Source organism: Delphinapterus leucas, chromosome 3, assembly GCF_059928025.1.
Source record: "Delphinapterus leucas isolate spDelLeu-1000000601 "Yukka" chromosome 3, BTC_Dleu_Yukka2, whole genome shotgun sequence".
In the NCBI taxonomy this organism is placed as follows: domain Eukaryota; kingdom Metazoa; phylum Chordata; class Mammalia; order Artiodactyla; family Monodontidae; genus Delphinapterus; species Delphinapterus leucas.
The window spans coordinates 105,924,581-106,068,759 of record NC_143131.1 but is presented as its reverse complement, the minus strand read 5'-3'; the positions used below and the strand labels follow the sequence as shown (position 1 = coordinate 106,068,759).

General features: G+C 41.3%; 1 protein-coding gene, 1 long non-coding RNA gene and 1 pseudogene across 12 annotated transcripts; all 3 read right to left on the bottom strand.

Annotated features, from left to right (window-relative positions):
* Positions 1 to 26,209: 26,209 nt before the first annotated feature.
* LOC111182343 (sorting nexin-15 pseudogene) lies at positions 26,210 to 30,487 on the bottom strand (annotated as a pseudogene).
* On the bottom strand, positions 28,062 to 99,231 carry GRAMD2B (GRAM domain containing 2B). Of its 11 annotated transcripts, none has more exons than XM_089909249.1 (16): positions 98,810 to 99,223; positions 56,351 to 56,470; positions 53,566 to 53,685; positions 53,357 to 53,468; positions 51,240 to 51,306; positions 50,026 to 50,129; positions 45,703 to 45,798; positions 43,760 to 43,831; positions 43,565 to 43,645; positions 40,513 to 40,624; positions 39,739 to 39,861; positions 39,546 to 39,620; positions 39,043 to 39,130; positions 38,032 to 38,136; positions 35,433 to 35,526; positions 32,250 to 32,414 (listed from the first exon to the last, which is right to left on the bottom strand). In XM_089909249.1, exons 1-16 carry the CDS (start codon positions 98,890 to 98,892, stop codon positions 32,373 to 32,375), a joined length of 1,494 nt encoding a protein of 497 aa, XP_089765375.1. In that variant the 5' UTR covers positions 98,893 to 99,223; the 3' UTR covers positions 32,250 to 32,372. The 11 variants fall into 11 exon arrangements, 9 of the variants coding, with proteins under 9 accessions (XP_089765372.1, XP_089765374.1, XP_089765376.1 ...); XM_089909247.1 differs by having other exon boundaries at positions 32,307 to 34,304; positions 98,810 to 99,228; XR_016392756.1 differs by lacking the exon at positions 35,433 to 35,526 and adding an exon at positions 35,648 to 35,779 and having other exon boundaries at positions 32,355 to 32,414.
* On the bottom strand, positions 83,339 to 97,238 carry LOC149749633 (uncharacterized). Its single transcript, XR_016392757.1, has 2 exons — positions 96,771 to 97,238; positions 83,339 to 95,362 (listed from the first exon to the last, which is right to left on the bottom strand). It is a non-coding gene; the product is annotated as an uncharacterized LOC149749633 (long non-coding RNA).
* Positions 99,232 to 144,179: the final 44,948 nt, after the last annotated feature.

Genomic DNA, 144,179 nt, shown 5'->3' with positions numbered 1-144,179 from the left:
CTCTAACAGACTACAGAGAATGAAGACTCAACAAGGTAGTTTGTCTCTCCTATTTAACAGTCCAGGTGTAAGTAGTCCAGGGTGGACTGGTGACCCCATGGTGTCTGGGCCTTAAGCTTCTTCTGGTTGCTGTTCTGCTTGGTGAAGATGGCTCATTGCTACCACCTACATAATTAGGGGAGGGCCCTCTTCCACTTAAAGGTGTGACCCAGAAGTTGCATACCTCATTTCCACTCACATCACATTGGCAGAACTTAGTCACATAGCACATACTATATAGCCAAATGGGAGGTTGAGAACCAAACCTTTATTTTTGGGAGCTGTGTACTCAGACAAAACTTGGGTGTTCTATTATGTTGAGAGAGGGAGAGAGGACAGAATGGATACTGGGGGAAAATTAGCAGCTTCCACCACATGATTTGTTGAAAATATTCTCCTCCTCCCACTGTCTGGAATATCCTCTGTCGCATGTCATTTTACTTCCTTATGCTATCTGATGATCAGCCAATTAAGAATTCATTTAGATTCTGCTATCATTTCCCATTTCCCATTTCCTATCCGTTACTCATCCCTTTGGTAAAAAAAATAGAAGTAATCAGCTTCCAGAAGCAACCAGTCAGGGAAATTTCAAAATTAGTTAGGACAGAGTGGGAGGTGGAAGAGAGAAGTTTGGACAAATGAGACAGTTGGAGGAAGGGTTGGCAAAGATTGGCAATCCTGTAGGGAGCGAAGAGGCCAAATGGAAAGAGTGTGACCTAGAAAAGTCAGTGCTGGTAAAAGAGAAGTGGGAAATGGGAGAGGGGCTGGGTGGGAACCAGATGTGAGCTTCCTCTGCATTACCTCTTTGCTCCATTTTTCTACTCTGACTCAGTGGATTCTTAATCTACCACATTGGGGCTGTCGGAAGAGCTGGATTCGATTCCCAACTCTGGACCGTGTAACACTGGGAAAACCACATCTCTTCTAAGGCCCCCATCTTCCTCTGTAAAATGGGCATAATCTTCCTACCATACTTCTTTTCCCAGAACTATTGTAAAATACAAATGCAATATCGGATACAAGAACTTTCTGGGTAAAGTGTAGTAGACACCTGGCATTATTGGTTGAAATGATGGGGCTCCCTGTGTTCTGTGTGGAGCTGTCCTAGGCCTGGGCCAGCCCAAGGGCTCTGATTTAATTAAGAGAGGCTTAGTGGTCTGGACCAATGGGGGACTGATGGGGGTCAGCCCTGATTCAGAGGTCATTCCTTTGGCAAATAGGGTCTGGGGGAGATGACATAGTCTGGGGGGTTAGCCCCTATTTGGCAGGTCCAGGACCTGGGCTATTAGAGTAGACACCTATCTGGAAAGGAGGAGGGGGAGATGGGCATATCTCAGGTGTATGGTCAGAGAGAAGCATGTTAGGCTAGGCTTCTGTAGCTGTGGTGGGATCTCCAGTGCTTTCTCTGATGAGCTCAGTCTCTTTAAGGAAGTCTTAGCCCAGGACTTTTGAGAGAAACCCAAGAACCGTGACTGGAACTGGTTTGATCTTGGATTGCAGTGAGCCAAATACCATACCACTGAATTTCTCTCCTTTTGACCTGATTTGAGCTGGTGAACTCATATTCAAATTGTTCCGCTTTCAGCTGCGAAAATCTTCTGAGTGGAAAGAGGAGACATTTTCTCCGGTTTAGGGATCATTTAAGTATGCAATTAACATGAGGACATTCAGCTGTGAGCCAGGAAATGCGCTTCACTCATGATCTCAAACAGAGCCTGTGAGCCTCATGTTCTGTGAGAGAGGCTTTGCCGGTGTCCTTTTTTGGGGAGGAGATGACACATTGCCTTATCTTTTCTGGGGATAACATGAGGGGCCAGTGTCTTAGGGATACATCTTGTCTTATTTCAAATTGCAACTTGGAGAATCAGATGTTAGTTTTATACTACTTCCCTCAGAATTAACAGCTTTCATTTTAAAAATATAACAAACTGTGTTAAGAATAACCAAGACAATTCATTGAAGGTTTTTCTTTCTTGCCTTGAAGTAACGATCTGCCCCAACTTAAAAAAAATCATGCATAATCATTGCAATATTTCCTGGTGTTTTTTAAACTTTTTTTTTTTTTTTGATGTTGGGGGTAGGAGTTTATTTATTTATTTATTTATTTTTGCTGTGTTGGATCTTCGTTTCTGTGCGAGGGCTTTCTCTAGTTGTGGCAAGCGGGGGCCACTCTTCATCGCGGTGCGCGGGCCTTTCACTGTCGCAGCCTCTCTTGTTGCGGTGCACAGGCTCCAGACGTGCAGGCTCAGTAGTTGTGGCTCACGGGCCTAGTTGCTCCGCGGCATGTGGGATCCTCCCAGACCAGGGCTCGAACCTGTGTCCCCTGCATTAGCAGGCAGATTCTCAACCACTGCACCACCAGGGAAGCCCTTTCCCGGTGTTTTAAATCCAGACTCTGTCTACCCAAAACAGAGTGATCAAATGTTTTTAACCTCTTGAAATGGAAAAGAACCTCTACGGAAAAAGTACCAGGCTTTCTACAGCTTCTGGACCGTAGACCCTATGGAAACGACCCAGTGAATTTTTATTCCTGCAGTTTGCCCTGAGCAAGGAGTCAAAGAGAAGATGTCTTCTCACCTCTGCCTACCTCTGCCGTCGGCCTTAGTTGCCAAGTAAGTGGCAACTCATTCCAGTATCTCCTGTGAATACAGGTAAGCTGAGCCCGCATTCCCCATTTGTATTGTTTGACCTCTACACATTTACCAAGGACTTTCTCGTGACCACACTGCCTCCTTTCCTCCTTGAGGGATTTCATTTTATTCTTTCTCACAAAAGCTCAGAGCCATGCTGGCTGCAGCTGCTATGGCCTTCCCGGCAGCACACTCCACCGGGCCTCCCAGGGCTTCCCCACCACAGAGGGTCCCCACCCCCATCAAGATGTCACAGCCTATGTGCTGCTCAGGCTAAGTGACTGGAGTCACGACATCCCCTCAGTCCTGGGTCTTTATAAAGAACCTAGTCAGTGTGTTGTCCTCTTTCTCCCCCAGCAGGATTCATCTCTGTAAAGTACATCCTCTGAAGGAGGGAAAAGCCCAATTGTTCCCTCTAAGTTGCCTAAATGACTTGAAGGGCTTGGATTTTTAGTAGCTTCCAGAAACAAAAAGGGCTTTTTAACTGGACAGACCATCTCCTCCAGCGAAATCTCACTGGCTGGCCTTTGTTTACTATTAAGCAACATAGGGCCGCCGTTCTGTGGCTCATAGTCAAAGAATCACTACAGGAAATTCGCTTCCGGGTTATTATTGGACTTATAAGGTCTACTTCTGGTTTGTTATTTCTTTTCCTTCTGTGTTCCTTAACAACCATAAGGAAGGTTACAGAAAACTTTATATGATCATCCTCACCCCAGTGTGAAATTGACTGCTCCCTCTTTTTGCACCCCCATGGTTATGATGTACCTGTCATTTTTATTTATTTGTTTGTTTATTCTTTTGACTGCATTGGGTCTTCGTTGCTGCACGTGGTCTTTCTCTAGTTGTGGCGAGTGGGGGCTACTCTTCATTGTGGAGCACGGTCTCTAGGCACACGGGCTTCAGTAGCTGTGGCACGTGGGCTCAGTGGTTGTGGCTCAAGGGCTTAGTTGCTCCGCGGCATGTGGGATCTTCCCGGACCAGGGCTCGAACTCGTGTCCCCTGCAGTGGTGGGCGGATTCTCAACCACTGTGCCACCAGGGAAGTCCCTACATTCCATTTTAACCAAGGGCAATAAATTGTGGAGAAGTGACAAGATGAAGGAAAAGGGTTTGGGCTTCTAGGCGTAGTAAATTGTGGGATGCTAAGTATATGGGGGAAACATGGAAGACAAGGGTTATCTAGTAAGGTTTAGTTTATGCAGACTCATCTGGGTGCTGTCTCTACCTCTGGTGATAAAGGTTGTTCTTTCCTTCCGGGTATGAGAGAGGAGGACACCTTCACAAGTCAAGTTAAGCTTTTAGGCAGATGGGGGATGGACAGAGAGCTTTTCCTGTGTCTGCTTTTTCTCAACTGCCTTCAGCTCAAAAGAATCCTTCTGCCAAAGTGGCATATTTTGGGGTGGCATATTGTGATCCCTTTCATGTTTTTGGTAGAATTTGGATGTAGTAGAGATGGCTCATTTCCTAATCCAACATCCATCCTCTCCCTCTTGTGGTGGCACGATTGCCTAGAATAAAGACAGACAGCATCTTCTAGTCTCTTGCAAAAAGGTGTGGCCATGTGTGAAAATAGCTTGGGTTCCTGAGGACTTTTAGGTGCAGCTCTGGACTGCCAACCCCTAGGCTCTTCTGAAACAGAGAGATAATCTTCTATCTTGTTTATGCTGTTGTATTTTTGGCGTTTTATTACTTGCAGCCACACCTAATTGTAACAGGTATGTTGGTTTAACATTTGCATTTCCGAGGGAAAGATTGGGAGTAGAAACCTAAATCTAGCTGGGATGATCACAGAAAACCATGCCAGTTAGAGGTGTTCTGAATCTTATGACAGCCTCAGCTGAGGTTATTTTCTTTGGTAATTTATTTCATATTTATCCACTTACCAATGTGGATCATGTCCCCTCTTTCCTTCTTAGCCTTTGGATTAGAAATATTAATAACAAATTAGTATATTAAATGTTGACATATTGATGTGTCCTATTAGGCTGAAAATAGCTGTGCACTGACAACTGGCAACAAAGCAAGAAGTCTGATATACCCATCTTAGTATTTTTCACTGTTAGGCATAAGAAAAGAGCAAGCAATTCCTTTTTTTTTTTTTTTTAAGGTTTTCCCCTTTTATATTTATGTCATCGGAAGCATTTTCTGTTTCCAGGATTTGAATTTCTTTACTGCCTAGTCTAATTTAGCTCATGTGAATAAGAATTTCTTGACAATGGTAGGTTTCCTTATTTTGTGAACTAGTTGTTTCCTATATAGACTGGTTGTTTAAACTATGTTTCACTTACCTTAACCATAAAGGAACAAGGAAATTCTGTTGTTTTTCAAGGAGTGGTGGCTATGGTGACGTGCAGACAGTGTGGAGGGGGCAGTCTGTGAGCTATACCTCTAGATGAACAGGTTTGTGAGCCATGGTTCTACGAGAAAATGCTTTCCCTTCAGTTTTAGGTGAGTAATATGTTTTTTCCCTCCATTAAGCTCAGACAATCATGAAGTTAGGAACTTTCTCAATCTAATTGGAGTCATGAAACATTAAAATAAGAACTTTTACCTCTGCATGACCCTGCCCCAAAAGCAGATTGGGTCATCAGGTTGGCCGTTTTGGGAATTGTTATTGTTAATCTCTCTTTTGTCTGTTCAGTTCATACACCCCAGCTACAGAAGCTGAGACGGTGGAGGAGCCAGGCCCTCCTCCCCTCCAGCAGGAAGGAGGTTGGCACATGTGACGGACTTTCCAGGAGGAGGGAGGCGAGGCCAGTGTTGTTGGTCTGGAGTGAGGCAGGGGGTGTGGACTGAGACCCGTGGTGCACACTTTCATGGACTTGGAAGAGAGCTGGAATTCTGTCCCATGGGACTTTAATTATATATGTAGTTTTAAAAGCAAAAATGGAATAATTCTGTACCCATAATCATTTGTGACTTATTCTTTGAAATTATCTATACCTGTGTTTTGGGTCCATAGTCTTTCTGATGCACGAGTGTCCTTACCTAGGTAGCCCTAGCCTGTTTCCTGCTCCCTTACTGCCTTTGTAAGAGAGAGAACTAGTCTAGCTTTTCCTACCAATATAAAACAAATTAGGAAAAAGAAAAGCTGCCACTTTCCTGTGTATGCATCTATGAAAGTAGTTCCCCTGGAACTGAGTAAAAACCCACAAATGGGCGTTTTCCTGATAGGAAAAGATTCTTTTTTGTTACCGGCCTGTCTCCTGCCTTCTTTGAAGCCCAGACAGAGGATAAAATTGAATTTGTACACAGTATATATTTTTTAATTTTTACTTTTGGCTACGTTGGGTCTTTGTTGCTGCACGCTGGCTTTCTCTAGTTGTGGTGAGCGGGGGCTACTCTTCAGTAGTTGTGGCTCGCAGGCTCAGTAGTTGTGGCTTGCGGGCTCTAGAGCGCAGGCTCAGTAGTTGTGGCGCACGGGCTTAGTTGCTCTGTGCATGTGGGATCTTCCCGGACCAGGGCTCGAACCCATGTCCCCTGAATTGGCAGGCAGATTCTTAACCACTGCACCACCAGGGAAGTCCTGTACACAGTATTAATACCGTTAGTTAAATTGTAACACCTTAAAATAACATTATCTATCTACTCTTATTTTCTTCAGAATCACACATAACTCGGTATTTAGTCAGAGTGATAGTCCGATTTCTCTGAGAAATTAATATGCCCCTCTGCCCTTCAGCTGGTATATCAGTGGGGCATTTGGGGAGATAGTCTGTTTGCTCTTTTTTGTCATTGTCACTATTGTCAGTTGATAATCACCAAAAGGGACACAGGGATTATGGCATGTGCCAGCCTGGGACATGAGTTGCTTTCAGAGTTTCAGCACTGAGAATCTCAATATCCAGTCCTGACTAGTCAAACTTCATAGGCTCAAGTGAAAAAGACAATGTTTTGAGAGGCAAGTACAGCAAAAATGACTGGCATATTTTGGGTGGTACTTGATGGCAGGTTTACCCAAGACAAAGCAAACAAACAAAATAAGCCAGGGATGTTTTTTAATAGGTGGGTGATTTCCCAGGGTTTTCACAGGTGTCAGAGAAGAGAAATTCTTTTCAGGTTTGTTTGTGCGTTGGAAAGCTTTGCTTGGTTGATAGTGAGAAAAAGACACCTCCACATTCTCACACACACAGTCTGAGGGGAAAAACCACTCACAATCCCCACCCAGCTGGAATTCCCCACTTGATCCACTTTTTGGTGAAACCTAAGATCTGAGATGGGACAGCTGTTTCCAGCTGTAGTCTCAGGAGCCCAGTATGTTCCGTGATTGGTGTGGATTTGTTGGGGTAGGCGGGGCGTGGCCACATACACTGCAAATTCAGACCAGGTTGAGATTTAGAGGATTTGGGAGCAGTATTCTTGGCAGGTATTTTCCTGAATTATCATAAGGAAAAAAACCCATCAAATTAATACAAAGAGGTTTTTGCTTTTAGTGCATTTTATTTATATAAAACCTAAGCTTCCTTGTTGTCTGTCCCATGTGGAAGGAGTAAGACTTTTGAAATATATTTTATTAAAGCAATCTGAGGCCCAGAAAGAGGACAAGAAACCTGCCATTTGTAAGATTCAGAATCTCCGGAAGTGGTAATTCCCAAGTGGGCGCTCTTGGGTGCAGAATCTGAATGGATGGATGGAAGCCAGAGTGTGGATTTTCTCCACTGAATGGCTTCCAAAAATGCAGGAGACTCTACTTAGTTGGGATAACTTAGAAGCAACGCCCAATAACAGGAAACTCACCACTAGAAAAATCCAGAGAGTTTTCACTTGAACACTCTAATGGATTCTTGAACAATTTAATGGATTTATACTCCCAGGAGACTCTAAAGAAATGGGAATTTTGGGCCTCTGGAACTCCTGTGTGTGAGGCTGAAATGAGGAGCAGCTTTGGTTCCTTACGTCTTTGGTTCCAGGGCACTGGGTGCTGGCTGTGCAATCCCGGCCTCAGAGGGAATTAGATGAGGATCCCTGTGCTGCTGCAGGAGCCAAGGGTGCCCGCACTGACCTCCAGAGCTGGGGCCGGACAGCAAGTGGCAGGCGGACAGTTCAGCCTGAGATGAGATGGACGGCCCCGGGCAGCCCTTGTGCAGCATTTGTTGCCAGGGCTTTCAATTCTGTAGTCCCTTCTCTGAAAAGGAAACCTTTTCTAGAAATGTTTACTTTTAGGAAGTAAACTTAGGGTGGCGAGACATGTTTCCAAGCCTACAAAGAAAAGCCTCATCCAGTGATACAGGACTATTTACCTGGTTTGTCATTCAGAGTTTGGTCTCATTTGGTCCTAGATAATGAAAACGTATTTCAGATATTCTAAGATTTGAGGAACCTAATGAAATAGTAGAGTTTACTGATGTTTTTGTGCTCTTAAAAAGGAATAGTGACCAGACAGAGAACAGACTTGTGGTTGCCAAAGGGGAGACAGGGTGGGATGGAAAAAAAAAAAAAAAAAAGAGAGTGATAATTTCAATTATCCCATATTATGGGCCCAGGAGTCATTCTGGATGTGTAATTTTTTAGATTGCTCTATCTAGGCTTGGGAAATAATCTCCTAATTTGTTCATTTGTAAACTTATTAACTGTGCTTTGCTGGACATCTGTTTAAACTATTATAACTTCTTTTCCTTGAATGCTGTTTTCCCAGTGAAGCATGTGTAGTTGTCTGTTAAAGACAATGTTGTGAACTTTGGACAGTTTCTGAAGGTGCAGAAAATGTGAGTTTAGACAGGAGACAGCCTAGCATAGTGGTCAGCAGCATGGCTTCTGGAACCAGAGCATCAAATCCCTGGCTCCTCTAACTAACTAGCCCTGACCTTTGAGAAGTTACTTAATTTCTCTGTGACTCAGTTTCACTACCTATCAAATGGGGTGGGGGACGTGGTGGCCACTAGGAAGTGCTTTGCAAACCTCCAGCTGCAGAAAGCATAACCGACCAAGGGCTCCAGCCACTGCTCTGACATCCGTCACCGAGGTTCCCTGAGGCCAGGTGCCCACGGCTGCTCCTAGCCTACTGAGCGTGGCAGGGATATGGGGCAGACCCAATCCTGGGCCACATGGAGCTCCTTTGTTTGCCACTTTGAACTAAGGATTCTTTGACGGCTTTGCCTAACCCACCCTTTGTGATGGTTCCAGCCAACGTTCTCTGTGTTTCCTTTCTGGGCTCAGACTTACATTGTGGTCTGAGGTCTCTCCTGGCCTGGTCTGGCTCCCAGCCTTCCTCCCAAAGTGAAGTGGGGACTGGTTGGCCTCCAAGCTATGTGTCAAGTTCAGGGCACCTCCCTGCTCTGGTGTTGGCACCCACGGGGCTGGTAGAAGTCTGGGTGATCCACTCAGAGAGGGGGACCCTCTCAGTGGGGCGCCTCTGCTCTCTTTTCTGCTGAGTGGACACTGCCTGGCTCCCCAGCCCTCACTGTTTCCTCTCCAGCAACACCCGTTTCTCATTTCCTTTGCTCTTTTTGTCTACTCATCTTCTGTTTCCCCACTGCTTTATGGCCTTTATACAGAGAGCCAGGCCTGGTCATCAGAAAACCAGAATGCTCTTTCTCTTCTGATAAACCTCCAAAAGTTGTATTTCTAGTTATTCTTCAGGCTGTTTCTCTCTCTCTCTCTCTTTTTTTTTTGGATTTTGATCTATATATATTTTAAAAAATTTTTATTGAAATATAGTTGATTTACAGTGTTGTGTTTCAGGTGTACAGCAAAGTGATTCAGTTATACATATATATATTTTGTGTGTGTGTGTGTGGTACGCGGGCCTCTCACTGCTGTGGCCTCTCCCGTTGCGGAGCACAGGTTCCGGACGCGCAGGCTCAGCGGCCATGGCTCATGGGCCCAGCCACTCCGCGGCATGTGGGATCTTCCCGGACCGGGGCACGAACCCGTGTCCCCTGCATCGGCAGGTGGACTCTCAACCACTGCGCCACCAGGGAAGCCCTATATATATTCTTTTTTTTTACATTCTCTTGCATTATCAGGTATTACTGGATATTGCACACAGTTCCCTCTGCTATACAGTAGGTCCTTGTTGGCTATCTATTTTATATATAGTAGTGTGTGTATTTTAATCCCCAAATCCTAATTTATCCCTCCTCCCTTTCCCCTCCCCCCACCCTGGGCTGTTTCTCTTTTTAATTGTTTAGTTTATTTTTACCTCTTTATCGCTACTGCTTGCTTTCTTTGAACTATCAGGGTCTGCGATAGTCTTGTTGCTTGAGAATTCTGGAGGGTTGAAATCCGGATAACTGAGGTGATATGAGTGAATTATGTATGAGTAGAAACTAATGGAGCAAATGAAGAATTTCATTGTTATCTGGGATATGCAGAGAATCTTTAAGCTCAAAACAAAATGTCCTGGATGCTTGGAATAGAATCTGGATATTTAAATCTTATATGTTAGGACCAGATTCATATGAGATTTTTGATACCAGTAATACATGAATTGATTTACATTTCCCTAAAATCCAGAAAATAATAATTTCAGAATACTATGTGGACATCAATTAGTTCTTATGAAAGATAACTTTGTAATGAATTTGCTACCCCCTTAAAATAGCAGCCTTCTATGTGCATTAAACTTCATAATACTGATGCAAATTACCAGTGGCAACACTATAATCACAAATACTGGTTATACAATTGAGCTTAAACTTCAGGTCTCAGTAAAATCATAAGATCATTGCACTAAATGGATTTTGAAAGGTTATTGGACCCAACACTTTGCAAAGGCAAGTTGTCCCAACAAGATCAAAATCAAACTTATTTCAAAATTTCTGGAAGGGCTTCCCTGGTGGCGCAGTGGTTGAGAGTCCACCTGCCGATGCAGGGAACAAGGGTTCGTGCCCCGGTCTGGGAAGATCCCACATGCCGTGGAGCGGCTGGGCCCGTGAGCCGTGGCCGCTGAGCCTGCGCGTCCGGAGCCTGTGCTACGCAACAGGAGAGGCCACAACAGTGAGAGGCCCACGTACCTCAAAAACAAAAACAAAAAAAATTTCTGGAAGATGTTTGCATAACTTGACGCAAAATGTAAATTCTTATTTAACAAAAAATGCAAACTGAGTTATTTAAAGAGTGGTCGTATTAATCTTGTCCATATAATGGTTGGTTTGTGACATATTTGATGCTTAATGAGATATGATATAACATGAAATCTACAGTAATTTTAATTTTGAGAGTCTTTTGGAATTAGTTTTTTTTCCCTAGTGGTTATGAGATTTTTCAAAGCTTTGCAGTCTGGGGGTTCCCTGGTGGCGCAGTGGTTAAGAATCCGCCTGCCAATGCAGGGGACACGGGTTCAATCCCCGGACCGGGAAGATCCCACGTGCCACGGAGCAACTAAGCCCGTGCACTACAACTACTGTGCATGCGCTCTAGAGCCCGCGAGCCACAACTACTGAAGCCCATGTGCTAGAGCCCATGCTCTGCAACGAGAAGCCGCTGCAATGACAAGCCCGTGCACCGCAAGGAAGAGTAGCCCCCGCTCGCCGCAACTAGAGGAAAGCCGACGCTCAGCAACGAAGACCCAACGCAGCCAAAAATATAAATACATTTATTTTTTAAAAAAGGCTTTACAGTCTGGATTTAGGATAAACTCATGAGGCATGGCATATGGTAGAGGCAGAAGCTGGGATTTTGAATCAGAACACCTGGATTCAAGTGTGTTTCCCTGCCATTTAGTCCCTTGGGAAAGTCATCTAGCTTCTCAGAATTTAGATTCCTCATCTGTAAAATTTTAATACTAATATGGGAATGAATTTTTTTGGCCAGATTTTTCTGTGGCTTGAAGGCATACTATATAAAAAAGAGCTTTGTAACAAGTTCCTGTTACTATTTGCGTGAGGAAGACAATGTTCATATAATTTGTCACTCATAAGGAGAAACCTCGGGTTTGTTTTTAATTACATTCAATTATGAGGTGCTCAATTCCAACAGAAGTTGATCTTTTTTTGGGAGGGTAGGGCACATCAGTCATTCTGCTCTTACAAGTGATCCTTAATCAAGGAAAAAAAAATCATAAAGGGGGACTTATGCGTATTATATTCCTGGTAGGTGAGGCTCAGCCTCTCTTCCCATGATGCCATCAGCAGCAGCAATGCCAAGCACTCGGTGACCCTGTTACTGAAACATTGTGCTCGTTATCTCACTGACTGCTGCCAACAAACCTGCAGAATTGTGAGTCATTATCTCGATTGCAGGCAATGTGACTAATGCCAAAAAGATAGGGAACTTTGCCAAACCTCATTATTAGTAAGTCACAGAAGAAAAATTTGAATGTAGAGATTTGAGTTCCAGCATCTATGCTCTTAACACTTGATAACTGCCTTTGAGATCACAAGTCACTGGGTTTAGGAATATCGTCGTCATGGGTATCTCTCTTTTCCAAGAACTCCTGGGAATATCAAGAAAGTCAGTGCCCTTTGGCTGGGCCAGTTCTGCTCTAAAAATGCAAAATTCTTCTTGCTGTTGTTCTGGGTGAATGGCATGAATTTCTGTGGACTTTACTTGTCATTGTAGAGGAGGAAAAACTTTTCCTCTACCCTCTTAGGTTTAGTCTATGAGACCTGCGAATTAAATTGATAAACAGCAGCTTCACAGGAGAAAAGCTATACAGATTTTACTGATGTATATAATTTTACATGTATGAGGAACTTCACAGAAAAAAAGTGAAAACCCCAAAGAAGCAGTTAGACTTGGAGTCTTACATACCTAGCTTAGTAGGAGAAAGGGAGGGAGAGAAAAGGCATTCAGGGGAAAACAAATGAAGTTTTGGAAAGATAAAGGGACCCTTAGGAGACTAGATGGAGGTATGCTAGTCTTGCAACAATGTCTGTTTGGGTGTGATTAGATTAGAGTTCTTCTCAGAGAGGGGATTTATGACAATTGAGTTCTTTTGGGAGGCTCTGCTTTTTGGTAGATAAGGGATTTCAGGGACTCAAAAGCCTTCAGTGCAAAATAAGTTTTATGCCCAAATGGGATGGCATATTGTGATCCCTTTTAGTATGTTTGACTGAGAATGAAGTTCTTAAGTTACCTAATAAAGTGGTATTTAGAGTTATTATCATTTGGTGCAATCTATGAAGACGATCTTATTCACTTTGTAGCTGGTAAGCAAATTCCTTGTAGGGGGGACTTCATCTTTGTGGAGGCAATGCATGAAGCACCCTTAGGGACAGAAGGTTGGCCTCCTGGCTGGAGAGGCTGGCTGGCTGGAGGCCCTGCTGCCTGTGGTGTGTGCTTGGTCACATGGTGTGAGCAAGGACCTCTGCAAAGGGCAGACTCTGAGAGATCAGGGGAGAGGAGGAAAACCTGTGCAATACCACAAGTCTGGACAGTGCATGATGAATGCTTTCCCTGGGACCCCTCAAATTACCACATTTATATCAGTACATTTATATGCCCAGAAACTTGTACTGGATCTTTTGAGGAAACCAATGAAGACAGTGGTATCCAGGTCACCAGCACCCACAATCAGAGAATTGGCAATATAGGTACCAAGAGGAAGTAAAAAATGGGGGCAGTAAACATGTCAAACAGAAAAATACATCCTTTTGAGCAAAAACTAAATATTAAAAAAAAATAATAAACCACTCGTGATGGTTCATTTTATGTGTCAGCTTGACTGGACTAAGGGATACCCTGATACTTGCTAAAACCTTATTTCTGGGTGTGTCTGTGAGGTAGTCTTGGGAAGAGATTAGCATTTGAATCAGTAGACTGAGTGAAGTAGATCACCCTCACCAGTGTGGGTGGGCAGCCAATCCTTGGGGCCCAATAGAATAAAAAGGCAGAGGAAAGGCAAATTTGCTCTCTGTTTTTGAGCTGTGACATCCTTCCTCTCCTGCCCTTGGACATTGGAGCTCTTGGTTCTCAGGCCTTTGGACTTAGACTGAATTATATCACTGGCTTTTCTGGTTCTCCTGTTTGCAGACACCATATGGTGGGATTTCTTAACCTCTATGACCACAAAGTAAATCTCTTATATCTGCATATATCCTATTGGTTCTGTTTCTCTGGAAAACTCTGACTAATAAAATGCAGTAGGCCATATAATGTACCTTAATAGATTACAAAAGGAACAGTATCATCCAGACTATGTTATCTGACCATAATTGTCAATAACTTAGAAATCAGTAACAGAAGAATAGCTTAAACATCTCATATGTTGGAAACCAAATATTATTAAAGAAATCTTAGCTTTAAAACTCATGAATTTAAAAAGAAGCCCAAATTAAGAAATATTTGGAACTGAGTGACATGAGAGGTGAGGCAGTTACAGATAGGAACCCTCATGGCTGAAGTCAGGTTGACCTAAACTTCTGAGGTGTCTGGACACTAGAATCAGCCTGCTGTTAGAAAATTCCACAAATTTTTTTGTGGTGTCTTTAGGATTTTCTATACATAGTATCATGTCATCTGCAAACAGTGACAGTTTTACATCTTCCTTTCCCATTTGGATTCCTTTTATTTATTTTTCTTGTCTGATTTCTGTGGCTAGGACTTTCAATATTATGTTGAGTAAAAGTGGCAAGAGTGGGCATTCTTGTCTTGCTCCTGATCTTAGAGGAAATGCTTTCAGCTTTTCCCTATTGAGTATGATGTTAGCTGTGAGCTTATTCCATATGGCCTTTATTATGTTGAGGTATGTTCCCTCTATGACCGCTTTGTGGAGAATTTTTATTTTAAATGGATGTTGACTCTGTAATGGCCTGTATGGGAAAAGAATCTTAAAAAAAAGTGGATATATGTATATGTATAACCTATTCACTTTGCTGTACACATGAAACTAACACAACATTGTAAATCAACTATACTCGAATAAAAATTTTTAAAAAATGTATGTTGAGTTTTGTCAGAAGCTTTTCCTGGACTTCCCTGGTGGCGCGGTGATTTAGAATCCGCCTGCCAATGCAGGGGACATGGGTTTGAGCCCTGTCCGGGAAGATCCCACATGCCACGGAGCAACTAAGCTCATGTGCCACAACTACTGAGCCTGTGCTCTAGAGCCCGCGAGCCACAACTATTGAGCCCGTTTGCTGCAGCTGCTGAAGCCCGCATGCCTAGAGCTTGTGCTCCACAGCAAGAGAAGCCATCGCAATGAGAAGCCCACACACCACAATGAAGAGTAGATCCCGCTCACCACAACTAGAGAAAACCTGAGTGTAGAAACAAAGACCCAACACAACCAAAAATAAATAAATAAAATGTTAAAAAATAAAAAAAAAAAGCTTTTCCTGCATCTATTGGGATAGTCATGTGAGTATTATTCTTCAATTTGTAAATGTGGTGTATCCCATTGATTGGTTTGTGGATACTGATCCATCCTTGCATCCCTGGGATGAATCCCACTTGATCATGGTGTATGATTCTTTTAATGTACTGTTGAATTTAGTTTTTAATATTTTGCTTAAGATTTTTGCATTTATGTTCATCAGTGATATTGGCCTGTGATTTTCTTTTTTTGTGGTGTCTTTGTCTGGTTTTGGTATCAGGGTGATGCTGGCCTCGTACAATGAATTCAGAAGCATTTATTCTTCTTCATTTGTTTGGGATAGTTTGAGAAGGATAGTTGTTAACTCTTCTTTAAACGTTTGGTAGAATTCAACTGTGAAGCTGTCTGATTCTGGACTTTGTTCCTTGGGAGTCTTAGTACTGATTTAATTTTGTTACTGATAATCAGTTTGTTCATATTTTCTATTTCTTCCTGATTTAGTCATGGGACATTGTAGATTTCTAGGAATTTATCCATTTCTTGTAGATTGTCCATTTTAATGGTGTGTAATTGTTCATAGTGATGTCTTATAATCCTTTGTATTTCTATGGTGTTGGTTGTTACTTCTCTTTTATTTCTGATTTTATTACCTGGGGCCTCTCTCTCTCTCTTTTTTTTAATGAGTCTGGATAAAGCTTTATCAATTTTGTTTATCTTTTCAAAGAATCAGCTCTGCATTTCATTAATCTTTTCTATTGTTCTTTAGTCTCTATTTCATTTATTTCTGCTCTGATCTTTATGACTTCTTTTCTTCTACTAACTTTGGGTTTTGTTTATCCTCCTTTTTCTAGTTCTTTTAGGTGTAAGGTTAGATTTTTTTTTTTTTTTTTTTTGCAGTACGTGGGCCTCTCACTGTTGTGGCCTCTCCTGTTGCGGAGCACAGGCTCCAGGCATGCAGGCTCAGCGGCCACGACTCACAGGGCTAGCCGCTCCGCGGCATGTGGGATCTTCCCGGACCGGGGCACGAACCCGTGTCCCCTGCATCAGCAGGCGGACTCTCAACCACTGCGCCACCAGGGAAGCCCAAGGTTAGATTTTTTACTTGAGATTTTTCTTGTTTCCTGAGGTAGGCTTGTATCATAATAAACCTCCCTCTTAGAATTGCTTTTGCTGCATCCCATATATTTTTGGATTGTGTGTTTCCGTTTTCATTTGTTTCCAGATATTTTTTTGATTTCCTCTTTGTTTTCTTCAGTGACACATTGGTTGTTTAGTAGCATATTGTTTAGCTTCCACGTGTTTGTGTGTTTTGCAGGTTTTTTCCTTGTAGTTCATTTCTAGTCTCATACTGTTGTTGTTGGAAACTATATTTGATATGATTTTAGTATTTTTAAATTTATTGAGACATGTTTTGTTGCTTAGCATGCAACCTATCCTGAAGAATGTTACATGTGCACTTGAAAAGAATGTATTCTGCTACTTTTGGATGGAATGTTCTATATATATCTATTAAGTCTTTTGGTCTAATGTATCATTTAAGACCAGTGTTTCCTTATTGATTTTCTTTCTGAATGATTTGTCCATTGATGTAGGTGGGGTATTAAAGTCCCCTAAGATTATTGTGTTACTGTCACTTTCTCCCTTTATGTTGTGTAATATTTGCTTTATATATTTAGGTGCTCTTATGTTGTTGCCTATATACGTACAATTATTATATCTTCTTGTTGGATTGATCCTTTTGTCATTATATAATGTCCTTCTTTGTCTCTTGTTACAGTCTTTGTTTTAAAGTCTATTTTGTCTGATATAAGTATTGCTACCCAGCTTTCTTTTTGTTTTCATTTTCATGGAATCCGTTTTTCCATCCCCTCACTTTCAGTCTGTGTGTGTCTTTAGATCTGAAGTGAGCCTCCTGTAGGCAGCATATATATGGGTCTTGTTTTTGTAGCCATTCAGCCACTCTGTGTCTTTTGATTGGAGAATTTAGTCCATTTACATTGAAAGTAATTATTGGTAGGTATGTATTTATTGCCATTTCGTTAATTGTTTTCTGATTGTTTTTGTAGTTGTTTTTCCTTTCTTCTTCTTTTGTTCTCTTCCCTAGTAATTTGATGACTATCTTTAGTTTTATGTTTGGATTCCTTTCTCTTTTTTGTGTGTGTTTCTATTACAGATGTTTGGTTTTGGTTACCATGAGGCTTATGTATAGCAACATATACATATATACGTGATTATTTTAAGCTGATGATCTCTTTTTTGTTTATAGCAGCTTTATTCATCATTACAAAAAAATTGGAAACAACTAAGACATCCTTCAATAAGTGAATGGATAAACACATTGTGGTACATATATACAATGAAATACTATTCAGCAATAAAATGTAATGAGTTTTCAAGCCATGAAAAGACTTGGGGGAATCTTAAATACATATTGTTATGTGAAAGAAACCAGTCTGAAAAAGCTACAATACTATATGATTCCAACCATATGACATTCTGGAAAAGGCAAAACTGGAGAGAGTAAAAAGATCATTGGTAGCCAAGGGCTGGGGAGGGAGGGAGGGAGGAAAGGACAAATAGATGAAGCACGGGGATTTTTCAGGGCAGTGAAATTATTTTTTATGATATTATAATGGTGAATATACAACATTATGCATTTTTAAAGCTAATAGACTGTACAACACAAAGAATGAACTCTAATGTAAACTATGAACTTTAGTTAAAAATAATGTATCAATACTGGCTTATCAATTGTAAAAAGAAAAAAAAGGTGGATTGTGAGGCATTCTTTTTCTTTTTTTTAATTTAATTTATTTTTTATATAGCAGGTTCTTATTAGTTATCTATTTTATACATATTAGTGTATATATGTCAATCCCAATCTCCCATTTCTTCCCACCCACCCCCTTACTGTCCCCCCTTGGTGTCCATACGTTTGTTCTCTACATCTCTGTCTCTATTTTTGCCTTGCAAACTGGTTCATCTGTACTATTTTTATAGATTTCACATATATGCGTTAATATATGATATTTGTTTTTCTGACTTACTTCACTCTGTATGACAGTCTCTAAGTCCACCCATGTCTCTACAAATGAGGGCCCAATTTCATGCCTTTTCATGGCTAATATTCCACTGTATATATGTGCCACACCTTCTTTATCCATTCGTCTATTAATGGGCATTTAGGTTGCTTCCATGACCTGGCTATTGTAAATAGTGCTGCAATAAACACTGGGGTGCATGTGTCTTTTTGAATTATGGTTTTCTCTGGGTATATTCCCAGTAGTGGGATTGCTGGGTCATATGGTAAGTCTATTTTTAGTTTTTTAAGGAACCTCCATACTGTTCTCCATAATGGCTGTTATCAATTTACTTTCTCCACACCCTCTCCAGCATTTGTTGTTTGTAGATTTTCTGTAGATTTTCTGATGATGGCCATTCTGACTGGTGTGAGGTGATACCTCACTGTAGTTTTGATTTACATTTCTCTGATAATTAGTGATATGATTAGTGACATTCATGTGCCTCTTGGCCATCTGTATGTCTTCTTTGGAGACATTTCTTCTTTTGGAGAAATGTCTATTCTCTATGGAGAATATGTCTTCTGCCCATTTTTTGATTGGATTGTTTGTTTTTTTTAATATTGAGCTGCATGAGCTGTTTATATATTTTGGAGATTAATCTTTTGTTTGTTGATACATTTGCAAATATTTTCTCCCATTCTGAGGGTTGTCTTTTCGTCTTGTTTATAGTTTCCTTTGCTGTGCAAAAGCTATTAAGTTTCGTTAGGTCCCATTTGTTTATTTTTGTTTTTATTTCCATTACTCTAGGAGGTGGGTTAAAAAAGATCTTGTTGTGATTTATGTCAAAGAGTGTTCTTCCTGTGTTTTCCTCTAAGAGTTTTATAGTGTCCAGTTTTACATTTAGGTCTCTAATCCAATTTGAGTTTATTTTTGTGTATGGTGTTAGGGAGTGTTCTAATTTCATTCTTTTATATGTAGCTGTCCAGTTTTCCCAGCACCACTTATTGAAGAGGCTGTCTTTTCTCCATTGTATATCGTTGCCTCCTTTGTCATAGATTAGTTGATCATAGGTGCATGGGTTTATCTCTGGGCTTTCTATCCTGTTTCATTGATCTATATTTCTTTTGTTGTGCCAGTACCACATTGTCTTGATTACTATAGCTTTGTATTGCAGTCTTAAGTCTGGGAGTCTGATTCTTCCGGCTCCACTTTTTTCCCTCAAGATTGCTTTGGCTATTTGGGGTCTTTTGGGTCTCCATACAAATTTTAAGATTTTTTGTTCTAGTTCTGTAAAAAATGCCATTGGTAATTTGATAGGGATTGCATTGAATCTGTAGATTGCTTTGGGTGGTATAGTCATTTTGACAATATTGATTCTTCCAATCCAAGAACATGGTATATCTCTCCATCTGTTTGTGTCACCTTTGATTTCTTCCATCAGTGTCTTATTGTTTTCTGAGTACAGGTCTTTTACCTCCTTAGGTAGGTTTATTCCTAGGTTTTTATTTTGCAGTGGTGAATGGGATTGTTTCCCTAATTTCTCTTTCTGATCATTTGTTGTTAGTGTATAGGAATGCGAGAGATTTCTGTGCATTAATTTTGTATCCTGCAACTTTATACCAAAATCACTGATTAGCTCTAGTAATTTTCTGGTGGCATCTTTTGGATTTTCTATGTATAGTATCATGTCATCTGCAAACAGTGACAGTTTTACTTCTTCTTTTCCGATTTGGATTCTTTTTATTTCTTTTTCTTCTCTGATTGCCGTGGCTCGGACTTCCAATACTATGTTGAATAATAGTGGTGAGAGTGGACATCCTTGTCTTGTTCCTGATCTTAGAGGAAATGCTTTCAGTTTTTCACCATTGAGAATGATGTTTGCTGTGGGTTTGTTGCATATGGCCTTTATTATGTTGAGGTAGGTTCCCTCTATGCCTACTTTCTGGAGAGTTTTTGTCCTAAATAGGTGTTGAATTTTGTCAAAAGCTTTTTCTGTATCTATTAAGATGATCATATGGTTTTTATTCTTCAGTTTGTTAATATGGTGTATCACATTGATTGATTTGCATATATTGAAGGATCCTTGCATCCCTGGGATAAATCCCACTTGATCATGGTGTATGATCCTTTTAATGTATTGTTGGATTCTGTTTGCTAGTATTTTGTTGAGGATTTTTGCATCTACATTCATCAGTGATATTGGTCTGTAATTTTCTTTTTTTGTAGTATCTTTGTCTGGTTTTGGTATCAGGATGATGGTGGCCCCATAGAGTGAGTTTGGGAGTGTTCCTTCCTCTGCAATTTTTTGGAAGAGTTTGAGAAGGATTAGTGTTAGCTATTCTCTAAATGTTAGATAGAATTCACCTGTGAAGCCATCTTGTCCTGGACTTTTGATTGTTGGAATTTTTTTAATCTTTTCTGACCACAGTGCTATGAGATTAGAAATAAATTACAGGGAAAAAAACATAAAAAACACAAACACATGGAGACTAAACAATACGTTACTAAATAACCAAGAGATCACTGAAGAAATCAAAGAGGAAATCAAAAAATACCTAGAGGGACTTCCCTGGTGGCTCAGTGGTTAAGAATCTTCCTTCCAATGCAGGGGACATGGGTTCAAGCCCTGGTCTGGGAAGATCCCACATGCCGTGGAGCAACTAAGCCCGTGCACCACAGCTACTGAGCCTGTGCTCTAGAGCCCACAAGCCACAGCTACTGAAGCCTGCATGCCTAGAGCTCTTGCTCCGCAACAACAGAAGCCACTGCAGTGAGATGTCCATGCATCGCAATGAAGAGTAGCCCCTGCTCGCCACAACTAGAGATAGCCAGCGCATAGCAATGAAGACCCAGTGCAACCGTAAATAAATAAATAAATTTATAAAATAAAAAATACCTAGAGACAAATGACAATGAAAACATGATCATCCAAAACCTATGGGATGCAGCAAGAGCTGTTCTAAGTGGGAAGTTTATAGCAGTACAATCCTACCTCAAGAAACAAGAAAAATCTCAAATAAGCAATCTAAACTTACACCTAAAGGAACTAGAGAAAGAAGAAAAAACAAAACCCAAAGTTAGAAGAAGGAAAGAAATCATAAAGATCAGAGCAGAAATAAATGAAATAGAAACAAAGAAAGCAGTAGCAAAGATCAATAAAACTAAAAGCTGGTTCTTTGAGAAGATAAACAAAATTAATAAACCTTTAGCCAGACTCATCATGAAAAAGAGGGAGAGGACTCAAATCAATAAAATTAGAAATGAAAAAGGTGAAGTTACAACAGACACCGCAGAAATACAAAGCATCCTAAGAGACTACTACAAGCAGTTCTATGCCAATAAAATGGACAAATTCTTAGAAAGGTATAACCTTCCAAGACTGAACCAGGAAGAAATAGAAAATATGAACAGACCAATCACAAGTAATGAAATGGAAACTGAGTTGATGATCTCTTAAGTTCAAACACATTCTAACAACATTGCAATTTTATCTGTCTCCCATGCTTAATATTTTTGACATCATTCTTTACATCCTTTTGTTCTGCATATCTCTTAACTACTTATTGTGGATAGAGGTGATTTTACTACTTTTGTCTTTTACCCTTCCTACCAGCTTTATAAGTGGTTGACCTACTACCTTTACTGCATGTTTGCCTTTATCAATGAGATTTTTCTTTTCATAATTTTCATATTTCTAGTTGTGGTCTTTTCTTTTCCACTTAGAGAACTCCCTTTAACTTTTTTTGTAAAGCTGATTTAGTGGTGCTGAACTCTTTTAGCTTTTGCTTGTCTATAAAACTCTATCACCCCTTAAAATCTGAGTAGATTGCCAGGTAGAGCATTCTTGGTTTTACGTTTTTTCTTCTCATCACTTTAAATGTATTGTGCCACTCCCTTCGCGCCTGCTAAGTTTCTGCTGAAAAGTCACCTGGTAGTCTTATGGGAGTTCCTTTATATATAACTAGTTGCTTTTTCCTTGCTGCTTTTAAGATTCTTTACCTTTAATTTTTGCCATTTTAATTGCAATGTATCTTGGTGTGGATACCTTTGAGTTCAGCTTATTTGGGACTGTCTGTGCTTCCTGGATCTGGACTTCTGTTTCTTTTCCCAGGTTAGGGAAGTATTCACCTGTTATTTGTTTAAATAACTTTTCTGCCCCGCTCTCTCTCTTTTTTCCTTCTGGGATCCCTATAATGCAAATGTCAGTACACTTGATGTTGTCCCAGAGGTCTCTTCAACTATCCTCATTTTTTTAAAAATTAATTTATTTCTGGCTGCATTGGGTCTTCGTTGCTGTGCGCAGGCTTTTCTCTAGTTGCAGTGAGAGGGGGCTGTTCTTCGTTGCTGTGTGCGGGCTTCTCATTGTGGTGGCTTCTCTAGTTGCAGAGCATGGGGTCTAGGCACCCAGGCTTCAGTAGCTGTGGCTCGCAGGCTCTAGAGCACAGGCTCTGTAGTTGTGGCGCATGGACTTAGTTGCTCTGCAGCATGTGGGATCTTCCCAGACCAGGGCTTGAACCCATGTCCCATGCATTGGCAGGTGGATTCTTAACTACTGTGCCACCAGGGAAGCCCTATCCTCATTTTTAAAAATTATTTTTTCTTTTTTCTGTTCACCTTGAGTGATTCCACTACTCTGTCTTCCAGTTCACTGATCTGTTCCTCTGAATCATCCAATCTACTGAATCTGTTTTTCTTTCTGGTATATTTTTAATTTTAGTTACTGTATTCTTAAGCTCGGTTTAGTTTTTCTTTTTAGTTTCAAACTTTTAGTTAAACTTCTCACTGTATTCATTCTTTCTTTTCCTGAGTTTGTTGAACATCTTTATGATCATTACCTTGATCTCTTTATTGGGTAGATTACTTTGCTTAGTTCTTTTTCTGGGGCTTTTTCTTGTTCCTTTTTTTTTGGAACACACTCCTCTATCACCATTCATTCATTCATTCATTTATTCATTTATTTATTTATTTATGGCTGCCTTGGGTCATTGTTGCTGTGCATGGGCTTCCTCTAGTTGTGGCGAGCGGGGGCTACTCTTTGTTGTGGTGTGCGGGTTTCTCATTGCGGTGGCTTCTTGTTGCGGAGCACAGGCTTTAAGGCGTGTGGGCTTCAGTAGTTGTGGCTTGTGGGCTCTAGAGCGCAGGCTCAGTAGTTGTGGTGCACGGGCTCAGTTGCTCCGCGGCATGTGGGATCTAGTTCCCGGACCAGGGCTCTAGCCCATGTCCCCTGCATTGGCAGGAGGATTCTTAACCACCATGCCACCAGGGAAGCCCCTGTCACCACATTTTGCTTATTTCTCTGTTTTTATTTCTATGTGTTCGGTGGATCAGTTACATTTCCTGATCATAGACCAATGTCCTTATGTAGGAGACATCCTATGGGGCCCAGCAGCACACTCCCTTCAGGCCACCAGATTAATATGCTCTAGGGTTGCCCCCTATGTTGGCTGCATGGGCCCATCTGTTATGGTGTGGCTGACTACTGTTAGTGCCCTGGTAGGCAGGGCTGGCGCCTGGTCTGGTTGGCTGCCAGGCCCTGCCTCATACAAAAGCTGCTGGCCTGCTGGTGGGGCAGGCTCATGGCATTGCTGGCTGCACATCTCAGGGAGCCCTGGGGTTGGTGCTGGCCTATTGGTGGACAGGGCTGGGTCCAGGGGCAAGTGGGTTTCCAGGACAGGTGCTGACCAGCTGGTGGGCAGATAAGCCCTGATGCTAATAGGCTGGAGAGGACTCCAAAATGGCACTTTCCAGGACCAGTGTCCTTGTCATAGAACAGGCTTCTCAAAATGGCTGCTGTCAGTATTTATGTCCCTAAGGGGAGTCCCATTTGCCTCCCGCTGCTCTAGGAAGCTCTCCAAGATGAGCAAGGGGGTCTGATCAGGCTCCTTTCAGATTACTGCCTCTGTGTTGGGTCTCTGAGCATGTGAGATTTTGCATGAGCCCTTTAAAAGTGGAGTTTGTTTCCTATAGCCCTCTGGCTCTCCCAAAAGTAAGCCCATCTGGCCTTCAGAGCCAGTGGTTCTGGGGACTTGTCTTCCTGGCACAGGACCCTGGGTTGGGGAGCCCAATGCGGGAGCTCAAAACCCTCACTCTTTTGGGAAAACCTCTGCAATTGTGATTGTCCTTCTGATTGTGGATTGCCTATCTAGGGATATGGACCTTGACTCTATTGCATCTCCACCCCTCCTACCAATATCATTGTCGTTCCTTCTTTATATCTTTGGTTGTGGAAAATCTTTTCTGCTAGTCTTCAGGTTGTTTTCATCAATAGTTGCTCTGTAAATAGTTGTAATTTTGGTGCACCCATGGGAGGAGGTGAGCTCAGGGTCTTCCTACTCTGCCATTTCATCTGAAGCCAGCAAACTTTTAACCTTCATTTAGGCTCCATGCAGAAATGGAAGATCTAGTTCTGATTGGAGCCAGTCATGTTCTTTCCTTCCCTGGATAAATCCTTCTTCTGGAGTGTACAATTTGATATAGAGATTCTTCTTCTGGAGACTGACATAGTTGGATTACCACCCAATTTAATACTCTGCCTCTCAAATGTAGAAATGAATCAATTGCTCAGAAAGGTTTACAGTTGCTTCATATGACTACCAGTCATACAATTGGCATGATTATATGATTACATGACAGTGAAAGAACTGGCAAAACTCAGAACTTAACTGCTGCAGATTTTAAATGTTTGCAACCTAAAATCAAAACCATAAAATTAAAGAGCATTTAAGATAATTAAATATATACCTTAAGTAGTACTAACAAGATAGAGCCCATACCTATTTTAGTTACCAAAGTTTAAAAAAATTTATGGGGAGATGTAAGTAGAAATCACCCAGTATTTCATTTCTAGTGAATCCCTCTTCCTCCTTGTTATTTAGTTTTCTTTACTCCAGGGTGGCTTCTGGATTTACACAGCATTTTATTCTGTTCAGCAGCCACTCGGATTTGATTGTGCAATCAGTACTCTGCCTTCATTTTTCTTCTGTCAGTAAACTACCTCTCTGAAGCAAACAAATTGGGTCACAAATGCTTATCTGTAAAGCTGACAGCATATCACATCCTTCACGCAACGTTACAGAGATCAGCCGTGTCAGAGCCCCAGCATCATCATGTGAGTGCTGTTCTTATTTCTTTGTTTACCAAGAAATGGCTTAATTTCCCCATGGGTGGCTTTAACCCTTGAATGGAAATTGCCACAGCCTTAAAAAGGAGGGAATGTGCAGTGGAAGGATGCACATTGCTCACTCACCACTGTTCTCGCCTAAAGTGGTCAGCAGAACCATTCAATGCCAAGCAATCTAGGAAATTTCTTCACACCCCCCTGACAGCTGACTGGCTTGGACTGACTTCCTAACTGGGCATCCACTTAATAAACAGCGTTTTAACAAGTCCAATGCTGATGCTGGGGCAGACCGGAAACTGTGAATATCTCTATTTTTTCAAAGGGCAACTCTAAGAACTAGAGTCCTTGTTCAATCTAAAAGAGCCCATTCAGATTTTAATCTTTAAGTAGAGAATAAATATTATCATGAAGTTTTGTTCTGGGTTCAACCTCACAAACTTCCCCTCACCAAGGATGCCCCAGCTGAGTGCGTAACCTGGCAACAGCCTTCCATAGAGTGTCTTCCTCTGTGGCCATCCACTTGGTGGCAAGACTATTGCTTGGGACCTCTTCTAGCATGGAGGAGAAAGATTTCTCTTTGGAATAGATTTGTGTCCTAGATATTGATCTGCCTTCCTTGTCCATAATGTTTCTGCCTTACCATCATGGTGACTTCGCTACGCACCACATTGCTTCTGATCAAGAAGCTCATTTCACAGCACAAGAATTTCAGTAGAGGGCTAGTGCCCACAGAATTCACTGGTTTTTACCACATACTCCATTGCTTAGCAGCTGCTGGCTTAATAAGACAGTAACATGGCCTCATGAAGGCCCTGTTAGGCTACCAGTTAGGAGAGACACCCTGAAAGTATGGGGTTTCATTTTACAGGATGAAGAAACCAACATATGTGTGCCTCTCCTATAGGCATGGGGCCTATAGGAGTCGAGGTTGGAGTTAAGAGTAGCTCCTTAGACTATTATGGCTAATAATCTACTTATGGGAGTCTTGCTTCCCATCCCTGCCATTTTGAGCTCTGCTGGTTTGGAGGTGTTGGTTCCTAATGGACAAATGTTTCAATTGAATTGGAAGCTAAGACTGCCAAATATCTCTTTTGGTTTATTAAAGCCATTGAACCAACATGCAACCACCACCACTACCACCACCACAAATAACAACAAAGGGGAGTGGGGAGGAAGAAGAGAGAGAGAGAAAGGCTCAGGGAACTCAGACCCTTCAGGAATAAAGATTTGGGTCACCTCACCAGGTAAAGAATTGTGACCAGCTGAGGTTCTTTCTGAGGGCAAAGAAAAGATGAAATGGGTAGTGGAAGATGAAAGAAGATTATAAATATATCTTTGCAATTAGTTACAGAAATGAAGACTAGAGCAGCTATGCATATTTTCTTCCTTTCTTTGTGTGTGTATATATGTGTATGCATTTGTATGATATGTATTATAAATTTGTTTATAGTAACAATTTTCTCTTTTCCTTCCCTTTTTAATTATTTTTTTAAAATGTATTTATTTATTTATGGCTGCGTTGGTTCTTCATTGCTGCGCGCGGGCTTTCTCTAGTTGTGGCGAGTGGGGGTTACTGTTCATTGAGGTGCGCAGGCTTCTCACTGCGGTGGCTTCTCTTGTTGAGGAGCACAGTCTCTAGGTGCACAGGCTTCAGTAGTTGTGGCACGTGTGCTCATTAGTTATGGCTCGTGGACTCTAGATCACAGGCTCAGTAGTTGTGGCACACAGGCTTAGTTGCTCTGCGGAATGTGGGACCTTCCCGGACCAGGGCTCGAACCCGTGTCCCCTGCATTGGCAGGCGGATTCTTAACCACTGTGCCACCAGGGAAGTCCCTCCTTCCCTTTAATATTCTACTCAAGTTTTGTTGGAGGCTAACTTTACAGTTTAGTCACTAGAGGATAGAATATTCAGATGGCACTGTGACCAAATTTGAGGAATAATTTTATTAATAATTTTAAAATTATTTTAAATATTATAATTAAAATAATTTTAAAATAATTTTATTAAATAAAATAATTTTATTAATTTATTTTAATTATTATTTTATTTTTAATTAAAACTCTTTGGGGAACTTTGAATTCATTATTTTCCCCATTCTTGGTCCGATTACATCTAGAAATGGCCCCTAGATTATAAGACCAGGAGACAGGGCCAGGCACCAGGGAGAGGAGAAGGAGGCGGCTGCCAGTGCTGGAGTCCTGGGGAAGGGGCCACTCCTTTTTCAGGCAGGAGTTAGGACAGGTACAGGTGCAGGATTGCCTCTGACGCTTCAGCTAGTTGGCTGCCTTCCTCACACCCTCCCTGAGGGCAGGGGATGGGTCACTGGGATCTCCATGAAGCAGGATGTGCACCCCATCCCGGTAATCCTGCAGAGCTGCAGGGTAGGTGCTTGCCTTCTCCTCCCGCAGCCCTGGATGATGAGCTCTGTAGCTTGGCTCAGAAAGGTGGTGGTGGGCCCTCCTTCCTTTTCCTCTCCCTGCCTTCCTGTTTCCCAAGGTCCCTGGTCCAGCCTTTAGGACTCTGCAGCAATGCCAACTCACTTAGGCAGGTAGGACTGAGGCCTGAGCCTTCTTCCTTGGAAAAGGGGTCCAAGAGGGCAAGTTCAGCCTTGGTGTGCGGGGCTCAGCAGGGGCACGGGACGCCTCCTTGGTACTCCCACAGTTAAAGATGGCAGGTCTGGATGGTGAGGGCGTGGCGTGGGGGATGGTCCGTTGGCACCTCCAACACGTCGAGGCCCCTCCTCTCCACGCCCCTCCTTTCTGCCGGGGAGCCGCTGGTGCAACCAGGACGCATCAGGGCCCCAGGGCCGGGGCTCATCGAGGGGGCGGTATGGGGATCAGAGAGGCTGGCAGGATGTGCAGGTCCCTGGACACTTCGGAGGACCGTGTCACCTCCCCACCCCAGAAGAACTCCTTGAGTTGGGGGCTGTCGAGCGCGGAGATGTGCACCGTGAAGCGAACCAAATCCTCAGCCGCCTTTCGAGGCTTCTTGGAAGCTTTGAACCGCCAAACACCTGTGCGCGGGGAGGGGCGGGACCCGGGGGAAGCAGGGAACTCGTGGAGGAAGCGGAAGAAGTTGGGTGGAGGCTGTAGGCCGGGTCTCCAAGCAGCTTGTGGAAGTTGCTGAATCGCAGAGATGGATACAGCCAATGTTGGGACTTTGCATCTCATCATTTTCAGGTAAGGATGAGACTGTCTTCCTTTGTATGAAGTAGAGTGGTGTCTCGTTAGAAACAGAGTTGTGTTTCTTGTTGCGTGAGAGTTCAAATATGTATAGAAAAGGTGTGTATGGGGCTTCCCTGGTGGCGCAGTGGTTGAGAGTCTGCCTGCCGATGCAGGGGACGCGGGTTCGTGCCCCGGTCTGGTAAGATCCTTCATGCCGCGGAGCGGCTGGGCCCGTGAGCCATGGCCACTGAGCCTGCGCGTCCGGAGCCTGTGCTCCGCAACGGGAGAGGCCACAACAGTGAAGAGGCCCGCGTACCGCAGAAAAATAAAGGACAAGAAAGGGTGTGTATGGATGCTGCGTAGCCCACGGGGTGGCTAGTAACCAGTATTAAGGGATTCCCTCTTAGCTTGAAGCCCTCTCTTGTGATGCTAAGGTTGCAACACTTCAAACCGTATTGATGTTTTGCCAGCTGTTCCCTGTTAGATTCCGCTAACAAAGGGCCCTAGAGAGAGACTGCGCTGAACGGGAAGAAGGGATTGCTCCTTTCTGTTTACTCCCTCAGAGCTGCTAAACTTCCTCCTGTTACAGTGAGTGTCGCCTTATCCTCACTTCTTCGGCTTGGCACTGGCAGTTTCTTTCTGGAGCAGCAGCTGGATCCAGTTTGCAGTTTACCCAGCATTTGCAGAACCAGGCTCATTACGCCCCCTCTGAGACATTAGCGCCACCTGACGTGCCCCTTCTGCAGACGGCAGAGTTTCAGCTCCACCCAGACCCTCCCCAGCTTTTAAGCTTGGGTAGTTTCAGCCACCTGGCTCTTGTTCCCTCCAAACCTGAGTTTGCTACTTCCCTGCTATCTTTGTTCTGATTCCCTTTACTGTCACTGTTACCGAACCAAACTTGGGTCTGCTTGCCCACGTGCAGTAAAGCCAATCTACTGACACACCACACTGGATCGTGGTGAAGGAAAGTGCAGTGTTTATTGCAGGCCAAGCAGGGAGTCCAGGCAGCCAGTGCTTAAAAGGCCCAAACTCCTTGAAGGCTTTCAGGGAAAGGTTTTTAAAGACAGGGTGAGGGAGGGGGGTCATGGGGTGCGTGATCAGCTCCTGGACATTCTTCTGATTGGCTGGTGGTGAGGTTAATTGGGAGTCAACATCGTCAGCCTTCTGTTCCAACAGGTCTGGGGTCTCAGTGCTCGTGGGCAGCACACAGTTAACTTCTTCCACCTGGTGGGGGTTTCAGGATCTGCAAAACAGCTCAAAGGACATGGCTCAGAATATTATCTCTAGCCCTTGAGGAGGAACTAAAGGTCCTTGACTTTAACGGCTGAACTATTATTGTCTTGCTTGACTGTTTTCCCTTATTTCTGCATTTTCTCACCCTTCTGATTAAAGTTACTCTTTGGAACTCGGGGAAGGCCTAGGAGGCTTAGGTTTTTCTACAGACAGGAGGCAGGCAGAGGACGTGGGGGTTCTCTTATGGGAAGGCTCCATAGGGCCCTGTTCAGTTACAACACCAAGTTAACAGTTTTCTTTGTAATTGGAGTATAGTTGATTTACAATGTTGTGTTAATTTCTGCTGTACAGCAAAGAGATTGTTATACATATATAATTCTTTTATGTTCTTTTCCATTATGGCTCATCATAGGATACTGAATATAGTTCTCTGTGCTATACAGTAGGGCCTTGTTATCCATCCACTCCATATATAATAGCTTATATCTACTAACCCTAACCTCCCACTCCATCCCTCCCCCAACCCCCTCCCCCGTGGCAACCACAAGTGTGTTCTCTATGCCTGAGTCTGTTTCTGTTTCATAGATAGGTTCATTTGTGTCATAATTTAGATTCTACATGTAAGTGATATCATATGGTATTTGTCTTTCTCTTTATGACTTACTTCAATCTCTAGTTGTATCCATGTTGCTGCAAATGGCATTATTTCATTCTTTTTTTTTAAGGCTGAGTAGTATTCCATTGTATATATGTACCACGTCTTCTCTATCCATTCACCTGTCGATGGACATTTAGGTTGTTTCCATGTCTTGGCTATTGTGAATAGTGCTGCTATGAACATTGGGGTGCATGTATCTTTTTGGATTATAGTTTTGTCTGGATATATGCCCAGGAGCGGGATTGCTGGATCGTATCATAATTCTATTTTTAGTTTTCTGAGGAACCTTCATACTGTTTTGCATAGTGGCTATACCAACTTACATTCCCATCAACAGTGTAGGAGGGTTCCCTTTTCCACATCCTCTCTATATGCTTACCTTTTTAATGCTATTTTCTATGCCATTTTTTGACAATACCATTCTAAATAGTGTCATAATTTAAGTGCTCTGCTATTGAATAGTCTCTAATATTTTGCTGTTAAGGCTTCAAAGAATATTCTTCTATATAAATCCTTGACTAGATCTCTGCTTATTGCTCTGGTGTAAATTCCTGGATAGAAGGTTACTAATCCAGTGAAATTTGAACCATTTAAAGGCTCTTCACACAGTTGTAGAATTTCTCTCCAGAGGTAGCTGACCCACTCTTGAATCTCTAATGGGTTTTAACTATAGAGCATTGACACAGAACTTTTATAAAACCGGACTGTCAGACATGCAAACATTTTAAGAAATAATATGGTTCCTATTAAGAGGAGAGTATACAATTTGCCTCACATGGCAGATGTGCTTTAGAAACTTTGTAACATTTTATTCTCACAATGACACTTTCCCCTGGTACTTTTATCCTCATCAATAAAATGGGGGAAAATGACCAAATATTTTGCTTACGGTCACACAGCTCATAAAATGAGGACCCAGGAATCAAGCATTGGTTTTCTGATTTCACAGTTAATTTTTCTTTCCCCTATATCATTGCAACCCAAGAACTTGAATCAGTTTTTCGGAAGTGAATACTTGGGAGGAAAGAAGTATGGGTGAGTTGGAAGTAGTAGAGAGGAGGTGAGAAGCAATTAAAAAGCATATTGTCTCTGTTAAAACAATTTACAAACTGACAAAATACAGCGTTGGCAGGGCATTTTAACCAATGAGTATTTATTAAAAGCTAGGGGTGCACCAGGCACAATTCTTGTCCAGTAGGCCAACAAATACAAATGATGTAACCAATTCACTTATTAGCTTATCTGATTAAACAAAATACATTTCATAGAAATGATTATAAAATGCATCATAGATAAACAGAATATCTTTTATATTACAGATATTAGGGTACCTAAATAATTATGAATAAAAACCAGCCAACCCATATGGTAAATAGAAGTTAGCAAAACCACTAGTTAAATATTTTAGTCAGCAAGAGAAAAGCATGCTATCATCATGCTGAGATGGGTTTCAGCATTAATTACAGACATCCTATTTCAAAACACACACAGTCCACCTACAATCTTAAAAATGCAGTGTTTTTCATCCTGCATCAAATCACTATCATACTTTTTGGTTTAAAGATTAGTTTTGGTTTCAACGTAAGTTAATTTAGTACTTCAGTCTCATGTCTCACAAATTCTTGACCTGGGGTGGGTGAGAATCAGTCCTATTAGTTATTAGAGGAACAAAACATAAAATGAGATAGTTTAATGCACTGAGAAGTTAAGATATACAGGTGACTTAAACCAGAACATAACAGCAGAAGGGAGAAAACCAAAAACTAAAATGTTATTTGTTTGAAGCAAGTCTGTCCATTAGGGCTTTTTTGTTTCTTTTTATCTTTTGGGAGAGTCATGGCAAATTCTTTAAAGGATCCTATCGAGTTTGTTGGCACACGATATATCCCTTAGTTTGAAGGTTGGTTAAGAGGGGTGTACAGGAGAGAAAAGGCAGGTGGGTAGGACTGAAAAGGCATGGAGTGGAGGAGTATGTCAGTACCGCTGACACAGTCATGATAACCCACTGAACCACAATCGTCCAAGTCTGCCAGGCCCTTCCTGAGACCTCCAGAGATGGGTCTGTTTTTTTCAGGCAGCAGCCCTGAAAACTTCCTCAGAGAGTCAAGGTCAAATTTTATTGCACAGGAACCAAAATTATTCCCCTTCCCCCATTTCCTGAGCTGGAGACCTCCAAGGGCAAGCATGGCTGGGGCTGCCCATCTGCTTGCTCCTCTGGCCAGCAGGGAGCACTCCACCAGAATGCCTGGGGAGCACCTACTTCAAGGGAAGTGCGAGGTTTTGCATTGGTCCAAGCTTCTGGCTGGTCAGTCACCATTCTCAAGTAGCTTTTGTAAGTTGTTTTGTATCTTGAAATAAGAGAAAAGCTCCTGTTATTACATAGAATGGAGTATATTGAGGGCATATTTGCTATGGTCTATATAATGCTTGAGCTTAACCTCTTCCATCTTGAATAAAAAGCTACACATGGGTTCAATTTAGATCAGGCAAATAAATGCATGATTGTGGCACAGAGTTCTGTTTGACAAACCACTTTAAAATGAAAAAAGATAGGCTAAAAATTTTTGAAAGAGTGGCACAAAGATGAAAATGTCGGTAGAGACAGAAACAGAACAGAAGACCTGGCAACACCAGGTGTGACCCATATGCATTCAGAGACAACAAGAAACTGGGTTTGACAAAGCCCATGTGATGGTCTGAATTGGACAAACACCACAAATAATGTTTAACACTCCTATTAGATATGACATTTCCCATGGACCCTGCCTATCTGTGGATCTTAAGACCACAGTATAGTGTTGGGCATTGAAAATGTGCTTGGTAAATGTTTGTTGGGTAAATGAACTTTAAAGAATTCAGAGCAAGGGATTTTCAAGAGCCAATACTGTGAGGGAGTAGGGAACCCTGTGGAACAAAAGAAAGAGAACAGTCTTCTTTTGGAAGAACATTCTGTGATGTCCTAGAGATCTAATCAGTATGTGCCAGGAACATCATGTGTGCTCACCTTGACCACACACCACCACACACAGAGGGAGGTTTTATACACCAAGCTAAGGGCCAGAGATGCTACGTAACAAGACCAGTCACACAGTAAGTGGCAGAGTAGGGAAAAGAACAGACATCTGACTCCAAAGTTCATGCTTTCTTCTGCACCGCTCCACCATTAATGCCATTCCCAGTACTAAGAAAATAAGTATTTACTTCTTTACGTGTAAGAAGCATTGCCTTCATCCCCCAAATTCCTACTTCATAGCTTCCCTAGCTTCCCACAGGACCAAAGATGAATGGAAAAGCAGGAGTGGGGAGGTAGAGAAAGAAATGAAATGAAAGAAAAGACTGATATCCAAAATATTTAAAACACCTGCAAAGACAAAAACCCCAAAAGTAAAACAAAGGAGATAAATGGGCAATTTACAGAAGGAATATTACAGAAAGAAATCCATATGGCCAGTATATATATGAAAAGATGCTCAACCGCAGCAGTAATTAGGAAAATGCAAATACAAACCATAATGAGATTGGACTTCATACTCTTAGACTAGGAGGTAGTAGGGGGTCAGAATGGCCTAATGGTGCCCATCTTAGAGAAACTGAGGAGACATTTGAAGCTAATTAGTTGACAAAGTCCTGCGTAATCTATCAGTGGGAAGTGAAAAGGATGACTGAAAGGGCAGTGATGCCATGAACAGAAATGGGGAAGTTACAAGAGGGCAGATCAGGAGGCTGAGACATGACCAGTCCCTGCAGGAGAGTAGAAGGAAGTTGCTGGTACTGAGTAGAAAGAGCTGAGACCTGGCTCTGACTTTCCCGCAGCACACAGCTGCTGTCCCCCGACCATGCGCTGCTGCGTTACTACCAGCTTCCCTTAGGCTTGGGGGTGCAGACCGAGCAACAGCACATGGGTGTGGCCTGGTGGCTATTTTTATACTAAGATTCCTATGAGCAATGTGTGCAACTTATGACTTTTTACAACTTCAACACATTCCTTTTGACCCTAAATCCCCTCTTCCCTTCTTCTGCTTTGGGACACAGGTTTCTGTTGGTAGTATAGGCCTCCTAGCCAAGTAGCTGGGCTCTGCACAAGACATGGCCAGCTGTCTGCCTGTTGTGGACGAGCTCTCCTGTTTTCCTGTCCCTCATTACAGAAAGTGGTGTCCCAGCCGGGCCCGGCAGGGGAGTGGGAAGAAATGCACGGGAGGGCAGCAGGGTTCCGTGTGTTTCCAGTCCAAAGAACACCACTGTGTGCCAGAGTGAACGAGAGAGAAAATTACCATCCCGTTCTCTAGGTCAGCACGGAAGCCAAACATTTCTAAGCATTTCATCAAAAAAATTTTATCTTCACTTCTTAGCAACTGACATTTTAGAAGGGAAAACAGTTCTCTTTGCTATCCCATACCTTCTCTAGCTTAATTGTGGATTTAAAAGAGAAAATTTCCAAGCTTGTCCACCGATACAGTGATTCAGTGGGAATTATCTGTCATGCCTTGGTTTAGAACAGAAGTATGCAGACTCCTTTGCTCTCCATAATTCAGTGGTTAAATGCTAGATACCATTTAGTATTGCAAGACAAGCATAATTTGACTCATTTGTGTTTCATGTTTCTTCCCAAGTAAGCATAACTGCACCATTGTGGAAAGCCACCAAATGCATTTGTGGCAGCAAGTCGAATTGAACAACTCACTCTAAACCTTTCCTTTAAGGATAAGGGTCAAAATAAAGCATGAGATAGGGACAGACATGCTGAAAGGAGAAATAAGAAATGTTAACTAGGTTTAACTCTGGGGATATTTCTGGGTGCCTACCTTCTCCTGTTCACCTCCCTACTCAGTGGCCTTATCCCCCAGGCCTAAGGTTGGATTCTGAGGAGCAGTAAAAGCAGAGGGCTTCGAGGCACAACTTTGGAGTCAGACCTGGTTCAAATTCCAGTCTTGCCAGCTCTCTGGGTGTGTCTTCTGGAGCAAGTTCACTTGAAACTTGGCCTCTTTTGTCAGATGGGAACAATGGCATGTATCATAGAGAGACTGAATGCAAATATTTTCTGTATGGCGACAACCAGCCTGGGTGGAGCTGGGGGCTGCCCTCTCTGGTTGCGGGCACTCCTGACCGTGCCCCTCCCCGAGCCCTGTGTCAGCCGACACTTACCATTGGGCCCTATGGCACAGAGAATGATTTCTAACCAAGTGGGAAAACCACAAGGTCAACCAACAAGGAAGATGGGGTTGGAACCTATTTCTCAGTGGAAAATCCCCTGGCTGCGTATGGTCATTTAAGTGGCCTGTTGCACAGCCATGCGTGTGTAACCCCTGCCCTGTGGGAGTGGACAGGCACTACTGCAACGCCCCCAACCCAGGAAAGAGACCTGTCACCTTTTCTAGTCTCATTATGTTGGCTGTAAGCTCTCGGCACAGGACCTCCACATTTAACTGTACGTGTGACCCCGGGCTGGATGGTGCTGTCTGTCTGTAAGAACACAGAGAAGAATTACTGTGGGCAGGGATGGCAAAGAAAGAAGTGGAATGAACACATTTTACATTTATCTGACCAGAAAACTAGGTTATAATAGAAGACAGTGTGCATTTACCTTGTTCACATCAGAAAGGCCCTGCAGTAATCCTCAACTTCAGACTAGATGTTTAGGGGACTAAGTCTTCAAAGCTTAGCTGGAACTCTCTTAAGCTATTTTTGTTTAAGTGGCTACATTGCGCCTCAGCTTCTACACACAAATCAGACAATTATTCTCAAGCACACAGTTTCTTAGACTACTTTTACTAACTCCCGATACCCTCTCTCTGCCCACAACTGCACGCATTTGCAAGGCTTACTGCTCTTCTCAGTCATGTATGTACTGTTTACAGGAGAAGCAACCATTTACACTAGAACTTTCATAATGTTTAGGAATGTCTTTAATCAAACTTCTGTTGATGTGTGACTTTTGCAGTTCCTTCTTTGAGACCTGCGGTACCAACATAATTGCCCTTGTCTAGTAATATAACCGATGTATTCACTATTTACCACTTGACTGTTAAAGGCATGGGCTCTTACTCTGAGGTCCACTGGGGTCCTATACCAGCTAAAACTGTAGGAAATTTAGAGATGTGTGTAGTACATTTTCCCAGAGAGCTGCTCTAAAACCATTGATTAGATTTTCATGTTAAGGTTAAGAACCATGGTCTGTATCTCCTTTCTATTTCTTGGTTGTAATTTAATTTTAGATGTGAAGTTTTTAGATGGCATTGACTGGTCTAATTTATTTTACATAGGATCCATTTTTGAGACATAGGTACTTGGTAACTTATCGATGATTATCTAAATATTAAGAAAGCAATCAGATGTTTTTCACTGAGTAGTTCTGAAACAGTTTTTTCTTTGTCCTTGATCCATAGTATCAAAATCTTAGATCCCAAAAAGGAAACTGAATCTAAACCTTCTGATTTCTAAACGAGGTATCTGAGACCCAGAGTACTGATTTATCCACACGGAATTCTGACAATCCAGACCTTCCCGTCATGGGTATTCCCTGACCTCATATAATATGTGATCTTTGTGATTTTCCCTTTAAATGGTTGTTCTTCAAATTGTATCTCCTCCTGGATTGATTATTTAAATAGTAGAATAAGTATTCCATTTGCTTTCTATTAGTGGAGTTTCCCCCTCATCATCATGGTTAATTAAATGATAACAGGACATGAGGTACATTTTCCTAATAAAATCAACCCCTTATATGGTAGTGAACTAATAGTTTGCAATAATGTAGAGCTATCTCCTAGCTTTAAGTGTATTATTAACATTTTGAACAACACGTGAGAGAGTAAGGGCAGGGTATGAATTTATCCCAAACCATTCATTAGACTTATTACTGTTTCAAATGTATATTTATGGTTCAGAAATAATCTGTGTACCGGCATTGCATAAGCCATAGAACAAGACTTTTAGGTGACTGTTAAGACTGTAAAGAAAGGCCCTAGAATTGTATAGCATAATAGTTCTCAAAGTGTAGACCCCAGGCCAGCACCAGAAATTTGGAGAACGGGCCCTGCAATCTGTTTTAACAAGCCATCCAGATGATTCTGATACACACTGAAAATATCCTGACTCACTTCTCCGCTGTTCCTTGTAAGCAACCACTGGTGACTAGGTTTTTGCAGTCATATAGACCTGAAACCTGATTCTGTTAAAATTATTTCTCTGAGTCTCAGTTTCTTCATCTGTAAAATGGGAATAATAGCTATCTTATAAGGTTATGGTGAAGTTATGAGAGGAAACTGTATCTGTGTAAAAGATCTACTGTAATAGATCTCTAGCACACAGTACTTACTCTGTAAAGAAATATCTCTACTTTTAAAACTTCAGGTAAAAGTATGCTCTAAACATGGAATACTTTATTTTACTTTTTAGAGAATGTGTCAAAATCCTCATGTAAATGGGTTTAAAGGAAAGACCACTATGGCAATAGATTTAATTAGGTTAGGCATGTTAAAAATACATGGTAGAAAATACGTGGTAGAAAATCTTCACAGACACATTCAACTAATTACTAGTCTCATGGATCTTTATAGTGGTCAAGAGTTTTGTAAATAAGTGAGTTCATACAAAGAGTTATATATGATGAAATGTGCTGAGTTACTTGAATTGCTTCTTTTCTATGAACGTCTTTTGACTCATTGCCATTGTACGAAGATAAACTTGACTATCTTAATAAATGGGCCAAGGTCACAACTGAGTCTTAGGATAAGAGAACAAGATAATGTAAAATTAGGCTTGTTTCTTGCCTTATCACTGGCGACACTATAGCAACTCAAGAACATGAAGAGTCAGGTCATTTCTTTCCATATATACACTTAACAGAATGTCTCATACACAATGTATCCTCAATTAATGCTTGCTAAGAAGGATGCCAAGCTCAGGTCAAACATTATACTAATGTGAACAGCAAGCAGAAGACAGCACTGGAGGGAAGTGTCTTACTCAGTCTGATGGGTGTCCACAATGGAGGTTAGTGACCCCAGCCGCTCCTCCAGAGAATTAATTCTGTATCTCATGTAGAAGGTCGAGATGATTAGTGCACAGACACTGGAAAGGGATAAAAGAGAAATTCCCAATAGGTTAGTGGCCAGGACCTGACTGATGTTCATAAAACAGTAACCTCAGAGGCAACACTGTACATTTGAGGCAAGGTATTTTCCAAAATAACTTGGCTACAGAGACTTCAAAAGTCTTTTTCCAACAGACTGATGCTTGCACTAAACTTTAGAACTAGAAGGATATTTAAAATTCTCTATTTCCTCAATTTACAAATAATGGCATTTCAGTAGTCTCGCTCAAGGCCAGCCAATGTAGATTCCCGAGCTGGTGCCCATTCCTCCCACCAGGTACTGTCGAAGGCCCTGGCCAGCGAGTGTCCAGTCTTGTGACTCACATTCTCTGCTTTACCTGGAAACCAAACTGCAGATCCTCCTTGGTTCTGAGGAACAGCCTAGAACTGGGTCAGGTTATTTTCAGAAGAACAACTGGCTAGAAGCTACAGGCTAGTTACAGGCTAGAAGCTGAGAGGGAACTTAAAAAAGTCAATGCCTAAGTTTTCAATAAAGGGGATGACATTTTCAAGTTGTTTTGGTCTCTATCCAGAGGACACGGGATAGATGGAAAAATAAACATGAACAAAGATGCTGCATAATCCAGGAAACAATTTCCTAACTAAGAGTATCTACTTAGAACTTAGTCTTCTGCTGGATTTGGCATATTTTGCTTTTCCTTCCTTCCTTCCCACTATTTACTTAAATAAGAAGGGGATGAATATGAAAAGGTGACCGAAGTTTAAGAAAAAAGGTATTGAAGTAGGAGACAAAAATTTCCCCCTAAAAGATTTGGGTCATATTAGAGGCAACTGAGATTCACAATGGCTCTTGGTAACGTGATGACATTATTCCTGTAGTGAAATGAATCATTAAGTCATTCATAATAAACACACTTACTTACACAATTGCATAGAATATAAGAATATGGTGGAGAGTCGGACATTTCTGAGACTTTACTCTGGGTATGATTCCAATGGTTTCTGACTGACCTGTTGGGTGGAAAACAAAAAGCTTCTGTTTAAAAATGATAACACATCTCCTTCGCGCAGCAGTATCCCTATAGGGAAGAAGTACTTGAGAGACAGAATTATTTCCAGGTAATAAAAATCAGAGGAAATACTAACCAAAGCCTTTGCTTCTCATTTTAACCAGTAGTTACAATTCCTTCCCACATGTTGCATTCAATACATATCTATTGAGAGCCTTCTCTGTGCCAAGCATTGCGATGGAGTGACTGGTGAACAATACAGACCCCATCCTTGATCTCCTACCAGTACAACCGGTAAGCAGTTGTTATAATAATCAGTAAATAATAATAAAATAACGTGAGTTTTACTGGTAATTTTTGAATCACAACCTCAAAGTATTCAGAATAATGAAAGGTCTTCCACGAAGGCTGTTCACCTTTGTATGCCCCACAGTAAAGCATGGAACTGGGTACGGTTTGTTGAGTGAATAAACGAATTAACATGCCAAGACCTACAGCAGGAAGGGAGGGGGAGGGAATAGCAAAGGCAGTCATAAAGTGAAACATGAGGGCCCTTTAAAAATTACAGGCAGATGCCCACCCCTGCCCCCCAAGTAATCCATTCCTTACCATGCCCAGGGAGACTCTTGGCTTTTCCTTCAGGCACTCTGTTCACAAGGGCATCTGCCCGAGTTGGTTTTGCTTCTCCCTTGGAGACATTCAGAACTGTCTGGGATTCTGTCACATGGAAATCTACCAAGATGAAACGGGGCTGGGTAAGCTTTCTCCCCAGTGCGTTTAAACACATAGGATCAACCACAAAGCAAATCAATCCCTTAATATGCATAATCGCCAAAGAATATAAATGGATCTTCTTACAAGCTGGTTGAGTGGTTTGGGGATGAAATCCAATGTTCAAGCAAATAAAAAATAAAATGATATAAGGGCAGTCTGTCCTTATCCCACTGACTCATGGGGACGACTTCAGCTATAATAATTAATAATATTACTAAAGAAGAGGTAAGAAAATACTGCATGTTTCTGCCTTTCAACCACTCCAATATTATGTCTATTTAAGACTTTTTTTTTTCTTTTTTGTCACACCATGTGGCTTGTGGGATTTTAGTTCACCGACCAGGGACTGAACCTGGGTCCTCGGCAGTGAGAGCGTGGAGCCCTAACCACTGGACCGCCAGGGAATTCCCAAAGAGACATTTGTTAAATGCGTACTACCACATAGGCAACTCCTTTTCCTTGAACTTTCAAACTACCCTTTGTTTAGAGTCCCTTCCTAATTGTTAGCTCAGAAGGTGTGTTGTTTTTTGGTTGTTTTTGGCTTTTGGTTGAGCTAAGGATGTTTTGTGGAGAATTAAATTTCAGTAAAGATACAGAAATCTCCCAGACCTCGAGAGTTCTCAGATTCAGGAGTCTGGGATCCAGAACTGCTGTATCCTTCCATGTCTTGCCTTCTTTGCCGTACCACTCCATCCAAATCTGAGAATTCGTCGTTGAAATCCTGAGGGGAAATAATGAAATGAAGAGAGAGGCCCATTTTCCTTTATTCAACAGACAGAACTTTGTAACCTCCAGGCCTTTCACTTAGGCCTGACCTATAAAAAATGGAAAAGAAGGAAGGATTACCCCATACTACGGGGTTTCCTCAACAGATCACAGAGTATCTGGTTACTGATTTTTTTGGGCAGTTAGAATTCTGTTAACAAACAGTGGCCAACTCGTTTGAAATAACAAATGTCTAGGAAAAAAACTGGGATGCTGTTGTTTGAAAAGCTTCTAGGGTAAAGCTAGAGAAGTCTCATTAGCATTTTGTAATGAGAAAACGTGACCAAAACAGACATACACAAGGCAAATAAGTAGCTAGAAAGTTCTAGATGCATGTTCTAAATGCAGAGAAAGGTTTTCTCAAATTATAGTTTTAAAAAGGTATTGGAAATAGAAAAGGGAAAATGGCTTTAGCAAATTAGACACCGAAAGGAAAATTTTAGCTTTTTTCTTCCCTCAAACAAATCAAAACAGGGTCAGTAACATTACTTCTAAATGACAAAAGGGTGAGACAGGAGTGAGGAGTCGGGGAAAAGGCAGGATGTTTTTACTGTGTATCCCACTTGTTCCCCAAAGTGCTTAGGAAATGAAGAGACAAGACGCGTCACTAAAATGTCGCGGTGAAGGCACAATTCGGCGAGCTTTTCACAATTTATTTAGCTCCAAGTGAAGAAGAGGAGACATATCTTGTAAGCAAATTACCAACCTTTCACCTTCAACTAGCTGTCTCTTGATCATTTCAATAGTCATTTCAATGTCATGCAAGAATTTATAGGGGAAGGAAAATTTTAAAATTCAAGTCTCCTCAATTTAATAATTAATTGAACACCTACTACAGATCAGGCAGTATGCAAAGCTCCAAACACATATGACTGCGCCTGATCTCCACAGCCACGTCAGGGGCCTGGCATTTTACTGGGTGAGGAAGCTGAGTCAGAGCGGTTAAAGAGCTTGCCCCATGGCATAGCTCAGCTGGGTGGAACTCAGATTCGAAACCATGTTTGAGGGATTCCAAATCATAAGTGTTTCATTCTATTTTGTACTGTTTCTCACTATTTTTTAAGGTAGATTTTTTTTTTCAAAAAATTGAGATAAAACCCACCAGTTTAAGTATACAAATGTAGTGGTTTTTAGAATAATTACATTGTTGTACAACCATCACCACTGTCTTATTTCACAATACGTCCATCTCCCCCCAGAAAGAAGCCCTTTACCCGTTAGCATTCACTCCCAATCCCGTCCCTTGGCAACCACAAATGCATTTTCTGCCCATATGGATTTGTCTGTTCTGGACATTTCATATACATGGAATCATGCAACATGTGGCCTTTTGCGTCTGCCTTCTTCCACTAAGCATAATGTGTTCAAGGTTCATCCATGTTGTATTATGTATCAGTAGTTCTTCATTTTTATGGTCAAATAATATTTCTCTGTATGGATATATTACATTTTATTTATCCATTTATCAGCTGATGGCTATCAGGGTTGCTTCCACTTTTTGGCTATGATGTATAATGCAGCTATGAACATTCTGGTTTAAGTTTTTGTGTGAACACGTTTTCAATCCCTATACTTTTTTTTTTTTTTTTTTTCTGGTACGCGGGCCTCTCACTGCTGTGGCCTCTCCCGTTGCCGAGCACAGGCTCCGGACGCGCAGGCCCAGTGGCCATGGCTCACGGGCCCAGCCGCTCCGCAGCACCTGGGATCTTCCCGGACCGGGGCACGAACCCGCGTCCCCTGCATCGGCAGGCGGGCTCTCAACCACTGCGCCACCAGGGAAGCCCAATCCCTATACTTTTTAACAGCTCTCAAAAAAAAAAAAAAAGATTTGTAGGGCTTCCCTGGTGGCGCAGTGGTTAGAAATCCACCTGCCAATGCGGGGGACACGGGTTCGAGCCCTGGTCCGGGAAGATCCCACATGCCACGGAGCAACTAAGCCCGTGCACCACAACTACTGAGTCTGCGCTCTAGAGCCCATGCGCCACAACTACTGAAGCCTGCGCGCCTAGAGCCCGTGCTCCACAACAAGAGAAGCCACCACAATGAGGAGCCCATGCACCTCAATGAAGAGTAGCCCCCGCTCACTGCAACTAGACAAGGCCTGTGCGCAGCGACGAAGACCCAACGCGGCCAAAAATAAATAAAGTTAAAAAAAAAAAATTGTAGATGTTGAAACTCTGGGCTCATACTGCTTCACCAAAGGTATTAAAACGTTTAACGATTATCAATTTGGGAACAACCATTTGAACAACACGGCTAGGACTCTCTTGGGCTTGCATGATACCATCACAGGTATAAATCTTGTACAAATCAGGGGAGCTACTTCCCGTTCGAGATTTACTCTGTAGTCAGAAAGTCTAAGGGAATCAAAGAATCTCTACCTCTTGGGCATTACAGCTTTCTTCTTTTACAGTTATTTCTGGGTATCCCTCATCTTCTCTACTAAGCTGTAAAGACTTTGAAGGCAAGAACTAGTTTTGATTTTTCCTGGTGTCCTTATGGGTACACTAGCATGGTGCCTTGAACATAGAAGGCATTCAACGACTTGTGGGATGAATCATGCCCTACCTAAATAGACTGGTGAATCCCTCTAAAACAATGCTGACAGACAAACAGAGCAAGATTTGCTGAATACCTCCATGGACCAGTAACTGGCTAAAACAGCGCACTATCATGTTTCTTTTCTTTTGCAGGATGACTCTTTAATTACCTGAAAAAGTTGATGACCTCCTATGGCCCCCTCTTCTTCAGGACAGAAATGCCCTGTTTCTTCAACCTTGCCTCCAATACTGTGGTCCTAAGTTCCTCCTGCACCCTGGTCATGGTGTAAGGAGAAGTGTGATTGTGGGACCTACTCACTTTCTTTTGCATTTAGATAGTTATGTAGGCAACTCACCAGAGGCAGAGATGAAGGGCGGTCTGCCTGGAAACTGTTTTCAAGAGAAGATGGATTGGGACTGTTGCCAGTACTTGTATTCTGAAATTATCGAAACAAAATTAGTTTTACAAAATGAAAAAACCAGATCAACTACAAAACCATAAGAAATACAGAAGAGAGACAGCAATTGAGGCTCAGAGATGTTGTACTTACTTCTAAATGTCCACACACAGATTTTAGTAGTTTGTAAGTTGAATCTCTGGAGAGTAAGGAGACAAATATGTACTGAAAAACAAAATAATAATTATTTAATTATTAACAGATACTGCTCGACTAGAAGTGAGTGTTTAGAGTTAAAAAATTTATCTGTATATTTTGTCATTTTCAAACACCATAGACTATATTCTATACCAAGTCTATATTCTCATTCCGCTCAGCCTCACATTCAGTTTTTATTGCATTCCTGGAATAAAGTGAATATATTCTCCCACAATAGCAACAAAACTCTCAAACCCAACTTAAATAATACAGAAATGTAGAGCAAAATGAAATCTCCGGTGCTCTGACATAGGTGCCCCAAACAAGCATGGATGGAAAAGACCTGGATAGTAAAGAAAGGCCAGTTGTATTCGCCAGGTCCTCTTTTAAGCCTCGCCCCCCTTTTAGAAGGTATTTAACAATTCCCAAGGGTCTGCTTTCTCTGCTCTGACCTAGATTTCCATTGAAAATGTCCCAGCCACTCTAAAAGGCTCATTCTTTTTCAAGCCACTTCCAGATTCTTTCTTGTACAAATATGGAGATTTTCTGGTGAATGCTTATAAATAAGTTATGGGAAAGAAGTCAAGTCAGAGCTAGACAAGTAATTTGGAGACAAATAACACAGGGAAAAATGATTTTACCATAAACCACACGTAGAGAAATAAAAAAGTTCACACTTTTTCCATCTATTTGAGCCACAGCATCTTTTCACACCCCCTTTCCAAAGTTTGTGATTACCCTCTCGTGCATTCCCATGAGAGAAACTGATACACTTTCCGAGCAAATACTGTATTGCAAAGTAGTTAACATTACGGGTTCTGGCATTAAGACAGACCGGGTTGCAAATTTTGGCTCTGTTACCTACCAAGTGGGTGACACTGGGCAAACTCTTAGTTTCAGTTTTCTTAACAGTCCCCATCCCTTACAGTATGGTAGTGTGGAATAAACGTGTAAATATAAGGAAAGCATTTTGTGTACTCCTGGTAAGAAGTACCTGATGCTTGTTAGCCATTCGTATTAAAAAAAAAAAATCTAGAAACAGATATTAACATATTTCCTAGCTCATCAGAATAGCCTCTTTTAATCTTTCCTTCTTTCTCCTTCCCCCTTTAAGTTATTCAGTATGATTAGAAATGAAATGTAGCTTTTATGCTTTCATCAAAATAGTACGTAAAATATTTAAAAATAAGTTCAAGTGAAACACGAGTAACCAAACTATTCTACTCTTTCTCTCTTGCCAAGGTGAAACACACATCGCTCTCCATGCAAATATTTCAGGTTGCCCATGTCTGGGGTAGCCCAACAGTCAATGACAGCTCCAGAACTTCTGTATTGAAGAGGGGTAGTTAAGGCAACCTGGAGGCAAAGAGGGCCTAGGAACTGGTCCTCAAGCTGAACTTGAATAGCAAGCCCAAGTTTTACATCTTTAGGTTGGCTCTGGGGAGGCACCAATGGAGGTTATGGGGAGGCTGGCCAACCCCGCCCCAGGGACTCCTCATATCGCCCTGCCGCACCCTGTGAATAAGGTGGTGGTGATGGTGGCATTTTAAATAATAATAAAGAAATGAAATATATCCCTGTAGCCTGACCTGACCTAACAGATGTTAGGGAAAAGGAAGTTGGGAAAGAATTTTACTTTTTTGACTTTGGTCAAGTAAGTATAATGAAGTCAGCAGGAAATTCAAAATTGGCAACTATTACATTAGAATAAATCACTTTGTCAGGGGAAACAACACTACACAAATGTCTAAAGGCTGTGATTTCAAAAATTAGTCTTACAGAGTAACTCCTGATTCATGGTATTATGGTTCAGGGTCTTGGTCCTCCACAAGAAGCCCCTAAGGCAATGAAACCCAGAGTAGGACAAAGCAGCGTGCCCGCGCCTGCTGCGTACTTACCCTGTCTGTGACTGTCGCTATAATCAGGGCATTTGGCACCAGAAGGGCAGTTTTGGTTTTCTTTATCAGGGTTACCGAGAAAGCCGGAATAGAGATCTGAAACAGAATCACTGAGTTAACATGGGTTCAGCCTTCACAGAGCAGGACTCCAAATCTTCATGTTAAAGGAAAAATAAAAAAAGATAAAACCAGCAGCAAGCTCTCCAGCCTCCATGAAGAAAAGTGAATCTTAGAAGAGTGTCACCGAGGTCGTCTGGATCATCAAGTCTACAGAAGGGTTTGGTGGGAAACCTGGGACATGTGAATAGAATGCAAAATGTACAGCCATTTTAAAGGTAATCCCAAGGCTCTAAAGAAGTTACATGCTTGTGGTCATCTACTTTGAGCTCATCTCCACACACCCTGCTCTCTTCTGTCCTTGGGGAAAAAGCTGAAAAGCACTGGTATAGTAGACCCATTTTTGAACAGGAAGTCTGGGGCCCGAATTCTCAGTTCTATTACTATCCATATGACTTATTCAACCTTGTAAGCTATCCTTTCTTGGCCTTGGTTTCCTGACTTATAAAATAGAGACAGTCTTACCTATTTCCCAGGATTTTCTGTGGATTAAATGAGATAATAGATAGAAAATGCCTAGCACTCAATAAAAATGTCATTCATTTCCTCATCTGTCTCATAAAAAAGAGGATGGGTGAAACACAAGCACCCTTAAGTTCTTTTCTGGCTCAAACAATAAAGAATAACAACAATGACAATTACAGCAGCTACCATTATGAATACCTATTTACCAGATGACAATTTCATTTAAATATGACAGTCCTATAATGTAGACATTCTAAGAGATAAGGATGTTTGTTTAGAGAGGTATATGACTTTCTCAAGGTCATAAATAAGTTACAAACATAGAATTTCAACCAATCTGATCCAAAATAGGGGTTCTTTCTCATACAAGGTACTGCAAGAATGTACCAGATGCCGCAAAGAATAGTAGATGTTCCTGATATTTTTATGTTACAGCGCTTCAACCAGGTTTGATCTCAAAGGAAAATGGATCACATCACTTTGATCCCTGAAAAGAGTCACCCCCACTCCTAGTAAAAAGAAAAGGGCCTGAATCCCTCCACAGGTGCACACACTCACATGAACATACATTTTGTAAAAATGCTTCACATATTCTGAAAGAGATCAACAAGGTCAGTGGGGAAGAGGAGGGGCTTATGTTAGTACTGCCAGCTTGAAGGACCAAAACTAAGCTTTCAATTTTCTTACATTTTAATTTAGAATGTTTGCATTCATATTTAGGTTTATGAGATGGAGTTGTTCTACTGCCCCTCCAAGTTCCTGATGGGAAGACTATGAAGAATGAGGGGCTAATCTAAATTAGACACTAAAGAAAAAAATCTATTTTGCCAAAGAACTCTACCCACGAAACTTTTGAAGTTGGGGAGATAATTCAGAAGTGATAAATTGGGATTACTTTGGGAAAAAGAATTTAAGATCTTCCAAGATAGATGATGATATAAAAATGAGCCTAATTTCGTTTCTCACCAGCAACACAAACACACAGTGATAAGGGGCTATAAATTTGGATTTTTGCAGAATGTAAGGCATGGAAGAGAAACTCCTTAAGAAGGAGTTTCTCTCAATTGCTTCATGAGTATAAGTGACAACTAGATAACATTTGAGAAATAAAGCATGAATCACTTCTCTGTTTGAGCCTAGATGCAATGTGATACATGCCTTTAATTTTACTAGCATCTAAAAATACAAACAGGGCTTCCCTGGTGGCGCAGTGGTTGGGAGTCCGCCTGCCGATGCAGGGGACACGGGTTCGTGCCCCGGTCCGGGAAGATCCCACATGCCGCGGAGCGGCTGGGCCCGTGAGCCATGGCCGCTGAGCCTGCGCGTCCGGAGCCTGTGCCCCACAACGGGAGAGGCCACAGCAGTGGGAGGCCCGCGTACCGCAAAAAAATAAATAAATAAAATAAATAAAAAATAAAATACAAACAGGCTGAGGAAAAGGTTCTGATTAAAGTTACACTTTAGGGTGCTTAGAAAATTCCCCTTCCTAGAGCAGATTGCTTGCTTGTTTTTAGTTCACATTTGATCATGTTGGACCAAGGTCTGTTGGCAGTGAGCAAATTCTGCCACAGAGCTGAAGCCCACATCTCCTTGACACCATCCTCAGTGGGTAAGGAATGTGCAAGTCACTATCATGGTTCTTATATCTTCCCACCCCCTCTTGTCTCTTAGATTAGATACAGCACATGCAAAAGCAATCCCACATGTCCTTGTCTTTAAAAAACCAGGTCACTCCTTTTAGCCTTTTTTGGTCAGTTCTTTCTTAGGCAGAGATAGGATTTTGAAACCATTGCTAGAATCATTATTAGCTTGAAATCACTTACTGGCTTTGTGAATTCCCCATCCTTTAACAAAGGCTAATTTTTTTTAAAAATTATTTTACTTATTTATTTTTTGGCTGTGTTGGGTCTTCATTACTGCGTGTGGGCTTTCTCTAGTTGTGGTGAGCGTGGGCTACTCTTCGTTGCGGTGCGCAGGCTTCTCATTGTCGTGGCTTCTCTTGTTGCAGAGCATGGGCTGTAGGCATGCAGACTTCGGTAGTTGCAGCACACGGGCTCAGTAGATGTGGCTCGCAGGCTCTAGAGCTCAGGCTCAGTAGTTGTGGCGCACGGGCTTAGTTGCTCCACGGCATGTGGGATCTTCCTGGTCCAGGGCTCGAACCCATGTCCCCTGCATTGGCAGGCGGATTCTTAACCACTGTGCCACCAGGGAAGCCCAAGGCTAATTCTTTGTTCACTACTGTTTTCAACCCCTGCTGCTTTGGTCAGAGGTGTTGGCTCTCTCTATTCCTGAGAATTGTCTTTATCCCACGGAACTGGAGATCAGTACTACCCAGTTCCCTTCCCCACTTCATGAACAACTGCTTATAATCCAGAAATCTAGAAATATGGTGCAATACTATTCAATATTGCTTTGCATTATACTGATTCAAATAATACTGTGAATCTAAACTATGTTTATCTAAACATAACTCTGTACAATAAAAATTACGTTTGACGTTAGTCTGCTGACTCAAAACCAAAATAAAGAATTTCCATTATATTTGTTAAGTGGTCTTTATTTATAAGACTGCCAGTGGTTTTAGGGAGAATATTTAAATAAAACATATCTACCAGTCAAAACAAAAGTTTTTAATCAGCAACTTCAAGAGTATAAAAGCTGCTTATTCATAATCACGAATCAGAATGATTAAAATCTTACTGAGGGCTTCCCTGGTGGCACAGTGGTTGAGAATCCACCTGCTGATGCAGGGGACACGGGTTCGTGCCCCGGTGTGGGAAGATCCCACATGCCGCGGAGCGGATAGGCCCGTGAGCCATGGCCGCTGAGCCTGCACATCCGGAGCCTGTGCTCCGCAACGGGAGAGGCCACAACAGTGAGAGGCCCGCGTACCGCAAACAAACAAACAAAAACTCACTGAGGTCACGCAAACCCCAGGTGTTTCTCTGCTACTTTGTTCTGGTGGCCTGACTGAACTGTGTGATGTGACATCACAGCTCAAAGGGAAAGAATGTCAGTGGGGTGGAATTAGTTTTTCCCTTCTCATGCCAAAGTCCCAAGGGCCTCGTTTTAGAAGGCGGTGCCCTGGGAAAACTGCCAACTTCTTCAGGCTATCCTCCTTAAAGGCTCAGGTATCGTGGGCCTCTGCTCCCCCAAATCTGTGTTTAGTGAGAAGGAAAAGATGTCCGTGTTCACCGGGGACTGAGGGTATGTTACTCCCCCAGACCAGGCCTAAAATGCTCCAAATCCTGCTCATTTTGTGCTGGTGACAAAGTGAGCTCTAGTAAGTATCTTATTTATAGGCCTGTTTGCCTAGATATCTCTGATGGTAACTGTGAATATGGTGTAAAATTCAGATTTCTTTAAAGAATTGTTTTGGGTTTAATGTATGTCTTTGAAACAAATTATGACATTCTCCATATGAAAAACTTTAAGAGTGTACTGGTGACATCTTGGTAAAAAGGATTTAAGGTAGGATTGTGGGAGATATATATATATATATATATATATATATATATATATAAGGAAATGAATGAGAGAGTGCTGTTTAGGGAAAAAGGGAAGTTTGGGTTATCTAGAGGCATTTAGAACCTGAAGTATTTGGAACTATAGTAAAGGAAACTTGGTATAAAGGAATAATAATGACACATATTTATAGACATTGCTACATTTAAAACAATTAATAGTCACAATATATAAGAAAATGCAGGATTAGCTTTCTTTCTGAAAAATTATACCAACCTTAGTGTCTTTTCCAAAGACCTTGGAATGAAAACAAATCCAGTTTTCTGATACAAAGAGCTTCCCCTGGTATAATATTTCTTTCTGTAGAGCACAGGTAAAACCTGGGAAAATATATACAGGTATAACATCATTTAGAATTTCCATTTAAAATGAAAATTGTGTATATATGTTGGTGACTCAGAGATGCGCAGAGATAATACACTCACATGCTCAAAAGATCTCTCACCTCTTTTTCAGTCATCTTTAGTAGAATAAAGCTATGGAGATGAGAGTTTGTTTTTTAATTCCAAATCTTACAAACTTCAGTATAAACATCAAAATGGAAAGGCAAGGGGCTTCCCTGGTGGCGCAGTGGTTGAGAGTCCGCCTGCCAATGCAGGGGACACGGGTTCGTGCCCCGGTCCAGGAAGATCCCACATGCCGTGGAGCGGCTGGGCCCATGAGCCATGGCCGCTGAGCCTGCGCATCCGGAGCCTGTGCTCCGCAACGGGAGAGGCCACAACAGTGAGAGGCCCGCGTATCGGGGGAAAAAAAAAAAAAAAAATCTCCTCTCTTTGGGAAGGTGTGGGGAAGGTGTGTCATCCTTGTGCTAATGTTGGCACTGCTGCCCTTTCTACCCTGGTATGGTCACTAATGACTCCTTTTGAAATAGATGGTCTCATTGTGGGGAGAGCACATGACCCACACCTTCCTGTTTGGAGATGGTGGGAGGAAGCCAGCATGCTGCCTTAGCATTTGTGTACTGAGGGAAGCTGGAATGGAACCCTGGGCCCCAGATGCGCTCAGCGGAGTAGAGCAGGTGCTGAACATCGTGCTGGGCCAGGCGTTTAGGTGTGACCACTGAGCCCTGCACAGCACAGGGGTTGACATGTCTGTCCACCTAGGTCTGTGTTTTCTTCTAGTGGCCTCTCTTGCTCTGGTCTTATTATCTTAAATCTCAGCACGATCCAATCACAACACATTTCAGCAGTGAGTATGCAAGGCGAGGACATTCTGGAATCCCCTTGGATGGTTCCATATCACGTGGAGGAGGTCACTTTCCCATTCTACTCCCTTATCTTTCAAGGTGCTGGGTGAAAGCTGAGTGAGGTCGGTGTTATTGTTACATCATGACTTTCAGAAACCTATTCCCCTTGGTGATTCAGTCCCCAGACTCTTTCTTCTCCCAAACCAATTAGCATCTTTTCAAAGTCAACCAAGTCAGAACTTACTTTGCCTCAGGGGTTCCTCAGTGGGGACATCCAGAAACAGCTTGTGGAAGTGCATGTTTGCCTTGTCCTACAAGGACGACAAAACACAGGCATCACCGCTCTTGTTCTTCTCAAACATCACGAATTTTAACTTCAATCTAAATTATGTAACAAATCTCCCCACCCTTAACAGAGAATCTTAGGAGTTCATTCTCCCTGATCTTATAGTCCCCAACCCAACCCTTCAGTGAAAAACAGTGGAAGGCAGGGCACAAAGGTTTCATTTTCCAACAAGATTAGTGACTTGCTGACTGGACATATATATATCTATAATTGTGAAGTAGCTGGTGGTCAGCCTTCTGCAGAAGTGGCTGGACAAGGATGTCCCTAATAAGAAATGAGATAAAATTCTAAGAAATCTCACCAGGTAGTGGATCCCAGGGCACTAAAGGTCCCAGTGAGTACTCTCAGAAGAGGGTAGTGGTTAAAAGCCCTGTATCAGATTACCCTGAGTAAGTTTTAGCTGCACCTCTTTTTGTGGCACGTGATCCTGGCCTAGTTACTTAACCTCTCTGGGCCAGTTTTCTCTTCTGTGCCAATAGCTGCCTCAGACGGATGCCGTAAGGCTTAAATGGGGTAATACATCTCCGGTTTGTCACTGTGACTGTTACTGTTGTGAAGGTGTTCCCTTAACCAGTGTCAGGGGGAGGTGACAAGTAGGATTTCACACAAAAGACTTAACTCTCCAGGGCGGTAGAAGGCCCAAGAGTCTGAAATGCTGCAAATCACTTCATTTTCATCTGTTTCCACTTGTGACAACAATGTATAGACAGCAATTTACAGTTTGTAAAATGCTTTAACAAAACACCACTCCCAGCCCCACAGTAACCTGGGAACTGATGTCAGTTCAGGACCCTGTGCCTCAGGGATACTGAGCGACTTAACTGGCTCCACACAGCTACTAAGAGGTAGAGCTGGGTCCTCCATCCACAGGACCACTTTTCTTCAAAAGCATCCTAGCAGGCAGAGTCTTATGAGCGGAACAGAGAGATACCACAAGTTGGCCCTTGATGATGCATTATCCAAACTAGGAGTAGTCTCAGTGGCAGAAATGGCCCTACTATTGCCATAAAGAAGAGCTTCAGACAGGTCATGCGTATGACAGATGGTCCCCTCAAGTCCACTCGTTTATAGATGAACACCTCACATAAAGTAGGTTAGCTCATGCTGCTTCCTTGGAGTACATCTTCCATCCAGAAAGTTTCCTTGATTAAAGCTAGGTGTTCTATCAGGGCTTTGCCGAGATCTTCTTTTTAATGGCTACAGTGAGCACTGGTTGCATGCTTGATTTAAAAATATCCTGGGCCATGGAGTCTTCAAAAATGTGAAATTAATAAAAATTAAAAAAAGGTAGGGACTGATCTAAATTAAAGGTGACATGACAAATAAATGCAATGCATGGTTCAACTGGATTCTAGAGAGGGGGAGCAAAAAGTCTTTATAAAGGACATTCACTACTGGGACAATTGTGGAAATCGAAAATGGATTTTATATTAGTAATATTTTTGTATATTTACTATTTAGTTAAATTTCTTGGGTGAGCCAACAGTTTCTTGTTCTAGTTCTTAGGAGATACATATTCAAGTATTTTAGGAGTGAAGTGTCAAAAAGCCCCAAACTGTTGGCCCCAGTAAGTATGTCATACTCTATGACACAGAACTGGGCTTTGTTACCCATCTGGGTGTATTTTGAAGCAGACCCCAAATTGCTTCCAAAGAAGAATCATGACCCTGTTCCCAGGTTTTCCTCCTCTGTGTGCAGTTGGGAAACCTATTCACACAGGTGCCTTATCACACTCTTTAATTGTAGTGCAAGGATGTCACACCTCTCCTGGTCTCCGCTAATTATTAGACAAGCACATGACTCTCAGTACTCACTGCCCCTCTGCATGTGCCGCATGGTCAGCTGTGAAATATAATGTTGAGGAAAGCTCGCCCGAGGGAACTGCAGCCGGTCCTTTCTTCCTGATTCTCTAAAATCTGTGCCTACCTTAGTCCTGACCCTTGCGTTCCCTCTTCCCATTGGCTTCAATGCTTCTGTCACCCTCTGAGACAATACACATTTCATTCCCAAATTACCTGGCTGGAAGATGAGGCCTTTTTCCTTTCAATCTTAGAGTCATTCTTGCTTTCTGTTTTACAGTCATTCTTCTCACTTGCTAAAGAGGCACCATCAAAACTGGATTTCGACCTGAGGAAAGAAAATCCAAGAAGTCCGTAAGATGAATTTTTTACGGTACCATTAATTGTATACAGTGTAATACATCTTGATTATTATACCAGCTCACAAGAAAGCCTGACATTGATTTTTCTCTTCTAGACATCGATAATCCCTCAGGACTCTAAGGACATGGTGTGGGAGACGGGGTGATTCCAGCAGGCGGGATCCCAAACTGAAGAAACCGTACCTTATGGAAGGGAGAAGTATCGATTGAGCTGTGAAAGTAATTATATCATCTCAAAAGTATTTTAAGCAGTATAAAGAGGAGTACTGGAGGCTGATTATTGAAACTGCAGCTATAGTTCAATCCAGAATTCTGTGAATACTTAACAAGTGTTAATTGAGAGAGGCGTAATGTTAAATGCCTCGGGGCGCACAAGACAGTCCTTATCCTTAAGGAAGCTGTGCGCATATCAAGCATCTTTTTAAAAAGGCAGTACATGATGTAGCATCAAAACAATACATATCATAGGCGTTAAGAGGTGGGATAGAGACAGTTAAACCCAACAGGAGGTAAGAGAAGACACCAGCAGGTCAGTGAGGGTTTAATACACTGACCCTAACAGGATGAGCAGGAATTGGGTATGGGGAAAAGAGAGACAGAACATCCCAGAGTGGGAAAATAGAAGTGAAATCAGAATAAAAAAAGAACATGTTTGGAAGTCCTTCCTCTGTTCTCATAAGGGCAGAGGTCAGAGCTCCTGGATTTCTTTCCAAGGTGATTCTAGTCCTGGCTCTTCATTTGAGTAGAATTTGCATCTTTAACCGTACTGCAAAACCCAGCCATTTCAAATTGGAATGCATGCATGACTTTTAGAGGTATACACATGGAAAAATTTTGTGATACAATTATGTAGATTTTTTTCTGTTTATTGGGGGGAAAAAATGGCACATGAAATTCATGATTCCACATAGGATTCTTTAGAATGAGGCTCAGTTAAAATAATGTTTGGTTCAAAGTGAATTTAAGAAGACTGTTAAGCAATTTGGATGGCATATGGGTGTGACAGAGGGACAGAAATGAAGTTAGAGAGACTTTGGACTCTGGCTTTCTCAGCTGTGAAGAGACTGACTATGTGATGTCCCAGGCCTCTGCTGCCCGCAACAGTTTTGAGTCCACAGTGCTCAAACCAGAGGCAAAATCTCTCTCATCAATTCAAGGCACAGAGATTTGGATTCAGCTACTGGCCACTGAACCAATTCACAGATATAAATTTCTTTAGAATTCTAGGAATTACTTTTTTAAAAAAACTATGAGTAGACATTTGTACTCTACTTGAAAATAAAATTGTTTTTACAAATGTCAAATTACCTATTATTTATACTAGCCACTAATTTGAATTTATCACCTCTACTGATTCAAATTAATAAATGTTAATGGTACTGTCAAGGCAATGATCAGACCTTTTGAAGAACAATGGACTGTAAGCAAATGTGACAAAAGGGCAGCTGTACCCTTGATGATTTCAAGAGATACAAGTAGAAGGGCTTGTCTGCACAGCATTGGCTCTGAGGTAGGGGTGGGAGGCATGCTTATTTACATGCATTATTTCTTTGTATCTTTTCAACTGGGTTAGTCTCACTTCATACAGATGACTATGAGCAGGACCTGAAACCTAGTGCAAAACATTTTTATTCAAAAATTCAGAATTGGGGCTTCCCTGGTGGCGCAGTGGTTGAGAGTCCGCCTGCCGATGCAGGGGACACGGGTTCATGCCCCGGTCTGGGAAGATCCCACATGCCACAGAGCGGCTGGGCCCATAAGCCATGGCCGCTGGACCTGCACGTCCAGAGCCTGTGCTCCACAACGGGAGAGACCACAACAGTGAGAGGCCCGCGTACCGCAAAAAAAAAAAAAAAAAAAAAAAAGTGAGATGCATCAAAACAGTCATGCAGAAAAGATGGAGACAGAATTGGGAGTGATAGTCAGAATAGAAAAATCTGGGGGCAGAGTGAAGACTTATGCTTGGTCCTGAGTGAGGTATAGATTTGCAGAGAAGCCGTGGGCTGGGTAGCCAGGAAGGAAGGGAAAAGCAGGAGTTATTTAATCATCCTTTAGCAGAGGACAAAAGACGTAGAAGGTAGGAGTTCCGACAGTTCTAATATGGGGAGGAGAGCTATTACTCCTCCACTTGGTGTGGATAAATGGCCACAGTTACCTGTAATTGATCACTGGCTTAACCGTTCTCTTTTAAGGGAAGAAAAGCAACTTGAAGTTCCTACTTCTTCCTTCCAAGTGAAAGCAAGCACATAATTGGTGCCCCTGAGAGTGACAGGGACCAGAGCTCCACATCTCAAACCGCCTGTCCCCTCACAGCCCCACGACCAAACTGAGCCCGGCTTCCAGCACCGGCCCCAGGAAATGGGCAGCCCAGGGAGATGTGCACACCCCGCCCGGGGATCCCAGGCAGGGTTTCCCTCCGCTCTTTTCCGTGGCTGCCAGGAAAGTGAGACAGCAGGTGTGCACACCCACAGGCCGAGCAGACAATCCAACCTGGGCAGCCTCAGCAGCAACCCTGGCAGCCTTTCCGGGTGCTTCTAACTCCATGCCAGAGAGGGGCCCACCCCGGCTTTATCATGTAGCAAAATCAGCGCTTTCAGAAAGGGGCAGAAATTCTGCAGAAGGCTGCAGTGGGAAGGAGAAGAGAGGCTGGCGGGAAGAGCTGAGAAAGGAAGGCAGGTGCCAGTGCCTGGATATCAAGGAAAAACACCCCACTTCTTTCTCAGGGGTGTCATCTGCTTGTAGGAGATCTTCACTGTTAACCATCACCATAAAACTAGAAACACCAGCTCCTCCCAGCAACCCCTCCTCCCCGAAAGGCCAAAAGAACAGAATCAAGGTGAGGACTCACCGCAGGGAAATGATTCTTTTCGGGTCTGCAGACTCGGTCTCGCTGGACAGAGCAGGGGAAAGGGCTGCTGGCGACCTGCAGACCTTCTTTTTCTCCTCCACACCATTCTCAGCCTCTGAGCTGGAGAAAACACTTCACCTTAGATATCCAGAGTGGGGAGGAGGGAAAAACGATGACGTGACCTCGCTTTCTGGAGAGTGGAATGATCTTCAATGCCCGGGACTGGCTGAAGTCAACAAGGACAGCGGTGCCCTTTCCATCCCTCCACCCCCTCAGCTGGTGCCCCAGGGGGTGGAGCTCTGGATCATGCTGCTCCAGATACACGTGCAGGTTTACGTGCAGGTAAATGTCCAACTTTGCAGGGACTTTCCGGCTCCCAGGTATGCGGCCCGTGGGCCTTGCGCTGCCTGGCTCTGCCCAGCCCAGCATGGAGGTGGAAGATCACCCAGAAGCTGGGAGGGCCCCTGACCTGTGCATGAGCTCACGTGCGGCCTCCTGCCAGCTGTGAGCCTTTCTGCTGGGCGCTCCCACCCCGTCTGTTTGCACTTACGTCACTTATCATCTTTTGTTGTAGCTATATAGGTCCTGGTTTGGGTGCTTGCTAATTTCACCAAGCGCTTCTCTCAGCAATTACACTCTCTAATCCGCACCACCACCCAGGCTAGGTGGGAATTATTACTCCCAGTTCACAGACTAGGAATCTGAGGCTCTCACATAGTGAATTTCTTGCCCGAGTTTGCAGAACTAGTACCTGTCTGAGTTGGGATTCAAACTCAGGTCTGCCCATCCGAGAGGCCTTTGTGTACATGCCCATTCTCATATTTTCTTTCTTCGCATCCATCCACCCCCCAGCCACGCATCTATCCTCCGAGCCCTCTTACTAGCTCTTCAGTGTGGGAGCCCCAGGCTGGGGAGAAGAATCTCATTGATTTTTATACTGACCACGAGGTCTAGGATAGTGCAGGTATATAATCGCACTCAGTAGGCTTTTGGAAAACTACGTCTGACCTTGGTGAAAAAGGGAGTAGAGGAGACAGTAAATCAGAGGGTCAGCACGCTGAACCATTAACAGATGGAGGATGGCCAGTGCAGTGGACACAGGTGAGCTCCCTCAGTCTCGGGATCAGGGGAAACCATTTCAACATGGAAGGAGAGGAAGGAATGTGGCCAGGGAGAACACAAGGTGGTAGCATGGATCAGACCTTCTTTGGTGTCAGCCTGCACAGCAGAGGACTCACAAAACACACTTTTAGACCATGAGAACTCCACGGTGGCTGAGTGTAAAGGAAGACAGCATTGCTGTGACAGTTTAGCTAATTTTAATCCTAACTGACCACCCATTTGGTATCTTCACCTGCAAAAAACCTCGCAGGCAGGAAATGTTATTGGTTACTTGAACCTTTGTGGTTGCTTGCTTACCACTTTTCACAGCGCATGGAAATTCCAGCCCACATTGGGAGTCCTACTGTCGTGTCAAAATCAAAACCAGGTATGTCTGACAAGGTATCCAAGTAATAATCCCTACGAGTGGTTGATACTCTCATTCTGCATTTCTCCTTTTCTAGGTAGGTTAACATCGGAGGACATAGGCCCAACCTTCTATTTCTTCAGTTCTTTTCAAAGTACTTAAAGTACTTATGTACATTAAAAGGACTCAGTACATAAGTGAATTGCATTATGTGATAAAAGGTACATGGAAAGCCTTGAAACATTAAAATGAAAACATGGCTTTGGTTTAAAATAGAAGATTTATTTTGTTTATTTATTTATTTATTTATATTTTTTTGTGGTATGCGGGCCTCTCACTGTTGTGGCCTCTCCCATTGTGGAGCACAGGCTCTGGACGCGCAGGCTCAGTGGCCATGGCTCACGGGCCCAGCCGCTCTGTGGCATGTGGGATCTTCCCAGACCGGGCACGAACCCGTGTCCCCTGCATCGGCAGGCGGACTCTCAACCACTGTGCCACCAGGGAAGCCCTAGAAGATTTATTTTAATATCAAATTTATGGACTCCAAGAATTTAATTTAATTTATGGACTCCAAGAATTATAGAACTGTTAAGGGCCCTTTGAGCACATCCCTGCCTTTTCCCTCTATCCCCCAAGACACACACATTACTCCTATTCTTCAAAAGCATAAGAAATCCACTCAAGTGAACTTATTTACAAAACAGAAACAGACTCACAGACATAGAAAATAAACTTACAGTTACTAAAGGGGATGGCAGTGGGGGCAGAGGGGTGGGTGGTGGAGATAAATTAGGAGTTTGGGATTAACAGATTCACACTACTATACATAAAATAAACAACACGCACCTACTGTACAGCACAGGAAACTATGTTCGGTATCTTGTAATAACCCATAATGGAAAAGAATCTGAAAAAGTACACATATATGTGTGTGTATATATATAGATATATCTCTGAATCACTTTGCTGTACACCTGAATCTAACACAACACTGTAAATTAACTATACTTCAAGGAAAAAAATGTTATAAAAAAAAGTAAATCAGAAAATCTCTTTAAAAAGTTTCCATAGGAGCCTTCATAGAAATGGGATACGGTGAGGACTGAGCTAATAATGGGAGTGTGCTTAGCTTTAACATGGATTGATTAGATTTAACAGTGTAGAGTGGCACAACCTTGTAAAAGCGATACTACAATTTGCATTTATTTCTAATGGGCCTCTGGCTAGACTTTGGGGTTGGCTGGGATCAGAGCCAGTTTGTTCTTAAGTTGAATTCATTCTGATGCTTGACAATCCACCACCCCCTTGTCCATTGGAGCCCTACTTCTAAAGGTCAGTATACCGTCTACTTGACACCCAACTAACACCTAACACCTACCTAACACCATACACAAAAGTAAACTCGGGGCTTCCCTGGTGGCGCAGTGGTTGAGAGTCCGCCTGCCGAAGCAGGGGACACGGGTTCGTGCCCCGGTCCGGGAGGATCCCACATGCTGCGGAGCGGCTGGGCCCGTGAGCCATGGCTGCTGAGCCTGCGCGTCCGGAGCCTGTGCTCCGCAACGGGAGAGGCCACAACAGTGAGAGGCCTGCGTACCGCAAAAAACAAAAATAAAAACAAAAACAACTCAAAATGGATTAAAGACCTAAATGGAAGACCAGACACTATAAAACTCTTAGAGGAAAACATAGGAAAAACAGTTTGACATAAACCACAGCAAGATCTTTTTTTACCCCCCTCCTAGAGTAATGAAAATAAAAACAAAATAAACAAATGGGACCTAATTAAACTTAAAAGCTTTTGCACAGCAAAGGAAATCATAAACAAGACGAAAAGACAACCCTCAGAATGGGAGGAAATAAATGCAAAGGAAGCAACAAAGGATTAATCTCCAAAATATACAAGCAGCACATGCAGCTCCATATCAAAAAAACAAACAACCCAATCCAAAAATGGGCAGAAGACCTAAATAGACATCTCTCCAAGGAGGACATACAGATGGCCAAGGGGCACATGAAAGGATGCTCAACATCACTAATTATTAGAGGAATGCAAATCAAAACTATAGTTAGTTATCACCTCACACCAGTCAGAATGGCCATCATCAAAAATCTACAAACAACAAATGCTGGAGAGGGTGTGGAGAAAAGGGAACCGTCTTACACTATTGGTGGGAATGTAAACTGATACAGCCACTATGGAGAACAGTATGGAGGTTCCTTAAAAAACTAAAAATACAACTACCATACGACACAGCAATGCCCCTACTGGGCATATACCCTGAGAAAACCATAACTCAGAAGGACACATGTACCCCAATGTTCACTGCAGCACTATTTACAATAGCCAAGACCTGGAAATAACCTAAATGTCCACAGACAGATGAATGGATAAAGAAGATGTGGCACATATGTACAATGGAATATTAGCCATAAAAAGGAACGAAATTGGGTCATTTGTAGAGGTGTGGATGGACCTACAGTCTGTCATACAGAGTGAACTAAGCCAGAAAGAGAAAAACAAATATCGTATATTAACGTGTATATGTGGAATCTAGAAAAATGGTACAGATGAACCTGTGTGCAGGGCAGGAACAAAGATGCAGATGTAGAGAATAGACATGTGGACACAGGGTGGGAAGGTGAGGGTGGGCCGAATTGGGAGATTAGGATTGACATACATACACTACTATGCATAAAATAGAGAGCTAGTGGGTACATGCTATAAAGCACAGGAAGCTCAGCTTGGTGCTCTGTGATGAGCTAGATGGGTGGGACAGGGCGGCGGGTGTGTGTGGGGGGCGGGGGGGACACGGTGGCGGGGGGTAAGGGGGCAAGAGGGAGGGGATATAGGTATGCATGTAGTTGATTCACTTCATTGTACAGCAGAAACTAACACAACATTGTAAAGCAATTATACTCCAATTAAACAAAAAAAGAAAAAAGAAGCTCTAAAGGAAAAAACAGGCATGCTTTTACATAAGTTACTGTCCTTGGTAGATTAAGAAGGTTAAAGGAAAATGGATATAACTTTTCTTGAATAAATTTGGCTTATTAGATTTTGATATTAAAAAAAAAAAGAGTAGGCTCTAAGGGAAGATTGTCAATATTCTGAGTGGCAAGAAAAGCCACAGTCATTTTGTCTTTGCACCTTAGACATCGAAATCTTCCTGTGGAACATAGCCACATCTAGATAAATATGAGCTTTTTCTTCTATTAAAATTATTTCCAATGTCTATCAAAATAATTTCTTCTACAGAATGTTTCTGACCCATAGTAGCCTGTAAAGCATGTATTTGGAATAATACTTGGAAAAGTAAATAGGTTTTTCAAAAAAAAAAAAGTTTCCACAAACCAGTCAAGTAAATTGAATACAATAAACCAAAAAAAAAAAAAGAAAGAAAAAGAAATCCACTCAAATGAATTTATTTACAAAACAGAATCAGACTCACAGACAGAAAATAAACTTACGGTAACCAAAGGGGATAGCAGTGGGAGCAGAGGGGTGGGTGGTGGAGATAAATTAGGAGTTTGGGATTAACAGATTCACACTACTATATATAAAATAGATAAACAACACGTACCTACTGTATAGCACAGGGAACTATATTCAATATCTTATAATAACCTATAATGGAAAAGAATCTGAAAAAGTACATATATATATCTGAATCACTTTGCTGTACACCTGAAACTAATACAACATTGTAAATTATACTTCAAGGGAAAAAAATGGTTAAAAAAAAGTAAATCAGAAAATCTCTTCAACAAGTTTCCACAAACTAGTCAAGTAAATTGAAATACAATAAGCCACAAAAAAAAAGAAAAAGAAATCCACGACTCCCTCTGTAAGTAGGGAGATGAAGTGTGTAACTTCAATAATCCACCTCAGCATTCATTCAAATATTTACGGAATTCTATGCTATGCAGGGTCAGATTCAGACTTAGAGGCAGCACGGTAGCTGTCCTGCACAGCACCCTTGAAGACTCAGAAAGAGCCATGCCCGGCCAGAAGCACTCATAAAAAGGTGCTGTCTGTCTGGATGTAGCCCTACTGACACAGGACTTGGCAGAGAAATGGTGCCCCTTGCTCTGGGCAGAAAGAGCCCAGCACCAAGGAGCAGAGGAAGCGAAGTGGCTGAATTTCAGCCCCTCCTTGCCCCGCCCTTCCTGGCCAGGCACTTGTGTGCAGTGCTGGGCACTCATCCCTCACCAAGTGGGTGGTCCTGATGCAGCACCCCTAGCTTAGCACTGACAAGATTACAGAGCCTGCCTCTAGGTCAACCCACCCACACAATTGTCTTTCAATGACAGAGCATTCAGGTATGTGCAGATTAAAATGACTTTTTTTTAAACATCTTTATTGGAGTATAATTGCTTTACAATGGTGTATTAGTTTCTGCTTTATAACAAAGTGAATCAGTTATACATATACATATGTTCCCATATCTCTTCCCTCTTGCATCTCCCTCCCTCCCACCCTCCCTATCCCACCCCTCTAGGTGCTCACAAAGCACCGAGCTGATCTCCCTGTGCTATGCGGCTGCTTCCCGCTAGCTATCTACCTTACGTTTGGTAGTGTATATATGTCCATGCCACTCTCTCACTTTGTCACAGCTTACCCTTCCCCCTCCTCATATCCTCAAGTCCATTCTCTAGTAGGTCTGTGTCTTTATTCCCGTCTTACCCCTAGGTTCTTCATGAAATTTTTTTTTCCCTTAGATTCCATATATATGTGTTAGCATACGGTATTTGTCTTTCTCTTTCTGACTTACTTCACTCTGTATGACAGACTCTAGGTCCATCCACCTCACTACAAATAACTCAATTTCATTTCTTTTTATGGCTGAGTAATATTCCATTGTATATATGTGCCACATCTTCTTTATCCATTCATCCGATGATGTACAGAGTCTCCACCCTTCTCTTCCCTAGACTGGCTCCTGGTCCCCAGCACTGGTTCTGCCCTGGAAAGCCCTCCCCAGCGGGCACAAGCTCCACAGAGCCTCCCATCCCATCACCTCAGCTCTGCTGCTGCTGGCTCTATAACTCACTAGGCCCCTCATCAATTAATGATCCAACTACGAGAAGCAGGGAACTTCTGTTTTTTTCCACAGCACTCAGCTCAGCATTTTGCTCAGTGTAGTCATTTATCAGTGTTGACTGATGTGGGATTAATTCTGCAGCATCCAAATCAGAAGTGAAATTCATCAGTGGGCCAATTCAACTTTAGGTTTTTGTTTACTCAAAGATGCTACGGAACTCAAGCAAGTTAATTCCCAACACAGGCGAGATGATTCCTGGAGCACCCCTACCACGGAGGTCTTGTTGGCAGCAAACTGAAACTGCTAGGATCCGAAGAGCAGAGGCTCACCTGTGTTTGAGTGAGGAGGGCATAGGAGAAGAAACAGACCACTTTTGCAAGGCTTCTCAGTAACTTTAAAGTTACTGGCAGTGAAGCTGAACTCTCATTGACAAGGGAGATGAAATAACAGATCTCACTTAAGTCATGAAAATAAATCAGCTTGGGGGCTTCCCTGGTGGCGCAGTGGTTAAGAATCCGCCTGCCAATGTAGGGGACACGGGTTCGAGCCTTGGTCCGGGAAGATCCCACATGCCACGGAGCAACTAAGCCCATGAGCCACAACTACTGAGCCTGCGCTCTAGAACCCGTGAACCACAACTACTGAGCCCGTGAGCCACAACTACTGAGCCCACATGCCTAGAGCCCGTGCTCTACAACAAGAGAAGCCAACGCAATGAGAAGTCCGTGCACTGCAACAAAGAGTAACCCCACTCACCGCAGCTAGAGACAGCCCGCTCACAGCAACGAAGACCCAACGCAGCCAAAAATAAATAAGTAAAATAAATTTATTTAAAAAAATGAGTGACAGTTTTAAGGAAGCATAGAGGCAGCAGAAGATGCTGGGAACGTGGGATCCACCTTCACTTGGCTTTGGCAGGTTATTTCTTCTCCTATCTCCAACCCAATGTAAGCATCAGTTATGGGCCCTGAAAGCTTCTAAGCAGGAATTTCAGAGCAGTGAGACAGACACACTTAAACCAACCAAGCCTGACTTTACCAACTAGGCAACAGCATTTTTATTACCAGCTAGGAAGTGCTGGTTTCAACAAGACACTGCCACACACTGTCGCACCACAATCTATAAGTAAAAAACAGGTTGGACGATCCCTATCAACAGTCCAATATTCCTCACTTCCTAGACGTCATTAGTCTGACGATGACTTGATTCAGATTTCACCATTTTTCAGAATTAGAATTCTCACATGGGGTCAACTTATCATTCCTCCTGAAAAGAGTCTCTCTGAGTTAGAGTAAACTCAACACTCCTCTGTTCTGTCATATCCATCTCCCAGGCCCTTTGCCTCTCCTGTTGAAGATGTGTTGTACTCAGGGATCATCACGTGTAAGTGATAATTAGGTTCTATCTCAGGTGAGTGAATAAGCTGTATTTCAGGTAAATGCAAACAAGTGCCTCACTGTGGTTCAGTCCAGGAAGCTGTGCTCCTTCCTAGTTACAGTGATAAACCTGTGCTTGTCTACCTTCAAGTTAAATTAGTCTAAGCTTAGGCATAAAAAAGGTCACTAAACTCCTTTATGGTAGTACCAGTGAGATAGTTTTACACCCACTATCATTTAAAAAACTCCCTGATTATCATTACTCAAAACCACAGTCTTGACCAACAAAGGTTAAGAAGTGACTTGAAGATAGGATATGTTTCACCAGAGGATCCCCAGAAGATAAAATCCTGGAAATGGGATGGAAACCCTGTACTGAAAACTAGGCTGCACCTGGACTCGCCAAGATCTGTAGCCTGAAAGACTCTTGTTTTTGGTGTGCTGCCCACTTGGTGGCTCCCTGGCTGGCAGGCAAGGGTGGCAATACTTGGGAAGCTGAGAGATGGGCTATAGGGACAGAGGAGGACTCTGGGGTCTGCTGGGCAGCAGCCATAGTAGAAACAGAGACAACACAGTCACCAAAAGCAGGAAGCAGAATGGGGTGCAGAAGGTGCAGGAACTGGTGATAGAGACCAGGACCTCTCCAAGACCCCTAAGCCTCTCCAACTGCAAAGTCAACTCAGTCTCCCAACTAGATTTTTCTAAATCAGGAAGAACAGTCTTTCATTTACAATTCTGATATAAGGATATCTTTGGAAATTTTACATTGTATTTATTGATCTACATATTTATTTCTGAATAGGTACTAGAAGCACAACAACACAATTCAAAAGTTACAAACGGAAAAACAAATATCCCTTCTACCCACCCCTGTTTTATGCTGGCCCTGTTTCTCTCCAGAGGCACCTACTGTTCCCAGCTCCTGTGTGTACTTCCAGGGAGTCTGAATGCATATGAGTGTACTTTTAAGCACAAGTGATAGCATGTTATTCTAGACACCCCCCGCCCCCTTTTTTGAAACTAACTTGGTGTTCTTTCCCTATTAGTACCATAGAGCTTCCTCGTTCTTTTTAATGACTGCATAGAGTTCCACTGTAATGGCTTACAAAATTTAACCAGTTCCTTATTGATGGGCATTTAGGTGATTTCAGTCTTATCACTAATACAGACAGCACTGCAAAGAATGTCCTTATGTGACATATGTCCTTATGTTTTATTATGTGTGAATATATCCCTAGGATAACTTCCTGGAAATGAAACTGCTGTGTTAAAATGTACACAAATAAAAGAAAAATTTAGTTATTGCCAAATTGCCTTTAGTAAAAGGTTTTGTGACCCACACCCATAATATGTAGCAGTGTTTACACATTCTTACTAAAGTGTTACACTTAAAAAACAATTCAGGGACTCCCCTGGTGGTCCAGTGGTAAAGAATCCACCTTCCAATGCAGGGGACGTGGATTCGATCCCTGGTTGGGGAACTAAGATCCCACATCCTGCGGGGCAACTAAGCCAGCGCGCCACAACTACTGAGCTCGTGCACCTCAACTAGAGAGCCCATGCGCTCTGGAGCCTGTGCACCACAACTAGAAAGAGAAAACCCGCACGCCACAACTAGAGAGAAGCCCACGTGCTGCAACTAGAGAGAAACCCGAGCAGACCGCGAGCCGTAATGAAAAAGATCCTGTGTGCGGCGACTAAGTCCTGATGCAGCAAAAAATAAGTAAATAAATAAAAGTAAGAAAAAAATAAATAAATATTTTTTAAAAACCCAAAAAACAATTCAGAGTGCTTAGCAGAGTACCTAGCACATAGAACAACAATTTTACCAATGATTAGTGTTAAACTTTTTGACCTCTACATATCTAAGAGGTAAAAAAAAAAAAAAGTCCCATTATAGTTTTGATTTACATCTCTCTCCTGATGAGTAAGGTTGAGTGTATTTTCTTATATTTAAGAGTGTTTTTAATTTCCTGTTTTGTAAATTAGCTGTTTGTATGTACATTTTGCCAATTTTTCTAATGCGTTGCTGATTGAAACATTCGGGGAAAACAATTCTTATAACTGCATCACCAATTCTTGGCAATATCCTAGAATTGACTTTTTAAATAAATAAACATTTAGAAAAGTTAAATGGATATTAGGGCCCAGCATAACGTTAAAATAAAATGTTAATGACAAATTAAGTTTCTCTTTTTTCTTGATAGGCTTACTGGCAAATTTTTTAAAAAAGGAATGCCGAAAACACAGTATTCTTTGGTTTTGTCAAAACCTGTGATGAAAAGCCAACAGGCTTCCCAGTCCAGGATGGAGAACAGGAGCACAGATGTTTGCCTCTCCTTTCCGAGGCCTGTTAAGATGAGGATTTATAAAAGAAGTAGTAATCCTGCTCACAATTATGGTGGGAAACCATCAGCAGAAGAGTAATTTCCCCAAATTTCTGAAAAATGGAAAGTAGAAAGTAAATATTAACTCATGCAGCAAAGCAGAGGAAGCTGTATTTCAGAATTTGGGTATAAGTGGAAGATAAGAGAATACTGATCTGTTTGACAGAGTCCAATAAGGTGCTATAGGAGGAGGATGTAAGAAGTTGCCGAAAACATTAGACTAAATTAAAGGTGTGTGTGTGTGAGAAATTTCTGCCCACCTCTCACCTTGCCCACACCCCCATCCTCAAGACACAAATGGCAGACAGTCAACTACTTAGCTTGTGAGGAAAACATATCAGAAGGGTTGTCAATTAAAAACCTGAATAACTTAGCTGCAGAAAATCAGGGTACCTAAGAAGGGGGCTGGAACTCCAGAGTAAATCCCTTCTCTTCCTTCCATTTTGAATAAAGTGGTCCCAAGCTAAGTACCAACTCCCTATTAATAGTCTTCCAAAACTACTCTAATCCCTTATTTTTTCCCTCTGGTCCCTCATTCTTAAATATGAAATGACAGCAAAGGATTGCCAGACCCTTGAAGAAAATCTGAAGTCTTAAAGAAAAGACCAAGATAAACAAGAAAGTAAAACCCTTAGAAAATTGACTTCAGAAAACAGAAGGAAACAAACAAGCAAACAAGAAAAACAAAACCCCCAAACCTTCTAATTAATATCTTCAGAAAGAAGATAGAACTCCTAAAACAGATCACAATATTATGGAAAAGGAAACCTTCCTTGACTCCTCAGTTCTCTCAGAGTCCGAATCCCTAATAGCCTACAAGGCACTTCATGACCTGCCCTGTCTGCCCCACCTCATCTCTCTGACCCCCTTTTCTCACTCCACGCTCCCACAAGAAAATCTGTGCACTGGTTATTCCCTCTGCCTGGAACGCTGTTGCCCCCATAAAGCCATGTGGCTCTCTCCCTCTTTTCCTTCGAGTCTTTACTCAAATATTACCTTCTCAACGAGACCTATTTATTTAATCAAAGGGTTGGAAAATAGCATCAAGATACAGAAATTCAAAAGAGAGAAAAAGTAAGAGGGAAATACAAGACATGTTTAAGCCAGGCACTTTTTTTTTTTTAACATCTTTATTGGAGTATAATTGCTTTACAATGGTGTGTTAGTTTCTGCTGTGTAACAAAGTGATTCAGTTATACATATGTTCCCATATCTCTTCCCTCTTGCGTCTCCCTCCCTCCCACCTTCCCTATCCCACCCCTCTAGGTGGTCACAAACCACGTAAGCCAGGCACTTTTATATCAAATGAGTAGGAATTCTAAACAGGAAAAAAAGGAGAAGTTATTATTAAAGAAAAAACAGGAGTGGTAAAAAGGTGAAAGAAGGGCAGAGGTTACTAATTTCTTATTCTCAAAAGTTGGGAGTCAAATTAATTTAACAAGAGATTTAGGTCAGCGTGTTATTTAAAGAGGCAAATGTATGAAAATAGGAAGGAGAAAGAGTGATATGCCTATTTAAATTGGGGAGGAGGAAGAGAGGGAAGCAGGGCGTTAGTATAAGTGAGTTGACTCGTATGTTCCATTAAAACAGGAAGTTGAGACAGAAAGTTTAGAATATGTAAGCAAGAAAGAGCAGGATGAATACATTTTTATAGATAATGAAGTACCACTACCACTAAAATCAGGCATAGTTAAAACCAATGGTGGAGGCGGGGGCAGATGAAAAACCTAGCATTTTTTTTCTGGAGTAAGGCAGCAGAAAGAAGCAAACTAAATTGTTGTGAAGTTTGATTCCTAATGAGAAAGCGCTGCTTTGAGACTTCATTTGGTTGGCAGTAGGGATTAATTGAAGATTTTTAGACAGAAGGAATGAAATGATGAGGATGAGATATTATTCAGTGTCCACCTCTTCCTGTACCTACATCACGAGAGGCCTGATGAGATATGTGCTCCTGGAGGGTTACACTCGCATCAGTGTATAAGAATGGGGATGTGCTGGGATGGAGACTAGAGACAGAAAATGCAGAGGCATATGTGGGGAGGAGTTTGAAGGCAAGAAGCAGACACGGCACTGGAGAGATAATCCAGAGGTAACACCAGGATGGGTGGGAGAGCAAGCACTGGAGAGCAACATTCAAGATAACCCAAAGGTTATCTGGGGAATGGAGATTAGCACCACCGTGCATAGTTACAGGGAACACAAGAGGAAAGTTGTGTTTGGTGGAAGGGACTTTGCAAATCTAGTTTGAGATATAATAGACACATATTGTTAACAGGTAAAAAACTGTATTTGAAAACCAGAAGAGCCCAAAGAACAACAAAAAGATACTGTCCTTGCAGAGGAAGGGCTCTGCCAGTTGGAAACGATTTCTGTTGAGTCCCAAGCACACTGCAATAGCAGAGAGCGGTGCCTAAATCTCAGCTGCAATACCAGGGCTGGAGGAATGGCTTAGCACAGCCATCAGTGGCCCCAACATGCCCCTTTAACCTGGTCCCATGAACAATCATGTGATTCATTTCTACCTTCTTGATATCTACTCCCAATTCTGTTTTCCTAAATCATTGCTTTTCCTTCAAAGCTTAAGGCAACTCACATAACTCTGAAGAGTATTCAAATATCAGGATTCTGATTCTGAAAGAACAGAAACCCAACTCAAACTGGTTTACGTTTTTTTTTTTTTAATAAAAACCACCCACAAGGGCTTCTGTCACTGCTTTAAGATGAAGTCAACAGCAGAGGACAGCCGCAGCTGCAGACGTGTCCCCTCAACATCGGGAACATTCAGCAGTGGTCTCCAGGGTCTCCCTCTCCAAGTCTTCTGGGACAATCAATGCCCCCATTCATCCTCTTAAGACACTGCCTCCATTATGTCATGCCCCTGCTCCAGAACCAACAATGGCTTTCTATTGAGCATCACAGTGAGGTCTCTGGTTATGAGTCAAGACCCTCCAGAGTTTTGCAGTCTCCCTCTACTTTCTAAAAAGAGTTCTCCATTCCAGCCATGTTGGTCTTCTCACCATAGCCTCACTTACATCGTGTTTCATCCTCCCTCTGTGTGTGGCTCTTGGCTCCTCTAGCCTGGACTATCCTCTCTGTGCCTTTTTTTTTTTAATTTTATTTATTTATTTACTTTTGGCTGTGTTGGGTCTTCGTTTCTGTGCGTGGGCTTTCTCTAGTTGCAGCAAGTGGGGGCCACTCTTCATCGCGGTGTGCGGGCCTCTCACTGTCGCGGCCTTTCTTGTTGCAGAGCACAAGCTCCAGACGCACAGGCTCAGTAGTTGTGGCTCACGGGCCTAGTTGCTCCACGGCATGTGGGATCTTCCCAGACCAGGGCTCGAAGCCATGTCCCCTGCATTGGCAGGCAGATTCTCAACCACTGCGCCACCAGGGAAGCCCCTGTGCCTTCTTAACTACCCACAACTATCCATTGTTCCATGCCCAGGACATGTCCAGTTATACACCCTCTTGATACCAACCCCCATCTCTTTACTTCCAATGTCTGGATATAAGAAATTATGCAATTAATACTTGTTGACTGGACAACTTTGAGTATATATGGGGTTCAGAACCATAATCGGCATTTGAAAAAGGGCTTGGGCTAAAAATTTCATCTCAAGACCTATGTAGTAAACTCCCTCCCAAGTGTGATTTACAAGTCCTGTTGGAAGAGGGCCATGCTGAAGGTAGAAGAGGGGTATAAAGGTCGTCTTTCCACTTTCCCTTTCACTGAATCAGCATTGTGTGCATACTTATCTTTCAGACTGACCATTAGTTAGGTGAGTAATAATTTGAAACTATATGGAAACTTGAATAGACTGTCTTCATTGCTGGAAGAAACAACAGTCGTAAGCAAAATCCATAATCAAACTAAACAACTTCTCAGTAGTGGTATTTTGAGGCCAAGCACAATTGGAAAACAACAAAGGAAAATGACAAGAAAATGCATCACGGAGACAGCAATTGACTTTTCCAATTTCCAGGAAAGGTAGATTGACGCCACTGATAGTTCCACTTTGTTATTTACACCCTCAGCATGTAAATAGGATTTTGTAGAATGCATTGCTCAGTACGAACAAAGTTTCTAAAAATATATATCTCCTTCAAGCTAGTGATTTTCTCAGGGGCAAGGCCTTTAAATATTTTTTGTATTTCTATCTCTACACCTTTTTTGAAGGTGTTCTTCCACCAGCAACTGCTGAATGTCAGAATAAGCCGCCTTTCATGTACCTAAGATACATTAGAGGAGATCTAATTAAGGCTTTTGGCCAAAAGGGAGTGTTTGGGAAACACCTAGATTTTAAAAGTGTAATGAGGGACTTCCCTGGTGGTCCAGTGGGTAAGACTCTGCACTCCTGATGCAGGGGGCCTGGGTTCGATCCCTGATTGGGGAACTAGATCCCACGTGCACGCCGCAACTAAGACGCCCGCATGCCACAACTAAGAGCTGGTGCAGCCTAAATAAATAAATATTTAAAAAATAATAAAAATTTAAAAAGTGTAATGAGAAACTTACCAAAACAGAAAGATAAGAATGCAAAAGGCTGGGGCGTGAAATCCAGGAACAAAGTTTTTTAAGAGGAAGTACAATATTAACAGATCGTCCGCTATTATGGCAAATATTCAAAATATCATAAACATCAAAATAAGACTGAAAGGTACCTCAGGTACTGTAGATTAAGCACACACATAAAAAACAAAACCCACTGTCAAAACAACCCCATTGAAACCCAGAATAAAAAAATGTTAGGATCTCTAATTTTGGGTTTTTCAGAAGTAAGTGGAATCCATCACAGAAATGATCCATTTGGAGCCCCATTTTAAAGGAACAGAGGATCAAGAATAGCACAAAATTGGGAGGATGAGGATTTCAGGCAAAATTCATAAAAACTTTACAGTATGCAAAGAAGGAGAAAAAAAAGAACAAGTACCTTGTATATCAGGATTGCCAATAAGAAGGTATTTGTAGTATATGAACCTGGGAAGTGAGTAGGAATACAAGGAACTGAGTGTCTGAGGTGCTGTCCTTACAGCTGGAGGGATGAGGGTGAGGCTGAGCAGAGAAACTGAGTCCTGAAATGAGGCTCAGCTTTATGAAAATGCTACTCCTGAGAAAACTGTTGTGTATTTTCTTTTTTTCTTTATAAATTTATTTATTTATATATTTAAATTTTTGGCTGCATTGGGTTGTCTTTGCTGCATGCAGGCTTTCTCTAGTTGTGGCGAGCGGGAGCTACTCTTTGTTGCGGTGCACGGGCTTCTCACTGTGGTGGCTTCTTGTTGCAGAGCTTGGGCTATAGGCGCGTGGACTTCAGCAGTTGCGGCATGAAGGCTTCAGTAGTTGTGGCTCGCGGGTTCTAGAGCGCAGGCTCAGTAGTTGTGGCTCACGGGCTTAGTTGCTCCATGGCAGGTGGGATCTTCCCAGACCAGGACTCGAACCCGTATCCCCTGTATTGGCAGGCGGATTCTTAACCACTCCGCCACCAGGGAAGTCTGTTGTGTATTTTCTGATAGAGGGGTACTAGAAGAGAGTCATGTCAGGGGGACCCAACTTAGAGGTACTCTTCCAGGAAAAAGAAGGAATGAGGACCCTTTTCCTTTTCCAGGAAAAGGAAAAGGGACAAGGGAGAGACACCCCGAAGGGAGACAGTCCTAGTAAACTTCATGGACAGAACATTCACTTGTCTTCATAGAAATTCCTCTTGAGTTAGACTTCCTTTCTCTTGTTACCATACCTACGGTAATAACTTTTACTTGGAGAGAGAGACAGAATGTATCATGTCAGAAATACATGTATTTAGCCAGAAGGGAATATTTTACCTATTAATAGCACAGTAATGTTTAAGGTTAAAGAAAACAGTAAAAATACCCAAGGCCATCAGAGCCGACTTGGGAAGAGAGAAATGTTTGCTTCTGTTTTGAGGAGCCCTGGTCCCCGTGGAGACAAGCTGCGCTACTTTGGCCCTTAGCTGTTGCAGGAGGCGTTTGGACTTGACGCACTGGAGATATGAGCTGTCTCCCACCACCCTGGCTGCCATCTGTGATGACTTAAGTGCTTTCTTTCCTCCATACCCTTCATTTCCTGGAACTCTGTCTTTGTGTTCCATGTGGGGGGAAACAAAAACATCAAATGCCAGAGAGCCGAAAGACCGAGGTACGCAGGCACTGCAGCAGAGTTAAAAGTTTCCACAAGAGTCCAGAATAGCACCAGGGAGCCATCCAGAAACCCGTCTCCTTTGTTTTCCCCACACGAACTTGGCAGTACCATTTCCTGACTCCTGTACTCTGATCTCATTGCATGTGTATGAGGACAGCTCAGGATGTGCTGTGTAGGAATTTCCCAGAGGTCAGTTTCACACCTTATGCCACATCATCCCCAGTGATCAAAATGGACATGGAATCTCATGGATGTTATTAGCACACGTGACAATTCTCTTTGCTTGAACGCTAAGAGTAATATTATTGAAACTCAGGATTTCCTTTCTAATGAAAAATTAATGGGACTCAATTTCTAAAGAAGAGAGATACTATCACTTTTTAAAAATGGGATAACTCTACGTTAGAGAAAACAATTTTCTGTAAAAGGCTTTGGTTTAACCAAAACACTTCCAAACTAGATACACTTAAGGAAAGAACAGTTCATGCTACCCTATGGCAGAAAATAAAACAGTACATTTTTAGTTATTTCAATATGGAATTAATTCCATAATTATATCATATCACATATGATATAAATAATATATCATATATCAGAATATTATTTATATCATAAAATATCATAAAAATCATACATGATATACCATTATATATAATTGATATTATATATATCAAAATATGGAATAATTGTAGAACTAAGAACTCTACTGAAAAGAAATGTTTATCCTAGTATTTTAATGACAGCTAACTTTCACAGGATAGAAGAATTATAATTAATGTAATTTATACATGATAATTAGTACCTCTTTCAAGGAAGTAAGCAGTAAGTCTAATAAATCTTACATCTGATATCCTTATTTCCTGTCCTCTATTTCTCCCACTACAAATATGCATTTTCTCTACCTGTCCTAAAATATATATATATATAAATCTTTGGAAGACATCTATTCTTGACCCCTTCCCTCTTCCTTGCCACTCCTTCCTACTGGATTTTCTAGATGACTTTACACTTGCATTGCTGTTCTCAAAGAGCATTCACACCCACACCATGATACCATACTAGCCCTCATGCCAACCTTATGAGGCAGGTATGTAAGACAGGTGTTATCCATATTTCATAAGTAAGGAAACTAAGTTGAGAGCTTTGAGCAACCAAAGAATAATAAGCTAACTGCTCTCATACTTTGACTATCTGTCTCCTACCAAACCTAGTCAGACACCAAGACCTGTGGATTTCTACCTCCTTAACATTTTTCCAGTTACACCCCCTCCTGCTCTTTCGCAGTTCTGTCGCGTTAGCTAGGGTCCTCAGTGTCTCCCGCCTGGACCCCTAAACCTCCCCACCTCATCTGAATGATATGCAACATTTCCTCTGTCCATCTCACACCTCCTTCCATCTATATGGAAGATCACTTTGCCCTGTGATCTTTGAAAAGCCCAAATATGATATGATATTCACATCATCTCCCCAACCCCACCCCATTTAAAACCCTTTTGGTTCTCCATTACCTACAGGATAAAGCTGAATTTGATTCCTTCTGCAATCTGGAACCTCCTCACTGGCATTTAACCTCTTGCCATGTTTTGCCCAGTCCTGTGCTTGGGCTGCCCGAGCCCTCTCTTGTGGCCTTGGTAAGCACTGGTCATCTTCCAGGATTTAGCTCTGGCTGGGGCCTTCTCCTATAGGAAGCCTTTTCCAACCCTCTTTGTGCCCTGAGGACTGACCCTCCTTTATCTAATGTTTCTCCCCAGTACCCTCAAAGGTATGATAGCCATGGAAACTGTATGCTTTAATATGGGGTTTGTTTAAGAATTATGAGTGGGCTACAATTTGCTCATCTTTACTCTCCTTAGAGCATAAGCCCCGGAGGGCAGGGTCCGGGTCTTATCTCTGTATGGGGTGTTGGGGGGAGGGGGAGGTGCTCTACTCATTTCCCTTAAGTATTTCATGTTCCTTCTACCAGAACCAGAGGCCAGGCATTCCGATTTCTAGCCCAGAGTCCTTTTTGACTGCACCAGACCTTATAAATAGCGACAGGAAGGAATGTACTTCACTGTGAATTCCTGGACTCAGGAAGACTGGCATGGGAAAGGCCAGAGAAGTTTTCTGCTGGGGGTTGGGTCATGTTTTGGCAAACTTAAACTAGTCAGGGGCAGTTTCAGTGAGGCCATGGCCTGCCCTTCCAATCCTGCCAGACAAAGATCTGACAAACTGATCCTGCAAATGTTGGGGGCAAAGAAGAAACACTTCCACTGAAGAAGCGTCACCATTTCACTCACTAAACGGGGTGAAAGGTAATGGAGTCTGCCTTAGGAAGGCCAAATGAGCTGTCATTATTGCTGGGAGGGGCCATTACACCTTAGCTGGCTTTACTGTAAGAGTTTAAAGGGCAACGTTTGGTTATTGCAGATTCCGAGAAACAGGAAGAAAACAGGATTGCTTTTCTTCATTTTATGCCTCTGAACTGGATAAGCCTCTGGGAGAAGAATCAATTCCATGATCTGTGGCTTTCTAAGAGTAGCCCAATGCACAGTTTCTGGGAGTGGCGTCTTCATCAGGGATATTTATCATATTTCAGTGTCTTAGTAAGAGCCTGGCTTTCTCTCCTCCACACCAGGTCCTCGCTCTCACAGCATGTGTTACAGAGCTGCACTGCACAGAGCTGTTCTCTGTCACATCAAACTTGATTTTAGAAAACACATTTTTTTTCATTAAAAAAACTGGGGTTAAAGGAGCTTAGAAAAATGTATGCATTTTCTATTTGACCAATGAAGCTAGGTGGCGTTGACAAGAGGAATAGTGGCAATGTTTGACGATCAGGCATATATTTCATCAGAAAAACTCAGACTGTCTACGTCTTGTGATTAATACTTAATTCACATCATAGATGAGTAATCAAAGGTACCCACTTACTTTCATAAATGATTACAAAATTTTCCAACCACCTACTATGAAAATATTATGACACAGAGTAGGAAGAATGATTATCTACTCATGGCCCATCCTGTTTCACCTGTATCTCTGCACACTCCTCCCACCCCATAATTACTTTAAAACAAAACAATTACTTTAAAACAAATTACCTTCATGTCTGTAATTATTGCAAATATGTAGCTCTAAAAGATGAGGACTTTTTAAAAAAAGATAAGCACAATACCAGTAACATACTCAAAAAGGATTAGCAATTATAATTAACTAAAAAACGTGAAATCTAGCTGTTCTTTGGGGAAGGTTTTAGCATTACAAATTATTATTGAAGAATAGTGGGACAATTCTAAGAGATGCCAACTTGGTATACTGATTTTGAGCTGTAGGCACTTGAAGAACAGCAAATGCAGGGAAAGGGTTTCTCTCAATGTCACATATCTGCCTAAAGACAGATCCTCCTGAAGGAACTCAGTTGTCATAAATCCCCTCCCCAAGTTTCATCAACCAGGGAGGATGGACTCTTATCACAGAGAGGAGACTAGGAGCTCAAACCATACCTAGACACAAACTGTCAAAACTATCATACCTCCCCTTTATTCTATGTGCCCTTCACCTTTCCTAAAAATCATTTACTCTCCCCTGAGAGGCCTATATCTTCTCTCCTCTTTCTTTATTAAGATGGTATTTAGTCCTAAATTCTATAGCCACCTGGAGTTACGCATTTTCCCCCCGGGGAATCTCCCATGTATACATGAGATATACATGTTAATAAACTTCTGTTTGCTTTTCTCTTGTTAATCTGTCTTGTATTAATTACAGGGGTCTCAGCTAAGAACTCAGAAGGGTAGAGGGGAAATTATTTTTCTTGCTGTTCAGTATTTAGGACTGCAGTGGACTAAATCATCTCTGAAACAGAGCTGAATATTTAAGCATCCAATATGGGATTTGGGAGAGTTCATACTCCCTGTATGAGTCCACATGGCTGTCGCCAGCTTGGCAATAGAAGATACCCACCTTGGTATCTCCAGTTGCTGGGGGTGCCTTTTCTCTTGGGAGCCCAGCTGCCCTGGTTACTCTGGGGAGAGGCAGAAACAGACGTGACACTCCCTAATCTTGATACCTGGGCCAGATTAGGTTTTCTTGGGGGTGAAGGAAAACAGATTCGTAATTACGTGGGTCAACATGAAGCTAGTTGTAATTATGAGCAGAGCATATCCAACTGGATGAGCTACCATAACTCTAGGTGGGATGATGGAGCCACACCTGTATCCTGCCTGTGTCTCATGCAGCAACTGCTCCTCTGCAACCTCTCCCGGCTCACATCCAAAGGACAATCTTGAGAGAAACCTGAGCAGAGCAGACACAGGTGGTGATGTGATAGGGAAACTGCCCATTTCCTCTGGCCCATCAATACTAGGTGTCAGCAAAGCCTCAGGCTGTGCCGGCACCCGAGACTGTCTGGGCTTTCCCACAGACATGCTCGTTTGCCTTTGAGAATCTCCAGGGTTAGGTCACATCTCCTGAGCACAGAAGAGTGTCAATTCTGTACCCATCTAAAAAGCAAGCAGCATGTGGGTTTGAAACAAAATCTGGAGTTCTAGGTGCAAAGCTCAGTGCTCTCAAAAGTATTAGATTCTCAGGATTTGTCAGTCATAAATATACACCACAAATGGTACCTGCCTCTGTATCTTTACAAAAGGTTCTTGCCAGTTCTTAGAACAAAAACCTACACCATTTTGTTCAGGAAAAACAGCTCTTATGGAACAATGATTCCTACCCTCTCCCTTGAATGGCTTCAGGTACCAAACAGGCAGGTTGCCTTAGAAAAGACACTGAGGAAACATCTTTTCAAAGCTGGAAAGACTGTTTGTCTTTAAGGCAGCTATCTGCGTAGTATGGTTTGCTCAATGGTGCGAGATCACGGGCAGGGTTCCCCTTTTGTAGTGTCCCTGAATCCCCTTACCACCACCCCGCGTGCCCCACATAAGCCAGGACTGAGGAGGGGGAAGATGTTGGAAGGCATCTCTAGCTTTTACTTTTTTTTTTTTTTTTTTTGCGGTACGCGGGCCTCTCACTGTTGTGGCCTCTCCCGTTGTGGAGCACAGGCTCCAGACGCGCAGGCCCAGTGGCCATGGCTCACGGGCCTGGCCGCTCCGCAGCATATGGGATCTTCCCGGACCTGGGCACGAACCTGTGTCCCCTGCATCGGCAGGCGGACTCTCAACCACTGTGCCGCCAGGGAAGCCCTAGCTTTTACTTTTATGCATGTAACCACACCGATACATGCAGTAACTAATGGCATCTTTCCATCACAGCCGAGAGAAAGCCGGTTTTACGGGAGAGAGCAAGGTTACTGTGCAGGAAAGTCATCACTGTGTCAATACCACCACTGGGACAGCAGTAGGTGACTGGGTAAAGGATGTCTTTGGAGACTGAAGGGAAGAGAAATGTAAAAGAGGCTGTGGGAGGACTCTGTGCTCTCAAGGTTTTGCCTGGACCCTGTTTTCTTTTAACTGACAGCACCCTGGCTCAGGACACAAATACACAGGCTGAAACAACACGTACCAAAACCAGGACTGAGAATACAAATCAGGCTGAAGAACTTTTCTCACCTCCAGGATGTGTCATTTTAGGCGTACAGTTTGAGCCATACAGTTTCTGGTAAGATCAGTCTGTGAACCCCACAAATTAGTGGTTCTCAAAGTGGGACCTAAGGACCTTCTATTTCAGACCCACCTGGGGTTGGGGGAGGGGCCTTGTAAAAATGCACATTATTAGCCCAACTTCAGACCACTTTAAGTCTTATACCCATTACAATCTTGGAACCACTGAACCGGGTGTCAACCACGCCAAGATTATTGAGCCAAGTGGAAAGCAAGTCCATTAACTTTTGTTTCTTTCACCCAGCCGTTGTATGAGGAGTACTGAGCGTGGTAAATTTATCAGCACAAACCAGTACTTCTGGAAAAATACTGCCCCTTAATGACGAATATGCAATGCTACTTCAGGAATGAGGTTTCTATATCAGTTAAATGCACTCTCCAAAATCAAAATACAAACCATGTTAAGTTTTCTTTGGGAGACACAATTACTGGTGGTTTTTCTCTTATTTTTTTTTTTTAATTGGGCGTAAAATTGCTTTACAGTGTTGTGTTAGTTTCTGCTGTACAATGAAGTGAATCAGCTATTTGTATACCTAGGTCCCCTCCCTCTTGGACCTCCCTCCCCTCCTTCCACACCCCCGCTCCCACCCACCCCCCCATCTAGGTCATCACGGAGCACTGAGCTGAGCTCCCTGTGCTATATAGCAGGTTCCACTAGCTATCTACTGAAGCTCAATATCAAAAAACAAACGACCCAATTAAAAAATGTGCAGAAGACCTAAATAGATACTTCACCAAAGAAGGCATACAGATGGCCAAGAGTCACACGAAAAGATGCTCAACAACGCTAATTATTAGAGGAATGCAAATCAAAACTACAATGAGGTATCACCTCACACCAGTCAGAATGGCCATCATCAAAAAATCTACAAACGGGCTTCCTGGTGGCGCAGTGGTTAATAATCTGCCTGCCAATGCAGGGGACACGGGTTCGAGCCCTGGTCCGGGAAGATCCCACATGCCGCGGAGCAACTAAGCCCTTGTGCTACAACTACTGAGCTTGCACTCTAGAGCCCTTGAGCCACAGCTACTGAGCTACTGTGCCACAACTACTGAAGCCTGTGCGCCTAGTGCCCGTGCTCCGCAACAAGAGAAGCCACCGCAATGAGAAGCCTGCGCACTTCAATGAAGAGTAGCCCCCGCTCACTGCAACTAGAGAAAGCCCACACTCAGCAATGAAGACCCAATGCAGCCAAAAATAAATAATTAAAAAAAAAAATTTTTTAATCTACAAACAATAAATGCTGGAGGAGAGGTTGTGGAGAAAAGGGAACCCTCCTGCACTGTTGGTGGGAATGTAAATTGATACAAGCACTATGGAGAACAGTATGGAGGTTCCTTAAAAAACTAAAAATAGAACTACCATACGACACAGCAATCCCACTACTGGGCAAATACCCTGATAAACCATAATTCAAAAGGACACATGTACCCCAATGTTCACTGAAGCACTATTTACAGTAGCCAGGACACGGAAGCAACCTAAATGTCCATCGACAGATGAATGGATAAAGAAGATGCGGTACATGTTTTTATGCTTTCATCTATGGCTTTCAAGGTTACTACAGCGAGCTTCTTATAATCATAGATGTTAATTTGTTTAAAAGTTCTTTTAAAAAGAGAAAAAGGAAAAGGGATGACATCAGATTCTGAGACACTAATTATGCACAATATCTTAAACTAGAGTAGATTTCAAGTAAACGTTTAGCGGGGATTTTTAAGCCGTAGGCATACAAGAAAATCTAGAAGACATACACATACATTTGAATACACCTTGGAAATGCATCTTAAATAGGCTTTTGAATGCGCTTGTTTCAAAATTATGACTGATGTAAATATTCAGGTAAAGAAAGCTGTTGAACATGAGATGAGGAGTTAATGGGTTACTACACTAAATTTAAATCCTATAGCTTGACAGTACATCATGACAAGCTATGAGTCTATCTTCTATCATTCAGATTTAGGCTGGATATTCTTACAGGCTTATTCTTTCAGAGGAATTTTAGAATCATTCTGTAATGTTTTCTTAAGAGAGTCATTGAGATTTTGTTTGGTTGCACTGAACTTATACATTCAAGGAATGAAGCTATCTTTATAATGTGAAGTTTTCCTTTTAAAGAAGGTAAACCTCTCAAGTTGTCTCCTTTAGTAGTTGCATTGTTTTACTTTAAGTTCTATTAAATCTATTTCTGGGAATTTTTATTTTTTGTTGCTTTTCAGTGTCTTTTCCTACAGTTTATTTTTTAAATTAGTATTAGTAAGAAAGGTAATTGATTTTTAAATATTTATTTATTTATTCATTCATTCTTGGCTGTGTTGGGTCTTCGTTGTTGCATGCAGGCTTTCTCTAGTTGCGGCGAGCGGGGGCTACTCTGTTGTGGTGCGCAGGCTTCTCACTGTGGTGGCTTCTCTTGTTGCAGAGCATGGGCTTTAGGGCATGTGGGCTTCAGTAGTTGTGGCTTATGGGCTCTAAAGCGCAGGGCTCAGTAGTTGTGGTGCACAGGCTTAGTTGCTCCGCGGCATGTGGGATCTTCCCAGACCAGGGCTCAAACCCGTGTCCCCTGCATTGGCAGGCAAATTCTTAACCACTGCACCACTAGGGAAGTCCCGGTAATTGATTTTTAAAAAAATTTTTATTCTAGTATAGTTGACTTAACATGTATTAGTTTCTGTTGTTAATTTTTAAAATATTTCAGATAATCAGTCAACTTATTGAATACTCTTGTCTCTAACTTTGATAGTTCACTTAAGTTTAAAAAATAAAATTTCACCTACACTCAGCGTACAGAAAGTCCAACTTCCTGTGGGTTACACTGACCTAGCTGCATTTAGTGTTCCGTATTGTCTTCATCCTCTAACATACTGATCATGTTCCCTTTCTTGAGAACGTTGACACCTAGATCCTTCAGTGTCCAGGAGGATGGCATCCAACAACTTGGCATTAAGTCCAGGGATCTTTATTTTCACTTCACATAAATCACCGCCAATGCCTGGCTTTCATCATTGCTCAGACTGCTCCAACCAGAAATCCTCTGTCAGTGAGACATCTTTAATCTCCCACTGTCAGCCTGTAACCTCTCCTTCCGTTTCCCACCACGTGCTTTTTGCCCTCAGACACAGACCACAGTCCTTGATAGTTCCACGTTCTTCTAGTTGAATCAATCCCTTCTGGACTTATTTCCTGGACTTATATATACATATATGTATGTGATTGATCACCTTCAGTTTTCAGACATGCCTGTTCTTCTGCATAGCCATTCAGCATAAACACCCCAAGACCAGCTCAAAATTAGCCTTTTAAACTTCTAATCCCTGGATTCTGAGTGACGTCAAAGGGGGAAAAATTAGCCCTATGGTGGATTGGTTCTTTGCTGTCAGCAGGGCCCTCAACAGTCTTTGGACATTGTCCTCTCCTATTCCTTCAACTTGCATGCCAAACACTCTCCATGCTCTCAAGCCCCTAACCAAACACTACTCATCCCTTTTGATGAAAGGGGTCACGTCACTATCTTGCTGAGACAATTGAAAAATGAAGTATTCAGACAAGCACGTCTTCACCTGACCTACAATCACCTTGCATCTACTGCATCATACATTCCTCCAGTTTCAAAAGACAAGGTCTCTCTCTCTTACTGATGTTCAAGCCCACTTTCTGATACCTCTGGGCTTGTTCTATCAGTTATTCCATCTTTGTGCCACATCTTCATCTTTTCCTTCTTTGCTGGTTCTTTCTCCTAGTTTATGTACAGGCTCACAAAGCTCTCTGATCAAAAAACCAAAACCTTTGGGCTTCCCTGGGGGCGCAGTGGTTGAGAGTCCGCCTGCTGATGCAGGGGACGCGGGTTCGTGCCGCGGTCCGGGAAGATCCCACATGCTGCGGAGCGGCTAGGCCCGTGAGCCAAGGCCGCTGAGCCTGCGCGTCCGGAGCCTGTGCTCCGCAACGGGAGAGGCCACAACAGTGAGAGGCCCGCGTACCGCAAAAACAAAAACAAAAACCTTTCTTAGACTTCACTTCCTAGAGTTACCTTCCTGTGTTTCCTTCACTTCTCAGCCAAGGCTCTCGGAGCCATAGTCTACCCGTGATGTCTCTGATTCCGCATTTCGCATCAACCCAGTCCACTATAGTCTGGCCTCCATTCCCACTGCTCCACTAATATTTCTCTGGCAAAGTTCACCAATGATCTCTATGTTGCTAAATGGCAAGGGCATTTCAGGAGTTCTCTTAATGCCGCTATTGGTAGTCCATATTGTTGACTATCTCTTGAGATTTTTCTTCCCTTTTTTATGTTTCTATACCATTTTGTTTGTTTGATTTTGCTTTTGTTTTATTTTTTGCTGTGCTATTTATTCTCTATCAACCTGGTAGCATCTTCTTTGACCTTCATCTCAACATAGCATCGCTCCTAGGTTCTCTCTTTGGTCCTCTACTTTTCTCTCCACTGGAAATTTCGATCCAGTCTCATGATTTTAACTATCACCTATATGCTGACATTTCCCAAATCTGTCTCCCAACTCTGACATTCTGGGGTCTTGTCTTTTCTTTTTTTTAAATATTTATTTGGTTGGTTGCACCGGGTCTTAGTTGCAACACACAGGATCTTCGTTGCGGCATGCAGGATCTTTTTTTTTTTTTTTTTTTTTTAGTTGCGGCATGCGGGATCTAGTTCCCTGACCAGGGATCGAACCCGGGCCCCCTGCGTCGGGAGCATGAAGTCTTAACCACTGGACCGCCAGGGAAGTCCTTGGGGTGTTTTCTGACACCAACAACCAATTCTCTGATTCTCCAGATACCAACTGGGTATCCAACAATTCAATTCAATTCTGGCACTAACTACCCAAAGTTAGAGCCAACCTCATAGGTTAAGGGCTTAGTTCCACAAGGCTGCCCCCACTTCAGATGTCAGCTGTAAGTCCCAGGCCAAGTGGGTATAAATCAGGGGTTCCCATGACTCCCCCCATCCCCCATCAGGTTCGATAATTTGTTGAATGGCTCACAGAACTCAGGGAAATGCTTAACTTACCTTTACTTCTTTATTATAAAAGACAAGTCAAGAACAGGCAGATGGAAGAGTTGCATAGGGCAGGGTATGCGGGCACGTAGAGCTTCCGTGTCCTCTCTGGGTGCACTGCCCTCCTAGCACCTTGGTGTGTTCACCAATCTGGAAGCTCATCAAATCTTACTGTTCAAGAGTTTTTATAGTACTTAATTTCTTGGTGCCCTCCCCTCCCAGGAGGTTAGGGATGGGGCCAAAAGCTCCCAAGCTCTAATCACTTGGCCTTTTTGGTGACCAGCCCCATCCTGAGGCTGTCTAAGGGTTCTACCCTAAACCATCTCATTAGTATAAACTCAAGTGTGATCAAAAGGGGTCATTATGAATAACAAGAGACAGTCCTTCTTAGCACTCAGGAAATTCCAATTCTAGGAACTCTGTGCCAGGAATTGGGGACAAAGACCAAATATATTTCTTATTACAGTACACACCTCCATCCCAATCTCAATTTTTTTTTTTTTTTTTTTGCTTGCGGTACGCAGGCCTCTCACTGTTGTGGCCTCTCCCTGTTGTGGCCTCTCCCGTTGCGGAGCACAGGCTCCGGACGCGCAGGCTCAGCGGCCACGGCTCACGGGCCCAGCCGCTCCACGGCATGTGGGATCCTCCCAGACCGGGGCACGAACCCGTGTCCCCTGCATCGGCAGGCGGACTCTCAACCACTGCGACACCAGGGAAGCCCCCAATCTCAATTTTTATAAAAGGGAACCCATCATTTTAGATCCTAAGTCTCCTTTTCCTCCTATGTTCCACGGCTTAATTAATGGCATCACAATCCATGCAGCTTTCACCTGGAGAGAGAAACTAAGAGTCATTCTACCTTCCTCTCTCTGTCAATGATAATCAATCACCTGGTTCTTCCAATTTTATCCCTTTGACATTTCTCAAACCTATTCTCCCATTTTTCCTACTAAAACAATCTCATTTGGATTATTTCACAGACAGCAAATCCCTGCTTCCTATTTTGTTCTCCATCCAATCTATCTTAAACCTTGCTACTGGACTCATTTCTGAAAAAACTCAAACTTGCCTTTATCACATCCCTTCAGTGACTCCCTATGTCTTATAGCTAAGACCAAGCTCCTTCTCATGGCATAAAAGGTCGTCCTCTGTAACCTTCCTCCAATGCATTGCACCTGCTCAGGTACTGCTACTCAATATACAACTTATGTTCTAGTAATATTAGTTCTCCATAATCACCAGGTTGTTTCACATCACTGTGTCTTCATTTAGGCTATTCTTTCTGGATAAAATGATCTCTATTTTTTTTTTTTTTTTTTTTGGCTAATTCCTATTCCTCCTTCAAAATTTAGGTATCACCATTTCTTCTAAGAAGTCTTTTACTTAATCCCCACCCTGGGCTGGATGCTTCTCCACTATTCTCTTAAAATGCCTGTACATATTCTTATTTATCACAATAGACTGAAATTCATATTTAATGTCATGGTAAGATATTGCTCAAGTTATAGTGAAATATGCTGTAATGTTCTTGAGGGCAAGATCCACGTCTAATACATCCTAATATCCCTGTAACATACTATAGTGCTTAATAGTAGGTCCTCAAAAAAATGTGTTAAATTCCAACCTTTGATATAAATAAAAGTACTTTAAAGAATACAAACTGCTTTATAAATGCTATAATAATTATTAAGTTGAAGTGGTAAGCTAGTATCCCCGACTTCAAATCTGAGGAAAAGGGCTTTTTATTTTTTTTAATTAATTTTTATTGGAGTACAGTTGCTTTACAATGTTGTGTTAGTTTCTGCTGTACAGCAAAGTGAATCAGTTACATGTATGCTTTTTTTTTTTTGCTTTTTAACTTTAAATTGTATTCTGTATTCAAATGGAATATGTTTATTTTCATACCTGAAGTATACCAGAGAAACCTGCAATTCCATTGGTAATGAATTTGCTCCCCATTTGTGTTATAGGTTTAAAATTGTTACTTGCTTAGACCTTTCTACTACGAGTTGTCCAGAAGGCATTGTGGCCCTGTCACCTGCAGCCAAAGGGCAAAGCAGAGTTGTCCAAATGCAACGTGAATGCTGATATGTATCTATAAATACGTAAGAGGAGAGTTGAGGTATGTTCCAGCGGCAGTCCCGCCTTCACCAGGTATAAGTTTACCAAGGGGAAGAAATAAAAGCAAAAATAATAATAATAATAAAAGAGGCCAAACCAAGTCAGAAAGCAAGGATTCTATTCATATTCAAAACACTTTCCTCAGTTTGTTCAGCCTGAAAGAATTCTTTACACAAAGGCTATAGAAGAGCACAGAGAAATAGGGCAGTTTCTTCAAAGACTCATACTCTTCAGGTTGGAAGGGATCTAACAAATCAGGTCATTCAGCCCTCTCTCTTTACAGAGGAGGAAAGTGAAGACCAGAGAGAACGACTTCCCTAAAGTTTCAAAGAATCAGTAGTAGAGTCAAAGCCGGAAGTGAAGCAAAGAGAGCCAAGCAAGGAGAATTCTGAATGGGGGATCCAGGTCCTCCTGTGTTCTGCTCTCCTGTCCCAACCGGTCAACAGTCTAGACACAGACCCCTAAGGATTCATCAAAAACACGAATTTGGACTTTCAAGTACCCTATCCTTGTTCATCCCTCGCCTGGAATAATTTTTCCCTCCAGTTGAGGCCAAATTCTTTCTTACCCATCAACCTCACTTCAGATATCACCACTTAGCTCAGCTCACCTCAAAAAAAGCAGACTGCCTAGAAGGCAGGAGAAGAAGTGAGCCGGAACTCTCCTTACCATGGTGCCCCCAATTCAGTGGCTAATCTGCGTCTGACACATGACCCTCAGTATCTCCCAGGGAGCTGTCTGGAGGTCATGCCCTACACCATTTCTATTAGCATTTGATAATTATTGTGGACTTTTTTATCACACAGTATTTGTGTGTGTGTATGTGTGTGTGTGTCCTGCTCTCCTCTTCCCAGTTGGGGAGCTCCTAAAGGGCGTCGCCCACACCTCACTCAGCCATGTGTTCTCAACATAGAGTAAGCGGTTAAGAAACGCTTGCTGAATTACACTGGATTAGAGAAGAGTGGAGATATGTCACAGAGAAGTTACCAAACAATACAGGATTAAAATCAGAAATGAGATATGCTATGCTAATGAATGCATTCCGGCCAAAAAGTCAAGAAAAGGGAACAGGAAAATATGCTTGTCTTTAAGTAGGCTCCAGGACTGATCAGGTAGTAGACCAACCAGCTCACAGATATTAACTAGCAGGTAACACAGAATAGGGAAAAAAAAAAAGGAAAGCTTCATTAGCTTCATAGCTAATTGATTGCTATCATATGGGAAAGTCAGGAGTAGTGCCTTGCATATATCAGTGGAAAAGTCCATCTGGTATAAAACTAGGATATGGGGAGGGGACCTGAGAGAAATGTAATTTGTATACAAACTCCCATAATAAAATGGAACAAAGAACAAGATGATTGTGATAGCTGAACCTTCAGTTACTTCACTGCTTAAACTCATGGAAATTTTTTTCAAAAATTGTTTTCTGGGACTTCTCTGATGGTGCAGTGGTTAAGAATCCATCCGCCAATGCAGGAGACACGGGCTTGAGCCCTGATCCGGGAAGATCCCACATGCCGCGGAGCAACTAAGCCCATGTGCCACAACTACTGAGCCAACGTGCCACAACTACTGAAGCCTGTGCACCTAGAGCCCGTGCTCTGCAACAAGAGAATCCACTGCAATGAGAAGCCCACGCATCGCAACAAAGTGTAGCCCGTGCTCGCTGCAACTGGAGAAAGCCCACGCGCAGCAACGAAGACCCAACACAGCCAAAATAAATTAATTAATTAATAAACTCCTACCCCCAACATCTTCTTAAAAAAAACAAGTTGCGTAGCTTGGAGTTGTCTGTCGTGCACTAGTGTCCCATGGTTATAGTTAGAAGAGCAGGAATCTCCTGCGGATGCTTAATAGCTTGAGGAGAAGGTCTTTTTTCCTGCTAACCAGGTAAGCAGTCTGAGGAGAGCATGGGCATCGTTTCTGTGTTTGTGGGTATCCTGGTCGGGGTAAGATTGGGACTTACTTAAGATTCCTCTTGGGACATCCTTAATGTTTATTAGCTTCTAACTAGTGTTGTAAGCCCAATGGCAGAATTTGTGCAGATCTCAGTTCTTCTGTTCATGGCTTTTTATTCACTGTGACTAATAAGCTTCCTAATGAATCCTGGCCGGACTTAAAAAAAAAAAAAAAGAATGAGTTCCAGGCTCTGAAAGTACCCGCAAGAAGAATTTCAAGAAGATTTCGTGCAACTGCAGCATTTTTGGAAAAGCTCTTGGGTCCCTTAGGTGACTACTTTAAAAAACAACAACAACAACAACATTCGTTTTTAGAAACAAAATCGGTCACATTACTTTACAGAAACACTCTGTACTTGTGCAAAGAAGAACCCAGCCACGGTTTTTAAAAATTGGAATCCATTAGTGACTGCTGTGCAAATCACCACGTAACGCTGCAACTGAAACAAAGTTCCCTATGGTCAGGTCTGAGCACAGATGAAGGCAAAAGTATCCAGAAAGGCACCTGTGTCTGACAGTACACAGAGAAAGCACCAGCGCCCAATTGGTAGCTAAAGGTGCTCTCTCTACTCTGTCCTCTATAGATCATTAGAAATCCTTTCAATGTAAGAACTGTAGAAAGAAATGAAACGAGTCTCGGTTTTATAGTTGAGAAAGCAGACCTATAAAGGATGCAAAGGATGCATCCCAAGCAGGGATGCATAGACACCTAATGGGAGCCACTCTGCCTTCTTCATCTTTGCCCCTCCCAAGTGAGGTTGTACAATTAATCATTTTAGGAGGCTGGTTCAGATTAGACTGCCTGCATTTGAATTCTGGCTCCAACACTTCAACAGCTGTTATAAACTTGGGCAAGTCACTGTGTCTGTTATGCACAAAACGTGACGATAATTGTAACCACCTCATTCCATGTATATATTTAAAACTTTGAACAATGGTTGAGCATGTAACAATGATATTACCTCATCTCATCTAAATATATCAACTGCTATATTTGATATGTTTTCCGAAGCTACCTGGTTTGATGTATTTTCTGGAGCTACCTAGTTTCTTCTTTGAAAGAAGCTCAAATCTCTAAACAAAACATTCCTTTCCTCTACTCTGTTTTTCTTATGGGCAAAGGCCTCCTCTTCACCTTGGTGACTGCCATGACACTCAGCATAGTGCCCAGTACAGAGAACTACTTAGTAAATGTCAGCTGACACACGAGCCAATCTCTCTGGTCCTTATCAACTGTTAAATATTGCCTTTCTCCCAGCTCATAAGCCATTTATTATTCTCTCATCGCAGGTTCCGATGACAGGTGTGACATTTTGTGATTTCAGAATTTGAATTTAGAAAACGTGTTGTGATTCTTTGTAAAAATTTCAGAAAAGATTCTGATCAAATCAAGAACAAGTATAAGAAATCTACCAACTTCACATCAAACTAGTCCAACTTTAGAAGAGAGGAAGGGAAAGAGGGAGGGAAAAAATATCCTTGACAGTTTGTACGGGCTCTCAGAGGACTACATTATTTGTTATACACAGCATCCAGCACAACATTTACGTTGTTAGGATCCAATGAGGAACTATTTTCTAATGAATTATAGAAATAGTACAGTGATAATAAAAGTTGTCATGATGAAGAGTTTTTCTTCACCGTTGACATATGGCAACTCAACTCACAATACAGCTTTTACAGTACTACACACTAGGGGTTTCAAAATAATTTGTAGGATCACAAGATAACTGTTTTCAGATAATAATCCTTAACAGTAAAAGACACAAAAATGAGAGTATTTCTGAGGTTCTTCCCAGTTTTTAACTCATTGCACAGGATGGAAGACATAATTTGAAAAATCTAGAAGATGACAACTATGGATATAATCATAAGCCTGACATATATGGACTTAAAGAAAACACCAACGTTTATATACAGCAGCATCTCCACTGGGGAAGAAGAGGCACGTCAGCCACCCAGCTCAGTGCCTGAGATTTCAGTGATAGGACACAGAAGAGCACAGGGAGAGGTGAGGAGGACCATCCGCCAGGAGAGAAGCGGGAGATCACATAGGTTAATGGTGAAGTAGCATTTTTTTCTTCATCTTTTCAATATGACTCAATCTTCCCCCCTCTCTTTCTAACTTTCTTCTATTCTCCCCCCATCTCCTTACTCCTTGTCTCCAACGTCACATTTCCGTTTCTCCATTTTGGTCTCTGCTCTTCTTAAACAGGTCTCATCACTACTGTGACTTCTATCTAGTTGTTCACAGGGTGGCCCAGATTTATTGCTGCCTCATCTGACTGGGGGCCTGTCTAGGATCATCCGGTTGGACAGGGGCACAGCAGAGATTAGAAGATGAACGGGTAACTTGAGGATGGGCCAGTCAGACAGCAACCCTTCTGTCTAACACTCTGAGTCCACCTGGCTAAGGTCACTTAAGAAACCTCTGTTCCAATGGATTTATTTATTCATCAATATTAAAACTGTGTAGGTCAACTTATTGGTAGATAATTCTTCTTCAAAGAAGTCTGGGAAAACAGTGGTTTATGGGAATAAAGTCCGCCCTTTATCGAGCTCTCCTACAGTGTGCAGTCCAGATACTGTAGGATCACACTTAATCTTCCTGACAACCTCACAAGGTGCTTCATTGTGCCAAGTCCAACACACTTAGAGGCATATTGGAAGGTGGAGGTTCTAAGGAAAAATAAAACAACAAAAAACTTGATTCTGGCCTTAAATGACAAGACCATAAGAACAAAACCCAAACCCTTGACAAGTGGTTACCCCTGAGACAAGGAACTGTCAGGTGGGAGATGGGAAGAAGACCTTCCTTTTTCATTTTGTACCTATCTATGTTGTTTTAATTTTCTAGCCTTTCAAATATGTCAGCACAGATAGGGGAAGATTACGGTCTCATTTAAAATTTTCTTCTTTGTATTACTGTCATTAAAAAAAAAAAAAGTAACAAATGTTACATGCAAAATTTTAAGAGCTTGTAAAAACAGTACCCAAGTATGACAGTCTGAGTTATCTTTAACACTGCAGTTTGAGGGATTTTTCAAAACCCTAAGTATGAATTTCACTCAGTCAACAATTCAACAGATATTTGTTATGTTCTAAAGTGTAAGGTACTGACCTATCTTTAAGGTGTTTACAATCTTATTTCCCTGCTATGTGAAAGAACTTTCTCTTAAATCTACACCACGGGCCCTCATGCATTGCTGGTGAGCATGTAAAATGGTGTAGCTGCTTTGGAAAACTGTTTGCCAGTTCCTCAAAAAGTTAAACATAGAATTACCATATGACCCAGCAATCCCATTTCTAGGTATTTGCTCAAGAGAAATGAAAACATCTGCCCATACAAAGACTTGCACACAAATATTCATAGCAGCATTATTCATCATAATCAACAAGTGGAGACAACCTAAATGTTCATGAACAAGTGAACAGACAGACAAAATGTGGTCTATCCGCAAAAAGACAACCCTCAGAATAGGAGAAAATATTTGCAAATGAAGCAACTGACAAAGGATTAATCTCCAAAATTTACAAGCAGCTCATGCAGCTTCATATCAAAACAACAAACAACCCAATCCAAAAATGGGCAGAAGACCTAAATAGACATTTCTCCAAAGAAGATATACAGATTGCCAACAAACACATAAAAGGATGCTCAACATCACTAATCATTAGAGAAATGCAAATCAAAACTACAATGGGATATCATCTCACACCAGTCAGAATGGCCATCATCAAAAAATCTAGAAACAATAAATGCTGGAGAGGGTGTGGAGAAAAGGGAACCCTCTTGCACTCTTGGTGGGAATGTAAATTGATACAGCCACTATGGAGAACAGTATGCAGGTTCCTTAAAAAACTACAAATAGAACTACCATACGTCCCAGCAATCCCACTACTAGGCATATACCCTGAGAAAACCATAATTCAGAAAGAGTCAAGTACCACAATATTCATTGCAGCTCTATTTACAATAGCCAGGACGTGGAAGCTACCTAAGTGTCCATCAACAGACGAATGGATAAAGAAGATGTGGCACATATATACAATGGAATATTACTCAGCCATAAAAAGGAATGAAATTCAGTTATTTGTAGAGATGTGGATGGACCTAGAGTCTGTCATACAGAGTGAAGTAAGTCAGAAAGAGAAAAACCAATACCGTATGCTAACACGTATATATGAAATCTCAAAAAAAAAAAAAAAGGTCACGCAGAATCTACGGGCAAGACGGGAATAAAGACACAGGCCTACTAGAGAATGGACTTGAGGATATGGGGAGGGGGAAGAGTGAGCTGTGACAAAGCGAGAGAGTGGCATGGACATATATACACTACCAAACGTAAAATAGATGGCTAGTGGGAAGCAGCCTCATAGCACAGGGAGATCAGCTCGGTGCTTTGTGACCGCCTGGAGGGGTGGGATAGGGAGGGTGGGAGGGAGGGAGACGCAAGAGGGAAGAGATATGGGAACATATGTATGTGTATAACTGATTCACTTTGTTATAAAGCAGAAACTAACACACCATCGTAAAGCAATTATACGCCAATAAAGATGTTAAAAAAAATAAATAAACAAAAAATAAACCTATGGGAATCAAGAAAAAGTGGTCTGTCCGTATAGTGTAATTCTATTCAGCAATTAGAAGGAGTGAGCCACTGGTGCATGCTACTTCCCGGGTGAACCTCAAAAGCATGACGGTAAGTGAAAGCAGACAGACCCAAGAGGCTGCATATTATATGTGATTCCATTTATATGACATGCCCAGAAAAGAGAAATTTACAGAGACAGAAAACAGATTAGTGACTACCTGGGCCTGGGGTAGGGGGTGAATTTTGACTCTTTTGTTTAAGTACATTTTATGTCATACTACTGGGAATTAGTATAAACGGGCCCAAGGGATCGTAATGGAGGATGTGAAAATGTTCTAAAACTGGGTATGGTGACACTGCACCACTCAGTAATGTTACTCAAAGTCATTGAATTGTACACTTGAAACGGGTAAATTTTATGATATGTAAAATATGTCTCAATAAGCCTGTTAAAAATAATCTGCCTCTTGGGACATCATGTCCCATCATGAATGTGGGAACCTCTGACACACGTGGAATGACCAACGAGAACATATCAACTAGTTTACCTTAGGGAATGGAGTTTAAGTTGGTTCTGCTTCTCTCCTAAGGGTATATGATCAAGTTTAAGAGCATGGATAAAAATACGCTCTTTTCTTTAAGAAGGAAGAACAGTCATTCAGGTGGCTGTGGAGGAGTCTGTCTCCAGGAACTGTGCTTTATGCCACTTGGAAATGTGTGAAATGCCTAAAGCTGGGCATTTAAAGAACTAGAAAGATGTTGAAGGGGAGGTCTACTGAAGTTCAGCAAATGGAAACAACTCAGCAATTTAAAGTTGAGGAGCCATGAAAGAAAAGCTCAGCACCAGGATGTAGAAATCAATGGATCAGAGATAAAAGCACTGGACAACAGATGTGAGAACACCAAATCAGTAAGCAACATTTAAATAAGCTGGTAGGTCACTAAAGAGTTATGGCATGAGATCTTTTCAGCATAAACTAAAAACCAAGATGCCATGTTGGATTCATGGAAATGCTCAGTGGCTGTCAAAGTGCCCTGTAGGTGTAGCTGACGCAACAGAGGCTCAGTTAATAGGACACTGGTGCCTGCGACTGTTAAGAGTTACTAGGCCTTTTGAATTTTGACTATTTTGTTTAATTATATTTTCTTTTTTTGTTTTTTGAATTAATTTTTATTCGCGTATGGTTGCTTTACAATGTTGCGTTAGCCTCCACTGCACAACAAAATGAATCAGCCATACACATACAGATATCCCCTCCCTTCTGGACTTCCCTCCCATTTAGGTTACCACAGTCCCAGACCTTCAACAGTGAGGACCACCACAGCTATGGCTTATGGAGCGCTGACCATGTCAGGCACTAGGTGAAGTGAATTTCTGACATTTCACATTTAAGCTTCAAGGCAAGCCTAATCAAAACATCTGGCTTAATTAAATTTAGTTATTTATTTATTTCTTGGCTGCACTGCACAGCTTGCAGGATGTTAGTTCCACGACCAGGGACTGAACCTGTGCCCTCGGTAGAGAAAGCGTGGAGTCCCAACCACTGGATGGCCAGGGAGTTCCCACAGCTGACTTTATTATTCTTTACAGATAATGAAGCTTGGAGGTGCTAAGCAACTCACCAGGGTCAAACTTCTAGGAGAGAGGAAAGTCAGACTTCAGATCCTAGTTTCCCAGAGCCTGCATTCTTAACCTCTTTCTGTACTGCCTTGACAAATCAGCAATTTCCAATGATATTAACATTGAGCCATGGAGCTGATTTGGTTCATTAAATTTCTTTTCAAAACATTTAAAACCAGGACACTATTTTTCTCCATCTTTTCAAACTCCTCAATTGTTTTACCTTAATATAATTTTAATATTTTCTAAAGCTGTAATTTTTTCTTCTTATCCCAAAGTTTATATTAAAAAGTATGCTGGTTGGGGGCTTCCCTGGTGGCGCAGTGGTTGAGAGTACGTCTGCCGATGCAGGGGACACGGGTTCGTGCCCGGATCCGGGAAGATCCCACATGCCGCGGAGCGGCTGGGCCCGTGAGCCATGGCCGCTGAGCCTGCGCGTCCGGAGCCTGTGCTCCGCAACGGGAGAGGCCACAACAGTGAGAGGCCCGCGTACCGCCAAAAAAAAAAAAAGTATGCTGGGTAATCTGTCAGAGTTGGTGAGCTGGAAATTAGAATTAAAGAAGAAAAATAATATACAAACACACATATGGAAAGATATATAATATATAGATAATTTACAGAGATTTTCTTGCTAAATAGTCACTTTCAATGTTTGGACTTCAGCAAGCACTAAGAAGTCGAGCTATACTCAATAATTGAATAATCTTTGCTCCTCTTGCTTCCAATGCAAGATCAGTCCCCAACTGCAACTCTTATTCTGTTTGTCAAGTACCCACAATATGCACAAGACTAAGGTAATTTATTTTTGCTTGAATTCACTCTTTAAAGTCAAAATATGTGCCCCAGATCATTATTATTTCTTGATAATCCCAGAGAACTTCCTTTTAAGGTAAACTGCTTATATTGCATACATCTACCCTCTCTTTCTCCACACATATGAAGTTGAACAAATTTCTAGAATTCTTACATCCCAAATTATTAAATTTTAAATGTTTAAAATCCAAACTGCATTACAAGTGTATGTGGCATGTGATATAATTCATTATTTGAAATATGAATCAACTGCCCAGAAGTATTATCAGTATTAGTTTTAGATACTTTTTGAAATTCATTAAAAGTAACGAGGCCATTACTAAATGAGATCCGCCAGAGACTTTAAGAAATAAAAGTGTATCTAACAAAACGTGTGTCAAAAAAGTTAGGCTATGTTAGAAATATCTATGCAACGTGAACACAAAATTAAGAATGAAAAAGATAAAGTAGGGAAAAACTAGGATCTCGAAAGGAAATATGCAGCTAGAACTACCAATTCTTGGTTAAAACAAAGGGGGGGGGCTGTTGTTTTTAAATTGAATATGTATTTTGGTGGTGAGTAAATGTGCAGTCTCACTTCCAGCACAAAGATGAATAAATAGGTCACAGTTCTTGGGCAAGTAAATGTACCTAAAAATTCTACTGCTACTTACAGCACCATGAGTAAACTTTAAAGTAAACATCAAAGATTCTTGTGATACAATAAAAAAAATATTCTACTGCTGACAGATAATTTGATTTGAGAGTATAACTTCCCCTGAGGTCGTCAAACTGAAAGTCAGCTGTAAGTATATTATATACCTTAATCCGCGGGGGATGGGGTCCCAGCCTCCACAGCTCACCAAGATAGTTATTGAAAGTGATTATTTGCTGAGTCCTTTGAGAAATTCAATAAGAAAAAACGTGATTGGAGTTTGCAATCTCTTTGGGGACAGTTAACTAATGTACACTGGACTACTGTGTGAATATATGTTAATAATTTAGAGCAGTATTTCGTACACACTAAACGTTACATAAACATTAACTGTTAATATATAGTAATAGTAGTAGCGGTGAACTTCTCTGGGCTGACCACATACATACAGGGTGAGCACTGGTAAGAAAGAGGAGAGTATGGCCAGTGATTAGGAGAGGCTTTAAATGAAGGAAAGCTCGAGTTGATTTACAGAAGTATCTTAAGAGAGACAAGAGAGGGCACTGCTTGAGCAAAGTAATAGAGAGCTGAGGAGGGAAGAATGAGGGAACCTGATTCAGTACTACGTTTGGCACACATGTTCCTTATTCTTCTGCATTATCGCCTCTGAATTACAGTGCTGCTAGCGTGGCTGGCTACAGAGGCTGTGCAAGCTGACCAGGATTAGGAAATGAGGTTGAAATGGTCTATGTGTGTCCAGATCATTAAGGGTCTTAGATTCTTGGCAGAGGAGGCTGTTTTTTAAGAGTAGGTCATGGAGGGCCATCGTAGATTCTAGAGCATAGGCAGAGGGATAAAGATTCAAGGTCAAGCTCTAGAGTTAGGAGTCCTGGACTTGAATTTGAGCTGTTCTCTTATTAACTGTGTCTCTGCCTGGCTAGTTACTTAACTTCTCAGAATTTCAGTGTTCTTACTTGTAAAATGGAGATAATGATAGTATGACCGGATTCTGTATGACAATGAATGAGTAAGTGTTGAGCATACAGCCTGTCACATAGCAAGCATTCTCCATAATTGGCAGCTATTATTAATTAAGAGGCTAAGGTCCTAGGTGATGAGGCCCATGTGGGTGAAGTTACAGATGCAGAGAATGGGGAGGAGCAAGCCGTTCTAACACTCGTGAAGAAAATGTCCCTTGGGACACTTAGCCTTCAACAACTTTGAGCTTAGTGATGATTAATCTAAGATGAAATTCAAAACAGACAAGTTAGACTGGGTTTCCAAGCATAAAAATTTTGCTACTCAACATGATTTCAAATATGGAATTATCACACCAATATATCACTGTGAAAATGTATCTACCTGTGTCTTTAAATTACTTTTATTCTGTTACCAGACCAGGAGTTTAAGAGCTCAGAAAAAAAGAGGGTCTAAAATCTTAAGACTGAATCAGAAGTGACTTTAGTAGGCCTGGGAATTAACACTTTGCGGGGGAAAAACCAAAGACCCAATAAACCAAAGACTGCCAAATGGGTACATATCCTAACTGCGGGAAGATTCAGTTATAGGCCAAACATTTTATAATATCTTGTTTGTGTATTTAATGTGGCAATGGCCACCATCGTCCCTTGAAGTACTGTAATATACATACATGGCTCCCCTCAACAGTGCTCTTGGAGTTACAGAAAGACGGATACCAAATCACATTCATTCTTGTATTGTCCACCATTATTGAACAAATCGTAGGTATTCCCATTTGTAGAACTGAAACGAACTTGTGAAACTGAATGTTCCAAATGAAGGGCTGGCTGTTCGGGGCCTTGAGCTTCAAGGTGGTTGTGTATCTTCTACATAATTATGTTCTCAACATCTAAAGAATTTTAATTTAACAAAATTAGTCTAATGCTATGGCAGATGTTTTCAATCAATCAGAATGCTCTCCTTGACTGAGTATCTTGAGGACTGGGAGGGAACGTGAAGATTTAAAACTTAACAGCTGTTAAGTGGGTGGGCTTGAATCATTCTGCTTTGTGTAGCTGAAAATAATAAATAGTACCTCTGGATGAGTTCTGATCCAGGAGTTTAGAGTCCTGGGTTCCAGTCCTGCCAGTGCCACTTACCACTCCTGTCACCTCAAACATCTATGAAATGGTGACCAGACTAGCCACAACACCTCTTCTTCAGGGAGGTAAAGTTTATAAAAGAATGGTTAAGGAAATACATGTCATTTGCTGGTTCATCATTTTCTTGGGCTTTAATTATTAGTATAAAGTAAGGATGTTATTTCTGGGTAAGGAAACAAGAACATTTTGTGAGAGTTATACCTAGAGCAATTTTTCCTCAATCATCTTTTTTCAGCCAGTAAAGTGGAAAGAACATGAGCTGAAGTAGCCAAGGAAAGCAGACACTTGAAGAGAATATGACCAAAGCCTTTGAAACCACAATTCAAAGCAGCTAATAAAAGCTATTCTTTTTCTAAAAGGTCGGCCCAAACTTCAATAAATGGGTGGAATATGCTTTTACCAACACAAGTCTTTATGTGGAACCAGGCTGTGTTCTTAAAAATGAGTAAATGCTGAAATAATGAAGGATGAGGATTGAATTTTTTTAATCTTTTCTTTTTGGGGGATTGAATCTTTACTATTAAAAAAGTCTGTCATCTTTTTTATACTAGTAGCAATAAAGCATTTTAGATACCCAACAGCTTGGTACCATAAAAATTAAAATTGGGCTTATTCAGATATTTACCTTAGTCTCACTTAATGTTATAGTGATATAGAAAATGACCAAACAATTAAAGATTCTTTTCTTTTTTAAAAGAAAAGTTTGGGAATAACAATCACATGAATAACCATACTTCTGGATTTTAAAAAGTACGTAAGATAAATTTTGTTACAGGAAGCTAATCCTTGTGATCAAATATTTGAGTTTTCAGCTTCTTAAAACAGAAGAGTTTATAGGTCAAACAATGTGCAAATCCTATTACGCACATGAATCTTTTGGGAGGATAGTCACAACCCAATATCTGATGTTTTATTTTATGTTCACTGTGCTCCCTCACCCCACTCCCACACCCTCCCTCAAAAAAAAAAAAAGCGTATAACAAGTTTGTGTTAAGTACTCAACAAAGGCAGGCAGTCTTTGAGGGGGAAAGATAAAGCGTATTTCATATTTTCCACTACTTTTCCTCTCTCGTGAGGGGAAACAGTGAAGGGGATGGGGGGAAAAAACGCCCTCACGCTCCGAATCGAACGACAAAATACGCATCTTTGTGAAGCTAGTGACCAGACGACATCTACGGGACAGCTGCATCTTCACACAAGTCATTAAGATGTAAGACAGTTAGAATAAATGTTAAGCGCTGCTTCTTGAAGTGGCTTGGAGCTCTGAAGAGTCGCCCCAGACCTCCCTTGGGATTTATAAAACACCGGTCGTGCTCTCGGCTCAGATAATTCCCATCCCCACCGGACTGCAAGCTGCAGTGCGTTTCTGAAACGCTGCCGTGCCTTTTCTCTACTACAGAATCGGGGGCAAAAAAGAGACCGGGCGCCACAGGAAGAGTTCAAGCCACAATTCTGTCCACGTTAAAAGTTCCAGAAAACCGTTCCCACTCCCAACTCTTCCCTGGCAGAGAAGTTTGGGCAGCGCGCGTTCTACCGCCGCGGCTGGGATCCAGCGGAGGATACTTACTGGGCTGAGCCAATTTTGCTCTCTCTCTTCCCGAGCACTTTGGCAGGCTTTGTGTCGTCCACATCTTGCTGTAGTTCAGTCATCAGGGCCGCGTCTGGAGGGCACCTTCAGACAGTCTCCTCCTCCCGCTTCCCCGACTCCCACCGCCCGGGGCGCAGGCCCAGCGAACCCGCCGCGCCCTCCCCTGCGCCCTGGGCCGCTCGGCGCATCCGGGCCGGCCCTGCCGGGGGCCGCCAACCTGGACACGTTCGAGCCGGCGCGATTGGTCCGAGCTGGCGGGGCAGAGCTGGGAGGGAGGGAAGGGGAGGGTCGAAGCGAAGTGACAACCTCTTTCTCCAACCCAGGAGGCGGAGGAAGAGAAAAAGGAAACCTGTTGAACTAGTCTTGCGGGCAGAGGAAGCTAATTGGCCAAGCAGGTGAAACATATGCCTAACCCGGCGCCGTATAAGTAGCCTCCTGGTAAACTGGGCTTTTTTTCTACCCCGACTGTAAATATGGGGTATGAAAAATGGGCGGCCGGCTGTAGATGCTGGAAACGACAGGACTGAGTGAGGCTCTCTCTCGCACAGATGCGCTTTGTGGTCTGGCCTGTGCCCCAGCCTGAATTATTCAAGCAGGGTGTAGTCTCTTTGAGGACTGCCTGTCAGAGCTTAAAACAATAGGTCGGTTCAGTGACTGAGGCAATAAGAGGTAGTTCCTGGTTGACCCTTCCTAGTTGGTAGGGGCGGAGGGGAGCGTGGAGAAGCAGCCATCAAAACCTCACCAGCAACTTGCTTACTATGCGCCCAACCAATAAAATGAAGCCACTTCTTCCCGCCTTGCTGGTTCTGTCACGTTTTGTGTTTGAAGCATCCACGTACTCATTTAAGGAACTTTGAGACCTGCCATGTTCTAGCCATTATTCTAAACACCCATTTAGTAGAGTGGGGAAGGAGAAGAAACTTCCCTCTGCCCTTCTAGATTCTTCTGGCTGGTGTAAGGGTTAACTTGACATGGGATAGATTAATAGGAGAAAATCAAATTTAATTACCTGCGTCCAGGGGGCTCCCTAAGAAAATGAGGCCCAAGGACAAGTTAGGCAATCGAGGCTTATGTGCCACCTGAGAGAAGAGAATGGGGCAAGGGTTTGGGACTTCATAGCGTTGACTGAAAAAAAAAACAAAACTGCACAACCTAAAAGTTGAGAATTATGTTTTATTTGGCGGACTTGCTGAGTACTTAAGTCCAGAAGACAGCCTCTTGGAGAGCTCTGAGGGATTGCCCGGAAGAGGTAAGAGAGGAGCCAGGATATATACGAGTTTTGGCAACAAAAACCGGGTAGTCAAAAGATTACTGTTAATTAAAGAAAAACCAGACATCTCAAGTTAATGAATTTCACACTCTTCTATGTATGGGGAGATGCAAGAGTCTGGGCTTATTGAAATCATTCCTTTGATATGCACCTTAACTGTCTGGGGCCAGTGTCCTGCTTTTTTCCATCCTGAATCCCCTCAGGGTGCACAGTTGTGGATGGCTCCATTGTTTGAGGGAACGAAGGCAATTCACAGGAAGATGAAAATGAGCAAATGGGTGGCAAAAATTGTTTGCTGGGTCATACAGAAACAATGGAACACAGAGAGGAATTTCCACAAGCAGACTTTGCTAGGTTCCTCCCTGTCTACACACCTAGTTCATATTATACTGTAGTAATCTACGGTGACAGCTCCCTTCCTGGAACAGGTCTTCTATCTAAATTTTTTTTGGCAGTTAGGAGAAGGTTCAAAGATTCTTCCCCAATCTTTTGGGCCTTGCTTCTTTTTAGCTTGAAATAATCTGCATGCCAAAGGGATGCATTTTGGGGTGGCCAACTTTGCTCCCCTGCAATAGCAAATAACGTATGTGTTGGTAGATTTGTAATTTGCTACAGAGTAGTTGAGAATAAAGAATAACTAATATAAAACCTTATTGTTGGAGGCCTAACTTTATGGCTGGGATAAAATTACTAACATTACGTTCCGGGGCTGCCTTCGGATTTTCTTCTAAAATTAATTTTAGATTTAAGAATAATTACAGGGCTTCCCTGGTAGCGCAGTGGTTGAGAGTCCGCTTGCCGATGCGGGGGACACGGGTTCGTGCCCCAATCTGGGAGGATCCCGCGTGCCGTGGAGCGGCTGGGCCCGTGAGCATGGCCGCTGGGCCTGCGCGTCGGAGCCTGTGAAGTAGTCAATAGCCCTTTCCTAGTGGGGAGGAACTAGAAAGGAGCTAGTACACAACGTTTTTTTACTTAGTGGCATTTGCTTGAGTTTAAGAGACATTGTCAAACAGCTTCCTAATTTGTTTATTCTTTGGGCTATCCTACAGTAAAATGGAATGCAGTATTTAAAAGGCAGCAGCAGTAAAATGATAGGGAAACTTCATTGTCGTGTGATAAAATAAAGACATAAGATTATGTCTAAAATACATTTTGGGGGACTCTTTGATTTGGCACCAATAAAAAATCCTACCCCCTATTTTTCTTCCTCCAAGCCTCTGGGAACATAATTTCTTGTTTCTGACATCAAAGTTCTAGCCAATACTTCTTCCAGTTATCGAAGCAGTTCTAGTAGAAAATGCCTAACCCATAACCTTTCAGGAGGTAGGGGCTTCTATCCAACAGCTTAGAATACTGTGAACAGAGAATGTTGCCTGACATTCCAGTAAACGAAGTATGTTGCCTGCCATCCCTGTTCTGTAAGGATCAAGCCATTAGCCACTGCAGGTACCCACTTATGGTGTGCCCTATGGGGAATTCAGGATGGAGAAAACCAGGAAGCTAGCTGTGCTTTGGATACTGGCCCTAGATACTAGATAGTTAAGATGTGTATCTAAGGAATAATTTCAGTGAACCCCGAATCTTGTATCTCCCCATACATAGAAAAACACTAAAATCATTAACTTGAGATATCTGTTTGTGATTAGCAGTAATCTTTTGATGTTCGACTACATGTTGTTTTGGGGGGTTTTTTTCCCAGCAAAAAAACTTGTATATATCCTGGCTCCTCTGTTATCTCTCTGGAGCAGCTCCTCATTGTTATCCGAGAGACTGTCTCCTGGACCATAGTCCTCAGTAAGATCCTCGAATAAAACTCAACTTGAAACTTTTAGGTTGTGTAGTTTTTCTTCGGTCAACAATATTGATCAGATTGCGATCTCTTTTTAACATTGATCAGAAACACTGTGCATCTGTCCATAGTTTTGGGGCAGAGTTCAAATATGAGTTTGGAGATTTGAGTGGCTATTTGGTTGCAACGTATGGTCAAGAAGTTACCTAATTTATAACACAGGGCGGGGTATGTGTTTATTAGCCAATATAAGTACATGTAAAGTGTCATTACATGCCTGTAATTTTATGTATATTGTCTGATGACATATGTTTTAGAAAATGCTGATGCTCTTACCAAGATGAAACCTGGAAGTGCTGTAATAAGTTAACTACACAAAATATTTAATATACATCATAAGTCATAGAATCCAGGAACACTCTTCAGACCATTCCTGTTTTCAATTTAAGGTTACTATGCAGAGGAGAAAATGGGGAAAAAGTGAGAGAGTTCAGAAGAGAGCTATACATGGAACTTCCCTGGTGACCCAGCGGTTAAGAATCCACCTGCCAGTGTAGGGGACACGGGTTCGAGCCCTGGTCCAGGAAGATCCCGCATGCCGCAGAGCAACTAAGCCCATGTGCCACAACTACTGAGCCTGCGCTCTAGAGCCTGCAAGCCACAACTACTAAAGCCCACGCACCTAGAGCCCAAGCTCAGCAACAAGAGAAGCCACTGCAATGAGAAGCCCGCACACTGCAACGAAGAGTAGTCCCTGCTCGCTGCAACTAGAGAAAGCCCGCACGCAGCAACGAATACCTAACGACGAAGATGCAATACAGCCAAAAATAAATAAATAAATTTTAAAAAATAAAAAATTTAAAAAAAAAGAAGAGAGCTGTACAGTGACACTGAAGAACTTAATTATAAGACATTTTTTATAAGTTGTAGAAATGAAAGTTGAGAAGCATTATATGCAGGGGAACTTTATTGAGTGATTTCTGTCAAATATGAGGGAAAATTTCCAAATGAATACAGCCATTAAACATTGGAATGGGAAACTCTAGTAGGCTATCTCCTACTATAGAGGCCTTTGAAAATAAAATCTTAAAAAATCAAATAGAATGGTTTTAAACCAGTATTTCCCAAGCCAAGTTATACTGCAGATGGGGAAATTTGAAATACTCTATTTCTCTCTCTAGGGATGAAGCAAGAACTAAGTTTAGCACCTGTGTTGAGAGGAAGAGGCAAGATCGTAAGGGCTTTACTGCTCTAGGGGCAGATGGTAGTTGGGAGAAACCAGTATAAATCTGATTCTGTGAGAAAGCAGAAGCAATAAAAAACTCTTCCAGGTCAATACTCTGTTTTTAAATTAAAATAAATGACACCATATAAACAATAAATTAAAATCTACACTGAAGTTTTAAAATATATGTCTATTTTCTGTGTGGTAAATGTTACAGATCACAACAATGTGAAGTGGGGAGGCCTCTGAGACCAGCCAGGATAGTGGTTTTCACACCGGGTTCTGGGGTGACTGGTGAGGGGATGGGCCAGCATTTGAGCTTAGGTCTTCTGACTGCAGTCCCCACCTCTAACCACTACTCCAATATACAGCCTGTCCTGCTTCTGTCAGAACTCTTCCACTTGTATCTCTCTCATTTATTTCTGTTCTGTATTAGTTTCAGTTTGAGGGAAGGGGTTGTCTGCCACACATCCAACAGAATTAAAATATCAAATCCCTGCCATCATTTTTCTGAGCCCGAGCTTCAGAGAGTTTAGTGACTTGGCCAAAATTACAGTGGTCCCATGAGGATGAAGACCCAGCTTTTCTGACTCCCAGTGGGTGCTTATAAAGGGTAGTAGGAAAGTGAACAGTGAAAACAAAGCTTATTAATGGCAGAGACACGTGCCTTAGAGGAGAGTGTGTGTGAGGGGGGCAAAGCCCAAGGATCCTTAGACATATGTAGTATTTGTGGAGAAAGAAATGTTTGAATCTAGAACTACCTTTGGTGGCTGCATTTTGCAGTTATCTATTGCTGCGAAACTAACCACCTCAAATCTTGGTGGCTTAAAACAATGATGTATTATTTTCTCTTATGGTACAGTGGATTGATGGGGCTCAGCTGGATAGTTCTCATTTGGGGGCTCTCATGCAGATGCAGTCAGAGGGCCCCCAAGGTTGGGGGGGCAATTCCCCCAAGGGCAATTATTTGAATGCTCTTCTGAGCTGGATGTGCGCCCTCATATCTGATGCTTCAGCTGAGATGGCTGGAACAGCTGGGGACTATCTGAGCATTTTAGTCTCTCTGCATGGCCCCCCACATGACTAGCTTGGGCTTCCTTACAGCATGGCAGTCCCAGTATAGTTGGACTTTTTAACTTGGTGATTGGCTTCCTCCAGAGCATATGTTCCATGATATCAAGATGGAATCCGCAAGGCTTCCTATGAGATAGCCTAGGACATCAGGCGTCTTCACCTCTGCTGCATTCTGTTGGTCACAGGCGAGCCACAGGGCCAGCTCAGGTTCAAGGCAAAAGAACTACCCAAGGTGTGAATACCAGGAGTGCAGCTCACTGTGGGCCATTTTTGGAGACCAGCTACCACAGTGCAGATAAGAGATTAGGTCCTCTGACTCCAGACACTTCGTCACTGGGCATGTGAGTAAGTGGGCATTTCTAATAGCACTGTTCTAAACGCGTGAGATATAGAAATGGACAAAACAAGCAAAAACCCATACAGCGGTGGCTCTTACATTCTACTTTTTTATCAAAAATAAAAAAGTAACACATAAATAACACAGTTTCAACAGATAAGAGATATAAAGAAAATAAAATAGAACATCAGGGAGAGTGAGGGAGGTCTGTTTTACATAGGATGATCAGGGAAGCCTCTTTGACAGGTGACATCTCAGCTGAGACTTGAAGGAGGAAGCCATGTGAAGTCTGGGAGCAAAGCTTGCCAGCCAGAGCGAAGGGCATGGGGAAAGACCTCCAGGCAGGGCTGAGCTTGGCGTATGCTAGGGAACAGCAAGAAGGCCACTGTTCTACACCGTGCCTGGCGTATAAGGAGGGAAGAGAAGGTTGCGGGGAATGGTCTCAGAGAGACACTATCTCCTCTGCCCATTTGTTTATTATCTGTCCTCTCCTACAAGAATGGAATCTTCTCAAAAATAAAGGACTTGTCTGTTGTGTTAGCCACTGTATCCACAGCGCCTGGTTCATGTTAGATGCTCAATAAATATGTGTTGAATGAATGAATGAATCGTTGGGTGATTGTTTCCAACCAGAGGTTCTCAACCATACTCATCTGGAACTCTAGCTTACCTGAGATGTTGATTTGAATAATATTGGTCTTTTTTTTTTTTTCAATTATCACGGGGAAAAAAAGAGTGCATGAAAAAGAACTATAACTTAAATCTCTCCTGAGCCCTCCCTCCCCGTTTAGAAAGGAAAACCTTTGGCCTGTGCTACTTCTCACTTGTCTGCTAGTTGAGTGCAAGTGCTTCAAACAGGTCAGAGAGGTCCCATGACTCCCAGATGGTCTAGCTCCGGAGCAAGTCCAAGAATTGCTGTTTATAACCCACAGCCAACCCTTTAAAGTTATGGAATCGCTCATATTTTCTTAGAGAAACATCCATACAGCTACTTCCTCTCCCTGTTTTGGGAACTAATGGCCATGCTGTCAATATGAGGACTGGCCTTTCTCTTTCCTTGCACCCTGGTTTGGAATGTTCTGTTTTCCTCCCTGTGAAATGTTTTGACAAGGCAGTCCATGCAGGGCAATCAGCACATTGTTTTGAAGCAGGTAATATTTAATTATTGTTAAAGTAGTTTCTGCAAGTTACATTTTTCTTTATGTCACCAATATTGCACACTTTTAATTGCTTTTCATTCTTTTTTCACATACTTTCATATTTTCTGACAATTCCTATTAGCATTTTGTCATCTTCCAATCTGTTCTCGATGTAGCACCATTCATTTAAAAAATCTATCCAACAAATAACCTGGCAAAGAAGGAACATGAGAGAAGGAACCAACAAATACCTCAGGCAAATAAGAAAGTTTTTCTATTTCTCTCAAATAGCTACATATTCACTTTGCTTTTATTTTGTGGCTGAACCTTATAAATAGACCCTACATTTGAGGCAAATTGTGCAGTCTGTCCTCCCTCCCTCCCTCCCTTCCTTCCTTTCCTCCAATCAGCACTTTTTTGATGCCTTTTATGTGCCAGGCTATATTCTGGGTTGTGGAGATATAAAAATAAATAAGCACCTGCTTGCTATAAGTGAGTTTGCAGTCCAATGGGAGAGTTCAATATACAGATATTTACAAAACATACATACACAGAAACTTAGTCAAAAACTGCTACCTTCATATGTCACAACCAGACACTTGGACCAAGTAACATCATTCTGTAAAACGGTGGGAGGGGCGGGAGATGGCCCTTTGATTCTTCAGGTTCTACTGTTTTGGGTCACACACGAGCCACCCCCTCCCCCTGCCCCTCCCCCCAGACATCTGCACAACTTATTGAAAAGGCCCTAGACTGGAAGTCAGGAGGACTGGGCTCTAGTCCAAGCACTTTGCTTGGTGCCAGAATATGAATCTATTCATGAAACACGGCATTGAAGTAACAGAACGCTGGCCTCAAGGGAAGGACCCTAAACCTCACGGTTATAGCTACATCACTTTCTGCCTTACATAGACTAACTGTAAGAACTAGGGGGAAAACAAAACAAAACATCTTTTACACAGAAATGTTGCATTTACCAATTGCAAAACGACAATTTTAAATAAATTTCATGAGGAGAGAGTAATTATGCAAATCTATTCCTTTGGGAACCTAAGGCCTTGACCTCCTTCCTGTAGGGCTTTGTGCTTCTTTGCATTCATTTCTACTTTTAAAAGCATACCAGATGAAAACAGAATGTTTCCCTGTGTGTTAGGATCACAGGCTAATTAAAATCAGAATTTAATTTTTATTTTTAGTAGTAGTCAGCAAAATGAAAAGTTCATCCTTCCTCCATATCAAAAAATATATAAGTTCTTTAATAAGACACATAATAGAGGGAGATTCAGACATTGGAAATGCTTGGTGCTATAGAGTCCCAATCTCCCAGATTTCAAAAAAATATTGTATAAATTTGTAGTAGACACTGCAAAGAAACAGGAGGTGAGAGCTGGTGGGAATGGTCTTGGTTCCTAGCTTCTCAGTTGTCCACCACCCCCATCCCCTGCACCAGGTGGTCCTACAGTATTTGCTTTTCTGCTATTGTCATCCAAGGGCTTTCCTGTGGTATCCTGTCAGTAAACAAATCCCCTTGTTTGAGCTAGCTGAGTGAGTTTATCTGGCAATTAAAGAGCCCTGGGAGGAGTAGAGGAGTCCGGTTTCAGACTGATCTTGGAGTCCTAATATGCATCATACTACCTCGGAAGAATGACTTAACCTCCTCTAAGCCTCAATTTCCTCATCTGTGGGAAAAGAATGGGAATAGCAGTAGTATCTATCTTATAGGACCACTGGGGAGTTTAAAGAGAAAATATATATAAAGGAATTAGTACACTATGCAGGTGCATAGTAAGCACTCAAGTCATATAAACTACTAATTATCATTATTACTTTATTACTGACCAGGATAATATTTTAACAAATTGAGGGTATTGCCCTCCCTTAGTTCATCAGCCCTCAGTATGTAAAGACAGTGTGTGGAGTATTATTACATGCTAGACAGATTTACAAAAGCTAGAGATGTACCTTCTCTTCCTCTGAGTCCTCAGCCCTCTTCAGGTTGATTTCCTTATGTCAGAAGCTGAGGCTACATCCTTATATCAGTGGCACTGATATGTTTAACTTGCTGGAGCTCAGCTACAGTCTCTCATGTGTCCTTGGGGTTTTTTTTCTCTCTCAGATGTCTTTGCCACTGTAAAAGCTTTAGCTTAACCATTAAAGGAGACAATGGAATTGAGAGTTAATCAATATGAACTCTTATGGGCTGGAGGCTTGTGATAGCTAAGGTGACTGACTGTATGTCCTGGTTTGCTTGGGTCAGTCCTGATTTAGTCCTGCAGTTCTGGCATAATTATGATAGCGCCCCTTTCACTCTCCAAAGGTGTCCCTGTTTGGATAATTTATTGATAGCCAGTGCACAGTACTGGCCAAAGTGAAATATCATGTTAGTTCAGTTGTTGGGCTAGGCAGCTAATGAACCGGACTCTTGGATCTGATTGGCTGCTCAGTAGAGCACCCTCTGTCACTCACTGTACTCCCAAATTTATTAAATGACCTGAAAGTTACAGAACGCTGGGGTGAAGATCAATGTATGCAAGAATGTCAAATTACCACAGTTACTTGAAAAATAACTCAAAGCTCATGCTCCATTGGTGTCAAATCAGGGGCATGCGCAGAGTTGATAGCTTCACGACCCAACCAAGAGTTTAGGTCTAAGTGACTCCCTGTTATTACTTATCTTGGCTTCGCTAACCACAAGGCAGAATTTTTGCTTAGACCTAACTGAGTCAACACTTATGTTGATACTGAGGTGGTAAACAATCTGATTTAATTCTCCAGATGCTTTCTTTAATCATTTTGCTCTAGAAGAAAGAAATGGGTCATATGACTCTTCTACAGTAAGAATTTGAAGGCTGCTGCTTCTCTTAAGCTGCAGGCTATGGTTTTCAGTTTACCACCTAGTGAGCTAATTCCTTAGATCCTTGGGTACCTAATGGTTAGTAAACTTTGTAAAGAAAAACCCTAGCACATACCAGAAAACAAAAAAAAAAATCAGGTTTAGGATCCCTTTACTTTTTCATTTATCATTTTCTATTTTTGTTACCTGCTTTATTTAAAATGTGGATAGTGGTTACCTTGCGGGTATGGACTAAGAAGGGGGTAGACGACTTTTAAGGGCGCTAGAAATGTTCTATATGTTGATCTGGGTAGTGGTTATGTGGGCGTATGCATATGTAAAAGTTCTGGAGTGTACGCATTTTAATGTATTTAAGTTAAACCTCAATTAAAAGAAGTAAAAAGAAAAGCCTCAAATCTTTTTAGCCAGAGCTGGTTAAAAAAAAAAATGTATTCTGGTTAATAAAATAACAGAAAGAAGAAACGAAACACCTACTTACCTAAAGATTTTATCTCTTTTTTTTCTCTTGTATATCAATATGATCTTTGTCTCTTTACTTCTTTCTATGGATATATATCTTATTATCTCTGTCTTTGATAATTAAACTGCAAATTATGGCAAAAGAGTTTTTGGATAAGACTTTTTCTTCCTCCTTCCAGTCACATGTTTATTTCAGTATGTGACATTACAAAGTTTTAAACTCTTTTAACTATGCACTTTTTGCATAACCCATGAAATAGCTACCAAAAGCTTCCTGAGCAATACCAGTCACAGCTTATGAATAGTATGTAGCTTCACCTCTTGATTTCCAGTTTATCATGTGATTGTTTAATAAGTTAGTTGAATTATATAATCAAAAGGATCAAGAGAAGCAAATGGCATTTACTATAAAATAAATGCTCTGCAAATTAGAACAGATATTTTAGAAAATATTTGCTACCCTCAAATATCCTCTTTTGTTTTGCTATCTACCCCCAAATGGTACTCTACTAATGTGTAGCCAGCATACAATGATCTAAGATTTAGGTCAGTTCAAGAACTGAGATTATATTCAGTTAAAGAAAAAGTAAGGGGGAAGGAGAGGCTACAATTAATCGAGTGCCTCCTATGTGCCGTACACTGTGCCTAGCATAGACTAGTTAATCTTTACAACAACCCCATGAGGATTTTCTTATTGCATCAATGAAGAAACTAAGGTTCAGAAAAAGTAAACAACTCTACAAAGATCGCACAGCTAATAATTCAGTTGTGTTGATTTCTGAAGCTTGCTCTTTTTGTGCTATTTCTGGTGATGCCACAAGAGGCGAATTCTGAAGTGATTAAAAGATTCCAAGGGCCTTTGAGATAATCTCATCAGTCCCACTTGTTTGGAGGTAAGAAACTGGGTCTAGGGAGGTTATATTGTGTCCATCTGGGCAACACACAGCTCAATTTCCTCCTGGAAGCTCCCTTTACTTCTCTCCTCACCTCCCCACCTCATCCTGCCCCACTAACCTACCATAGTCAGAATTAAAATCCTTTGTATATATTTTGTGGTATGCAAGGGTGAGTGGCTTCTGGAGCCTGGATTTAAATCCCTGATCTACTATTTATGAGCTGTGTGACCTTGAGTAAGTTACTCAACCTCTCTGAGCTTCAGTTTCCTCATAGTGAAAAAGCAGAGAATAATAGTGCCTGTCTCATAGAGTGGGTGTGATAATTAAATGAATTAAAACACGAATAGCCCTTCCCCCCATCAACCCATGGTGGACATGTGCAGTGAGCAAGCAATTTTATTATAAGACATTGAAATTTTGTTGTTATTCATTGCCACAGTACAACCTAGCTCACATGCTTCAGGATACCTCTGGTCAGGCTCTATATACAAGACCTTTCTTCAAGACCATGCATACATTCACTAACAGTGGAAAAAAACAGGTAGATTGATATTTATGATATGTTTCATCTGCTTGATTTACAAGTGGAACAATTTATTGACATGTGATTAAAAGATTCATTGCATTAGATCATACTTTCCCTTTCTCTTTCCCTTTAGAAGACTACTAGTGATAGACATTATAGAAATTTAAGGGCCCTGGAGATACAGAATCAGTCTCTATCAGAAAAACAAACTAACAAACAAAAAAGCCATGGATAGCCCTTTAGAATGGGGTGTGGCATGTAATAAGTGTCTCATGAATGTTAGCGATTAGTTTTTGTTATTATGCTGCATAATACTTCTATCTTGATTTATTGTTATATGTATACAGGCTCGTCTTTCCAGTGGGATTGAGATGGTGTCTGGCACATCTTGGTAATTCTCCCCTCAGTGCCAAGATCAGTGTTTAACAATTCTAGACATGGAACAAATGCCCCTTGGATTGATTTCATTTACCTAGCTAATAACTTTGCAAATTTTTCACATTTTCCAAATTTCACCAGTTAGCGACTCCGTCAAGTGCAGAGTCCAAGCCTCCCAAGCATTATTCTGCTACACTTGACAATCCTGATTATTGATTTCCCAGCTGGCATTTATCCCCGGGATTCCTCATTGCTTTTGGAAATCTAAAAGTACAGGGGTAGTTGCATATGCCCATGATTCAATTCAGGAATTAGTTATTTCTTTGTTGTTCCTTTAGGGGATTAACATCAAGCATGGACTGCCTTTCTAGCCTTGCTATTATGTGGTTGATACAAACTGGGCTAATGTAACAAGCAAGTAAATCCTAACGTGCTTTCTACCGGCAGCTTCCCATTTCCATCGCACTGTTTCTTCAACTCCCCCTTCGAGCTGCCAGGAGGAAAAGTAAGGCCTTTTTCTCTTTTTGCTTCCCTTCACATTCTGCTCTCTATCAAATATTCCCACCACAGAGAAGTCCAAGGCTTCCTTTCCTTGAGTTGTATCGAGACTGTGGAATCCTGAAATGTCCCGATTTCAGGGAAGGTCACTATTGTTTTTTGATTTACAGTCAGAAAATTTTACCTCTGCATTTCAGTAGCACGAGACTATTGTTTTCCAAAGTATGATATGTGGAACGTCGTGACAAGCTTTCTAAAAATGTGGACTGCCACAATCGGACATTAGCATTCCATCCTCTTCTGGCGGAGTAGTGGATGTTTTTTTTAAATGACAAATTCAGCGCTATTGTTTTAAGATTCAAATATTGTTCAGCATCTCTGAGTTTTGGAAAAATAATGCTGTTATTCCTCTGTGAATTTTGTAAGTTGTTCCCTTCCAGATAGCCACTTCCTTATTAGCAGAACCAGGGGGATGAATATATTTAGAAAGCCTCCCTGACCTTTGTGAAGGTTTGGAGACTTTTGAGTCATTCAATGTGAATCTTTTGGTGTGTCAAACTCGATATCAGGAAATATGAAGCTGCTTTTATATAAGATAAAACTCATCATGCAAATGTTCTGATGTATAAAATTACAAGAGAAATGTAACTTTATTGAATATTAATTTTACATTAAGATGAGTTTACTTCTAGAAGAGAGAATAGGCAAAACATTCTCTGATATACATTGTACCAAGGTTTTCTTAGGTCAGTCTCCCAAGGCAATAGAAATAAAAACAAAAATAAACAAATGGGACCTGATCAGACTTACAAGTTTTTGCACTGCAAAGGAAACCATAAAAAAAAAGAAAAATGAAAAGACAACTTATGGAATGGGAGAAAATATTTGCAAATGATGCAACTGACAAGAGCTTAATCTCTAAAATATACAACAGCTCATACAACTTAACAACAACAAAAACAACCCCATCAAAAAATGGGCAGAAGACCTTAATAGACATTTCTCCAAAGAAGGCTTACAGATGGTCAGTAGGCACATGAAGAGATGCTCAACATCACTAATCATTAGAGAAATGCAAATCAAAACTACAGTGAGGTACCACCTCGCACCAGACAGAATGGCCATCATCAAAGAGTCTACAAACAATAAATGCTGGAGAGGGTGTGGAGAAAATGGAACCCTCTTGCACTGCTGATGGGAATGTAAATTGGTGCAGCCACTGTGGAAAAGAGTATGGAGGTTCCTCAGAAAACTAAAAATAGAATTACCGCATGCTCCAGCAATCTCACTCCTGGTCATATACCCGGACAAAACTGTAATTCAAAAAGATACATGCACCCCCTCTGTTCATAGCAGCACTGTTTACAATAGCCAAAACATGGAAAAAACCTAAATGTCCATAGAAAGATGAATGGATAAAGTAGATGTGGTACATGTATACAATGGAATACTACTCAGCCATAAAAAAGAATGAAATAATGCCATTTGCAGCAACATGGATGCAACTAGAGATGATCATACTAAGTGAAGTAAGTCAGAAAGAGAAAGACAAACATCACATGATATTACTTATATATAGCATTTAAAATATGGCACAAACGAACCTATCTACAAAACAGAAACAGAATCACAGACATAGAGATCAGACTTCTGGTTGCCAGAGGGGGATGGGGGGAGGGAGAGGGATGGACTGGGAGTCTGGGGTTGGTAGATGAAAACTATTACATTTAGAATGGATAAACAACAAGGTCCTACTATATAGCCCAGGGAACTATATCCAATCTCCTGGGATAAACCATAATGGAAAAGAATATAAAAAAAAGAATGTCTACATGTGTAAAGCTGAGTCACTTTGCTGTACAGCAGAGATTGGCACAATATTGTAAATCAACTATACTTCAATTTAAAAAAAAAAAAAAAAGATGAGTTTACTTTAGTCCGTATTGTATATTTTTTCCTGCTGTCTCTCCCCCTAGGGTCTAAACTGTGTGGAGACTGGTTCACTGTCTCTTGTTGAGCCCTTTAGGTATTCCTAGTACCTATGATTAGTGCTCAGTAACTGTTTCTTGAACAATAAATGATGACAATTAGAAAAACACTACATATTACAGGGAACATCCAATGTAGAAATGCATTGTGTTCTAAATGGCATTTTATTATTTGGGATGCAGAATATATTTTCTTATATTAAACAGTAATTTGGAAGAACTTAGGTTCCTAGATTCACTCCTAAAGTTGAGCTTATCCCATATTGTAAATTCTATTGTTTTAGCTATGCTAGGAGCAAACATTTTTGGGGTTAGCTCAGGAATCAAATCATCATTTTAAAACTTGTTTATGTGGTGATGGAACTTCTTATCCTACAGTGAACTCTGCACTGAATTCAAGAATAGGTTTCCCTCTATGTAATTTCCTTCCTGGGTGAATATTGGTCAAAGATGTCTGGAGAGATGAGGAACTGGCTGTTAAGGGGTAAACATTGTCTTCTCCAGGGCTTTGGGGGAGACGCTACCCTAACCCCTGGCCCTACAGAGGTACTCTCTTTCCATTAAATTCCCCACTCAATTATGAGGACTTCTAATTTCTATACGTGACCTTCTCCTTTTAGCCACACATCCTGTATAATTACTTCAGCCCCCTGAGAAAAATAGTATAAAAAACTCTGGAACTAATTTTGAAGCCACTAGAGATCTACAGGCCTTTATCCAAAACCCATGAAGACGGTGTACTTTGTAATTCAGAGAGATTTTTGAATTTTAGGAAGGCAATATGACACATAAGCTGCATGTTATATAATACCCCCAGCTTGTAATTCAACACAATAATATTTCTTCAGCTAAATGTGTGAATATTCCCACTAAGTGAGATAAATAGATATTGCTTATAGCCTTACATCACTTCAATTCAGATTCTGCAAGCAAAGTCATAAATGTTCTTTTGGTTTTCAGAGCGCTTTCTAACTCAGAACTGCTGGTAGGGGATTGTGGAGCTGTAATACCGGAGAAATTATGTCTCAAAAAAGAGGTTGTCCCCATCCCAGAATCCTGGACTGGGTTCTCAAGAAGCAGGGCTCCTACTCCGGGAAGATTGGGAGAATTACCTCCTTTGAGAAGGCTGGCATAGCCCCTGGGATGGTATTTACCAATGCCTCCTAGCTCAGCCAACCCTTGGACTCATTAGCCATAGTTTGTTGCTAGTAGGCCCACTGCTTATGAAGCCAGGCTTTCTGAGTTGGCCGAAAGAACTGTCACTCTTAGAGAGAAGACTTCTTTCCACTTGGGGAAGGGCGACAGGAAGGCACAGGGATGGCCCTGGCCCCCAGTGGGGATGGTGGCAGAAGCCATGTACAGATACATGTAAAGGGGGGGAAGCCATGTACAGATACATGTAAAGGGGGGGAGGAGGATGCTACTGAAGGTGCTGGAAGGGAGGGCCAATACTGCGGCAGGGTGGGGCCTGAAACCTGACTCCCCTGGGATCCCCACCTAGCTCTGGTTGTCCCTATGGCTGGTTCAGCAGTCACAAAATAGTGACTCTCAGCTAAATATGACCAACCAGTGTGTTTTGTCAGAATTCTGAAAGCCTAACAGCGAACTGGGAACTTTCCAATTTGCTGTTGGCCCAATGGTCCTTATTATCTTACTTCCACGATTTACACATTTGTGCCATCTGCTGGGATTAGAGTGTCTGACCTCGGCAGATGACAGTGGGGTCATATGGGTTACCTCAGTATTTAGTTTTCTGAGCTTAGCCAGCAGCAGAGATATCTGGACTATTTCGAGTAGATATGGTCTACCCAAGACATGCCCTTAGAAAACTGTATAGTAAAGTATCATAGCTCTATTTGATAGTAAACTTTCCTGTTTAAGTACCAGTAAAGAAGGTCTGAATCTGGAAGTTTCCATAAAATATTCCCTCTCATTCTAGAAACTGAATAGCAGGCTCTGTCCTGCTGCTTTTGACTTTTCAGTCCCTGACATTGTTTGTTTGTTTTTTTTTTTCTCTTTTAAACTTCTGGCATTCTAGCATTGATTAATACATGGTTTGCTAATAGATTTTTGGGGGATTAGTCTTAGCAACAAAAAAAAAAGCTTAAAAAAAAAAAAGAAATGAAATGAACTGAGCTTTTGTTAATGCCAGTGTATTTTCCATGAAGGCATGTTTGTGAGTTCTCTGTTGCCTGGAGCCTTGCTGGGAGGTTCAGTGAGCCTAACCTGGAATTCCCCCAGAGCTTCTCTCCTCTGCATCCTGTCAAGCTAGGCAAACTCTAAGGGGCCTTTTAGCTACAACAGGTCATTTTCCAAAACATCATGTGATCTAACTCTAAGATCATAGTTGTTAAATTCAGATCAAGATAAAGTAATCATATCTTGAAATGTGCTGATTAGGTAATTAGAAATGAACTTCAATAATTAAAATTAATAGGCAAGAATAGGTTGTACTTAACCACCTTTGTTTATTACAGAATTTAATTCTGAGACTAAATGTTAACCATTAAAAAAAAATCCTTCTCTTCAATATATACCAGCCTGTGTTTCTCTCCTAATTACAAAATACTTTTATTCCATTTTTCCAAAGGAAAACTATTTTCTAACCATGAAAGATGTATAACTCTATTATGAGAACTGTAACCAAGAGCAAAAGGATGATTCTAAATAGCTCGCTTTAGGAAAATGGACTTGAGGCTCCTTCATTAATGTACTTTGGAGACCCACAGTTATAACTCTAATGGCTTTCTCCCAACAGTATCCCAAATATTCTTTATGCTAGCCTTAAGCCGTTTCATAGCTAAGGGTTATTAATCTGGCTGGCTCATTCTTGGTAAGAATAAAAACATATTTGGAGTTCTTCAAATGTAGAAAAAAACCCATGGGTTTTACTTCATAGAATCAGTTTCTTGAGATTAGGAGAAACTTCACAGGTCTTGTCTAGATGTATGTTTGAGTCCCCTCTATACTTCTGACCCAGTCACCCCACCAGACTCTAAGTGGGATGAGAGCAGGAACCATGGCTATTTCATTCACCTGTGTGTAGCTTATGTTGAGCTTTCAAAGTAATTGTTTGACAAAAGGAATGCAGAATGTTGAATGAAACTATCAAAGACTTGAAAACCTCTGGGAACCAGGAACTCATTACTGTTCAAAGCAGCCCAGTTCATGCCTGGGCAATTCTGGTTGCTCAGAGTTCTCTTTTGTAATGACTGGACTGTCATCTCTTCCCACACATTTGTTCCATTTTAGCCCTTCAGGCTGCACAAACTTGCTCTACCACGTGCCAAACCTTTAAATATCTGAATTGACCCTCATGCTCCACTCTCTCCACCTGGCCTCTGAGCTTTGCTTCTGCAGGCTAATATCCCTAGTTCTTTCACAAGCCGCATAGATCTGAGTGTCCCCATGTGTTCTCAGATACTCCCCTCTGAGCATGCTCTAGATTATCGCCTTTAGGTAGGCAGGATGGTCAGAGAAGCCCTGACCCGCATAGGATGGTTACCTTCTGCATTCTAGTCTATTGATGATTTTTGATATCAAATTAACCTTTTAATTTTTTGGAGGAATCAATTTTTTCAGCTTTTCAGAGAGAACTTCTAATTCAGTCTTAGCAAACCCTACCTAAAAGGCAAGCAAATTAAATGGGAGATAATTATTATCTTGGAGGCAGGTTTAGCCTGCTAAATGGTTCATCTGTTGTGTCTTGTTTCCAAGGTGACTTATTTGGATTCAAGATAATTTGGCTCTTTGTGAAGATTAGACGTAGAGAGTTAGATGGAGCATCTCTCCCTGGGTGATCTCTGCCAGGAATGTTTCCTCCATGGCAGCCAAGCCAATCATCGGGACTGCCAAGTCTAATTCTGGGAAACTAAGGTCTCCCCATGTGGTTGCCTGATAGTTAAGGCAGAACTGTGAAGATTTTGAAAGGCTGCTGCTAAAAAAGAATTTACTATATATTTTCTCATAGGGCTAAAGGTACAATTTAGCAAAAAGAATTTATTGATTTTCATGAACTTTAGTATTGCCTGAAGATAATTTTTAAATCAAACTATTAATGTGGAAGATGCAGGTACATGTATATGCAAATATGTAAGCATTTTTACTAGAAATAACTGATTGGTGAGATAATATGTTTACATTTGGGTAGAGAAAATTGTAAAAGAAAACAAAATTTTTTGAAGTTATTTGAATCCTCTGAAATTATAATCAGTTTATAACTTGGGGGAGGTAGGGATGATGGAAAGTGGGAGAAGAAAGAGGGGGAAGCTGATGGGCGAAGGCAGGGAAGGGGAAAGGAGTGGGGGGTGTAAAAGGGAAAGGGGACAGAGAAGGCAGAATGTTTAAGAATTTCCAAGTGGGCACAGAATCGTTACCTGTTTCCTTGTGTGCACTTTGAGTCTTGCACTATGATATATTTGGTAACTCACTGGTCAAAGTTAAATAATTCTTATGTAATAGAAATGTATTGTTCTGGGGAAAAAAATCCCTTCCACTTCCTCTTTTGAATGTATTCTAGTTGATTTATGGTGGTTATTGGTTCCAAAAAGAGCTGGGACAGCCAACAGATCCTTTCATACTTCCATGAGATAGAAGATAATTCTTACTCAGTATTTGCAGGAAAGAAAAGGACTAAATTAGAGTCCTCCTGCTGAGGGTTTACTTCTCAAGGTTACATCTTTGGCCATCACATCTGGGCTAATGAGAACAGCTGGGCTGACAGGACACAGAAGCAACCTAAATGTTCATCAACAGAGTAATGGATAAAGAAGATGTGGCACGTGTACATAGTGGAATATTACTCAGCCATAAAAAGGAATGAAATTATATCATTTGAAGAGGTGTGGATGGACCTGGAGAGTGTCATACAGAGTGAAGTAAGTCAGAAAGAGAAAAAGAACTATCGTATATTAACGCATATATGTGGAATCTAGAAAAATAGTATAGATGGTCTTATTTGCAAAGCAGAAATAGAGACACAGACATAGAGAACAAATGTATGGATACCAAGGGGGAAAAGGGGTGGTGGGATGAATTGGGAGATTGGGATTGACATATATACACTACTATGTATAAAATAGATAACTAATGAGAACCTACTATATAGCACAGGGAACTCTACTCGGTGCTCTGTGGTGACTGAAATGGAAGGAAATCCAAAAAAGAGGGTTTATATATATGTATGGCTGATTCACTTTGCTGTACAGTAGAAACTGACACAGCAGTGTAAAGCCACTACACTCCAAAAAAAAAAAAAAGAAGAAACAGCTGGGCTAATAAATATTTCAAGGGTGTGTCATGAACTCTGTTCTTGGTGATAACAATTTCGTCATCTGGGAGGATTCTTCCTTGAATACCAGGGCCAAAAGGTAAGAGTCAAAGAATTTGTAATTCATCTATCCTTCTTTCTACTGCTCCTCCAGAAGATATGCTGATGGCAGGAAAGGAACAAGGGTTTACTTGGAGGGCCGGAGAGTGGAAGGCCATAATGGTGGTAATAGACGGACTTAAGCTAGAAACTCTTGGGACCACTGCAAAGTGAGTAGGCCTCATTGGCCCTAAGACTATTGAATCAGTCCTCTTGCCAGGTTTGTGGGTGTCAGCAGACTTCTGACTTGAGAACCAAACCTTACAGTGTCCCCCTGGCTCTGAAATCCTGCTGAGTCTATTCCAGAGTCTCTTAGTCCTCTTCCTCTTTCCCTCGAGGATCTGTTCTCATTGGATGGTGACTTTGAGATCTTCATTTTCCACCCCTGTGCACAGAAGAGGTAACACAGCAGGCCTGAGACTGGTCTTCTAAGAAAGACCTGTTGGCAAGGTTGGCTCTTAGCCGGCATTTTGGAATTTGGATTCTGGGGTGTTCCCACTGTTCCCCAACTGATAAAAGTGGCTCCATGAGCCTAGACTATGGAAATAATATGATTTATGCCCATCATCTGCTTTTTTCTGGGAGTTTAAATTTGGAGTGTGTACTGACACTAGGCAGAGGGTGCCTACATGACCAGCTGCCAATAAAAACCTTGGGTCCTGAGTCTCTAATGGGCTTCTCTGGGCACATCGTACACATGTTGCTACATTTTGGTTGCTGGGGTGAGAAGTGCATTCCCTGTGACCCTCCATGTGAGGGAGAGAGCACGAGGAAGCCTGTACATGGATTCCTGACTCCACCTGCATCTTTTTCCCTTTTGGCCCAACTTACTATGTCACTGTAATAAATCTTAGCCGTGTGTACAACCATACGCTGAGTTCCGTGAGTCTTTCTGTGAATCTCCGAGCGTGGGGTGGTCTTGGGGACCTCTGACGCAACTCCCTTTCCTACAGTACTCCCACATCCCTACACAGTTCCAGTGAAAGGGTAAAAGGGAAGCATTTTTTAAAAGTTAAATGGCAAATAAAGAAAATATTGATCTAGAAGATCTGGTTCAATAAAAACATGCCAATCCTTTTGAAAGTCAGGAAGCCATATTTATCAGTCACGGAAAACTTATTTACATACTTTGTACTTACAGAATATGAACTTTCAAAAAAAGAAATGATTTCTTATGATCTCTCACTAGCATTTTACAAAATAACAGCTTAATTGACACATAATTCATACACCGTAAAGTTCACTCTTTTGAAGTCTATATAATTCAGTGGTTTTAGTATCACTAAACAGAGTTGTGCAACTGTCACCACTAATTCCAGAACATTTTCATCAGTACAAAATGAAACCCTGTAACCATTAGGAGTCAATCCCCATTTTCCCTTCTCCCTATCCCTTGGGAACCACTAACCTACTTTCTATCTCCATAGATTTGCCTCTTCTGGACATTTTGTATAAATGGAATGATGTGGTCTTTTGTGACTAGCTTCTTTCATCCATGTCATGGCATGTAACAGTACTTCATCCCTTTTTATGACCAAATAATATTCCATTCTGTGGATATACCACATTTTATTCATCAATAGATGGACATTTGGGTTATTTCCCTTTTTTAGCTATTATGAATATCCATGTACAAGTTTTGGCCTGGACACATGTTTTCAGTTATCTTGGGTATATACTTAGGAGTGGAATTGCTGGATCATATGAACTTTATGTTTAACTTTTAGAGGAACTGCCAAACTGTTTTCCAAAGTGGTTGTACCATTTTACACTCCCAATAATGTATGAGGTTTCCAATTCCTCAAACATGCTCACCAACACTTGTTATTTTCTTTTTTGAGTATAGTCGTTCTACTAGATGTGAAGTGGTATCACATTGTGGTTTTAATTTGTATTTTCCTAGTGACTAATAATGTTGATCACCATGTTGCATCTTGTTGGCCATTTATATATCTTCTTTGGAGAAAAAGCTAGTCAAATCTTTTGCCCATTTAAAAATGAGTTGTCTTTTTATTATTGAGTTGTAAGAAATTCTTTATATATTCCAATACTAGACTTTTACCAGATACATGATTTGCAAATATTTTCTTTCATTCTGTGGATTGTTTTCCACTTTCTTGATGGTGTCTTTGGTATTTACTTTTGATGAGGTCCAATTTATTATTTCTTTTGTAACTTAGGCTTTTGGTGTCATATCTAACTCCCCACTTTTGGTAGGGATTTTAATCACCCCACTTATTTTAGGATGTCTACATCCATTAGCCCAATTCCTTTACTCCCTGATGGAAGGAGATTAAAGGTGGGAGGGGTTGCAGTACAGTGAGGTAGAAAAGAGCATGGGGTTTAGAGTCTTAAGATTGAGTCCAACTCATCTGTCCTGGGATTTAAGTACTTGATTTTTCAAACTTCAGTTTTCTATCTGGAAAATGGGTTAATTACTATTTCCTAAGGCTATCGTAAAATTTGAATGAGCTAATTTGCAAAAAGAGCTTAGCACTGTACCTAGCACGCAGGAGGCATCTAATAAATGTTAGGTTGTTATTTTTATTAAGAGAAGGTGGAACCGAGCCTGGACCTAATCAAGAATTACCCAACAGAAGTAAAGCTATCACTCTGTCCCTAATTGCGCATTTTGGAAAGGCTGCTAAAATTATAAAGAACTGCAGATTTGCTTGTGGTTATATGCTTTTCTGGCACTACGGAAAAGCCCGATAGGCACACAGTAGGAGAATTTTATTTCTTTTGAATTCAGTAATAAACAAAGCAATTGTTCTTTGGGATCCAAGGAAGAGCCCTAGACCAAAAAACTGTGGTGTCAGCATAATTGAACGTTTCATCACGATGTGTGTTTCTTATTATTTATCATTAATTAAGGGCCGTTTATATAACTACATGGAAACTAACAAAATTCCTTCCCTGTCACTTAGGTAGAGGACTTTAAGAAAGGTCACTTGATAACTTCATTAAATATTTATCATACTTTACAGCATTACCTTAGAACTTTCATATTAATAGCCCAATCATTTGGTATTGACATGAACAGAGTGGTTTAGGGCCACAATAAAACATACTCTGTTTTATTATGATAAACACAGATAACAGTCAACCTAAAATTGTGTTACTTTTTTCATCATCAAAAGTTCAACTCTTGGTCAGCAATTGGCATAATTATATTTCCTAATGGGGACAATTTAGCAAATATTAAAAACTCTTTTGAGAAAACCCATAATAAGCCAATGCCATGAAATATTTAAGTTATGCTACACAGATTGCTTTTTTACTTGTTCCTATCTTAACTTGCAATCCAAAAAAAAAAAACCATTTAGGGATTACTCTGTCCTTACTAAGGACAGAAGACTAACCAATAACCTTAGTGGGATACATAGTCTTTTTTACTAAAAATTTGGCAATTCAGTAGGTGATCTAGAAGCAACATGCTGTCATTAATGGGAGAATGACAGTAGGATACAATGAAAAATTTTCAATCATTACCAAAGTTGATAAAACAATTTGTGGGATGACAGCCCAAGTTAGAAATCAGCCAAAGGTGTATTAAATAACATTTATGTAGTGCTTATATATGCTAGGCAGTTTTCTAAGCACTTCTCAAGTCCAGTTACTCATTTAATCCTTACAACAGCTCTGTGAGGTAGGAGCTGTCACCCTCCCCACCTTTAATAGGAGGGGTAAATGAAGCACAGACATGCCAAGCCACTCAGATGAGATGGGCCTCCAGGCAATCTGGCTGAGGCGCTGGTGTTCTTAACTACCCTTCTGTGCTGCTTCTCAACTCAAAGAGGAATTATTGGTAGTAGAGTAGTTTTTGGATTTCTGGAATCTCTACTTCTTCAACCCCCGCCAAATGTGGTATATAATAATGCATATAAATAAGAGATCTGATAACTTTTTTCTCTCTTTTAAAGATGCTACCACCTTTATGTTTTATTCTAAAATTAAATTCTACATTAAATATGTCACATACTCTAGTATGTATGGATTATATAATGTGGTCAGCTTGTATAATGACAATATGAACGTTCCCCCCAAATTATGTCTATGTAGGGGATAAGTTTCATTCCCATATTTTTCAGAAATCAATCATTTTGGAAATACCTTTTCATACCATCACAATAGCTTCTTGCATAGATTTGTTAAGCTGTTAGTAAGTACTTTCCCATTTCCTGGTATGAAATATTGATGATAACATTTAGCAAATCAGTCTTGGTTGAAAAATGAAGCATTATGTTAACAACAGCAACTGGGGCAGACTCAGTTTTGTACGGCCTAAAGCCTATACAATATGGCGGAATTCTTTCAGAAGAAAAAATACATAATTAGGTGCAAAGAGTGAGTATTGAATTAGGAGAGCTTCGTTCAAATGATAGGCCCTAAAGTTTCAGCTTTATTAGCTTCATGGTAAAACACCACTTCAGATAGTAACTAAAATAAAATTTTAAAAAAATACCGCAAAAATAAAATAATACCTGAAAAGAATTCTTCACTTTTTTCCCCCAGAAGGAGCTTGTAATTTTAAACTTATATATATCACCTCATTTGATTTTTTTTTTTCTCCTTTTAATTTCTCAGTTGTCTGGAAAAATCCTGATCTCTCCATTTTGTAAGATGAGGAAAAAGAGAGGGTCAGTGATTTGTTCCTGGTCACGGAAGTCTGTCAGGGCTGGGCCTGGGCTCTTTCCACTATTCTTTCAGCAGATGAATTTGGAGAGATAATATTTTTCATCAGAAATGAAGCCTCTTCTCTTAGTGTCTTTATCGTTATTTTACTGGAGAAGAAGCTAAGGTCGGACAGATTTACAACAAAGCCAAAGCCCAAATTCTCGAATTCTTGAGTAGAGAACATTGTTTCACCTTATAATCCGGTAGCACTGTTGGGAAAATGTTTCATTTTGATGTGAGACAGAACTTGACCGTTTGAACTTGTCTTTTTTTTCTAGAGATAATTAATTTTTTTTTTTTTCCTAGAAGAACTGTAATTTTGAGGAAACTACTTTGAGGAAACTACTGGTGGGTGTTTTCCCCCTACCTTATTTTCATATTTCTTTGAGATCATCATAACACAGACGTCAGTCATACAGGAGAAGTGAAATCACTCGACTGCTGCTTGGCTCTTCAAGTTTGGACCTTAAAGTCCTCAAGTTTCTCCATGTTTCAAATATACAACAAAGTATTTTTTTTAGCTTCATCCCCGCCCCGCGCCCCCCCACCCCACCCCGTGTTTAACTCTCACTAAGTCGTTTGTAAGTTATAAAGGAATGTATGGAGATAATAAAACAAATAGGAAAAAAAAACCCCTTAAGGTTTGACACAGGGTTCAGTGGATTATGACTTCCGACTGTGTTTCTATAGTAACACTTTGCCTACCTTGTAACTATAATAACAGCAATTCTTTAGTGTACTACTTGCCAGCCACTGTATATTACGCATACCTAATCCTCAAAACAGTCCTAAGAGGTAGGTGTTATTTGCCCCATCTTACAAATGAGAAAACTGAGGTTTGGAAAGATTAGATAACTAGACCAAGGTGATGCAGTAAGTGCTGGAATTGTGATTCAAATACAGGTCTGAGTAACTCCAAGGCTACTGCCCTTTCATCATATATCACCTTTCAGATTAGGAATATGTGGTAGTTTTGCTGTCACCCACAGCTCTTGTGGTGGTCAGCCTCCAAGATGGCCCATGTGATCCCCTCCTCTTGATTTTCTCCCCCTTTTATGATCCCCATCCCCACTGAATACACAGGGCTGTCCTGTGTAACCAAGGGGATATTGCAAAAATGCAAAATACTTGTTGGTTAAGTATTGCTTGAGGGAAATGTTATCCGAGGCAGACAGAAAACAGGCACAGAGGCATGAAGATAAGAAAATGTGAGGCATGTGTGAGGGATTATTTATTAAATTAAAAACCAATGTTTTATGGAATTATTTCTTTTATATCTAATTTAATTCAATTTTATAGTAATTAGGTTTATTTTTAAACTTTAATTCAGCGAAGAATTAAGCTAAAATTAAACTTATATTTAAATTTATGGAAACAGGAGTTTCAGCCTGTATTGCTCCTTGTAGCCTTTCAGTTGTGTAATTTTTCCCTCTCTTTTCCCAATGGCGAGGATGAAACACTTGGGACCACAGTGAGGCAAATACCAGTTGCGATCTAATAATGAATCACTGTGGAAGAGTGAAAAGGTCCTGGACTCGGAGTCAGAAGATCTGAGAGGTCACCCGACTTTGCCATTAGCTGCTCTCCCTGCACTGAGCAGTTTACCGACTTATGCGCCCTGACTGGTCTGCTGACCCTCAGCCTTCCTGGGGTGAGGTCAGCAGCGCCCCAGCAAGGGTCAGCTGTGCTTGCCAGCTCAGGGGAGCTCTTTATTCATCCATCACCCAGCACCATTTTTTTTTTTTTTTTTTTTTTTTTTTGCTGTACGCGGGCCTCTCACTGCTGCGGCCTCTCCCGCCACGGAGCACAGGCTCCGGACGCACAGGCTCAGCGGCCATGGCCCACGGGCCAGCCGCTCCCGGACCGGGGCACGAACCCGTGTCCCCTGCATCCGCAGGCGGACTCTCAACCACTGCGCCACCAGGGAAGCCCCACCCAGCACCATTTATTCATCCATCTAACACTTAACATTGTTTAGTTTGTGCCTGGAACTGTGCTGAGTGATTGGTTAGGAATAAGAGGCAGAGAGTAAGGAAGAAAGACAGATATAAAAACAAGCGAGGTTCAGGGTGTGATAAATGCTGTAATGGAAATAAACAAAGGGTACAATGTGAGCCCAGAGAAAGGGAGATAGGGTTGGGATAGGCTTTCCGGAGGCAGTGATACCTGGTCCAGCTTTGAAGGACAGCTCAGAATTGACTCTGCCCACGTGTTGTAGGCAGAAAAGAAGGTTCAAAGGTCCAGAACTAGCACTTGTGGCTGGAGGGTGATCTCCCTGGGGCATGAAGAGGGCAAGAGATGTGACGGGAAGCCGACAAGATCACAGTGTTCCCTCACAGTCCAAAGGACAATGCTCCGAGATAAATGAACACACTTGTATGACCTGACCACTCCTGCTGTCAGGTTTCTTTCCTTTCTCGCAGGAGCATGCTTGGAGTGAGGCTTGCTCACGGCACACTGTTCTGCCCCTATGGGTTTATTGGACGGAATAAACTAGAATTTTCTTTTTCTCCAGGATCATCCTGGCAGCTGTGCGTCTTTCACATTTGGCAAAGTTTATTTTGTCTCTCTAAACATTTGAAATGTGCAGTTTATTTCCAGATCTAAGTATTGCAACATGGGGATTAAGAGGAAACATGCTGTGGGAAATTATAGTGTGGAGAGTTAGGTTAATAATTTAATCTTCAGGGTACATGTGCGTTGCCTGCCCTCTATGTTTGCCCGAGTGTGTGTCTGTCACCAACAGAGACTGGAGCCCCTGGAAGCAGAAGCTGGGTCTTTAGCCATTTCTTTACTCCACAAGAGTCTCTCCTCATTGTAGAGTTTCTTCTTTGTGCCAGGTGCTGGGGATACAGAGGCAAGGATGTATTCCTAGCCTCTAAGAGCTCTAGGTGATAAGTGAATATTACCATTATTCCTCTGTGGATCTCCCCCACTGCCTTATAATAATCACAGCTAGTGTCAGAACATTTGCTGTGTGCCAAGCGCTTTCTGTATTATCTCACTTAATACTCTCCACGATCCTATGATTATCCCCATTTTGCCGTTGAGGAAAGTGAGGCACAGAGAGATTGCACAGTTCAGAAAGTGATGAAACCAGATGTACACCAGGCAGTCCTTCCTAGACAGAGCATCCCTACACGGAGATTATAGAAAGTATTCCATAACTTTCTGTTAAAAGAAATTACCCACCATTGTTGTTGTTGTTCTTTTATCACCACTCAAAAGTACATAGAGCAAATGTCATTGTCTTTTTACAGATAAATTTAACTGAAACTCATAGGATCATATAACGACTCAGTGTAGAAATCAGAATCCCAGAAAAGTCTTCAGTCTTTCAAACAGAGAATTATGCCTACTTCTGAAATATAGTGTCCCCTCTGGGGTTGTAAAAATCACCTTGGGTGCAATGAAGAAACTGAATGAAATGACCCTTGAAGATGGATTTGATTTTCGGAAATAGCCCAAATAATTTGAGCCAAGCCAGGTGAAGAAATTGGTTAACGAGGTTGGATAATGCTATTTCAGTCATGTAACTGGCTGCGCATTCACTATCTGAACTAATGTCATCGGTTCAGTTATGCCGTACGGCGACAACAGAAAACTTCTCTTCCTTTTCTGTTACTTGCTTTCCTCACCTAAGCAACATAGGGAGTAGCCATAATCCATCTACCACAGTGAAAAGCCACCAAAGTTTATAAGGTCACATCTGTAAAAAGTTCCCACAAGTAAGCCACTGTGCAAATAGCGGAGACTATTATTACTATTATTATTACTGCTGGCTGATACAGAAACACTCATTCATCACTTGTGGACTTGTTGGCAGATCTTTCCATTTGCCCTCATCTAGGCCCATACAGATACACATGGAAGCCAAAGCCTAGAACTTCCACTTCAATTACCCTTGGCTGGTTTTGTTTTGTTAAACATGGAGGCGAGAGAGGGAGAGAGCAAGAGAAGGAGAGAGCAAGAGAGAGAGAGAGAGAGAGAGAGAGAGATGAAGTCATGTAAATGAACCTGATTTTTAAAATTCTGTTACAATAAAAAGCTTTTAATGAAAATGGGACTTTAAGCTGAACTCATCCATAATAGATTTCCATGAGGTTTTAAAACCAAAAGGCTCAGATCTGCTGGAGAACACAGATATAGAAGCAGTTAGAATCAGCAGCAGATCAATGTTTTGTGGGCCTAAAGCTGCTTATGCAAATTTAGGGTCTTCTTTAAGAAAAATTATGAATAAAAAATTAGGCATGAAAGGGAGTATTTGTTTAGAAAGAGAAAAGATACCAAATTATTAGTTTGGAAATAGCTGACAAATTCCATCAATACCTCCAAATCCAGAAAACTAATGTAATACTCATAAATGAACTGCCTTACATACTCTATGCTATTTTCTTATTTTTAACTGATACTTGTTGATCTCTTCATATGGCAAGAATTTTGTAATATTTTCAATAAAGAGATAATTTAGTCTTTTCTCTAGAAAAAGCTTAAGTTTTATTGATAGGTTAGACATTTTCTTTCAGATTCAAGCCTATTCTTGATGTCATGCTAATATGTACTATGTGACGCATACAGAGACAATGGCTGCTTTTAGTATTACCTTGGGTTTGTGCCCCATAAACAAGGGATTCTGATAAATTGTGCAATAAGCATAAAGTTTGGTATACTTCTATCAGCTGCGTCATCAAGTATCAAGTCCTAATAGGAGAGAATTTCTGCTGTGACTTGGCATTAGTGAGAACAGAATCCATATAATTTACATGTGTGGTGATGGGAAGAATTTGCCAGAGATCACCTTCTGGCTCTATACATTTCCATCTTTGTTTCTCTTCCATTCCCTTCATACTTCTGATGTATGGCACTTGTCAGACATGTTTAGACGATGGTACCATCTCCGGCCCTGTACTTCTGTGTCACCAAGCAAGGTGAATTTGCTTATTGGAGTATTCCTGGAAGCCAGGACAACCAGCAATAACTTATATGCACATAGAAATGATGGTAAATCACATAAATACATTCCACTAATCTCAAATTAAATGTATCTCCAAACGACTTCCCCTTACCTCACAGTGCCAAAAATGCCCCTGGCTACCTGACTGGAGAGGAATGTGACAGAGGGAGAACTGGAATGGAGAGAGAGAGCAATTATAATTGTAGTTAGAATATTATCTGAAAAGTTGACGGAAATGTACGACTACATGAACATCTTGCTAGGGACATTCCCAGGGCCTTGGAAGGGGCCCAGATAAATGAGGGTAGAAGCTGAAGCTTCTTTGGTTTTATAATAAACATTCCCCTGATGGCAATACATTCTGGTAAGTGGTTAATATGGAATATGGTCCCGACAAATAAGAAAAGGCTGCTAGTTCTGAGGGTGGAAGTAAGGGGGCAAAGGGGAGACTCCTTTGATGTTATACTAGACCTTTCAGGAGGTGCATCTGGAAAGATGAATAGGAATTTTCAGACGTCCTGCATGTACAAAAGCCCGGTGACACGATCAAACATGTGTATTGAGAGAATGCTGAGTGCTCTGTATTAGTAGACTGTGGAGAAGTGCCTGGCACAGTTTGGGAAGGAGACTGTAGGTCCCTTCTCTCCTGGCAGTGTTAGCACTGGGGTGTGCTATGCTCTCCTTCTTGGAAAATTCTAACTCTCCTATCAAAGGGGCCTATTCCTCTGTATGTCACCTCCTATTCTAACCTCCACAGCCCTGCTTCACTACACCTTGATAGCCTCAAGGCTTGGCAGAGTTCACCGGTCCTGCTACCCTGACCTCACCCACTAAGAACAGATTTAGTCCATTCACTGAAATACCTGCCTTGTGCTCAGGACACTATTATCTTTCCCCTTAACACACTCTTACTTTCTTTGATTGCTACCCCCTCATCCCTGCTCCTGGAGGAGGAAGCCCATTTCCTGGAACTCAGCCTCCCTTCAGTTTCTAAATATCACTCTTAACCCTACAATTCCTATGATGAACACGAGCTGAGGCCATGGGCTCACCTAGTAAAAATGGGTCAAGATATGATGTCTACTGTGCTCCTGTTCTTCAGGTACCAAATAGTGCTTCTATCCTTTCCCTAAAATCAGAAGTGGGATTGGCTAAGAAAAAGCAAGGCTCTTGGGAGGGTAGAGTGGAGGGGAAGAAGGGCCAGCATCTCCTCTTCTACTCACTGGTGACAACTGGATGAATAGAGGAGTAGAAGCAGAATCTTTGGAGCCACTAAGAGGAGGCAGAGTGAATGTGATTCAAGGCTGTCTTGGACCTGCCAAGGTCACTGTCCACTGCAGCAGCCTGGAGTGGTCCCCAAACCATAGCACGGGTAGTATGAGTAGGCCTGGGCTGGTCCCACCCTGGTTTCACATTCCAGCTTGGTACTGCCCTATATTTGCCCTCTTTGGTTGTCATCTTGGACCTTGTTTGTGCCTCCCAAAGCCTATGGCACCCCATTCAACACATTAGCTCCACCGGGCAACTTTCATCTTTACCTAAAACTGAAATAGACTGATACTCTAAAAAGAAATATTTTGGAGAAACAAATTTATTAAAAGCAATAGCTCTAATGGTAATTTGCAGAGTAAATCTCCAAAAACTAATTTTAAAAAATACCTGATTTTTATTTGCCGAATGACTAATTTATGGAACTATTAATTCTCCAGAGCCTTTTCCAGTCTGTTTATAAAGCTTAAAGCAATTCATGTTTTTCAAGGCTGTCCAGTGTTCTGTATTTTGGGAAATGATGACTTGTTGTGAACTTTGAATGTTGAGGTACTGTGTGCTTTATGAGTGCCAGAGATTTTCAAATGAGGATCATCTCAGTGGAGGCCAGGAAAGTACTCAATAGTTTCTACAACTTCTTAGAAAACCTCAATAAGAAGGAAACTTTTTTTTTTTTATTTGCGGTATGCGGGCCCCCACCGCCGCGGCCTCACCCGCCGCGGAGCACAGGCTCTGGACACGCAGGCCCAGCGGCCACGGCCCACGGGCCCAGCTGCTCCGCGGCACGCGGGATCCTCCCAGACCAGGGCACGAACCCGTGTCCCCTGCATAGCACCAGGGAAGCCCAGGAAACTTTTTTAATCTGAGAAAGACTGATAAAACCTGAAATGTTAAAAGCATTCCCTTTTAAATTAGGAACAAAATGAGAATGCCTGGAATTACTATTTATAGTCAACATTATAATGGCGTTCCTTGCTTGTATTTTAAAATAAAAAAGATTTAAAAGGGCAAAGTTCAGAAAAGTAAAAAAAGTTTTAAATTTCAAATAATATTATTGTCTACAAAAAACTCAGTCTACAGATTATTAAAATTAATAAGAAGATTTAGTAAGAATGTGGAATATAAGATCAATTTAGAAATTTACATTTCTGCACAACATCAACAAAATCAAATTAAAAATATATTTCCAAAAGCAACAAAGTTGTAAAGTATCTCGGAATAAATCTAACAAATGATGTGTAAGATCTTTGTGTAGAATCTTTATCAAAGGATATTAAAGAAGACCTAAATAAATGGAGGCCACACCATGTGTATGAATAGGTATATTTAACACCATAAAATGTCAAATTTCCTCAAATTGAGCAATAGATTTGATGCAATTTCAACTTTTAAAAAAAGTTTTTATGTGACAAGCCAAATTCTAAAATTTAAATGGTAGAGCAAAGGGTCAAAAGTAGACAATCAGGGCTTCCCAGGTGGCGCACTGGTTAAGAATCTGCCTGCTAATGCAGGGGACACGGGTTCGAGCCGTGGCCCGGGAAGATCCCACATGCCGCGGAGCAACTAAGCCCGTGTGCCACAACTACTGAGCCCGTGCTCTACAGCCCGCGAGCTGCAGCTACTGAAGCCTGCACGCCTAGAACCCGTGCTCAGCAACAAGATAAACCACCGCAGTGAGAATCCTCTGCACCACAACAAAGAGTAGCCCCTACTCTCGGCCACTAGAGAAAGCCCAGCCCGCGTGCAGCAACGAAGACCCAATGCAGCCAAAAATAAATAAATTAATTAATTAATTAAAAATTTTTTTTAAAAAAGTAGACAACCACTTCTGAAGTGAGTAAGAAGTTTTGTCTCATCAGATAACAAAACTTTTATTATAAGGTGATAGTAATGAAGACAGTGATATATGACACAGCTGGCATTGCAGATTAATGGGGAAAGGAAAGACTATTCAATAAATAATGTGGGAGAATTCATTATCCATATAAAAGATTAGATGAGGACCTAGCACCAGAAACAAAAATAAATTCCAAATACAGAACGGACCCTAGTTTTAAAAGAAAACATACTTTTAGAAGAAAATACATAAGAACATTCTTATAACCTCAGGGTGGGGAAGGAATTCTTAAGTCACAGGAAGCGCAAATCATTAAGAAAACAAGATATCACCTCACACCAGTCAGAATGGCTATTATCAAAAAGACAACAAAGAATTAGTGTTGGTGAGGGTGTGGAGAAAAGGGAACCCTCTTGCACTGTTAGTGGGAATGTAAATTGGTACAGCCACTATGGAGAGCACTATGGAGTTACTTAAATAACTTAAAAATAGAACTACCATATGATTCAGTATTTCCACTTTTGGGTATTTATACAAAGAAAACAAAAACACTAATTTGAAAAGATGTATGCACCACAATAGCAGCATTATTTACAATAGTCAAGATATGGAGGCAACCTAAATGTCCATCAACAGATAAATGGATAAAGAAGGTGTTTTATATATATATATATATATATATATATATATACAACATTAACACACACAAAATGGAATATTATTCATATACCATAAAAATATTGAAATTTTGTCATTTTTGACAACATGGATGGACCTGGAGGATATTATGCTTAGTGAAATAAGTCGAATAAATCAGAGAAAGACAAACACTGTGTGATTTCACCTATATGTAGAATCTAAAAAATAAACAAATGAACAAATATAACAAAACAGATACAGATGCACAGATACAGAGAACAAACTAGTGATTACCAGAGGGGAGAGTGGTAGGGGCAGGGGAAAAATAGGTGAAGGGAATTAAAAGTACAAATTACTAGGTGTAAAATAAGTTACAAGGATATAATGTATAGCACAGGGAATATAGTCAATATTTTATAGTAACTTTGTATGGAGTACAATCTATAAAAATATCAAATTACTACGTTGTACACCTGAAAATAATATAATGCTGTAAGTCAACTATACTTCAATGAAAAATAAAAGTAAACAAACTGATAAATTGAAAGTAAGAACTCAGACATAATGGAGAGCATGAACAGACAAGTCATATGCTGGAATAAAACATTTGCAACACACGTAGCTAACAGAAGATCAGTATCTGGAGTATTTCAAAAACTATCTACAAATAAGGAAAAGATAGTACCCTCTCCCACTCCCTTTGCTTTCCCAAAGGTTCATAAATCCACGAGCAGGAATTTAACAGAAGAGGAAATGAGAATGACTAATAAATATGTTGAAAAGATGCTCCTTTTGTCTTAATAAGGGACATGCACATTGAAACCATTTACACTGAGATGCCATTTCATACATTCCAGTTTAGAAAGAATTAAAAAGTCAAACAATGGCAATGTTGAGGAAGCGGAATAATGCTGGTAATAGCATAAATGACACAGAACTTTGGAACAGAATTTGACATAATGAGTAAAGTTAATCATGTCCATATTATAGCCCCGCAGTTCCTCTCCTAGGTATATATATCTTAGAGACACTCTTGTACAAGCACACTGGAGACATGGGCAAGACTGCGCATTGCTTGAATGAGCAACAAACTGGAAATAACCTACAGAGAGGCCAGAATACCCTTCTAAAGGGAACGTCACATCATGATACTCCCCTACTCTAAACCCTCCAGTGATTTCCCACCAAGATTAGAACAGAATTCTAAACCCCTTCATCCTCTACTTGTCTCTCTGATTTCATCAGGTGCCACCCCGCTGAGGTTCCTCAGGGCTCAGCTCACTCCCCTCTTCAGGGCGACTTGCTGCTTCCCAATCATGTCATGCTTGTGGCTCTTTTTTCATCCTTGAAGTCAGCCTAAATATCACGTCCTTGGAGAGTCCCTGACTTGCCACTCAATCTAAATTAGTTTTTCCCACCTTATTCTCCATATCTGCCCTGTAATTTTTTCCTATAAAAATATACATTAATATTTTGAATTATGTATGTATATATGCATTCATTCATAATTTTTTTGCCTGTCTTTGACATTAAACTAATAACCTCCATAAGCACAGGGACTACATCTATCTCACTTATTATATTTGCTGTGCCTTCCACATAGCCTGGCATATAATAGTTATTCAACAAATCTCTGTTGAATTGAATGGTTGAATAAAAAGACTGCATAAATTGTATCTGTGCCTATCTGAGTGGTTTGCTGATCTGAGGGTACATATGATTTGCTGTAGTTCATGGGAAGGATAATGGGATGCCACAACAGCCACATAAATTCTTAATGTTAAGGTAAAGGGAAGTGTTTATCTTTTTTTGTTGTTTTTTTTAAATTGAAGTATAGCTGATATACAATGTTGTGTTAGTTTCAGGTGTACAGCAAAGTGAATCAGTTATATGTGTATGTATACATATGTATATATATATTCTTTTTCAGATTATTTTCCCTTATAGGTTATTACAAGACACTGAGTGTAGTTCCCTGGGCTTATATAGTAGGCCCTTGTTGGTTTCTGTCTTTTTTTTTTTTCCTTTCTTTTTTTTTTTCATGGGCTCTAGGTGTGCGGGCTTCCGTAGTTCTGGGTCGCAGGCTCCAGAGAGCAGGCTCGGCAGTTGTGGCGCACGGGCTTTGTTGCTCCGCGGCATGTGGGATCTTCCCAGACCAGGGCTCGAACCTGTGTCCCCTGCGTCGGCAGGCAGATTCTTAACCACTGAGCCCCCAGGAAAGTCCTATGCATTTTAATTTGATTTTATTTTTCCTCGTTAGAGCTTGAGTTCCAAGAAGAGTTTGCATTACGGTCAATGTAAGAGGAGGATTAGGCAGACGAAGCAATTAAAGAAGCACTCGAAGTTCAGCAAAATATGGAAATAATGCAAAGTTTTACATTTTCAATCACTGGAATTGTGCTCTTGCTCAAATGACCATAATGCAAGTTATGTAGATTTATTTTAATGATGGATGGAAAAATTAAGCCAACCTAAATAGATGTATTAAGCAATATTTTGCATAAATTCAGACTCTTGATCTCTAAAACTTCTTTTTAAAAATTATTGAATTTGTTTTCCTCACTTGACAGTCTGATGTGTGAATGCTATTAAATGAAGTGTGATTTCGTTATTTTGTATTTAATTTTTAAAGGCTATAATTTTGAGCATTTTTTTGTGTAAATGATTTAAAATGATTAAAAAATAAATCAAATGATTGACTTTCTGGATATAATATGGAAAAGTGAAGTTCAGGTGTGGAGGCTATTCCTCTGCCTTGACTTAATTTACATGGAAGTTACGTTAAAGTTTACATCAGACGGAAAGTAAATTTTAGGTGGTAAGCATGCTGTAAGGTACATAGAAGTAGAAATATAATGTTGTAAACATGAAACCGATGTAATGATATAGACCAATGTCACCTCCATTAAAAAAAGTTTACACCAAAGTTGGATGAGGTATAATCTATAAAAATTTGAATCATTATGTTGTATATCTGAAACTAATATAATGTTGTAAATCAACTAAACCTCAATTTTAAAAGAGTTGCATAAGGAACTTTTTCTTGTAATTGATTCCACTTGCACTTGATTTCTACATTTTATAAGTTGCTAGAGAATTATTATGAGATAAAATGAAAAAGAGTAGATAAATGAATTTTCATTAAAAATATATAATTATCAGAGTGGTGTGCATGTAGATATTAATACTTACAGCTAAAGGAGATATGTTCTGAACCTAGTCAAAGCTGCTTTAAATCACTGTACAGTAAGTTGTTGGATCAGAGCATAGCCAGTACTATTTTAATATTTAATTTAGAAAGGTCCAAAGAAGAAAGTTATTTTAATATTTTAATAATTACTGTTTTGACAATAATACAGTAATTTTGACACCAAAGTAAGGTTTTTGGTTTAACCATTTGGCTTCACTTCCTATGACCCTGAGAGTGGGTCAGGAATTGAGTAACTGCATAGCTGACCAGTTTTCTAGTACGTACTGAAAAGTACTGAAGAAGGCACTAACAATTATTGTCCCTTAATGGTGGTAAGAGTTCTATTTGCTCAGCAGATCATGTCCTTTGCTATGTACCCCCTTAAAATCCACCAGCCCAGGGGCCTGGGCTGTGCCTTCTCTTTCTACCTGGCAGAATCCTCCCTCCGGGGATGAGGAAGGGGCTCTCCAAGCAACACCTGTCGGGTGGCTGAGGTCATCAGGGGGGCAGACGGGATGTACCCACCTGAGAAACACTGAGCCGGGGCTGTCAGGGATGCTGTTCCGGGCCTCCGCACCCACCTTGCTTGGGCTGCCTGGAATCTCAGACCGGAACACTGTGTCATTGGATGATGACAGCCTTTTCTTCACCATTGTGGACTTGTCAATCGCCAAGTCAAGAAATAAACTCAAGGGCTCATTTTTCAACCTCCTCAATAATGTGAAAATCTCTGCGTTTCAGCCTCTCTCAGTTCCTGCATTGCAGGAAGCTTCTTCACATGACTCCTAATCTAGCTGAGGCAATTTTTTTTTCTTGCAGTCAGTTAATGAGTAACATGTAAGTATGACAAGAGTGGTTTTCATCCTACCCATTTGCTCTGAAGGAGAAATAAACGTGTTTGGCAAACTCAGCTTTCAGTTTACTAATAGGAACACCATATAACTCTGGATTTAGGCAGAAAAGTCTATGGAAAAGGACAAACTTAAGACAACGAGATGCAGAGCCAGGCAGGATCTAAACATTAAAAGTAGGGGTGCTTTCTTTAACCCCCTGAGCCTGATCAACAGGGCAAGGAATGTGGATGTGCTTTATGCCTTTACCATACAGGAAATAACCAGCCCACATTTGGTAAGACACATAGGAGCCTTAAGGCTGTGCTGCTTGGTCTTTGGGACCAGAAGAGTTCTGGAGTTCTTATGGAAGTGATATGTACAAAGTTCGGGGAGTCTCAACATTCAGGTTGTATACTTTGCTGGTTATAGGAGGCTGAGCCCTCTACCAAAATGGTGATGACAACAAAGACAAACAAATAAAAAAATCACTAGGAGGCAAGGGCTCAGGCTCCATCCATTGCTTCTGGCTGTCTAACCACAGGTGATCCCAACCCTGCTGAGCGTGGTATCAGCCCTGTGTCTCTCACTAGATTAGAATGAAATCATATAGCAGAATATTCTATGTATTATCATTATTGTTATTTATAACCCTACTAAAAGCAGGAAGGAAAATAAATTTCCTATGTGATGATCTTCAGCTTCTTCAATCACTTAATGTTTATTCACAAGAAAAACATCAGTTTTTCACCAGTGTTACTAGTAGCAGGGAAGGATTTGGTCTGATGTAGCTGTGTTCTCTCTTCTCCTCCTTTTGTGATTAGTCAGTGACATTGGAGAACGACGGGCTTAAGTGAAGTACACAGATTCTGATAGTGGAAGAGAGCAAAGTTTCCTGGGAAATCAAACCTTTAGCCTTGCTCTTGTTAGCACTTTGCTCTAACCAGCTGATAACCAGCCAGGGGCAGGTTTGTGTTGCTCCGTGTGTAGTCCTGACTCTAAGCACACTTTTGAAATTAGATAAAGTGTATGTCTCAGTGGGATTTTACTGATGCCTAATAAGGTGACCAGTTTATCCCAGTTTGTCCAGGATATTCTTAATTTTAGCCCTGAATGCCCCACATTCTAGGAACCTCTTAGGGTTGGGCCAATCAAGGCAGGTGGTCACCCTGGTTCCAGGTGTTGTCTTGCTGCAGTTGTGATGGTGCATTGCACCCAGCCTCCCTCCTTATCCTTTTCTGATAGTGCAGTATATGTATTTTTCTTTTTCCCCTTATATTTCCCCTTATGTTCCCCTTTTGTGTTGTAATTATGTTGGAAAGATATTAGATAAGCTAAATTATACTAAAATGTATTAATCGAACCCATTACAACCTAGTGATTATCATACCAAGTGAAGTAAGTCAGACAGAAGAAGAAAAATATCACATGATATCACTTACATGTGGAATCTAAAAAAAATGATACAAATGAATTTATTTACAAAACAAAGAGACATAGAAAACAAGCTTATGGTTACCAATGGGAAAAGGTGGGGGAAGGATAAATTTAGAATTTGAGATTAACAGATATACATTACTATATATAAAATAGGTAAGCAACCAGGACCTACTGTATAGCACAGGGAACTATATTCAATATCTTGTAATAACCTATAATGGAAGAGTATATCTATCTATCATCTATCTATCTACAAAACTGAATCACTTTGCTGTATGCTCAAAACTAACACAACATTGTAAATCAGCTATACTTCAATCAAAAAAAAAATCAGACCCATCATCATACCTCATATCATAGCAACAACCTATAAGGTAGTTTCTGCTCCTTATAAACAAAAAAGTCTAATCAGTACAGATATTATAACTAATGAAACATCTTACTGTTTCCCAGGCAGGTTTGGATTTTAACCGGGGGCAATGCTTAGCTCAGGAAAAATGTCTCTAAAGGAGGAAATCCCAGGGTCAACAGCCAATCTTTGGACATATTTTTCAATAGAGGAGCTTTCTTTTCAACAATATTTTATCAGTAAGGCTCCATGCTAGCTGCAGTGAGTGATACAAACATATTTTAAGAAATAGGTCTTTGCTCCAAAAATGGAGCTAGGAAGATAAAATATATGGAATTGAAAAGTTAATTAACAGTAAAAGAGGGAAGGGCTTCCCTGGTGGCGCAGTGGTTGAGAGTCCGCCTGCCAATGCAGGGGACACGGGTTTGTGTCCCAGTCCGGGAGGATCCCGCATGCCGCGGAGCGGCTGGGCCCATGAGCTGTGGCCGCTGGGCCTGTGCATCCGGAGCCTGTGCTCCGCAACGGGAGAGGCCACAACAGTGAGAGGCCTGCGTACCACAAAAAAAAAAAGAGGGAAGAAGGCAGTAAATCAGGCTCATATTTCTTGAATGTCTGTACTACCTAACATCTTTTGAGTCTATGTGGCATCTCTGCTAGATAATTTTATAATCACATCTCATTTAATCCTTGCCAAAACCACATTTTTACAGATGATGAAAATATATCTTAAAAAGTTTAAGTAGTTTGGCCAGAATTAAGTGGTCATAAGAATGTGGTCTTGCCAGAATTGCTTGATTCATTCAAGAAAAGTTTATTAGCCTTTTATATTTAAAAGGAGGCAAGGTCATTTGAGACTCCGATGATTTAGAAAAGCCTAGTGGAAAAGGTGGAGTTTGAGTTAAGCTCTGAAGAATGAGGAGAAGCTGGAAAAGCAGAAAGGGAAGGGAGGAGGGCTTGTGAGCAAATGAACAGGCGTGGACCAGGCGTGGACGTGAGAGTGGAGAGTTTGTGCGGGAGCGGTAAGGGAAGAGTTTTGAACATTTAGATGGAGGCTGAATTATGAAGGGCCCTGAATGCCAGTGGGCCGTGCAAGCTTTATCTTGTAGGTACTGGGAATAAAATGAGGAAAGACTAAGCTGATGGCCATGTGCATGATGCTTTAGAAGCAGAAGGGGATGAGTGGACTCGCTACTGCAATCACCTGGTGATACAGTTGTTTCATTTAGGCGGCAACTACCGGTCTAGGGGAGGTAGCTTCGAAGTAGAGGAAACAGTATTGACTGAACTCTTATGTAAGATGTTGAGTTCATTCCTTATCATAAGAAATTGTGCCAGAGATGAGATTTGCTGAAACTCTAGAGCATGGGTCACAAACTCAAATGCCTTCAAGAGCCAGAAGGTAAGGAAAACCGTGAGGCGGGAGGGAGGCATAGAAGTCAGCAGAAAGTGCTAGAAAAAGAGGAGCGCTCGTGCCTTCCCTAGAGCTTGTCAGTGTTAAACTACAGATGCTGATGGGAGGGTCTGAAGGCAGGTGTGGCTTTTGCACTGAATTTCACTTCGTGATATGAGATGCCCATGAGCAATCTTTAAAAATTTGCTAGTAGTTACATCTGGACTTTATGCTCAAACAGGAATAAGGTTCTGAGGGCACATGGCCACTAAAAGAAAATGTGACTGATTGCTTTATTTAAATGGATGGCAGTTGACTGCTGTGCATCAGTCTACACTTGCAGGCACAGAGCTGCCATTGTTGGACCCCTTTGACCGTTTAGATGTGGCCTCCGATCAAAGCACTTCGAGCCTTTGCCACAGCTTTCAGTTTTATGTGTGAAAATTAAAACAAAGACCAGGTGATCAAAGAGAAATAACTGGAGTAGGACATTTTTGTCAATATAGCTATAAAAGGAGCAGAGACACTGGCAAAAGAATGAATAATCTATGATAACAACCAGAATACAATGAAAACAAAGGTAGCAGAGACCTTTTATAGCCTTCCATGGAAAGGGAGATTAATAAGCAAGACCAAACAAGACAAAAACTGACAACTAGCAGGCAGTTTTAAGTAAGACCAGCAATGATGGAAACACCTCATTTTTCTGATGCTCTCCAGTAAGTCACAGTGCTGTGTCTTTATAAACAGAGATTGTAGAAGAGTCTGACATAGAAAAGAGAACAATCAATGTGGGATCTCCCACGTGGTGCGTTCAGTTAACATCTCTGGACTTTTTTCTCTTCTACTATGTGAAGAGATAGTAGGCTAGATCTGGCCTGCTGACAAGTTCTGTTTGGCCTCTACCATGTTTTGTAAGTAGAAATTTCCTATACATTTCGTAGAAAACACGGTTATCTGGCCTTGCCTGGAAAATCAGACCTGACAAGAGTATGGCAACAGTTGGCTGGTACTAAGCTGTAGAGGTCCCTTGTGACCTCTGTAGTTTGCCTCAGTCTCCAGCCTTCCTCAGTGCCTCACTCTGCTTGCTTTGTTTCACTTACTCTCATAACCTGCATTTGAGTTTGAAAGCCCCAGCCTAGATGATGTTGAAAGTCTTCTCTAGTTCTAGTTTTCTCTCCTTAAACCTGGCTCATTAAAGTTTTCCTGTAAGATTTTTTTCCTTCTTCAATGAAACAAGGTCCATAGTTCCAAGGATTTCATCTTGCGCAATGATGGTAACCTTTGGTTATGAGAAATGGAATATTTCCTGCCATATCAGTAAACAAAGGATGTCACAGTCACCAGCGATTGCAGCCACCACCGATGGTGAGCTGGTGAGCCCTGAGGAAACTCAGGATGTGAAAACACTGGATACTGGCCCCAGATAGCTGAGGTGCATATCAAAGGAATGATTTCAGTCTGCCCAGACTCTAGCACCTTCCCATACACAGAAAAGTGCTAAATTCCTTAACTTGGGATATCTGGTTTTCTTTAATTTACAATAATCTTCTGATGTCCAGACTACCTGCCTTTTGTTGCAAAACTTCTATATAACCTAGCTCCTCCCTTTGCCTCCTTGGAACAGTTCTCTCAGGGTTACTTGAGGTGCTGCCTTCCAGGCTTGAAGTCCTAAAAATTGCTGCCTAACAAAACTTAACTCTCCACTTTTACGCTGCGCGTGTTTGTTTTTTCAGTTGACAGTTATTACATCCAACCATTCTGAAGTCCACAAATAAGGAACAAATATGCCTACTGGTGTCAGGCTAGATAGGAGATGGGGATTCATGCCTGTATATTCTCCTCCTCCTAGAGCTGTGGGAATTGGATTTTGAGGCACAAGACCAAACTGAAACTACCAGATAAACAGAGCTTGAAAACCAGCTTTCCAAGGAATGGAATATAAATTTCCATTTATAAATAAACTAGATTTCCTCTACAATTAAGTAACATAAACATTTGTGCTTTAGGATTTATCTGATGGATTATGCTTTGTTCAGGCTAGTATTAAAAAAATTAGTTTGTATACTCTACACACATACTGCTGCCATTTGAGCAAAGGAACATATGGCCTGGTGGAGTTACGTGGAGATTCAGACTTCATCGTGGAATAGCCATATATGGCAAACCAGTGTTGGGTGTAATGTGAATTTATCCACATTCCTGGAGTGGGCTGTGTAATGTTGTGGTTTAGGGTGTGGGTTTGGGGGTCAGGTTGCCTGGATCAGAAGGGCGGCTCCATTATTTCCTTGCTGTGTTACTTTGGAAAGGTACTTAACCTTTCCAAGCCTCCGTAAAAATGGTAATGAAAATAGTATCATTAAAAGACTATTGTGAGAACTTGATGATAATGTAAACTTCAAGCATGAAGCCTGTGCGTAGTAAGCATTCAGAAAATGCTATTGATGATGAGGAGGGAAGAGTACGATTTGAGCTGGTCATATTTTCTCTAAAGCTGAGTGGATTATTATAATATAATTGAAAGATATGATTTCCTTTTCGGAACGTCACATCAGCTGAGTGTCTGCATGTGGCTTGTGGAAGACTTAACCCCAGAGGGAGAGCAAGGGTTAACAATTCGGGTCCATGGAGTGTTGACATTGGTGCTAATGGCCCCATCAAGCAGCCTAGAATACTCCAGTCTAACTAATGGATGATGTCATATCTAAAGTCCCTTCCTCTTGCTTCAAGCTCCTTTATTCTGTGGTTTCTAAGATTGGAGAGGGGTTAGTTCCTCCCCTAAAGTTGTGAGCCCTTCTCTGAGAGGATATAGAGAGACTGACTGTGTTGCCCATGATGGAAAACTATTACTGTCTGCAGCAGTTGGTCATTTTAAAGAACGTTTTGCTCCCAGAAAGATTAGAAAGTTGATCTTGCTGTTCCGGAAAGGTGATCTTGCCGTTCCAGTAAACATGGCCACATCAGACTTAAAGCAATCTTTCTTTTCATGCATTTGGTCTCTGTCATATTAGGGAAAGAAATTTGAAAACCCAAGTTCTCTGACTTGGAGCATCTGCCAACTTCCAGAGTGTAAACACTCCCACCATGGCTGATTTTAAGCTACCAATGTGATGCCACTGAACATGGCTTTAGGAAGAGGTGCTGACCACTAGCTCTTGGGAGCCGGTACAAGCTGACTCCCTCACTCCGCAGTAAACATTTAAATGTTTCAACTTCAGGGCATGGTAAATGTATGAATATGGCCCCAGAGTTACCATATTGTAAAAACTGTGTCCTTTGATTTAAATAGCGTTATCATCTGACAAATTGCATAGGAGTTATAGTATATTCTGTCTTGTTTGATTTTACACAAATTGGTAATAATTTCCAGAGAAATATTTATGAACATCATACGATTTTTCAATGCCCCCATAAGGGATTTTTGGGTATTATTTTTAGTGTGGTTAAGTAATGTGGTTGATGTGGTCCATAATGTTGTACCATAAGGTTTTAAAAACATAGTTTTTTGGTTTATAAGACAAAATATAAGGAAGAAAATTTAAAAATCATCTGTAATCCTCAGTTCCCAGAGATAATCACAATGACTATTTCATCATCAAAATTATGTTTTTCTCTAAAGGACTGTCAAATTGTTTGGTAATCCTGGAAATACATCCAACATTTACTAAATGGATTTTTATTATTTTTAAGGGGCCTTGCATTCAAAGTGAGGAATAGACAATCTCCTCAGTTCCCTCCCCACAGCTGGAGCACCAGGGGCCAGAGGAGTTGACATAGGGCCAGAAAAGACATGTTTGGAGAAGTCCATGAAACAGATTTGAGCAAGATTTGTTTGGGAGTAAACATAACACTGGCCAAAATGTTTCTGAGATTAGTCTAGAAACTAAATGGTAGATAATGAGATTCTGAAAGAAATAGGGACCTAAAGATATTTCATGTTATAGATGTATCCTTTGTGTTCAGAAGGGTCAGATGACCCACCCAAGGTCACATGAATAATTAGTGGCAGAGCTGCGGCTGCCCTCCTGGCTCTCTCTTCACTCCTGGCCTGATAATCTGGCTCCTGTTCCCACCGTGCGGCTCTGTAGAATTCCTCCTGCTGTCACTCACGGGAGAATGAAAACATACGAGGGAGTCTCAGCAACAGCCCATCTGTATCTACTATTGTCTTTATACAGGACAAGAGAGGAGCACGATTACATAATCTACAGCCTTTCATTTCCACTGCTATTGTGTGAAGTAACAATTTTTCTTTTATTCTTAGGTATTAACTTTTTTAGGCTTTGTCATTAATCATAATATTTAAAAATGTCCCCAATTCTCTGAATTTTAGGGATTTTCTCCCCATATTTTGCTATTGGATTCCAGGGCTAGTAAATATTTTATTTAAAAACACAGACTCTCCGTGTTTGAATTCTTATGATGCAACTTAATAGCTTCAGTTTTCTAATCTGTAAAATGGGAATAATAGTATTTGCCTAATAGGTTTGTTGGGAAAGTAAATTAGTTAATACTTGCAAAGACTTTGAATATTGTCTGGCACATAATAAGCACTCAGTAAGTTGCTATAATTATTACCAACATTTATAATTATTTTTACCAACATTTATAATAAAATCATAGGGCCTTATAAAAAGTAAATAATTATCTGTTTTTGAAGGTTTTAAAAACAGCCTCAGATACCATGTACGGAATGTAAAGTCCACCTGTTTAAAGTGTATAATTTAGTGGTTTTTAGTTTATTTACCGAGTTACACAACCACCACCATTATCTAATTTTAGAACATTTTCCACACTCCAAAAAGAAACCTTGTACCCATTAGCAGTTACTCTCCATCCCCCCACCGCCTCCTTCCTCTGCCCTCAGCAACAGCTAATCTATTAATGTAATTGCTCTATATGAGACATTTCATATCTCAGCTATAGAGAGGGAAAGTACCTATTCTGGGTATTTTATATAAATGGGATCATAC

Excerpts from the sequence above, each read along its gene's own strand:
- GRAMD2B (XM_089909246.1), bottom strand. The coding sequence starts at position 98,892 with ATGACTGAACTACAGCAAGATGTGGACGACACAAAGCCTGCCAAAGTG. Across the intron at positions 51,307-53,356 it reads AGGCCTCATCTTCCAGCCAG|GACAAGGCAAACATGCACTT; the intron begins GTAATTTGGGAA and ends TCGTCCTTGTAG. Across the intron at positions 38,137-39,042 it reads CTTATATTCTATGCAATTGT|TGTCTGTGCACTAATCATCT; the intron begins GTAAGTAAGTGT and ends ATCCCTTTCCAG.